This window comes from Melanotaenia boesemani, chromosome 19 (assembly GCF_017639745.1).
Source record: "Melanotaenia boesemani isolate fMelBoe1 chromosome 19, fMelBoe1.pri, whole genome shotgun sequence".
NCBI lineage: Eukaryota > Metazoa > Chordata > Actinopteri > Atheriniformes > Melanotaeniidae > Melanotaenia > Melanotaenia boesemani.
Window position 1 is genome coordinate 17216345 of NC_055700.1, and position 144179 is coordinate 17360523.

Below are 144179 nucleotides of genomic sequence, written 5' to 3' on the forward strand. Positions count from 1 at the left end.
TGAAGACAAAAGAGAGATCATTTCAGACAAACTACAGAGTTATAAAACCCTCTCAGTTTGTAAGAAACTTGGATGTTCTTTTTGACTCTAAGATGGATCTTATTTCACACATTAAAAATGTAATAAAGACAGGTTTTTATCTTCTTAAAAACATCGCCAGAGTCCACCCATTTGTCTCTCTTGCCAGCACAGAGGTGCTGATGCGTGCTTTTATTTCTAGTAGATTAGATTATTGTATTGCCCTGCTCTCTGGTCTTCCCAAAAGGAGTACTTTTGGTTTACAGCTGCTCCAGAACTGAGCAGCACAAGTTCTGACAAGGACTAGAGGGTGGGAACACATCAAAACAGTTTTGAAATCATTGCATTGGCTTCCTGTGCATTTCAGAATAGATTTTAATGTTCTTTTAGATGTTTGTGTCTGATGGTCTTCGGGTTTCTTTATTATCTGACCTGCTTTTAGAGTATGGACCTTTGTTGACCTTGAGGTTCTCTGGTACCAGCATTTTGGTTGTTCCCAATGTTTGCCCCAGTACCTGTAGCAGGGCCACATTTCACCATTATGGGCCCCGCCTGTGGAACAGCCTGCCTCTGGGCCTGCCTCACGGTCACAGAGACTGTTGATGTTTTCAAAAAGAGGCTCAAGACCTACCTTTTTAATTTAGCTTATAACTAAGTTTTATTACTGTTAAATTCATCCATCTTTACACATACTTATTACATTTTTGTATTTATTTTTTTACTTAGTAATTGAAATATTATTGTGACTGTTTACGTAGCTTTTATAATTCTGCTTTTTTTTCCCCATGGGGGCCTTTCACATCGAGAGCTACCCTTGCTTTGACTGTGAGGCCATTGCAGTGGTGACTATCCCTGTTTGGGTGGACGGGGCCTTGCACTGCAGCTTTATGTTCGTGGTGTGGGCATGATCTGCCTGGGTCTGGGTGGTTCCCGAGGTGACAGCCTCTGTGGTTATGGGTGGGCTGGCTCTTGGTGTGGAAGGATATTGTTTCGGTTATTTTTAGAGACAGCTTGTAAAGCATGTTGCACCGCAGTCCTGCAAGAAAAGTGATAAATACAGTTTGATTGATTGATTGATTGATTGATTGATTGATTGATTGATTGATTGATTGATTGATTGATTGATTGATTGATTGATTGATTGATTGATTGATTGTGTTCTGTGAGTGGCTTCTTTGGGTCTGCTACAACAGTGAATTGTACTGGAATTCATTCCTCAGCAGCAACAGCCCTGCAAAACAAGAATTTAAATGACTAATAATGAACTTATTAACTTCTGATTACATGCAAAAAAGGTAATAATAAACATTATAATATGACTTTGGAGGTTCATAAAGTTTATCCACATTTCATTTTCATTTCAAATAACCACATATCCATTTAAATATTTTTAGCATCCTTTCTCTAAATCTTACTTAGACTCTTACAGCTGTTTTTGCTTTGTCAAGTTTAGTAGATTATAGTTATTGTTATCTGTAAACTTTCCAAGATAATGCACTAACTCATGCAATTAGCTCCTTGATGTTGATGAAAGCCTTAGAGCTCATAATTGGTAACATTTCATACATGGCAAACAATACACAGTTTACAATCCCAGTCACCTCCCTTTTTAGTAGCAGCCTGTGTGTTGTCTAATTTTAGTAGCATTTTAAACCAAATTCTGACATTTTCATTGCATTAATATTTCAGTTATTTGGAGTCCTCTTGTGGTGATATATGTAATTACATAAAAAAAAAAAAAACATTAATGAAATAAAGTATAGGATGTACACTTATCTTTATTCCATAAACATAGACCTTTTGGCCTCTAAACTGATCTGAACAGCTACAGTCTAAAGAAGAAGTCTGTCACTTTTACACTTGAGTGTCAGTAAACTGAAACCCTGCTATGCCAAGAAGATAAGGTAAGTGAAACTGTGCAGCCTGTTGAAGAGAAGGTAAGTACTTAATCCTCAAATGCTCCCATAAACTTGCTCATAGGCCAAAAAGATACTTTTGGGGGAGAGTTAGTGCATGTTTGTGTCCTGTGTGACCTGTAGCTGCTCCCGCTGCTGTAAAAATCAATGCATCAGACCAGCCAAACAATTTATAACTTTGGACTTTAATGTAACTAGTCAGAATTTGCCATTTTAAGCATGAATGTATAACATTTAAAGCACCTAGAATGCTGATTTCTTTATGAATTTTGAACATTTGGTTTCAAGATTTTTGTTAAATATAAAACAATGCATATTAAATTATTTGTAAGCCAACAGAATAGAACTGGTGTCATATTTATTGTTGATATTGAAGAAATTCAAGAATATGTTTTATTTTTTTGACTAATTTCTTAATCTTTAGTTCATTGCCATAATACAGCTTTTTTCCACAACTAGTTGTTATATTGCAAATGTAACAGAGTAACACAGAATTTGAAATATATTAGTGATATTGACAAACGAAAAAAAAAGAAAAAATGGATCAAGTAAATAAAAAAGTAGTGTACAATGAGCTTTGAGTGTTCGTGTCTCGCATTCTAACACCCACCTCCACAATTTTAATCATGCGGTTTATTTTAATTAATTTAACAGCATTTTGTCATCACATTATAATTTTTTTTGTGTTTGTGGGTGTGTGTGTGTGTGTGTGGGGTGGGGGGGGGGGGGGTTACTTGCATGAATGAGTGTATGCATGGTTTTGTGTAATGCATGTGTTTTTTAAGATTCTTACAAAGGGCTATCACTTAAGTTTTTGTTGTATATTATTTGTACAATGATAATATATTCACTGATATAATGTTACTATAACTGCTGCAGATGGGTCACCTACATCTGGGTGACCTACTAGACAAAAAACATACATACTAAGCGAACCTCTAGAAACTGTCATCATAATCCAGCAACATATTGTAATTAAACATCATGTCTACACCTACTCTTGCCCCTTCAACTGGCTCTTATAATTTATCAAATAATGATATTATTCTGGCAATTACTCTTTATATCCTTTAATTAGTTTACAATATACACTTTACATGGACCATCCATCTAGAACAGTTAATTTTGTGCTAGATGGATTGAAGTGAGTACACTTTTATGAGAATGAGACATCACTTTTATTTTGTACATGTCATCACTGTTTTCATACCAGCATCACAGGAAAAACTCAGTAATTTTGTTTTGTATCTTCTCTCACTAAAAATGTGAGGTTCTTACGTTTGGATCTGTTTGAGACACTTTGCAAGTTACTTTCATCAGAATTTGTGCCTTTCTTTCTCCCTTGTTTTTTTTTTTTTTTTTTTGTCTAATAGAGCCGTGTGATTGCCATCTGATGTGAAATTTAACTGTCTTTGGTGCCCCCTTTAGTATGAACTAATAATGACACATTTTGAGCCATTTTTGGCCATTTAATCCTATTTTACATAATGTGTGAATGTCTTTAACATGTTAGTGACATATTTAACTGTTTAATTCAAGACTAAGATTTAACTACTCTTTAAAAAGATCATGCGGTATCAAGTACAACTTGGCATTTGCAACTAAAAAACTGAAATCCACTGATACTGAATTAAATTCACTTAAATGTAGTAATATCTTAATAATCCTTAATTTAAGCTTCTACTGGTATAGTAAAAATTTACCTTAAAATTAGATTGAACAGCTGAAAATTCAGGGACACTCCTTTTCAGTACAGTAACCAAGATTACACCATACGTTCTCTCCTCCTTTACTCTCGCCGTTCTGTCTACAGTCCCCTTCAGCCCAGCGTCAGGAATCAGGAACAAGGTCAGAAATGTTCCTGCAGCCACATTTCAGTAAAACACTTCATTTGCTTTCCAAATCATAAAACAGTTTCCTCATTTGTGCTCCAAGCTCATCCACTGTCTTTGCAGGTTATTTTCTCCTGCCCTACATCTATGATGTCCACTTTTCATCTTGTCTTGATTTGGTTCTCATTTCAGGCATCAGCTGCTCTCAGATATAAGCAGCTGTCCCAGTGGCATCGTAACTCAGCACAAGGGATGTGAAAAGTTCCAGGAAGTATCAGTAGAAGCCCTTTAGGCAGCACAGCTTCCAAACCACCGAAGAAACAAGAAAAAGTGAAAAAGTGAAGAAAATCCAAGTTAGAATTGGTTTGCTCTTCTGTTGTATCTGTTGATACAATACAGTAAAAATGGGCAGATTTCAGGGATAGTCATGAATGGTGATTAATCATGATTAATTAATCACTTGACAGCCCAAACAAAAATTAAACTATATTCTACCACATAATTTTGAATAATATTCATTTGTGTTCATTTAAACACATTTTACAAAGAAAATAAACACCAGGAAAGCAGTTAAATACTCTTGGTCAGCTGTTTCTTTCATATCCATATTGATCTGTAGCTACCATGTTATTTGCACAGATGATGGTTTAATCCTTTCTTCAGCAGCACAGCGATCCTTAGAGGCTGACACCATGTCAAGGTCCTCACAAATACAGTAAAAGTTGGATTCATGTGTGATGGGATGAAAGCAAGCGACTGTGTGTGTGCTCTACTTTGACTTCACCTTGATGACAAACAAGGCTTCAATAATTCAGCTCTCAGTCTCGGTTGTGTTGGGACAAATAGAGGCCACGTCAATACAAAGTACCAAAACCTGATGACAACACAATCTGAAACACTTCTTGACCTTCTTTTTCTCTCCCACCTTCATTTTATCTTCAGATTATTGTATTTTGCAGCTTTTCATTAAATGAGTCCATGAGACAAAGATGGAGGAACACAAAGACAACAGAACATGCCCACAGGCGAGGGAAGAAGAGCTTGAAATTAACAATGAAATGCTGTTCTAGATATTTAATCACTCTATTCTAGTGGGACTGCACAACGACAAAAAAAAAAGGAAAATTATGTCTAGTGTCTTATTACTGTGTTGTACCAATGCTTCTTGGCAATAAATCTCATAACGTTGGAAAGCTATTTCATTTCCCTTTCAAATGGGGCCTCATGTTTAAGGAAAATGCATTTGTGGGATGAGCAGCTAAGTTGAATAGGTGGGTTGCACCCATGAAAAGCAATCCAAATCGTCTCTGCCAATGTCAAACAGCTTATTCTGCTATTGATTCTTGTTCGATGTTGTTTACTGGCTGTTTAACAATCTCTTCATCTAACAGAGCCTCAGTAGTATGTGGAAGAAACATACATAGCCACAACAGCCTGACACTTTCTCCTCATGCTCACCAGCTTAGTCATGGCATCCCATTCTTCAACCAGCATTTATCACAAGTCAACCAATCTGCTAGTGTTGGTCATTCTTGCACGAACAACGCGCCCAAGCTGATCCTACAATGGAGTTCAATGGAGTAGAAGTCAAGACTGCAGGCAAGCCATTCCACCCTCTCCACTCCCATATTCTGGTCTGTAATAAACCCCACTTTATGGAGATGTGCATTGTCATTTTGGAGAATAGAGTCCCTGAGTTTGGAGATATGGGATTGCCACAGGTTGGAGAATCTCATCTTGATATCTCTCTGCATTGAGATTCATTGTTAATAAGCATTGTTAGAAAGAAATAATTGCCCTCACACAAATTTCTTTACTTTTTGTTCCACATTTATCTAACATTTTAGATAACCCAGCAGTATTAAGACACAAGTAGGCACTCTGTTGTTTAATGTTACACCTCAGCAACTTTTACATCATATTTACTGACTGTTGCTGCCACTGTGACTCATTACTGCTTTTCTGCAAATCACAGTGAGAACTTATTGATTATCCACAAGAGAGCAAACAGCAACATCCCAATAATGTCCCTCAACAATTATTTTCTAATAATGACTGCACTCCTGCAGTAATAACAGCACAGATTAGATTTTAAACAAATCATTGCAGGATTGTCCGGAAGATGAGGAAGACGCCATTGACATCATCCAGAAATAAGTTTCATGTGATGATTCATTCAGTGTACTTTTTAGAAGCAACTTTTTTAAGTTTGATATACATTAAAGCAAGTGTGAAGAAGAAATAATGGCAGATTTCCCAGTAAACTGAATTATCCCAGTAAATTTAATATGAGCATGGCTTCCCTTTGCTGGTAATGTTGACATTTATAGGAATGTTGTAGAGACAATAGAGAACTGCATGTTTGTATGTCTCTATACTACATCCCCAAACAATTTCATGCAAAAGTTTTTTTCATAATGAATGATAGTAATTAGGGCATTTTCTTATCTTTGATGGTGCTGTCAGGGACAACATAAATATAAATGTATCATACATTATTACCTCGTTTTCATAGTGTGGAAAAGGAAATGTGTGTTTTTGTAAAACACAAAGGCACACACACGTGGATAGATAGGCAATTAAACACACACCACACATTAAAACTGCTAGAGGGTCAAACAGATGTACTATTATATTGAAATTAAATAGGGTGAGGCTATATATAAAAAATCAGTGCAGGTCTTAATCAGTTCTCTTGTTTTTGTCAAACTAGACTTGGATTTTGTGTGTCTCTTACTGAGGTGTGTATCAGTGTGGCCTTGTGTCAAAGTGAGTGATATTTGTCTTTGTATGAGGGAGCAGGGAGCTGAATTATTGAAGGCTTTTTTTTTATCAAGGTCAAATTAAAGCAACACGCTCGAACACTTGTGTGCACACGAACACTCACAGTCATTCACAGTGACAAATTACTTTTGTAGAAAACATGGTTGGGACTAAAAGATGTGTGTGTGTGTGTGTGTGAGTGTGTAAACTTACTGTATTGTATTTCTTACTTTACATCATCTACGTCTGTACTGGTGGACTGCAGAGCTGAGGTCATGCGCACTTGGCCAAAGGAACAAAGTGTTCTCACTGAATACCTTAATTTTTAGCACATAAAGCGGATTCGCTGAGAACCTCAGAAGGTTTTCACACTGCTTTGAACTAAATTTTTCCCCGTATCTTGATCAAGGTCTCGGCCTCTGCTGAGAAACAACACCCACAGAATCACTATATTTGTCTGCAGAGATGGTATTAAAAAGTGATTTTCATTTCCTGTTTTCCTCCACACATGGCACCGAATGTTTAATCTTTGTTCGCAAAGATAATGGCAATGAAAAGAAAAAATAAACAAACAGAAAATACATGGAGAAAACTCTAAAGAAGTTTGAAAATTGTCTTGTGTACTGTAAACCTTAAGGGATCACCATGAAATGAAATGATTTAGTGAGGTAAATCAATAGAACAATTACAGTGGGACGTCCCCATTTTTCCATCCTTTAAAAACAGAGAAACCTGAGGTGGAAAAACTCAGCTTTTGTTGCAACTTTTCAACATGCCATCTTGACATTTTTACTCAGGGAATGAGCATCCTAAGTGGTTTGGAAGTACTGTTTTAAATTATAGTTTGGGCCATTGTGTCTTTTTTCTCAATAAACTAAAGTGCTGCAATTGCAGAATTAAAGTACTTCAACCAAGAGTACATACCACAACATAATAATAATAATAATAATAATAATAATAATAATGATGATGATGATGATTACCAGCTAGGAAGGCACTAAGACATACCAGTACGGGATAAACAAGGTGGAGGAGTATTTATACTGAGGAAGTTAATGAGTAAATAAGGGGTAAGTGTGACAATTAGCAACTAAAAGCCAGTTGAAAAAACTAAATTGGAAGTAAATTTCAAAGGGTGCATAAGGGTTGGACCTGTACATAATAGAACTGGAAGCAAGACTACCTACAGTATATAAACTAGACCAAGGGCTACACAACGCAGAAGAACTGAACAACTTGAAATAAAGATCTAACACAAACAAAACTTAACAGGACCAAAAACCCACAGATTAAGACAAAATCTTAGAAGATCTTCATCGAATTATGGTGTGATATGTGGAGATATATTAAACGTGTTATGTATTAACTCATTTTACGGTTTTCTATTTATTTATTTTTTATTCATATCTTCACTCATTCATTTATTCTTTCACTCATTCATGCATGCAGTATTTTTCCTTAATAGTTTATACTGCAAGAATATGCAGTAATTCTCTTTTCAGGATCAGATCAGACCAATTCAAGTCAATGGTTTCATATATTGCTCTGCACCACTACACAGCCCTTCATGGTGGTGTGGTGATTAGTACCACTGCCTCACAGCAAGGGGGTCCCTGGTTCAAACCTTGGCTAAATTTGTGCTATGGGGGAGGTTAGCTGGGCCTTTCTGTGCGGAGTTTGCATGTTCTCTCTGTGTATGTATGAGTTCTTTCTCCCACAGTCCAAACACAGAGACTGTGTCTCTCTGTCTCTCTCCTGCTAATTGCTGGATCCAGTGATCCTGAATAGGAATAAGTGGGTATGGACAATGTATATATGTATTGTTACAGCCTGGCTCCAAACTGTAACAAAGAAATACAATTTTTTGCTGGTTTTCCATTTCATTTTTAGACATTTCAGATGCAGGGCTATTTCATTTTGCTATTTTATGTTATACAGTGACATATATATACAGTGCTGGTGTGGTTCAGTGCTGGTGTGGTTCAGTGCTGACAGGAGGGTGCTGTCAGGCTCATTTTTTAAAAAAAGAGAACAGGAAGTGAAAAAGCATGACAGCATTACTGAAGACAATAGACAATACAGTACAGGCTACACTGCAGCAGCCACAGTTTATTTAGATAATAAATTAGCAGCATCTTAACTGACTTTAACATGAAAACAATCACTAATAAATAATGTACAAACAAAAAACAAGTAAGTAGATAATTAAACGAGGCAGAACAGTAGCGTGGTGGTTAACACTGTCACCACTCAGACAGAAAGCAACTGGTTTTGGTGTAGAGCTTAAATGTGGCTCCTGTGCACATTTCCTACCTGTCAAGGATCTCTGGTTTCCTTCTGTGTCACAGAAACATACATGTTAGGTTAATTAAGTGAATATCCATGTTTGTTTGTCTTTACTCTGTGACAGACAGGTGAGCTGTCCAGAGTGTACTCCACCTTTTGCCTGAGAGCAAATAGGATAGCTCTCCCAAAATCCTAAATTTGATGGATGTACAAACAGCATTGATTAAAGTCCTGTGCTGGGTAACAATTGATCTTTGAATTTATTTAAAAAAAAAAAAAAAGGATTTTTCTATCCAGCTGCTACAGGTCATGGTTACCTCTTATCTCTTATCACACTACCTATACATACATAACTTAAGTCATGTTGGATGAAACAAGAAAATGCTGATTTTGCCTTCAACAGCACAAATAAAAATGTGACTATTTCATGTTTTTCCGTGCTGTTTTTTTCATCTTTTAATAAGTGTATTAATGAGTGTGTATTAATTAACCTGAATTCCCAGCAAAACTGTTCTCATTCAAATATTTTTCTGCGTTTTTTGTCAGACAGCTAAACAAGTCAGAAAGTGTAACTAAAAAGTAGAGCATTAAGACTACATGTCAAGTGACAATCAATTAAATAATTTCCATATTGTTGCTTTGCTCAAAGATTTGGTATCTTTGGGACCTTGGCTAGAATTTAAAGTTGTCTGTGTTTGAATAAAAACAAGCAGGCTTCTCGTTTCATCTTGGGTTTTTTGTTTCCTCTTAGCTGTGGTGCTTTCAGCTTGACACAGGAAGTATCGGGTCTGCCCAGCCCCTGCCGCTCATCTCTCAGTTTGAGTCTCTCCTCCACAAAGTGTGATCTGTGCCTCACCCACAAGGGAGGAAGTGTAGTTCATACAAATGCTGATCCCCACAACAACAAGTTGTCATCCATCTTTGCCTCTTATCTGTTTTGCAGCAAAGTCTCTTATGTGATCTGTTTGTCACACTCCTGCATTTGAGCCCCAACATGAGTTTACGGAAACTGAGTGAGTATCATTCATTGTTTGTGTATGAAAACAGCAGATTATTTTGTGCTTCATAGAATAGAAATTGCCTTGACATTCAGTCATACAATGCTGTGGCGATACACTGACATGTAAAAAAGAAGTGCCTGTAAGACTTTTTTAAAAACAGTTCTTTCGTATCTTTGCCTTTATGTTAAAGGATTATTATGATTTGTGGACATTATTGTACAGTAAAATTTGCATAAAAAGTCCCTTAAGCCTCCTGGTACCTTCAGAGACACAGCCAAGCAGGACCATTTCCACCCACTCACGCCTACATACAAATATCTACAAAAAATATTCATTTCATAGCTGAAATAAATAGATTTACTGCTTGAATGCATCTACTTCTCCACACATCATGAGATCTGTTAAACATATTTTACTGTAACAGCTGGACAGAAGGAGAAAGACATGCACATGTGAGATAATCTTAAAACATATTTCCATCATCTTATAAAGGTGCTCCAGGCATATACACTGTTATACTGTGTCCTGACAGCTCACACCTGCCTGTTGTTCCATTACCAAATTTCATGGGATTCAGATTTTATCCTTTAAGGGTAAAATATAACATACTACATGTTAACTCATTAGAGAAATATAAAAAATATATATATAAACAGTAGACTTTTGGATAAATAATGTACATATGTGACAAAAAAACTGTGATTAAGTGCAGTGTTTAGCACTAATGGTGAAAGTACACAATAAAAAACCCCATATCCATAAATGTTGTACATTTTTCTAAATGCAACAAAAACTTATATCTGCAATTTATTGATTTGTTTAAATCTTATTTTAATGCAAGTAAATGATAAAAGAGTTAGAAAAGTTTACAGAATAAACAAATTACATATTCTACAGTTTACTATTAGCAGGTTAAATGTTGATATAAAAGGAGCAAAAGTATTCTTTTCAACTAAGGATGCATCATGGCTCACCACTTCCTCTTAAACTCCATCAGAGAATAATTTTTAAATTAATAAATATTTCATCCTGAAATTTGAAAAGAACATTGTTCTTTAACATTTAAAACACTTAAAATGCAATATATTACACTTGCTTATACACTTGCTTAAGAAATTGAGCAAGTGTGAGGAAATCTCACTGTGTAAAGTGTGAAGAGTGGAAACCGCTGTTGATGTGTGTGACCCAGCATCATATCAACGCAATCATAACAGCCACATGACCTTTAGAGTACCTCAGAAAGCCATTATTACTTAGCACAGCCTCACCCTGCCTCAAAATATTTATCTAAAAATGTACCACACAAGGTGGAAGCCATATATGAACTAGGTGAAGAAAGATGTGGACAGAAAGATGGTGGACATACTGTACGTTCTGTCATCAGATGAGTCAGATGAGCAAACTGAAATCTGGTTCTACTTGCCAAAAGATGAAAAAGACATCTGCAAAAGCAGCAAAACCTAGTTTCTGGGATGGGTCGCATGCACATTAGTGAAAGTAGCCTACCACTGATGGAGAGGCTTATATTGGAATTTTTGGAGAAAGATAAGTTAGAATCAAGGCAACGTCTTTTCCTGGGAAGCAGGACAATGCCAAACCTTATTTTGTACAACTCTCAACAGTTTGGCTTCATAGGCTGTTTTGTTTGACTGGCCTGTCTGCTGTCCACATTTATCTCTGACTGAAAATGTATGAGAGAGAAAAATCAGACAACAACAACCAAAGACTGCTGAGATGCTGAAATCTTGTATTCAGTAAAAAAGGTCACACAAAATGACAACAATGGTATCCTCAATTCCGAAAAACTTAAAAATAGTCTTTAAAAGGCAGGTGATGTAACACAGTGACAAAGGTTTAAATGACTTCACAAAATACAAATGCAAGTTTATGCAACTTTTTAAAAACATTTCCAACTTTTGTAGAAACAAGGTTTGCTCATTGAGGTAAAAATAAAGTAGTACAGAGTCTGAAAAGTAGGAATATATTGAGTACAGACTTTTCTGACATCTATTCTGTGATGATTCATAGTAGAATGAATATTCTACCTCTCCTGCAGATCTCCTCCTTGTGCTTTAATGGTTTAGTAAGCACTTCACAATATTAAATCATGACTCCTCAAGAACAGTTACATCTCAATAAAATAGTTTTGTAGTGAAATAAAGAAAAAAACTATAGAATTAATGAAGCTGAAATATTTTGTGTGGTGAGAAAATAACCAGCTATATTCAGACACAGCATACTAATTCTCCAATCTTTCCCCCTCTTAAGGTTTCAAATGGTTTGGTAGCCTAACCAACCTGACTTTCCGCCGGTCTACTGAGAAATCAGACTCCAAGGCTTCCAAGTCAAAGTCTACAGGAGGATTAAGATTTGTACCTGGAGATGACTGTGAAGACACCCCTGTGGCAAACTTAAGTCCAGTTGCTGAGACATCGGTGGATGACATGGAGGCCATGCGTCCTCGCACCGCCAGCTATGTCCGTTCCAGTGAGAGCTATACACACGTTGGCACACTGCCCCGGCTACTGATGAGGAAGAGGGACAAGAGTAGTAAAGGTAAATTAGTCAAAGTTATGTTGGATGAAGCATGGCATCATTCATCAACTGGAAAACATGGTTTTCATCTGAATCTTTCCCCTTTCTTCCACTGCTTCTAATTGTCCCCTTATTCCCCAGGATGTCCCAGCAGCAGTAAAAAGAGTAAAGATAAAAGCAGGATCAGCAGAAGTCAAAGCCAAAGACCTGCAGGGGACCAGAGTCATGTGACTTTGACACTCAAGGGCACTTCATTCAAGGTGGCTGAGGGTGATGCAGCGGTTACAGCTGACTCTGCAGGTGCTGTGACTACGCTCACCGGAGAGTCAACAACTGATTCAAAGACAGAGCCTGAACCTACAGGAGAAAGTGACACCCAAAAACCCCAAAACATCCTGCCTGAATCCACTGCTGCCAGTGAAGATGTGTGGCCATCTGGTGGCTTGGGCACAGCACTCCAGACAGAAGAACCAGTAGCCTTTTACTCCGGATCTGTAGATGAGACTTCACCAGCATCTATTAACCAAGGGAGAGATGAAACTCAAGAAGATGGTGGGCTAGAGTCCAAGCTTCTTTTTGAAGAAAAAGATCAAGCAGGAATCAAAGAGCTAAAAGATGGAGAGGGAACCTCTGACAGGTGACTCTTTTTCCAATGATAGTTTAATGGTACTTTTTATTTCCTCACATGATAAAGCAATCACATCAATGCATTAGTACTGACAACCTAACAACCTAATTACATACATTAATGGAATTAAGTTACATAGGTCAGTTGACAAAAAACAAACACTGGCAAGGCTTTGGGGCTATTTCATGATTTTTACAAATTTGTTTACAGAATAAACTTGCTAAAGTCTGATATGAACAGTTTTAGCTTTACCTACCTCAAATTTAATAATATAAGAAATTGCATTATCAATAATTATATGAAGTTCTTATATATGATACTACCCCGATAAAAAGGGACAATTCTAGCAGTTTTGAGATAATATAGATTCATTTCTAGCAAGTGAGCCACAAAGGAGGTCAGGGCTTGCTTTTGCCTTACCCAGAAAAGAAGAGGAAAAAAAAAAGCTTGCAGAGTTCTGCTGATCGTGATGCAAATTTGAGATTATTTTTGAAGTGTTTGTGCTCTATGATGACTGAAAGCAATACCAGCATGCACCCTGAGCTCCTGTATATATAAAACATGCTCAAATCTAATGGTCTCATGGCCTAAAAACTCTGGGCAATTAATTTAGTGCTCGTTTCTGTGCGGTAGGAACTTATCCTAGATGATCGGAGTCAAGTGAGAATATAACAGGATTCATTCCACTTTTTAATGCAGCAGGTAATATTGATTTTTTTGTATCGATCAAATGCTGCTGGAAAGCTGCTGCTCTGTTCCTGGTTAGAAGATTTCTCATTTGGCATTGATTCTTTCTTACACACACGAGACCCAACCAAAATAAGCTTTATGTGCACTTATTGTGTGTGTTTCTTAATGTTGAAGGTGATTTATTAATAAGGTCAGAAGTTGGAGAGTTTCAGGGGGAAATGCAACTACCACACCCCAAGCACTGTTCAGCTAAGTAGATTGTATTTCCACAGTTTTCCCATGACATGCCAAGGGCTCTGTGGCCCCCAGTGCCCCATGCTTAACTGCAGAGTGCAAGTATCATGTTACATGGACGTGCACTGCCGGTGTATGTGCATGCATGAACGTGGGCAGTAACTGTCCTGGCATGCAAGGGATGTGAATGTGTGAGCGTGAAACATTAGTCCATTAGTTCAGCTCAGACATTGTGGGAAATAAAGCTCTATAGTGTACTGCAGGTTATGGATGGGCACATCAAAGAGTTTTCTCTCCTTTTTCAGTTCAACCATAAATCACAGGTGTGTCCATCTCTCAGGCTGTCTGTCCACAGAGCAGCGCTTCAAGTCAATGCGTGAGATTTCCTCAGAAACCTTTTCATCTACTTGACAGACAGTGTTGTGGCTCTGAAATAAAATGCCGCCAATATGTTTCTGGGTTACTAAGCTCAGCTGGCTGGTAGGGGTTTTTTCTTTTTAGCCTTAAAGTCTCCAAAGAATGACTGCATCTTTTTTCATGTGCAACTTACTTAAAGAAGTGTAAAGTGGCATGCTATTTCATGGCAAGAAAGAGTTTTCGTGTTCAGTTTACTAAACAATTAATTAACCGGAGCATGAAAAGTCCTGTGTGTAACATGTAGCACAGTTGCTACAATCAGTCACCATGAATGCACGTTTCTGATTTCATTCTTACATCATATTTTCATTAGTGAACTGAAAAGAGCTATCAGTTTTCATTACAAAAAACTAGCAGTTTAAATAAACAAGAATCCTTTTATTTCCCATTAATACAATTTCTTTCAAAAGGGCTCTACGAGATGCTTGGGTTGTCTAACATAATACCAAAACTCTTAACTTACATCTCTTGTGTTTCTCTAATGTGGATTTCTAAAAGTAGTTCCACCTACATGCCACAACTTTTCTTAAAACATATTTTTGCTCTTTGTGAGCAAAAGGTTAATTTCTATTTAGCTCTTCTAGAAGACTTGTTATCAAAATGATTAATTAAGCTTGTTCGGATGTTCATTTGCAAACATCTGCAGTTTGTGTGCATATATGTACATGTTAACAGTAATTTAAATAAATGAGACAGCTACCGTGTATAGAAACCCATATCTGGCAGTACTTTCATTTCCTCTTCACACCTTACTTATATTTGTGTCTTTTTCTTTAGTCTTCATGCACAGATCTTGAGGTTTTCAGTGCTAATGATGGAGAAAATATTATTTAGTATATAGTATATATTTTTTGGGCTTTTTTTTTTTTTTTTTTTTGTTTTGTTTTTGTTGTTTTTTTTTTGTATTGTTGAAGGAGAGAAACAGCTTGGAAAGGCAGTGTAAAACTTCTCTACTGTGGGACTAGTTAACATTCCCTCTCCCACTGCCATAATGGGGCCCTTTGATCTGACCTCGCTGTAGTTGTGTGTAAGTCAGCTTGGCTCTGGGTCCTTTGAGACGCATCTTGCATTTGGGAGTTGCACTGACTGATCTTAAAACTCGTCTAAATGTAATTGCCTCTTTTGCCTGTTCCTTCTCTGTATCACAAAGCTGCACAGTAGTGTTCGCAGCATGGCTTCCAAGCCTGCAACACAGCAGGGTTTTGACACATGACTGGGATCCGTCAGGAGTGTTGAACTGTGAGTTACGGTGCCAGAGAAATTTAAGCATTCAAGTGCATATTCAGCAACCTGAGAGACTCAGTGGGGTTTGTTAAGTTTTTTACATGATGAAGAACGGCATCTGTGTTTTACCCACTTGAAAGCCTGCTACGGCCAGTCATGGGAATCCAGGCTTCTGATTTTGTTTGTGGTTGTATGCACCTGTTAGAAAAGATCAAACACAAAACCTCAAGCTTGTGTATCAGAGCATGTGTACACCAAAATATGGACAGAATTTTACAGCATTTTTTTGTTTTTTGTCCTTTTTTTGCATTGTCCAACATTTTTTCCTCTTCCATCTGTCTTTCACTTCTTTTTCTCTTTGACTCATTTATTTGTTTTATGCCTTTTCAGCCACACAGAGCCAACAGAGAACCAAGTAGAATCCATTCAGGTAAGTCTCTGTCCGGGTGGTCTTCAGTCTGTTTTCATCATTTGTTGAATTCTATTATGTGAATGCCTGAAATGCCTAAAAGTGATAATCATCCAGTGATTATTTCCAATCCACATAATCAAACTTCCTTTGGAATTAAGGGGAAAAAAACCTTCCCTGCCTATAATATAAATCCTTCTTTTTTTTTTTTTTTTTTTTTTTTTTTACTTTCTCATTTATTTTTTGGATCCGTTAGTTGCAGTTTTCTGCCTGAAAATAGCCTGAATCACTTTCTCTCTTCACTATTATTGAATTAGATTTTTAATGTGAGTGCTCAGATTTAATTGTATCTGATTATCAGGTCCTAGTCTTTTCACAGCTTTGCTCATTTCAGCAGTCTCACCCCACATTTAGCCTAATTCCACCTGCCATTTAGCTAATTAAATCTTGTAGTTAGTGCTAATATCAACACTGCGCAACTAGTGAACAGTCTGTGCTGCAGCCAGCAGGTGGTGCCATCTACTCAAGCCGTGAGCTCTATCGAGCTCAAAGAGCAAGTGAAGCTGTTTTGTGACCTTGAGTAAGGATTCATGCATCCTGTTTACATACACAAACAAACACTTCAGCTAAGATCAAAAGAGAGAAGTGAGAGGAAGACAATGAAGCCAAAGTAAGGAGGGCAAAAAGAAGAAAAAGACAAGGAGGGAAAGTGAACGGTGGAAACTTGGGGATATGTTTTTCTATTGATTATACATCACAGAGAAGGCAGTAAAATCCTCCTATGACCCTGACCTGTATTCCTCCATAAAAACAAATGTGTCAAAGTCTTCATGGTTACAACAAACTGACTGTACAAGCACACCACCATCAGGGCTCTTATTTGTCATAAATATGATTTTATTAACTGATTTAATTGTCTTCCCCATTCATTTGGATTCCATTACTGTATGATGAGGAGGAACCTAAAATATATACATGTCATTCATACATCTGGCATATAAAAGACAAAGAAAACATGGCTGATATGACATATTCAAAGAAATTCACAGAGGGGCAATAAGATGAGACTATTTGACTTCTGTCAAGGCTATGAAATTGCTGAAAATGACATTGAAATTTGGCATTACTACTACTTTTACTTAGCTGTTTTTATACAGATGAATTAATCACAATTATAATAATTAATATTTAATGATATAATGATTTTAATTTAACATAATTATTATTTGTGACAGGGCTAGACCCTGTAACACCTCCATTTGTTGGATTTTTAATATGTTTAAAGCAAGCAATAAGTAACTCTACTTTACTCAATTGAAGTTGAAGGCCCAAAGGGTTTCCTGCCCTCATAAGTAAAACAAAATCAGGCTTAAATAACATGAAAAAATGTATATTCTCTTTTTAATTGATATAAAACTTTACAATCTCTTCATAACCTGAATGTTTTGTCATAAATCTGTTTGCTGCTATATCAAACACAGCATCCTGTTTTGTTTTTGCTTAGGGCTACTAGAGTAGTAGCATTTTGTTTTGTTTCATTTTGTGTTTGGCAACAAAGATACTAAATCTAAATGAGGAAACCCCCATATTAACTCAGTTTTTGAGGTTGCTGTTGCTGCAAGTGACTGTATTTCAGGGATCACAAACTCCAGTCCTTGAGGGCCACTGTTCTGCAGGTTTTGTATGCTTCAATGCTCCAACACACGTGACTCATATTAAATGGATGAATGAACAGCTTGTTGTCATGTTCTGCACAATAACCCATTAACTTGAGTCACACACATTGAAGTAGGGAAACATCTAAAACCTGCAGGACGGTGGTCATTTAGATACAGAGTTTGGCATTCCTGATATAAGCCATTAACTGATACTCAGTGGCTTCTCAGACTGTCTCTTTGGTGATTTTGTTGGGGTTTCGGGTTAGGTGGTCCACATCCACTATGAAATACTGTTGTGAGCTGGTCTATTATTGTCAAAGAACTGCACCATATCATGAACAATTGCTTCATTACAGGGAGCTCTATTGCTGTTGTAATTTTGAGATATATCTGTTCATGACATGCTCACAAAAACAAGACATTTTCCATGACATTATTATTGGGACATAATCATTTTCATAAGATATCATATTCACTTTAATATTATAATTGACCATATTTCTTTGACATTTGATGGTCACTTTTACAAGGTTACTTTTTCCTTTATTTTAACCCAGGCTCACCTACTATTTACATGAAGTCTTAAACCCTGCATGTTTTGTCACCCACGTTGTCACCACAACAGCCCATCCCGACACCGCCCACCTCGCCACCCACTCTCTGAAAGCTGCCAGCAGTCCCTCCGTCTCCCTCCATTTCTCTGAAACATTTATGACAGCTGATGTTTAAATCAGGAGTCTGCCTCAATGCACCCTGTTATAATGAGAGAGACCAGGTCAGTGGATCTCCTTCAGGTTGCTTTACACGTGCTTTACAGTCACAAAAATAACATCAAAATAAGACAAAATTTAAAAAGACATAAAAATAACTGGGGGTTGGTTAGAAAAGTCAAAAACCATCCAAGACCTTCTCTTCAGTTTGACAAAAACACCCTTCAGTTTTCATAGGGGCAAACAGATGGTCAAGAAATATTCTGCTTTTGTCATTTATATGTGAAAAAGTAGAAATAATCTTTGAAATGGTTTGTGGCTGGTGAAAACAGGCCTGACCAAACTGTGTTATTAGTTAACATCAATTTCGGTCTGTGTGTTTTTCTAATACTGTGTGTGTCATTCATGTGTGTATGTTATTTTATGATTGTGTATATCTATTTTTTGCCTGCAGCCCAGCCTTGCTTTGTCTCCTGCCCTTGTTTAGTGGTTTGGTTGTACTTTGATGGGAGGGGTAGATGGGGGGAGGTGGAACGGTTTGGTTCATAAGAGGTTTATTAACATATGTCTGCGTCTCACAATGTGGCTGTGGCAAAAAATATCTGTGTGTGTGTGTGTATGTGTGTGTGTTTGTGTGAAGGGGCTCAGCCATATATCAGTGTATTACCATGTTTGATGATATGAACGGTTTGAATTTTCAAAAATCTGTATTTGTCTGTATGGTGCTTGATTAAATTAAAGCTGTACCCTTTAGGGGACGTGTACGCATGCAATTACAGTAGGCTGAATTAATGTGCCGCCTCTGTAAATGTGAGAGGGGTGGGTGGGGTGGGAGTTTATGAGAGGGGGCAAGACACCTCTGAAAGTAATCAGTTACTGGTCCTCCTTCTGGCAAACAGGCTGACAAAACACAGTGCACAGACACATGTCTAGACAGAATTTTACACCACGCATTTCATCAGTAAGATCATTTTTGTTAGCAAAAAGACATGATCATATTTGACTGCTCTTCACTTGGAATTAGCATGGACTTCCATGTACATCTTCACTGATCACCAATGTTTCCTACGTATTTTCAAAATGCTCCATCCTCACTGGCGTGGCCCAGTAGAAGGTATCACCAACAAATAAATCCAAGTTGGATCCACAGCTGCATCAACAGCTTTGTGAAGCTTAAATGAAGCATCATGCAGAGTAGTTAAACCTAGGGTCATATAGTCCCTCCTTCTAAGATGCAGTTCTTATTTTTATTATGCAAAATAAATTACTACGCCTATTGATGGCTGATGGTACCTGCCAGATATGCACATAAACATCGGAAGGTACCACATAACCATATTTGTTTTTATTAGAGATTTTTCTTGGAAGACTATGTTCTGTATATGCAAAGCTGATTAGGATCTACAAAGAGACCATGAAAATGTCTTTGGACAGCATAGTCATAAAAAGTTGGCAACTATGCAACCAACCACAAAAACTTTACCCACTGGTGACATATATGTCTATCCATCCTTTGTCATCTCCAGAATTCCAGGATGTCCAAGGCATAGCATCCCCTCATAATGCACTGGTGGTTAAAAAGGCATTAGTTACTATGTGCTGCTTAAATAATGGTCTGAGTTTCTGGATGTAAATGTGTCCTGAGTGTATTTTAGAACTGCTTTGAGCATTGAGACCTCAGAGTTAAATGGACATATGCAAAGCTTTACTGATTGGTGCTTGTTTGTGTGTGTTTATTTGAGTATGTATTGGAAGATGACCAAGAAGGACTTAAGACTGAGATTTTTCAATTTGATGAGTAGCTCACTGTCTTACCACATCCCTTTAATGTTTGAAAAAACAGCAAGATAACATTTTATTAAGAAATTATATAGATAAAAGTCAATAATATAGTAGGAATAGTTACTGTAAATGGTCAAAACCAAGTGTAATTTTGGTATTAAAAACCCAAACCAAGTGGTAGAAAATGCTTATTTCTGCTTATTTCCATTTTATATGATATTTTTTTTTACATAAGAGTCATTAAAGTCACTGAAGCATTTGCTCCAAACAGCTAAGCCAGCAGTTAAAGGTTTAAAAACTTGATAACTGTAACAATCATTCAGAGCATATCAAACATGCCAGCAGCTAACATGCAGTTCTTAGAATGAGCTTTTATAAAGGTTAGCATGCTGACACAGAACATGTATAAGTGGCTTGGAGATAGTTTCCATCACAGCTTTTGATTCATGTTTAGAGGACATAAATAAAAAAAAATAATAAAAAAAAAGATTAATATAAATGTATACACTAATCTCAGGTGATTTTTGCCTGTCATGAGTAAGGCTGTATGCACATTAAGGGGAATGGCAACAACTGTTTTTGGTAATAATAAAGTCAGTGTCTTCCCAAGTATGATATGCCAAATATCCAGTTATACTAGGCTAGTTAAATGATTTTACCTGATGAGGATTTTCTTTTTAAAAAAAAGTGTCTTATAATAGGACTACCTTCAGCCTTTTATATCTTCTTAGCTGAAAAACACCTCATATATTTACAGATGGTTTTTAGTATTCTCAGGTGTTTCTATGATTTTGTCCACTTCTTCAAGGTCACTGTGCCACTAAGCAGCACATAAAGCAAAGAATTGTAACACATTCATCTCTTTTACACACTGCTTTATTCATGCAAAAAATGTGTGTAGTTGCTACAGCAACACATTTGTGAAAGGTTTAGTCATTTTAATGTGATTATAGCAAGACAGCTGATTTTAAATTGCTCTATTTCACACCTAAATCAGAATTTTTCAACACGTTTGGGCGAACAAAGTCTGCATATCCAATATTCCAATTATTACAGGCTGATGTTTCAAACAGGCTTTGACATACGTATCTGTGGTTTGGTGTGGATTAACCAGTAGGTGAATAAGGTCCACCCCGTGAAAACACACAGATGACAATCATACATACACTCACACACACATAAATCATTAACTGCACCCCTCTAACCCCCAGTTGCCTTGTCTTTGTTTTAGACACATACAGACATGTGCACACATTGATGCAGTTGCAGATGTGTTTGCACATATAATCTTCATCTACCCTTAGTGTATCTGTTTCATCTTACACACTTCCTATATCGTGTGTCTTTTTCACATCCAGTCACACACTTTCATTAGTAGGATGCTCGCAGGCACATGCAGGGAATCTCCATTGTCCTCCCTATCAGCCTACGGGATGAGACTCACTAATTAATATTTAACTGAAGACCGCCTCCAAGCAGGGGAGGAGATAAAGAGATAGAAGACTAGAAGGAGGGGAAGGTGGAGGGATGGCCATGAAGAGGAAGGGTATGGCAGAGGAAAGAGTAGAGTAGAGAAAGGAGTCTGAGAGAAAAGGAGGGTGGAAGAGGAAGGTTAGAATATTGTTCAGAGGAATAAGAAGGAAAGAGATGAGAGGAGGTGCACAATGATAAGAGCGAGTGGAGAAAGGTTGGGTTTGATAGATATACAGGAATAGTGAAATGAGAAGAGCACCTTTAAATGCATGACAGTGACAAAGAAAGAACTGACAGGAAAAGGAAATTCAGTTAAATTCGGGATCAGGATGAAAGAGGCACTTATAAATGGAGGGGATAAAAAAAATAACATGCATTTAAAGGGAATCAGTAGAACAAAATAAGGGAGGGGAAAGAAAGAAAAATGAACAAGAAAGATGGGTAAGATTGAGGTGGTATTTAGGATACAGCATAAAGTAAGAGTGAGAGTTTGACGCTGCCACTGCCCATGGCAGCCAGCTGATTTCTTCTCAGCTTATTGTAATTCATCTGAAGATGCAAAATGACATTTACAAACAAGCTTTCAGAGCGTCACCTCGAAACAATGACAAGATGTGCACCCCTAAGCAGGACACTTTCCCTCATGTTGCTGGTGTGGTTTAGATTCACCTGTCCCTTCAGGGACAAGGGTCATTGCTAATCAAATTCGCTTTGAGTAATCACTTTTAACAATGATGAAACATTTAAATTTTTTTATCTGGGTCGTCTCTCCTGGGATGCGAATGCCCTGTCCATTGACCACAAAGGGTCACTGAATGGTTTGGTGAATATGATAATGATATGTGTATTGTATGCTATGACTTTAATAGTCATGCTGACAAGGTAAGCAAGTATTATCTTCCATTCCTCCAGAGTTCTTATATTTTCTCCAACACGTTTTTATACTTAAACAATCAAACAGATAGCAAATGATTCCCAAAAAGAGCGTTTACAGGAACTTTAACTTAAGGGCAGATTTCTCTTATCTGAAACCAATTTCTTCTTTCCTTTCTTTGTTTACCAGATTGGTAACTCTTGCTGACAGTAGTGGGTTGATTTTTTTATGACTCGCTTTAACAATCAAACCTCTGTGTTGCTTTTCTCAAGAGGTTGTGCTCATCGTCCAGAAAATCTGGATAGCTAGTGTGGCACAGCTGCCAGATGTGACATACTGTAGGCTATGTTATGATTGTTTTGACTTGGTATTACAGAGGATTGAAGAAAGGAGAGCGCAGAGCCCCAAGAGATTATTTGTAACCCCACTGCGTAATCTGTCTAATCCAGCACTGGATGTTTTGAGATTGCATTAAAAGGAGAAGCAGTAGTTAATGTATCCATCCTGTGTTTCATAGATCCGTATGTGTCCCCCAGTTTCTCTTTCTTTTATTTTCCTTTGACCCACAAGCTTGGATTCAAGAGCCGATTACAAAAGTGATTACAAGCATCATCTCGAGCCATGTGTGTGTGTTTGCTGGATGAGGAGAGGACCTGAGATGACACAGAGAAAAGAAGTAGGGTATTTTGTTTTGTGTGACTGAGTGCATTACATCTCTGTCTCCGTCTTTTCATTCTGCCTCCCTGCAGTGGTGCAGCCTCAACTAAATGCAGTGTCAGAATTTTGAATGCTGTCAAAGCTTTCTCTCTCGCTATGTTGCCATGGTGAAGCGTCCTCAATGATGTCACTCACCGAGGCCTCTGGAGACAGAGCCCCACCCCTCCTGTCTTCTCCATGCGCAGCTATGTGTGTTTACGTGTGTCTCTAAGTGAAATGGGCCGGTAAAAATCACACCCTGTTATCCTTGAAACACCTGCCTCTGTGTTCCGGCTTATAATGAGCTGTCTAGCTGCAGCCTGTGTGACTTTTTAGAAGACACATCATTATACTCAGCACCCCACACACACACATACACAGATAGCAGTTCTGCCAATATTTAACCACAAGAACTGAATGCTCTATAAAGCCTGCTACAGTAATGTAGTTTGTGGTCAAAATATAGGAGGAATAACCACTGTTGGGTTTCTTTCATGGCAAGAGAAATGTTAAATTCCTTTTGAAAGCTGCACACGTCCTCTATTTCTCTCATATACCCTAATCATCTTCATTCATCATCTCATCTTTTAATTTTCTCTCTCCCTTCCCATCTTTTCTTCACTTTCTCTCTTGTTTTTCCTCTCTCCATCGTCTCTTGTCCCCCTCCATTGCTTGTCAGCATTGTTTCAGCGTTGAAGCTGGGGGTTAGTGGAGCTGGGAGGGGGGTCATCGGGTGTGTGGGTGGGGTTTCTGCCCGCAATTCGACAGTACTCCTCCCAGCTTGTGCCTATAAGCATTCAACTCCCCCTCCTTCACACCCCCTACCCCTCCTCGCTCCATTCCTCCCTCCCTCCTGTCCACCCTCCCCCCACCCACACTCCTTTCATCAGCAAGCAATGAGGTAATCCCTAGCAGCCGCGTGAAGTGCAGCAAGTGCGGAGCGAGAGCAGAAGCGGGGAAGATGTCAGGAGCTGTATCATCTCTCGCTGTTATCACTGCCAGCTGTTAGCAGCTCCCTCGTAGGTAATAGCTGATGCTCCTTGCCGGCAGTCGCTTGCAAGCTGTAGCTGTGGTGTTAGCTGTTTTAGCTCGCAGCCCTTGGTTTTTACTTGTAGTGTTGGCACAATGTTGAGGGGCTGGTAGTCAGGCAGGCAGGGGTGGGACAGGCTGTAGTTAGCCCATAGGCTGATGTTTTAGACCGGACACCCCGGGTGGAGTAGAGAAGGGTAAAGAAGTAAGGACACAGGCAAAAGAAGAAGAGGGAGAAGGGAAGAAAAAGAAGAAGATAGACGGGGAAGGTGTGTGTGCCCACCATGACGGAGAGGTGTAGTCTGTGGAGTGCCCTGTCGGCTGCAGCATGCTGCTTCTACCGGGGGTCCTTCATGCAGGTGCAGGTGAGTGTTTGCATGAAATGTCACCAGTAGGCATGTGTTTGCTGTGATTCCACTAAGTTGAATCATATTTGGCACATTAAGATACGCATGCATGTGTGTAGGATTGTGCTTGTGTGTGTTCGTGGGGGGTTTGCACACTGCTGGCTCCTCTTCTGTCCCGGCAGCCGGTAATGTCAGCCTGCCTTGTAGTTGGCAGACGGATGATATTATAGACTGTACAGTACTTGGGTGTCAGATGGACTGTGAGAAAACACTGTGGAGAGAGTTAGGGGGGAAAGGGTGAGAGAGGAGAAGGGGTCTGGGAGTTCTGTGTGTGGGGGGGAAAGGGAGCTTTTTGAGATGTTTGCAATTTTGTTAAGTTGGGTGTGAACGTAAGAGAAAGTGTTTGAAGGGCACAGTGTGATATGGGTCACATCATCCTAAGGTATCAGCTTCACTTTGGTCTAATTCTGGCTTGGTGTCTGAAACCCAATATCCGACCTTATTCTTGGATAAAATGACACCTGCAGTGTATTTTGTCTGCCTTACCCTGTGTTTACTGTCTGTTTACGCTTGAATAAATTAAACTTTAAGAAATAAATAATGTGTGTGAATCCTTCTCATCTCCTCTCTGACTGTTTTGGTATAGTTTTCCTTTGACTACGAACAGGAAAGTTGGGTTTGGAACAGAATCCTTATTGGCTTTTTTTTGTTGTTTGTTTGTTTGTTTTGTTTTTGTTTTTTCTGGCAGCAGGACATTTCTCTCAACTTTCTGAAACGATCAGTGCCTTTATCCTGTGTTACTTTTAGTTGTTTTTTTTTCTGTTCTTGAAATAAATTTCCTCACAGAAATACTCTCTTGGCTTCAGGCTTTTGGCGGCATCTGCTTTAGTTTAAATCAAAGTGTTTCAAAGCTCAGAGAAATGAAGTTATTTGAGTTAAATCTGTCATGGGGTTCTTGTTTGATGGTGCTTGTGGTGAATCTGTGTGTGAGAGAGGGGCGTGAATTAATTACCAGTAATGGAATAGTAAAAGTTAAATGGGAGTCTTTCTAGGGTAAGAAAACAGCAACTTGGGATTGTTTACAAACAGTGTGATTTTGTCTAAAGACTAATATTGATTCTACAATCCATTCGAATTAAACATCGCTTGTCAAGCAGGATGCAGTGTGCCATGTAACCCAAATACTGTCTGCTACCAGAGGAGTGTTAATCATTACTTTCTTAGCCATTTAATGCTATGTTGGTTCTTTTTCTTTACCTGCTGGAGGTAATCGAATCATAGAATATTTACACTCATGATGTTTTTGCTTAGACACTGCGGTGAGCCTCTGATTCAGTTTTCTTCCATCTAATAAAATAAATAAATAATAATAAATAAATAAACTGACTGACAGCCTAACTGAATTGTGAAAGCGATCAGAATCTTTGCAAGCCTAAAAGCTAAAATCATCCACTTATTTAGTGGGAAGTTTATCTTTTACACAGTTTAGATGATAATGGCGCCATCGTTTCGGCTGTGTTTTCCCACTTAACTCATATTTACAAGGTAATTACAGTGTTATTACCAATAGCAAAGGCTTGTCACAATAATTGCTTGATACCACTCTGTATTGATTCAGTAATGCAATAATGATGTCTAGTGTGACCCTGGACAAGCTAACATGTTAGTTGACTGCATTATTCCAGCTGCATTATGTTGCCTTTATGTCATTAAATGGTTCTGAAATAATTCAGCTCATTTCAGTTATTTTTAAGTAAATATATCCAGATATTAGTATTATTTACCACTCATCAGTTCTTAATGCGATGACATCCACACCTTTTGAGATAAGATGATAAAGATGCATATTTAAACCCAAAGGGTAGCACCAATCTGGTGTTTAATAGTGTTAAGAGTAATTACTTCATATCTCTTTGGTCATTAATGACACCTCGTTCTGCTCACATTGGATTTTGCTTCTTGGTGTGTGAAAGAAAACTTTGCTCTACAGATTTTTTTCTTAAACTCCCAAACATGTATGAACTAAAAAGGCTGTAAACATCTACTTCCGTTGCAGTGAAGCAAGATTTACAGTATATAGGTATGTAGGTTTGACTCAGGCTGCATGACTTGAGAGCCCTAACTGCAACCAAATAAAGTCAAATAGTGTAATTGTTTTTTTAAGATTATTAGTCATTTAATCAGTACCACATTGTTACACTTTTGACTTGCCGAAAGGATGTTGTAACTGACAGTGGTGTGTGACCTAATCTCATCAGCTGTATCAGTGGAGAGATTACACTTGATCCTTTAGTCTAGACTGCAGTATGCCAACCATGGACTCACTCACTTACACGCACACACACACAGATATAGAGCTTAACAGTTGTGTCTGCAGTGCTTGCAGCATGTCACTCTAAGTGGGACAATGCAACCGCCCGTTGGCCTCCTGCAGCGGTGAAGCTCCCAGTCATCTCCCAGAAGTGCACGCACTCACAAAATACATAAACATGCAGAATGATCCCCTTCCTCTGCTTTGATTGTTTTTAAGTTATTATCCTAATTTTCTATTTCAGCCACATTGTTTCCCCTACCCCCTCCCATCTCTGTGTCTCTTTTGCTCAGCTCTGTAGCCTCATTCCCCGTTGACCTGACCAGCATGTGGCTGCCGTCATGCCAGTCGGCAGCCGGTACCTCTGTCCTTTAGCATTCCTGCAGCCCTCCTTTATCTGGAATGTTGCCGTCACCTCTAACCCTGCAACATGGCACCTCTCTGCCACCCGGCAAACCAGCCTTCTGCTTCTTAAAACTTACATTGATTTTGTGCACTGTGGTCTCACATAAAAGAGTTTTAAATTGTTTCTTTATATCTGTTTCTAATCTCTTTTAAAAACTACTTTGATTTGTTTAAATGCTTAGAAATGGTTGAAGACTCTGTAGGACAACAGAGTGAAATATATGGCAGCTTACTTTCATTTTTCAAAAAAGAACTGGATTTTAGACTGACTGAATTAGACTGAGCTTAAAATATGTGCATGATAAGGATCCATGACACCACATTTTATTGCAAGCATTTAGCATAAACTTTCAACACACTCACCTACAGATGTATGTTACCGGTGAGGAGAAGGTGAGGTGAAGGAGTGATGGAGGAATAAATCACTAGACTTTAAACTACTGTAAAGTACTGTAAAAACTACTGTAAAAAGTGGAAATGTGAGTTTTCTGTCTTTGTTACACTTTCATTTTACCTTTTTCTCCTGTTTGAGTTGTTGTTAGGTTTAGGCACAAACATTAGTCTAGTTCCTATATTCCTATAACCCATTAATGCAGTATGTATCATATTTGATACATACAGTTTCTGAAACCCTTTGCATCACTTTATGGTAAAAACTGTGTTCAAAACCATGTTGGACACAATGTGATGATTGTCTTCTGTCCCCTGGTGGATACCTTTTGCACTGCAATAATTATTTTTAATTATTATAATTATTATTATTATAATAATAATAATTTTATATTGTGTTAAAAGGCCAAATAAATACTTAAGATAAAAGAAAATTGAATTTTCTCCCCACTTTTTCTTCAAACCCTACATCAGAGATGCCTAGTTCTGGTCCTCCAGGGCTGCAGTCCTGCAGGTTTTAGATGCTTCCTGATTGAACACATCAGTCTCAGATTTAAGGGTCATCGACAGGCTTGGTCAAAACTTAAAAACAAGCTGTTGAGGAGCTATATTTAACTTGAACCAGTCCAATCCACTTTATTTTTAAAGCAAATTTTAAAAACAAATACAAGTCTCCAAAATGCTGCACATCAACAATCAACAATAATCAACAATATTGATTTAAAATAAATAGATAATTAAAAAATAAAAAGATAAAATAAGTTCAGTGGTCCCTCATTTAGTGCTGGGGGTTACGTTCTGAAAACATCCTGCGATAAATTAAATCTACACTGTAACAAATTGCTGTAAAAATACTGGATATTTTTAACAGTAGTATACTGTTCTCCATTAATACAGTTGAATACTGTAATTTCTGACGTCTTTAAGAGACAAAATATTAATGGCAAGCTTCTGGAAACTATTACAGTACAGAGCAGTATTTTTATTTTTTTTTTTACAGCAAGCCACCATAATCCTACAGTATAATATAGTATTTCTTTTCTTTTTCGGTTGAGACATGTTCTTTGGTCCGTTCAGTTAGACATCTGAACAAAATTAGAAAATTAAGTGAATTTAAAATAGGTCTACACATCAGTGTGTTTATTCAAGATTGAGGAAACACTAACAAGAAGAGAGGAATTACGTTTCATCCGGATTGTTAAACTGAGAGCACCAAGCTGGACGGAACACTTCAAGTGACACGCTTTCCCTCTTCTCATCAAGTGAGCAGCGTTCCGTCATCAACCCTCCTCCCAAGGCTTTGTTAAAAAGGTAAATATCATCTTGCTAAAGTGAGAATACGATATTATGTGATTTTTTTGTTGGATTAGCATTTACCTGTTGTAAGCTAGCATGCTATTCACTCTTTTAGCAACTGCGGATAAAAGTTAAACTTTCTGTTGAAGCACGTTGCTAGCTTGAGCTGGTCGGTCATTCTTTGTGATTGCTACAAGGTTCAATTTTACAATTTGTTGCGGTATTCTACATGTAAAACGATTTAAAGGAGTTTATAGGGAAACACCGTTATAAAGGTTGATGCAAAAAGCTTAAGGCAGCTTCAAAGTGGACTTAGTGTAATATAGCTAACGGTTAACAAGTTGTTGGGGAATGACTTTTTTCTTGAAAGAGCATTTTAAATATTAAGTGTAAGTGAAATAATTTTTTTGTGAAGGTCTGTAGGGTAAACGATAACATGATAACTTGTAATATATGTGGTAAGGCCTGCAGGAACACATTTGCTCATGTCAGGCACATGCGGACTCATAGTTGTCTACCATGACTGTACATGGAATTCCATTCTTAATTTGAATACTGTTCATGTTTTACAGATGTCTGCCACTGCAGCTGATGTAGAGTGAACCCTGACCCTCCCAACCACTCCACGACTGATTCTACTGGGTAAGTATCATAACAGCATTACATGGAATATAGAACAAATTGAGTCTGAGTGTAACGGTGTAACTTTTTATGTTCTGTCTTTAATGTGTTATCCTGCAAAATACACAGACATTGCAATGAATATACTGAACACATTTATGTCCTAATTTCCTCTTAGCACCACAGTTCAATCGCGTTGCTGGGATTATTGACCTAAAACACTAGTGAAACAACAAAAAAGAACTCCAAGTTGGACAAAATAGACAAAATAGTAATGTTAAAAGTAAAAAACTATATATATTATGTTACTTTTTCTTTAAACTTCTTGTCCAGGGCTCTTACACCCATATTTCTTTTCCATGATTGTTGTCTGCATCAGTTGCTGGTGATGGAGTCACATTGGGCCACTGGATGATCAGCATTGAAAGCCAGGTCATCTGTGAAGGCACCCAAAAAACCTTCATCTCAGGGCTTGCTGCAGTTTTCGCAACATTCTACGTGTTCAACCTGGAATACCAAGAAGAAGCTGCAAGGACCCTGGAGTTTGTGCAAAGGTAAATTTTGTGTCAGAAATATTGTTTGAATGTGTTACCCCTCTTCCCAGCTCTTGGTTAGGAATATTGAATTGTTATTTAATATAAGCCATGCTTATATATTCATTTTACAATTACAACATTTCTAAAGAAATTTTGAATGCTGCTAATGCAGCCACCCACGCCCGAGAGCGGCAGCCATGTTGGAGCACCTACATTAATGAGTGTGAGGGAAGGGCAGCTGAAAAAAACATTTACTTGTAAAAGACACCTGCAATAAGACTGCTGGAGCGTGTGTGTGTCAGAGAGGGATCATAAGAGAGACACACTGAGTCAGACAGAGAGACACACACAGAGTTAGACAGAAACATGCACACTGAGTCAGACAGATACACAACGAGTTAGACAGAAACACACTGAGTCAGACAGACACACACCGAGTTAGACAGAAACACACTGAGTCAGACAGACACACACCGAGTTAGACAGAAACACACTGAGTTAGACAGAAACACACTGAGTCAGACAGACACACACCGAGTTAGACAGAAACACACTGAGTTAGACAGAAACACACTGAGTCAGACAGACACACACCAAGTTAGACAGAAACACACTGAGTTAGACAGAAACACACCGAGTTAGACAGAAACACACTGAATTAGACAGAAACACACTGAGTCAGACAGACACACACCAAGTTAGACAGAAACACACTGAGTTAGACAGAAACACACCGAGTTAGACAGAAACACACTGAGTTAGACAGAAACACACCGAGTTAGACAGAAACACACTGAATTAGACAGAAACACACTGAGTCAGACAGACACACACCAAGTTAGACAGAAACACACTGAGTTAGACAGAAACACACCGAGTTAGACAGAAACACACTGAGTTAGACAGAAACACACTGAGTTAGACAGACACACACCGAGTTAGACAGAAACACACTGAGTCAGACAGACACACACCGAGTTAGACAGAAACACACTGAGTTAGACAGAAACACACTGAGTCAGACAGACACACACCAAGTTAGACAGAAACACACTGAGTTAGACAGAAACACACTGAGTCAGACAGACACACACCAAGTTAGACAGAAACACACTGAGTTAGACAGAAACACACCGAGTTAGACAGAAACACACTGAGTTAGACAGACACACACTGAGTTAGACAGAAACACACTGAGTCAGACAGACACACACTGTGTCAGACAGAAACACACTGAGTTAGACAGAAACACACTGAGTTAGACAGACACACACTGTCAGACAGAAACACACTGTCAGACAGAAACACACTGAGTTAGACAGACACACACTGAGACAGAAACACACTGAGTTAGACAGACACACACTGAGTTAGACAGACACACACTGAGTTAGACAGAAACACACTGTCAGACAGAAACACACTGAGTTAGACAGACACACACTGTGTCAGACAGACACACACTGAGTTAAACAGACACACACTGAGTTAAACAGACACACACTGAGTTAAACAGACACACACAGAGTCAGACAGGGAGAGAGACAAATCGGAAGCTAACTGAGACAACTGTAAAGTTCCAAAAGGAAGTCAAACCATAGCCTGCTTCCTTTTGGAACCCATCTTAAGGATGGGGCTGGTCAGACTGACCATGTCAGTCTGTGTGATGCTCTTATTGAGCAATGTGTCCTTCTCTAACAGCCTTTCTTAAGTTGACCTGAAATACAGTCTTCAAAAAGTAGATACATTTTGAACTTTGAAGAACTAAATTCTTAGAAATCACTGCCAACAAATTTCCCAAATATGACATGTTTCCTAATGCCTCAAATTAGTTAAATAAATTCTGTTTTAATTGTAGCAGCTGATCTATTGTAATCCTCAATCATGAATGTTTTCTTATTTCTCACTGATAGTTTTTTAAAAAAAATCAAATTTTCATCCTCTCATCATTTTGAGTCACTGAGGTGATTATCATATAAATGCATCTTAATTCTTTTTTCAGTTAATGTGAAAGGGTTCCATATGAAATTATTTTTAGTTACCACACCTAATATCTTATATAATTTCTCTATTATTTCATTTTAGGCGCCTCATTGGGAGCAATCCCGAAAGGGGAGGAAAGACCAGCCAGGGAAAAGTGGTGTCAAAGAGGACGGGGAAGCTGGTCCACAAAAAGGCAACAACGGTGAATCCCCATGTGGCCACTCTCCTAAAAAATTTGATGGACTTTGAGTGGGGGTTTATTTAGTTCAAACTGTCTCAGGTGCCCATGGTCAATTTTTTTACTCACAGTTGTTGAAAACCTGTTTATGTTTAGTTTTTATTGTTGTGAAATGTGTGTAATGAAGTTAGCTTTTACTTTGTTCTTAGCTGCTATGCAGTGACTTTAACTGAACTGTTTCAATGTTTCGGTGAACGGAGGAAGGAAGAGGAAAAAATAACAAGCAGTAAAGTGAAGAGGATTTGAATTGGCTGATGATTTCTATTCTGTTTGCAAACAGTCAAACCAGCCTCGATCAATTTTGACCCAGTAGGACAACACAAAGTTTAATAAATGTAATGTGATCTAAATCCCATGTCATAGTTCAAGAAAAAATATGACAGTCAAGTAATGATGCTTGTGGATTTTATGGATACTACAAAAGTTCAGTTTTAATAAATATCAATGTTGTGAGGCCATCTCTTGTCTGAGCTCTTTCTTATGGCTGTTTTAATTTATTAGTAGTATAGTTTTACTTTTCACTTTAAAGATAACATTTTGTAGGATTTTGATATAGTTTTACAGTAATAAGTTGTTAATGGAGAATACTGTAAGAACTGTAAAATAACAGTATAATGGCAAAGAACTGACAGTATAATACTGTAATGTTTGTTTTATGTACAGCACAGTACTGTAATGTTTTTACAGTAATATACTGTTGCTGTAGATTACAGTAGATATACTGTAGATTAACAGTTTCAAGCTGGCAACTCTAGCTGCCAGTAGTTAACTGTAATTTAACAGGAAAATTTGTTACAGTGTACGAAATGATAACTTTATTAATTTTTCACAATTCAAATGCATGTTAAGGCCTAATTATCCCTCCTCAGAGTGTCTATAGACCTTTCCCAAACTATAATGAACATTTTCAACATTCTCACACATTTTACATATCTCAAAAGCCTACATATATTTAACAACGTGAATTTCTTAATAATTACTCACCCCGTGAAATATATTACAGCTTCTCTGCTGGCCCTGCGTCCCCACCCTCATCTGTAACATCATTTTTCACAAAAGGCCCGGGTGTTGTTGTTAACACTTCAGTTAAGAACATGGTTATGGGAAGTTGTGCTGCATACACAAAAAATCTGTGAAACAGCGAGACCGCAGAAGATGAACCGCAATATGGTGAGGGACCACTATAAAATAAAAAGATTAAAACCAGGTGGGTTGGAGCAGGGAAACATCTAAAATCTGCAGGACAGCAGCCCTCGCGGACCAATACTGGACATCCCTGCCATATAATATTGCTATTTTTATACAATTTGTCTGCCCTTGGCTAAAGTGAGTGAAATATCATTGTTGAAATTTGAATATTTCCCTTTGCCATTGCATATTTCTTACTTTTACAATTTATCTTTAGGGCACATTCACACCAGCCCTTTTGATTCGAATACTAGTTCATTTGCTCGGAAAGTTTGCTCCATTTGTGGAGGTGTGAGCCAAATACAGGAAGTGACAAAGCAAAGGGTATTGTGGGTTAAACACAGGGCATTGTGGATAAACACAACCAAGACGTGTGTGTGGGATGATAGGCTACTCTGGCTGGGAGAAATGGCTCGGGGTCAGATGTTAAAGCACGCAGTAAAAGTTCTGATAGAAATATCATCAATCCAAGACTGCTAGAATGTGATGCAGCTTCATGTTTTGCTCTTATGTGGTGGAAATAGAAGTTATCCTGCATTAACCAGTAAAAGGAGTAGACCAGTATGTGTGATGAGCCAGTTTGCTTCCTTGTTGTGTATCTTGTCTTCTCCTTCATTTTTGATGCAGTGCTACCTCTGTTAAGGAGGCGAATATGTTATTTAAAAGGTCTGGTTTGTTTGAGTCAGTGCAGTGTGAAAGCAAACTTGGGCCAAGAATGTTGCAACTCCCAACAGAACCAAGCCTTTGGAACATTGTAATATTGATTTGTAGTTTGTAAAGTTTTAGGAGTCCAATTATTACATGTTCCAGGTAGGTTTCTTTTTTTCAATACCATACATATTGAACTGGTGAGGGTTATTACACTGAATTCCCTTCTGAATGTCTCGTCTCAGTATTACCTTGTTTCTAATCCTAAGAGCAGGTTGCGATTTAATAATACAAACAGGAACTGTGTAACACTGGAAGTAATTCTTTTTTATAATGTTTTCTCTGTTGACATCTATGGGGTGGGGATGTCCTAAAGGTTTTGTTTTAGCTTTAACCATTTGCCACTCTGTGTTTAGTCAGAGCTAAGTTAGCTTTAGAAATCATTGTCCTGGTAATGCCAGTATATGTGTGTGTGTGTGTGTGTGTGTGTGTGTGTGTGTGTCACTCAGTCCATGCCAGAAAGGGAGTCCAAACCAGTTGGCTTGTTTTAAGTATTGAAATATTCACCATGTAATCCCTTCTTCTCTGCTTCTTCTATCTCTTTCTCCCCCCCTCTCCTCCCTTAAAGCTTTTCGCCACAAATCCTCTTTTGGCGTGCCTGCCTGTCACACCCTGCAGGCTCATGGTGTGAAGGGCAGCTGTGCATGTTTGTGTGTGTGTCTGTGTGTGTATATGTGTCTGCTTGAATTGCCTTGTTCCAGAGTCCATATCCTCATTAGAGCACTGTGATGTTTTTGGCACTAATGAGGAGAAAGGCTGCCTATTTGTGTGTTTGTATATCAGCTGAATGTGTGTGTGTGTTTTATGTTTCTATGACTATTTGAGTTTGATTATCCAGTCTGGTTAGTTACTGTTTTATAATTCACATTTTAAACAATTATTGTGTTGGCATTAGCTGAAGAGAAGGTTCAAGCTGCCCTTCACTAGGGCAGATTTCAAAGTCTGAAGCCTTCACACAAAGTATGGAAAAAAAGATGCTCCATCAATCCCTTTTTAGTGTACTGATTTTTTAATACTTCTTAATACATCATAAGAATACTATTTTATCCCACAGACACCAGTAATGAAAATTATAAAATAGATCCGACAGCACTTTACATAAAGCAAAATCTCTATTTTGCTTTATTAGTTTTGGAATCCGGGGTAATTTTACACACTGGATCAACTGTATCTTCTTAACCAACTCACACACATTATGCTTTTCTGTACAATCTTCTTTTGATAATGTCACAACTAATGACGCATCACTTCACTTCTATTCAGCCTTTGCTGTTTGGAGCCGTCCAGGGAAATTTGAAAACCTCTGCCTCAGAGTTAGCTTCAAGTGTTTGGACATGATGAAAATGTTCTCATACTTTAACCATTTAAATTGGTTTTGATTCGCCATTTGGAATAACAATATTGTTTGTGCTTCCAAAAACAAATAACTGATCAATAAGAAAATCTCCCCCTCTCTCTTTATATATTATATATCATTTTATATAGTTATATACCAGGGAAGGAGGAGATTGTATGTATTGTTTACTGTTGCCAGAGACATGTGGATGACACAGACTCACTGTCAAATTGGATGCTTTGTATATTTAACCATCCTCTCTGATCTTTCTGCAAACAGGTTTTGAACCTACAGCAGCATCACAATATCTCTGTCTGTGCTTCAGTTATTATTAGCATGACTATTACAGGGTGCTTGTCAGGAAATCACAAACACATATTCAAAGACAGAGTAAGACAAGGAATTGCTGCTATATTTAAAATGTTTGCACAGTTGGATTTGGCAGAAGAGTCTGCGTTCTGTGAGGGATTTCTCAAAGAATTCAACCAGTAACGAAAAGTCTGCTTTTGGAAATGATCTCTAGGGATATGAACCTAAAAAACAACATAACCCGTAAGGAGGATACTTGGCTGTTTTGTCATGAGCTTATCAGCAGACAAATAGGCAGAGGTTTCTTGGTTATGAGGACTTTTTGTACACCACTGTGAATACTTTATCCATGTAGTTGTGAATGAGCTGATGAATGTAAAACTTGAATGAAACAGATGCTCCCAATCCATACACACTAAATGTGCCAACACTGCTCCATCTGAATACTCTGTAAGTCATGTTGGGGTTTGAGACTGAAAAGAGAAGTGCTGTCTGTAAAGCAACAATGAGTCCTGCTCTCCTACTTTGTTTCCTGTCTTTATGTTTTTATGTGAAGGCAAAAAATCTTTAAAGATAATCTTAAAGAAAAATTTAATGCATCTTTGCTTGAAGGCTTTTACAAAGAAGCAGCTACAGGAAGTATTGAGCTTTCCTTTAACGGGATGCTGAAGAGTCCAATGGTAATTCGTTCTTTAACAGTGCTTTGTCCCTCTGATACATTGTGCTAAGGCTCTCTTTAAATCTTCATCTTAGCTTAGGAAGTCAGATAAAGCACTGAGAGTTAAGTGGTTCTTCAGCTGCAGGTCATTATTAGGCAAGCTACCCTAAAAGGTGGTGTTTTTATCTCTAAAGAGAGAAAAGGGGAATTAGCAGATGTGTTGACATATGGCTCATTGAGCATCTTATTAAATAATGTTAACTTGTTTGCAAGGTTAATTGTACGCATTAAAAGCTCAGCTCTCAATGAGATCTGTCTTTAGACCTGAAGGCAATCAGGGAAAAGAATTAGAAGAAGAGTTAAAATAAATCTAACCAATGTTAAGCCTGCACGCAGAATAAACTGTCTTGCAGAAAGGTGCCTTCGGGCGCCCTGTGGTTCAACAAAGTGAAGAGCATAACATGCTCTATTCAAACAAGTGAATATGCAAAAATGAAATGGTCTGTTCATATTATGACTTTTAGCTGCAGGCCAGGATCACAGAGCTTTCCAGCTCAGTGCTTCATGTAATAATCTGCTCTCTCCTGAAATGATAGGGGAAAACTTTAATAGAGAAGCATGAGAACATAAACCTGCTGTAAATGCTGTGCATTTAATCACAGGTTAGATAGAAGCAAGTGGAGGAGAGATTATTCTAAAGAATACCTGTTAGATTAAAATGTCCTCTGTCTCAGGATTATATTCTTCTCTGGTTGCATCTTAAGTGTAGGACATACTGTGTTAGCTTCAGGTGCATTTCGTACCGTAGCTGCATACACTAAAAGGTCTGTTAATGTCTAAGGGTTGTGCATGATTTATTTGTACCTCAGAACATATCACTGTGAAAACAGCTTAACATTTTATTGCTTTAATTTGCTTTCTTGTTATCTTTCCCCCATTCTTCCCAGCTTGTGGTGCATTGATTGGATGAGTTTGAATGTTGTGTTTACAAATGGTAAAAAACTATTCTTATCACTGAACTCTCATACAGTAGGAACAGATTTTATGAGCCGTTATGGAGATAAAACCAGGGATGACTGAACCATAAAGGTGTAAATGAAGGGAATACGCAACCAAGCCCCTCAAAACTATTACCCCAGTACCAAGGCTCATTTTCGGAGACAAATATCAACCAGAGAACAAATAAATAGTATAGAAGAAATTACCCTAGTTTTTCTAGGAACATATTACACACATCTAAACCCATCTATCAATCTCATCTCATCTCATCTCATCTCATCTCATCTCATCTCATCTCATCTCATCTCATCTCATCTCATCTCATCTCATCTCATCTCATCTCGCAGGGGCAACAGCTTAAATAGAGAAGCCAAGATTTCCCTATATCCAGCCAATTCTTTTAGCTTGTTTGAGGTATCCAAACGCATTTGCAGGCCCATGAAGACATATAGTTCCTCAAGCATGTCCTGGGTCTTCCCCAGAGCCTCCTCATGCTGGGGTGCGAGTAACACCTCAGCATGAAGGCATCCAGGTGCATCATAAGTGGTTGCCCAACCCGTTTCATTCTAATCCTTTCAATGCGGAGGAGCAACGGTTCTACTCAGAGGAAAGCCCAGCCACCCTGCAGAGGAAACTCATTTTGGCAGTTTCCATCTGCAAAACCTTTTTTTTGATCGCTTCCCACTGCTTGTGATAGGTGAGGGTGGAAATGTAGATGACAAGGTAAATCAAGCGCTTCGCCTTCTGGTTCTGCTCTTTTTCACCACAGCAGAATGACGCAGAACTTGCATCACTGCAGACACTGTACCAATCTGCTTGTTGATGTCCATTCTTCCCACACTCAAAAACAAGACCTTGAAGATACTTGAATGCCTCCACTTGGGGCAGGATCTCATTCCCAGCCTGGAGAGGTTACGCCACGCTTTTCTAGCTGAGGACCATGGTTTATGATTTGGAGGTGTTCATCAAAGATGAATGAAAATGAAAAATACTTTATTTATCCCAGAGGGAAATTAAAATGTTGATGTTTTGATAAAAACATTAATAAGTAATTAATAAGAATATGAAGATATTGTTCCAGAAGGTGATGCCTGCTGGAAGGTATGATCTAGGGTACCTTTCTGTTTTGCATTGGAGGGTTTAGGCTTCTCACTGAGCTTGCTTTGTTGTTTCTTCACTGTCTTGTGTAGAGGATGTGAGGAGTCTTCCATTATTTTCAGCAGTTTGGGCAATATTCTTTTCTGAAAATTCAGCTCCAGTGGCTCCAGAGTTATTCCTAGAACAGAACCAGTTTTGCTGATCAGTTTGTTCAGTTACTTTAAGTCTATGGATCTGATGATGCTGCCCCAGCAGATGCTGCAAAGCTGATTGCACTTTCCACAACAGACTTATAGAACATACAAAACATACACAACAAGATCATGGTCCAATGAAGCGTACAGGACCACATCATCTGCAAAATGCACAGACCCAGTCCTGAGTTCATCAAACCAGACCCCTTCAACACCCCAGCTGCACATTTCATAAAAGTTATGATCAGAATCATTGACAAAGGGCAAGCCTGGCAGAGCCCAACCCTTGTTGGAAATGGATCCGACTTTCAGCCAGCAATCCAGACCAAGCAGGCTTTCTGGGACCTCATACTCCCAAAACACTCCCTGAAAGACACGGTCTAACTTCATCTTGAATTTCATATTCCTTTCTTTAAATTTTTGTTGTTTTTTTTTAAGTTTTTTTTTTTTTGTTTGTTTTGGTAGCTGATTTGGCACATTTAAATCTGTATATTGGGAGTGCAAGAAATTAATGCTAGATAGTGTTAAGGATGTTAGTAGAGGATTTGAAAATGAGGAGAACATATTTGCTTTTCTCTAATCTTCTGTCTGGCTTTCATTTACTGAATCATTCAGTCACAAGTTCTCATGCTGACTTTAAAAACGAAAAAAAAAAAAAGGTTTTACTGGTAAACTTTCAGATCTGACATGAAGGGCCGAAAACTTTGTGGCAACAATCTGTCCTCTGAAGTCGCTTCATCAGACTATCGCTGAAGAAATTACACATACCCGTGAATTTACCACGCCTACACATTCACATGCATACACACCGTGCTTGCATATGCTGGACACAGCTGAGAGGGAGTGTGGCATACTGGGGGTATTTGGAGCAGGATGTTGGCAATTGTTTGCTTTCTTCATCTTTGACCTCTCCTGACCACGGACAACACAGAGGGTATTAAACATCAGTCTGCCACAGCTTTAAAAATTCCCCCCATTGAAACAAATGAGTATTCCAGCATGGGGAACCGGTCTGTCATGCTTTTGATGCTTATTGTTTGATAGAAAAAGTTGTGACACTCTGCTTTGAAATGCTGTTCAAAAGTGCAGTCTGGAAAATAGTACCTGCTTTAAAAAATGTAAATTACATCCATAAAATATTTGCTTTAAATTTCTAATTATGTATTTGTAAAGGCTGAATATTCACTGCAAAGTGCCTGTTTTTCTGGGATTTTTTGTCACCTAAGGTTTTCCAGCTCCCCATTACAGTGTTGCCCTGAATTCTAATAAATCCCAATGGGTAAAGTGTGTTTGAGTTACTGAAGGTCCTGGACCTCTGCGGAGTTTTTAATGCATCATTTTCCTTTATGAAAAGACCTGAGGCTGTTAAAGCGTCTCTGGGTGATTTGCAGAGAGCAGCTGAGAATGGCAGTGACACACCCGCCTAATCTTTTTCTTCCCCCCCACACACACACACTTGCTCAGCCAGAGACACTTGGCCATGAATATGCACGTGCCTGAACATAAATGCATGTATGGATTCACAGTTTAAAGCTACAGCTCTTCATTGAATCTACATTGAGTTTGCAGTTTTTGTGTTTTAAACAGCTGATGATTAAGAATGTTTTTGCATGACTGCAGAAACGGAGATGGAGACACAAATGGACTTCTGCTCCTCTGAAGGTGCTGATAACATCTTTTGGTTATTAATGTAGCAGACTGGAGTGTTAATCTGAACCAGATAGTGTAAACTTGATTATATTGACAGAAGTGTGATAGCTTTGTCAGGCATAATTACATTCAGATTAGATGAGATAAGATTAGATTAATACTCCTGCCAATAAAATGGAATTCATGCAACCTAGATGCATACTTCATGTGCTGAAACACATATAACTTGTGCATACCAGAATGACTGGCTTAGAGTGAGAGTGATTAGTTTAAGCAGATAGAAACAGATGAGGAGAGAGTGTCGATTGAGCAGAAGATAGTGGTTATTATGTTTGGTGAGTGTAATAAGTAAGTAATAGAAGCTTCCAGATAGAAGAGAGTAATGGACAAGGCACAGGCACAGAGCATCCTCCAGAAAGGCAATTATTGTCTGTATCAGGACATGAAGAAGTACATTATTATGCCTGGTTAAGTGCCTTTTTAGTGTGTGACATCTAGATTTATATGTCTGTGATCATTCTGGATTTATTTTTTATGTAAAAAATGCAGCATTTAACATAAAGGGTTGGTTTGCATATTTGGGGAAGTCTTACAAGCAGTGTGAGATCATACTTTAAAATAATTGTGGTGAGGTGGAAGGTGCAAGTGGATTAAAGATGAAGCTGCATTTAAGGTATGTCATGGGTAAGGACAGACAGAAATGGATGAGGTTGAGTGTGCAGCATGCTGTAACAGGCAACCACAGGCTAATTTATCATGAGCATCTCTTTAAGGATATGTCTAGTGTCTCTCCTGAGAGTGTTTACACTCTTCCACCTCCGCACTCACACAGACTCTTCCACACACATAAAGTCTGTTTTCTATTATTTGTGTTCCTTGAAGAGAGTTGTAAAAGCAAGGCTGCTCTCAAAAGGTGTGCACAAGCAAGCATCAATGAAAAGCATTGTGAGAGTGTGTGTTGCAAAGTGAGGGTCCCAGCTAGCAGTAAAGGCTCCATCTGCATTACCATGACAACAGCTTGGTAACAGGGAGACAACACCCATATACCAACCCCCATCAAATGTGTGTGTGTGTGTGTGTGTGTGTGTGTGTGTGTGTGTGTGTGTGTGTGTGTGTGTGTGTGTGTGTGTGTGCATGCATGGGTACATGCATATCTGAAAGTGTGCGTTGTAGTGAAATTCCACTGTGTGTGTGTGTGTTTATGTGTGTTTGGCAGGAGTGTCCATTAGGGAGTATCCCAGCAGGTAATGTCTGTGGCTCAGAATGATGGACGCAGCCCTAATAGCTCTGCCTGTATGCCTCAGTGGGGAGTGGTCACACCCCTACAAACACATGCACTCAACACTCGAGCACACACACATGCTTCATTGCTGCCTCTGTATGAATGGAATTGATACCTCAGCAGCACTCTCAGACTGCCTATCTCAGCCAGCCAATTGTGCAGCTCGGTGCTCAACCTCTAGGAAGAGATGACATCATTTCTGGCCAATGGTATCTCAGCTGTAGGGTGTGCTTCTTTCTGCTGGCTACATGGCTGGGATAATGAGGAAGCTTGAGCTTGTGTGTGTGTGTGTGTGTGTGTGTGTGTGTGTGTGTGTGTGTGTGTGTGTGTGTGTGTGTGTGTGTATTTATAATGGGGAGGTAAAACTGATTGATATGCATTCATCATCTACAAATAGCATCAAACATTCTCTTATCATGTATCTTCCCTTCTCTTTCTTTTCTCCTATTTCTCTTTTATTAAATCACCTCTTATCCTCTTAGCTAGTTTTTCTATTTCTGTTTCAAAAGTCTCTTTTTCCATTCTCCTTATCTTTCCTACTCTTGTCCTAAACCTCTAGTGCCTCTTTTTGTCTGCCATCTGCAGTTGGATCTTTAACTAGATTATCGTCCATTTTTGTGCATGTTTCAGTGTCAAGATACAAGACCAGTCATCATTTTCATAAGAACTGGTATTTGTGTGTACACTGATACCACAGAGTAACATGTCACCAGCCACAGATAAGCATGTTTCTGATACGTTGCAGTGAAAAGCGGATGTTAGAGTGGCACTATTTGTGCCTGTTTATTCAAGAAAATTAAATAGAAAAATACTTTATTAATTTACTGAGGGAAAATTATAATGTTGCAGTAGCTTGTTTTCTTTTTTTATAAAGATCAATTGTCAGTCATATTTTTTTGGAGGTGGAGGTTGATATTTTTCTGTTTTGCAGCTTCTTGAAGAAGCCTCTGACTGAACACACTCTATTGTTTCCTAGAGGGTGTGAAGAATCGTCAGTAATGTTCAGCAGCTTTCGCAGCATTCTTCTTAGCACAATCAGCTCCAGAAGCTTCAGATCAGTCCCAAGCACAGAGCCAATCTTTATGATCATTTTGTTAGGTAGCAACCTTACAATTCCCATCAGAGTTGGAAGAAATATTTTGTATTTCTTCAACTTATATTTAAAGTAAAATAATTAATTTCTTATATAGAGATTTCTTGATAGTAATTTCTAGTAATACTAGGAATTATCTTGTTTGAATTCGTGCTTGTGTTGTTCTTACTCTCAAATGTAAGTCGCTTTGGATAAAAGCGTCTGCTAAATGACTGTAGAATAGAATAGAATGATAGAAGTGTAGTTCTTTTTTAAGTTGAAGTGTGCTTATTTGAGTTGAGCTCAAAGTTTAAAGTTGAATGGAATCCCTGTTTGTACAGGTGAAAGCATTTTTACTCACAAGCATTATGACTTAAAACTGAATCAGTGAATGATCTTTAAAAATATCACGATAAGCTGTAGTTATGTTGTTAGACATGTGCCTATGGTTCTTGGCTGTGTTTCAACCCTTGAAGATGATTAATCCTCTGCTGTCGGTCATTGATTAATTAATTAGATGCTGTGTCACCATATGTATGTGTATCCTTGGTAACAAGGCTACAGCCTCTGGTCACCTCGTTTTGTTTTTTTTTTGTTTGTTTTTTTGTTTGGCTTTTTATTTACATGAAAAGGTCATATCGCAAACCAAAGTTGCCATCCAATAAAGCAAATAAAGTTGATAAAGACATATAAAACGTTCATTTACCTCATCAAACAAAACAGCAACAAAGTCTGGGTTTGTGTGATCTGTTTTCTTTACAAATTGTGGGGATGATTGATTTTCCTCATCCCTTTTTGCTCACCCTTTGTTCTGCATTGCACCTGTTATTTCTAACAGGGTATTTATTTATTTATTTATTAATCCAAATGCTAAAGCCCATCGTGATGGCGCACATAATTAATAACATTTAGTTTAATCAGTATTTTATGACATTGTGGGTGTTTGGTAAATAAGTAATAGCCAGGCTGTCCTTCTTCACCAACCTCCATCCCTCATGTTTGCCTTTCTGCTTTTTATCCCTCAGCTCCTGCTTCCTCCCTGTCTGTCCCCATCCTCTTTGAGTGTGATGCAGAAATGCATTTTGGGTTTGTGGTTTCCCCTTCACACCTGTCACTGTCAAGATATATGGTCCTGGTGTGGATAGTAATGGTACTGGATTGTGGTTAGATGGCAAATAAGAAATAAATGTCTGTGTTAGTGTGCATATGTGTGTGTAGTTTGTGTGTCTGCACCTCATCAAGTGTGTGGGCTCATGTTTGTGTGTGTGTTAACAGAGGAAGGTTAGCACTGATGAGTCCTGAGACCCTCCATCCATCAGTGTGATGACCTTTTACCCTAAAAAGGTTCCAAATTGGCTATTAATGGTTAAACCCAGAGAAGCGAGGATGACAGCAAGTGGCACCACCCCCAAGGGAACTGTCTTCTGGTTTTTTTTTTTTTGAGCAAAAAGAGATGTAAAGACTGAGGATGTGTTACCTTGTGACTGGCTCTAATTTGCAATACCATTATTAGCCTATTGGTCATAATGAGGTCATTTTTTTCGTTCGCCAAGGCAGAGGTCATGTATTCAGTGGCGTTTTGTCTGTGTGTCTGTCTGTCTCTTAGATTTTGGGGGTGATTCAGATCACCGCCTGGATCCAGAAACTTTTACTTTTTTTTTTCCTTTACAGGAAACTTTACTTTGTGGAGATAGGGATAATTTAGCCATCTTTGCCTTCTAACTCAGAAATAATGCCCACAATCATTAGCAAAAAAGAAATTAGAATGGCTTGGCGGAGGTCTGCTCTCTGAGTGCTTCTTGTTATTAAAGCAGCACTGTTCGATGACGTTCAGACCTCTGCCCTACCAATTGCAATCTCTTCTCCGAGCTGCCAAAATTAAAGGTTGGATGTGTATTTCTAGCTGAGTTAACAAAGTGCCCCGAGCATCTCTTGAGTTCTGCCAGCTGGGACCAGTTGTCATAGACAGCCCCTGATTCAATTAAAGAGAGGAAAATCCTTTATGGGGAGTGAAACTGAGGTAAAAATCAAAGACTAATGAAAGTTGATAGAAGAATCTCGGAATTTAGCAAAAAACTGATCAAACCAGATACCCATTTGGATGCCAACCCAAACTAAGACTAAGTTAAAAACTTAACTGAGCCCTTTTCATATGTAGAATATGGGTTACATAGATATGTCCAAACCTCATCACAATAATGCTAGTGCAGGAGTGGCCAACGTCTGTCCTCGAGAGCCACAATCCTGCAGGTTTTCCATGCATCCCTGCACTGACACACCTGACTTAACCTAATGAGTCATTGTGCAGATCCTTATAGGCTGTTGGATCCATTTAATTTGAGTCAGGTGTGTTGGTGCAGGGATGCATGGAAAACATGCAGGATTGTGGCTCTTGAGGACCGACGTTGGCCACCCCTGTGCTAATGCTCCTCTATGCTTCATTTAGACCAGCCTGTGAAGAAGCATGTTATAGTACAGCAAGTGCAGGATACTTGCCATATACACAAATACGGACAGTACCATGTACATGTGGATGTATGTAAATCAAACAGAAGTCTGTTCATTCCGAGTTTGGGTTGAATTAATCTGTGATAGAGAATTTACAGAATTTACCTCAAGTATTTTAACTTTTGTGGTGGATTTTATAGAGGCCCCAGGGTATGCCAAGAAGTTTGATAAACGAAATGAACAGGCTGACAAACTTCTAGGTGTACAGTAGAACATAACCAAGTGAAAACCTTAGTCGTATTTGACCATGTAGTAATGAAAAAAACGGGTATATGTGTGATGTATGGAATGCATATATAGTGATTCATACAACCTTTAAACACTCTCACAGGGAATTTCTACCAGGCAGGGAAGCCTCCCTTGTCTTATAAGTATTATTCTGTTTTGGTAATTCTGCAAAACTAGATAAGAAGACTGCTTATATTAACTACTCCAAATGATTTAATTGTACTTACAGTAATGATGGAACTTTGGTCAGTTCAAAAACATCTTTACTACACTTCATTTTGCTATTTCTGTTTCTTTAGATAGACATGAGAGGCGTTTTCAGTTGAGTTCTTCCTGTTCATTGGGCTTTGTACCTAATTATAGTAAAGCAAACAATGGAGTAGTGATAAGATCTGTCCGATTCCTCTAAAATGCAGCTCACATGCCGAATTTAGACCCACTGTTGCTGTACTTGTCTATTTGTGATGTAACTGCATCCAGCTCAGGTCTGTCAAGCCTAAATGTTAGGAGCTTCTTGATCAATCAACCCTTCTTACAGAACATGGACCAGGATTCTTATTCTGCTTAATGAAAAGCAGTGCATGCCTGAAAAGGGCATCATAAATCAGAATATGCAAAAGAATATACATATCAATTTTCCTCTTTATGGGAATCTCTCTCTCTCGCTCTCTCTCTCTCTCTCTCTCTCTCTCTCTCTCTCTCTCTCTCTCTCTCTCTCTCTCTATCTATCTATCTCTCTATCTCTTTATATATATATATATATATATATATATATATACATACATACATAAGTTTCACCCAGTTTTGCTCACCATAAATACTTTTATTGTGTATATAAGCAATACAATTGGGAATGTTAACATATCTTGTGAAAAAAATATAACACTGTTAAAAATAATATATTTATGAATATTTGGCTAAATATTTTAAGATTTTTGGATAGCTTTTTGTTTTCTGCCTTTATCTTTTTTTGCTTTCCGTGTCTCCTTTTCAGCTGATGGAACAGCAAGATCCTTCTGTTGTATGCCATCAGCGCACATTCACACACACATCTACACACCGACATCCTGGCTGAGCGGAGAGAAGGTGCACCAAGAGGAGAATGATATGCAGCTGAGAGATGGCAGGTTGTAGCAGGAGGATGGATGAAGACCAATCAGTGGAGATGTAGACAGAAGAAAAATTGAGAGAAAATAGAATGAAGAAGTGTGTAGGGAGTGATAAAAATGGGAATGTGAGTGATGTATGGAGTGCATCATACTTCTGAGAGAATGTAGGAGGAGAAAGACAAATATAATGATGTGAGATGACTGAAAAATAAAGTATTTATGAAGTAAGAAAGATTAAGATTTAAGAAAGACACTTTATGTTTGTCAGAAAGAGGAAATGAGGCAACTGACCTCCCTCAACTTACGTTCTCTTTAGAAGTGTGAAAGAAGTGTGTGTGCTGGAAAAACAAAAGAAAAGCAAAACAGACAAGTTCAGAAAAGGATCAGAACACAGCATCAAGAGGCAGAGAAAGGCTGCAGCGTTTGCCTAAAGCAAGGTAGATGGAGAAAGCTAAACCTGATGAGAAGTGGGAAATAAAGCAGTGAAGTCAAGGAAAGCCATGGGATGAGTCAGATGTGTGTACGTTTGAGCTGTCTATAAATTGCACTGCAGTGAGGAAGAAGTGATGCTTGAGCAAAGAAGCAGGCGGAAATGTAGTGATTGAACAGAAAATCCCTCATTCTCTCTGATTACTCTGAGCTTTGGCCAGGCCGGGCAAGATGGACGGGTGAGTCCACTGAGGTTAGCAAACATCTTGAGTTCTATTATTTGCAGGGTTTGAGTTTGAGATTCAACTCTTTTAAAGTCCATTTAAAGTTTTCTCTGCTGCTCCTGTAGCCAGACCTAATGGTGATGTCTCAGCATTCCAGATAGAAATAAACTGCCATCTCATTAGTGAGACTTGTCACAATGCGTAAAGGTTGTTGAAGGCTGTATTTTAAGTCAAAATATGATCTAAAAACTAAAAAAAAAAAAATCGTGGCACATTAATCAAACAGGAAATGAGAATGAAATAAAAAATAATCTTCTCATACAACTCACAAGAAACCTAAACCACAGTGTCCACACCAAGGCTAAGTGAAAAATGTTTATCACTGAGGAAGCAGGTGATGTGCACCAATGATGTTTCAGCACACATGTGCGTGGTTTATAGATCTGTGATTAAGGTGTAAATGCACGTCTGGGGTAAGGGTCGACTGAGAGGAAACATGACTAGTAAATTCTCTCAGCCATATTGGCAGAGACACATGTCATCACAGATCATATTGCAGTGTGTGCAAATTTAGTATGAGTCATGTTAAGAGACTGAGTGGGCTGTTGGTGAACTCTTCTGTGGCTCCATTGGTTTTTCATATTTTGCTGCAGTTTTACAATCAGGTCTTCAAGTGATCTTAAGTGACTTTTTTTTTTGTATCAGAATTCACTGATTCTATAAACATAATGTCTTTGAATTAGTACTGTGAGAGGATTTATTTTTAGTCAGTGGTGAGCTACTTGACCAGCCACTTAGCTGCAGGAAAAACCGATGAATCAAGGATGTTATAGGAACAGATCAGACGAATGCACACGCAGTCGAACATACAATGGGATACCATGATAACTGCCTCCGACCAGCTATGTTTTCCTCCTCGGTGCACCTCACTGCACATGATGGAGCAAAGCACACATGGGGCACATTAACCTCTCTCTCTCTGTCACACCCAAACACACCCATGCATTTTTTTTCTCATGGAAACACCAGCTGGGGCATGCAGAGTATGGAGTTACCATGGTAACAGCATCTATAGGCGTGGCAATGCTGAGTTGACTTTAAAGCAGTTTAGTGTGATTACATATTTGGTTTTATGTGTAGTAATCCTGGCATTTTATGTTTTATATTCTACATAATGATACTGATTTGAATGGATATCTACCCACATGTTGGTCTCGTATATTGATGTCATATATAAAGCTGTAAATGTTGTATCGCATGCCTTTTTCCTGTCTTATTATGTGTTCATGTTCAATGTCAAATAGCAATGAATCCTGAAATTTTGCTGTGAATTTAAAAAATCTGGATAAAAATAAATAATTTAAATCATAAATCTTGAGCCTCTAGATTGATAGGATTTAGATGCCAATGGAGTCTTTCTGAGTCCTAAGTAGCATCACTTCAGTTGAATTTCCAGTTTAACTTATTTTACAAAATGATGTAAATACAGCAAGAATAAAGCTTTTTTTTCCATAGCAGACAGTTTAAGTCTTCATATTATGTACAGCATAGGTGTATAAATGAAGTTAGTGATGACTAAGTTTTGTCTAATGCTCCAGCAAACCTTGACAATAAACCAGCATGCAAAACAGCAGGAGCCTTTCCCATGTAGAACCCAGCCATCATTAAGACACCTGTGTATTTCCTGTTGACCTGTCAGAACGCCTGCTGCGTAAATGGTCTATTGGCTTATGTAGGCGTCCAAGCGACATCTCTGCAGCCTTCATTTGCAAATCTGTTCACACTGTGTGCAAATCTCTTGGCATGGGCTACAAAATATTGTTCATGGGTTTCAGATCCATGCATATGATATGCATTAGAAGAAGCAGGAAAACAACCTTGGTAGTCCCAAGGAAAAAGAAAAATGATTAAAGAGCATGTTATGTGTCATAAAAGTTCTGACAAAAGTTTGTTAAAAAAATAATAAAATTAGAAGATATCTTTCAGAATAACTATCTAAGATACAACCCTACTCCATTAGCTGAGTCTGTTCAGCAGAACTTTACATGTACTGAAAATGAATTAATTTACATGAACTGTTTCATCCAGTTAAAGCAATGCACTGTGTGTGGCTGCATTGCTGCATCATTAGCAGAAGCATTAAACTAATCTGATTTCAATTAGGTTCAACCAAGTTATCTAATTTCATCCATAGAAACATCTAATTAAATCTGTGTAATCTTTAATCACTCTGTGCATCACATTCTGGCGACATATTTAATGTTTCTTTAATGACTACTGAAATGTATGAAACTGTCATCTTCATCTCTGCATGTTCTGCAAAAGGCATCCCTCATGTTATACAAACTTGTTAGTGTATATGTTTTATTTTTGTGTTTCTGCTTGTTGTGTCTTTTTATTGGTTGGAAAATGGGGGTTATGTAGGTGGAGATATTTTAGGGAAATGGGATGTTTACTCTGTGTTTGTGTGTGTGGCAGAGAGGGAGTGTAGCCTGTAGCCCTGCTTAACACATAAACCATGGGTTAGGATGCGAGGGAGGGAGGTGCAGTCGTATTTAACAGCAAACCCTCATTAAAATCTCTTGTTCCTTTGTGTGTTTGTCCTTAACTGTGTATGTGTGTGTGTGTCTCATCGTGTCATGTGTTTCTGTTCAGCTGTCTCTGTTTGTGTAAGTTTGCAGGGATAAAAAAAAGTTTTTATGTGTCTCCTTTTAATTCTTTGAACATTTCTGTGATGTTGGGTAACTTTATTTCCATTTTCCCTCTCATTGCCCCAGATTGTCCTGTCGTGTGCACACACACGAACAGATTCAAAGAAATCAAGATAAAAGAGCCCAAAAAGATACATTTCAATTCACGTGTGTCAGTATTGTAGAATTGTGCATAACAATGATAAACAACAGCACACTATTTCACATGCAGGCACACAGAGGACATTTAGCCCTTTAGGCAGATGATTGTCATCATATATCTTTTGAAATGCTGACAAGCAAACACACACACACACACACACGCCACTGTTTCACTCTCTGTAATGGTTTTCTCATCAAAGTGCTGATAGATGCTGTTGAGCAGGTTGATTAGAGATAGAGAGAGAGGAATGGAGAGAGGTAATGCTTTATAGAGGGCTTTAAAGCTAGAAACTAAAAGCAGGAAAAGAAATGAATCACAGATGAAGAGGCATTAAAATATGAATGACAGGGTTGAATAGAGACACTGAGAAAATGCTGACTTAGTCTACTACAGGCAAACAAAACATTATATATATATATATATATATATATATATATATATATATAGAGAGAGAGAGAGAGAGAGAGAGAGAGAGAGAGAGAGAAAGATATTCCCATAAAGAGGAAAATTGTTATGTATTATCGATATATATGAGGGAGACCGAGACCAGAGATGGACATACATGTTATTAGGGCCACAGTTCAATGGCATTACTTTTAAATGATTCTCAATAACATCAAATTTGTTCTCATATAACTAATATGTCATCTGTATAAAAGTATTTCTTTGCTGCAGTAACAAAGGAAGTTGCCATATGGTTATATTAAGTCCATTTTTAGAGAATATAAATTACTGTTAAATTATATAAAAACACTGGCTTATGCTACTGTTAGAGGTATATATTTAATATAGTCTTATCAAACATTTTCATAACAGCCATATTTTACCTGTGGATACAGGATATTGATACTGAATATTAATGGAATACTTTAATAATTCTAAAGGGCTATTATAGGGTAACAGTGTTTATTAAAAAATTAATTATTTATAAAAAGAAAGTTAAAAACGAATTGTAACAAAACAAATAAAAATGTGCCACAAAACAAAACTGAGATGCATCCATACATGTCTCAAAAATTAACAGGTGAATCAGACAAGCAAAGAATTCAGTTCAGTTTCTGTAAATGGCTGGCAATGTTTCTAAGAGCTGACTGAATTACTATCTTTTTTAAGGTTATACTTCTGTGGCATGAAGAAAGCCGGTGCTTCATTTTTTTTTTAAATACTGGTATGGAAATAAATAGTAAGATATCACAATCATGACTTACCTGCTAAGGATTGTGGAGTTGGCCAGCCAGGGCAGTAAAGGGCTTTTCAGGAGGGGACAGCTTCCCTGGTTGCTTTCAAACATACATAAGTAAGTGACACTCTGATAGCCGTTTCAGGGGAACACTGACGTTATGATTCCCTAGTGTGCTAGTCTTCATCTGAGACTTTTCATGGTGAAACAAATGCCTGCATTAACCAGGGGCTTCTATAGTCATCTGTGTGTGTTACAGTCTGAGGCAACTTGAGCTGACCTGGTGTGAGTCCTTGCATGAAATTTTGTTTCCACAGATGCAGATACAAGGGACACACAGGCCCCTCAGTTTGACTTAAACTCTTAAAATCACTCTCCACCAACAGATGGAGAAGATAAAGTTATAGAAATATATATGTCATTTGCAATTGTCCCGGCAATTAAGCTTTGTGAGCAAAGGAAGGTGAATGAGGGTCTTTCTCTACCCCAGGGTTGTTTTTCTCATACTACAGAAGCTAATGCCCTTTCCTCTGATTGGTGGGGCAAGTTCATTTATTGTTACTATACCGCACATGCTTTCTGCTTGTTTTTACTTAACTTCCTGCCTACATAGTCTTTAAATTAGGTTAAAAAACAAATTGGCTAGTAAAAAGTAGAAGAGATAACCTGAATAACAAGAAGAGTGTAGTATTGAGAGAGGAGCCTTGTAGCGTGTCCCTGTGCTTCCTACAGCCTCAGTGGGACTGTGGGTGTATGTCATATCCTGTCCACCAGCTGTCACTCAATAAAGCTTTGACACCATACAGACTGACAGCTCGCAGCAGCTCTCTGTACATATGTATGTGTGTATACACTCTGTTAGAGATACTGTATATCAGTATCTAGCTGGCTCAAGGGGTGAATGCTCTGTGTGGTTTGAGTGTGTACTTGTAGCAAACACTCATTCCTAATGACAGCAGAAGGTCAATGTTATCACTGCGTACTCTCACTTTATGTGCATGTACCTGTCCTCATTTTGTCTGAAGAGACTCATTGGTTCCCTAATACTCTATGATCATACAGTACCACACATCATCACTGTTATTTTTATCTGCGCTTGGTGCTATTTTTTTTTTTTTTTGAGTGGCTGGAATATCCCATTTATGATTAGTGCTTGCACACACTGCCAAACAGGACGAAGGGGAGTTTTTACTCCAGGTTCTGCGTCAGCTTTCGTGATTATGATGTTCTTGCTGTCAGATTTAGAAAACGAGTGGTTTGGTTCCAACAGCTTTTGGACAGTTTTGATTCTAATATTTATGTTATTCCCTTTTTGGGTTATTATTTTTTTTCCTGAGTTCTTTTCACATGAGATCATGTGAAACAATGGGTTTTGTTTCAGTCTACATTTGTTCCACTGGAAGAAAGACCCAGTTAGTGAGAGATGCATAGGTACTAACAATGCTTTTCAGTTAAGAAGTAAATTTCAGTTTACAGTCCGTTTATTAGGAAGCTTAGAATTTTAAATTATAGATTATTATTTGCAGATAATACTGATACCAATTTTAAGAAGTGCAAACATTCCATCCACAGTCAATTAATTTTCTTAATTTAGCCTGAAATGTGCTATACAAATAAATTTGCCTTGCCTTGGATAGCATCTAACCATGATTCAGCACCACTGTCTTCTCGGCCGTGATGTTTACTCAGCTACTTGTGCTGCTGACAGTGCTGGCAGAGTATTGTAAAGTTAAGTTGGAGCCTATCTACTGGACAATTATAGTAATGACACCATTTCAGAATTACTTTAAATGTCTTTTCCTGCAGGCTCATGGTCATAGTTCAAATCTCAGCTGGGTTCTCTCTGGGTACTCTGATATTCCTCTCACTGTCCAAAAACTTCTATGTTGGATAACTTGATGATTCCAAAATTATTTTAGGTTCGAGCATGCATGATTGTTTGTCCTGTTTGTCTCTTTGCTGACAAACCCTGTGATAAACAGGGTGTGCCCTGCCTTTTCCCTTCATGGCAGCTGCAACCTTGAATACAACTAAACGTGTATAGTGACTGGATCGATGGATCTTTTCCTACACTATGTTCCATTTAAAGGTTTTCATTTGGGCTCATATCACTATTAATATTTCTGCTAATACTGAATAACAGGATAGACCATCATATAATTCACATGAGTCATCTAGATCAGGTGGAGATAACTCACCAGTTGTCAGGAGATATATTTTAAAGACTATACATCAATTAACAGCTCAGCTTTATCAGGCTGGTGTGATTGTAAATGAAACCTTCATCATAAAGCTTTGTCTTGTTAAATATTTATTTTTGCCCAGCTAGACATTGTCAGTGGAGTTGATGAAGAATCTGAGCAGCAGTTTTATAAAATATTTGCTTTGATATTATTTTTTTTACATCATATGGACAACTCTTTTTAGGCAATTTCAGGCCACTCTTAAAGGATTGTTCATATCTGCAAGCAGCAAAAGCATTTTTAACATGTATGACATTAAATTTAGGTAATTTGTTTTTAGGTAAATATCATTTTATTTGTTAAACTGCAAAGCAAATTAGCACAATTTACTGTATTTTATTTGTTCTACATTTTCCAACTGGATAATTTGGATAAAATCCATTTTCCACTGAGAAAATGGATTAACTTGGATTTAAATATATTCTCACCTTGCTAGGAAAAAATAAAGAAGTGTTAGCAGCACTTTTCTAATGCTCATATCATTTTGCATGTGACTTAAAGAGTACTACACCCTTGAGAGCTGGGGTGAAACCAGGCTGGAGGGCACAGTAGAGGGATTACAGCAGTCTGGAAAGGGGTGATATTGGCCATGTACGTACACATAAACCCCCTATAATGTGTATGTGCCAATGTAAGTGTGTGTATGTGTGGCTGTAATAAGAGATAGGAGGATTCAAGGGTCTTCTGCAATAATCCAGGTCTCTCTTTCCACAAAAGAGGGGAGACATGGGGATGAAGGGGCTAAAGAGAGGAGGAGAAAGAGAAAGCAGATAACAGTGAGGCAAGGTTCTTCAGAATTGGACCCCTGACCTCAAGGCCTGTATGTGTGCCTGTGTGCGCAGGAGGTGGGATCTAACCCCCATTCCAACCCCCACACCAACTTGGGGTGTTACCGTGACAACAGGGTTAGCGGCTCTCCCACTTGCTGAAAAAGAAAGAAGGTGCATTCTGACATGAGCTTAGATCCAAGTGCAGCAGTCTGTTAAGATTGCATTCATCCCTTTTGTGGTTGCTTTTTCTATTGGTATGTGCCCCCCCACACACACACACTTTGCATCCTTGCTGGTAAATGCTAGGGACTTTGTTTTTTCTCTGCAGGTTTTCATACTTGTCAGCTATCATTTTCCATTTCATTTCTCACTGATGTGGAGTTGTATGTGTGTTCAGTTACTTATCTTGTTTTCACATTGCACTACTTCAGCAAGAATTAGCAAAGAAGCTATTTCATCCACAAACAGCAGCATGCTAGTTTGTACCCTAATGTGTTTTGCATTGTAAATACTTGTGGCTTTATATTTCTGACTAAACATCAGCCAAATTCAGACACCATCCATCCAAATGAGGATGAGGTTACTTCAGTTTGAAGTTGAGTCTTGCATTTTTTTTGTCCAGTCAAACTACATTTTGACTGCCAACGCTGAGCGCTTGCATGCAGACTGGACACAGAGGGATAACCAATTCAGTGTGAAACAGGCAGAACATAATCAAAGAACCACAGTTACATACACACACACACACACACACACACACGCCTGCTTTATTCACACATTAACTTACCAAAAAGGGTCTGAATGCATAATATATGTATAAATATGTGCATATATCTAGAGTGTCTCCCTATTATCATCCCTTTCATTTATTTTCCCTTTAGATGGTTCAGTTTTTCCTTTTTGTGGTGTTGAATGATAGAGGTATCAATTTTCTCTTGGGGAGGGTGTGTTGATGTCATGACACGAAAACTAATTGACCTGCTGTGAGAACAGTAGGCTCATGTGCATGTTGGTGTAAATTAGGTGATGGATCACACTGCATTGTTATCTATAGCTCATTTTCACACATGTCTGTGTACCTAATAAAGCCTTGAAGCATTTTTTTATTTTTACTCTGGGCTCTCATCTTTTGTCACCTTGTGCTACTTCTCCTAAACTCAGCCCTTTACCAAAAATAGAGCTCAACCCATGTAGAACTCACACATATGCACACGTGCCTACAGACACATGGATGAATGCACAACCACACACATTGTCTGTGCATGCACACACACACTAGTCACTCTCCTTCTCTTGAAACCCCTGGGGAAGCAAAGTCCTGCATCAGCTGGTAAATTGCCTAAACTCTCTCATCCGCTAATGGGCTACCTGTCTTTCAGCATGTCTGCTTGTCTGAATGTGCCTCCTGAATGTCTGATGTCTTGTCTTTGTGGGCTTGTTGTTTTCTCTTTCTATTGGGAAGTGTTTGCCGCATGTCTGCTTGCCTGTCTACATGTCCACTCCTAATTTAGCTAGCCTCTGTGGTTTATTCTGACACATTGTTGACCTCTGACCACTTGGTTGATGCGTGCTACATACATGCATTTCCTTTCATGTGTCCTTTATGTAAGTGCTCAGAGTTTGAATTACGAGGGGAGCTAAGGGGGGGTCGGCTCCCCTGGAAAGCAGAGGAGCTCCCCTAAAGACATTCAGCTGATACTTTAAGGGGGAACCCTAAAAATAGTCCACTTTCAGATTACATTTAATTTTCCAATAAGGTTCCTGATTTTTTTGAAAAGAACAGCATTCATTTGTCAGTGATGTGTGCTTAGTTAGTTATTTAATTAAATCTTCCAAACTACGCAGGTAATTCGTTCTTTCTTGTTCAGCTCCATGGACAGCAGCATTGTTTGTTTGTTGTGTGCTTTGAGCATTCATATCACAAATGCTTGATATTCTTTCTTTTGTACTTGTTAAAAGAACTTTCCGTCCCTGTTTCTGATAAAACAAGCTGCATACAGTATCAGAGGGTTTTTATTTTTTTGGTAATAATCAAATCTTTGATTGTGCTACGTGCACTAATATATATGGGCGTGGACGTGACTTTTCGGTACACGTCCGAAAACAAGGCTCCCCCAAAGCACCAGTTTAATTCGAGCCCTGTAAGTGCTGCTATAAAATGCAACTAAAAGCAGAATCCAGTAACTTACAAAATGTTAGAAAAAGTTGGAACATGAGGAACAAAATGATAAAAAAAAGTTGTGTAATGGATAAAAATAGAAAGACAGTCGACATGCTGTTCATTATTGGTGTCTAAGCCAGATAAAGATGTGATGCTCTCCAATGTCTTCTCAGAAATGATATATCTCAGATATCCCCAGTGATTTAAAGTAATTCTTCAAGAAGTGCTCCCTCCAAATTCATTTTGTAGAAGTCCACACAGTGTTTGTCTTTCAGTTATCCACTATTTAACGCTATGTAACACTACACAGTGTAGTTCACCATTCTGTGAAAAACTGTGGATTTTAAAAAAAGTCAGTGACTGAAAATAAAGTTTCTCACTATCAAATTTCCATGAGGTTGAGGATTTTATGATTTAGAGAAACCTACTTGGTTCTGTATGCAGAGGCTAATCCTAAATACCAAGACTAAATGCTGATAATCATCAGACCCTTAAATCTGACCCTCAGATATGATTCTATTATATTTCTATTTACATGATGCTAGATGGTAATTAATATAAATATCATCATGTATCATGTGTAGGTAGGTGAAAAAATGTGCACTAAGTGCTTTTCTGAAGTGACAGTATATAGTTGTTGTAGACTTATGATGCCCTAGTTTTACCTAGCAGTTTACACTCATGTTTTATGGAGTTCCTCAGAACGTTTTGATATCTGTGGTTTTGCATGTGTCTCTTGTTTTTACACCATAAGTATCCCACTTCACAGTACACGTGTACCAGATCCTGGCTGCTGCAACAAAGCCTTCTTCTGTTGTTGTTTGACTGCATTCTTGAATCATTCCCATCTTTATGAAAAACTTTTTTTTTTAACTAAATCAGTTCCATCTCCATGTGGATGGAGCTTTTATCATTTCCCATCAATAACACCTACTGTTTAAGGTGAAGTCAATATGAACCAATATGATGCGGCATGGATGTGTCATACATAAGTTTGCTTTACAATAGTATGGCTCAGTAATAAAAATGAGTGTTAAATTGCCTGACTGAGGTCTAGAAAGTACCCCCAACTGAAAACAATACAACAACTAGGCCCAATTACAATAGTACAATTACTTATTAATACTAGTGGTTGTTGTTAATAGAGGCTAATTAAAGTAGTCTTCAAACAAGTAGTCTCAGTACTCAATTTTTTAAATGGAAACCAATGACTCAACAGTCACTGTAACTGTACCAGTACTATCATATACTCTTGTCTCACTGTGCCCCATTAATAGTTATTTTAATCCTTTTTTGTTTTATTCTCTTAATTTTCCATCCTTTGAGAGTTCTTGCTTCTTTTCCCTCTTCACTCGCTAGGAGAGAGGTGTCTGCCACTACAGCCCACACATTTTCACTAGTTATTCCTCGCTGAAGCACATGCAGACAACAGTGTATGCTAATATGATAATTCAGATAGATAACTACCACTGAAGTGTGTGTGTATGACACATAATTCTTTATTAGAAAACAGCCCAGTAGATGTCATCTAGGTCTTCTGACCTTGTCAGATCACTTTTTTATTGTCTATTTGTTGGCGTCTGTCAGTGTTTCCCCTTTAATGTCATCCTATTCCATGAACCGTATCATAAATAGAGCCCTGTTGACATTTCAATTTGCCTCATAACCCTTCATATGTATACACACACACACATGCACAGACACACCAAGTTCATTGCGGTGCATCAGTTCAGTGGCAGGCCTCTCTTGGGTTTCCACGGAGACAAGAAAAAGCAATAACTGCACACTTGACCCCTCTACTCTTTTATTGGCCTGTTCTCACCTTCACACACACACACACACACTCACATGCTTAAAATCTAATCTGGGAGAGTGAGCCTCCATGGTGATATTCCTCCATCCTCCTCAGAGGATTGGAGGAGAGAAGAAGGGAGAGTAGTAGAGGAAGTTAATAATTTCATCTTGCAGTGACCTGGAGACGATAAGATCGAATGTTTGGCTCTTGTATCTCACACACATACACACACTCTTGCCTGAAGGCAGAAATGCATCCTACACACACAAGTCATCACAGTTTCCCATCCATTATACAGTATATTGTTGTTTTCTGCTGGAAAGTCTGACAACAATCTTAACTGCAACTTTCTGACTATGGGGATTGGAAGATGAGGATTAGAGAGAAAGTTGAAAGCACTCATCTGAAAAAAAGAGAGAGAGCGCAACAAATTGAATGAGGGAAAATATTAGAAGGAATGAGAGGCTGGCCTTAGTGACAAGGCTGTTTACTGTTCATTCTGGTCTCCAGTCTCATTTCTCTTCATATTGGCAGAGTTGAGAAGATTTCATTGCACTGTTTATTCCTGGGTGGATTTCTCATGCTGCATATTTGTGTGAAAAGTCTGTATTTGTTTATGTGCTTGCAATATTTTAATCATGCAAGGTTGTTTTTCTGAACTTCATCTCTCCATAGTCATCACTTGTAATGGGTTTCTTTGCATAACACCATGGTCCCAGTTTGAGATTTCCCCATTTTTCTTCATTAGCTGTTCAAAAGTAGCACTAGAACCCATATTGCCTTCAGGAGTTAATGTACAATATGAATGGTGTAATAAATTGTGAATTCTGAGGATTAAAAATATTTCCATTCATTAAACACAGTTTCCTCTACCCTCTCTTATAAATTAACCACATTTATATAATGCATTTCTAATTTTATTGAGCACTGAAGCTTTAACATTCTCACACTGCCTTTATTTTATTACTAGAACGCCTTTTCTATTAACTTACACCATTAATACGTAATATGAAGCTTTTTATAATTGAGGCTCACCTTGACATGTGGGCCACAGATCGAACCACCAACCTTCCAATTAGTGGATGACCTGCTATACCTACTGATCCACAGTCGCCCCAGTCACAGAGAATTCACCTAATGAGCCAAACTTATGCTGTTTGCACTTTCAGACTTGCACAGCTGAATGGGATTTGTGTGTGTGGTATCTCCATAAACTGTCCAAGGTGTCGCTTGTTGTACAAAGAGAAAAAGGAAACTTTAAAACATTAAATTGTTCCAGTTGTCTGTGAACAGTTATGGGCTAAAGTCAGATTTCTCCAATACATGTAAACAATTAAAATTCACCAGTGTTGATCGCTTTCTCTCAGGTTGGAGACCATTGTGTGTGTGTGTGTGTGTGTGTGTGTGTGTGTGTGTGTGTGTGTGGCCAGTACATAGTGATCCTTCCCTGTAGTGCTGCCTTCTGTAGCACAGGTGTGTGTTTTGGTATGAGTATCTGTGTACCATACATCCATAAATTATTATCAAACCATTTGCTTTTTATTGCCGTTTGTATTATTCATTTTGTTTATTTTATAAATAAATCTTATTCTGTCTAGAATTAATCTGAATAAATAAAGGTATTCAAACATTTCCATACAAATAAACTGTACAAGCTACACATAATGAGCTTCTTGCACAAATTCATCCCCAACTGATGTTTTCTTCTCTTGTTTGTCTGGTACAGTTCTCCAAGGAGAAGTATCTGCTGGAGTCTCCTCCTGAGAAACTTCGTAAGGAACTAGAGGAGGAGCTGAAACTAAGCCCTGCTGACATCAGGAGCCATGGCTGGTACCATGGACACATACCCCGAGAGGTATGAATACCGTGAAATACTCTGCAAAAATCTCTTTTCACTGTTTGAACTCAAGTGGGGGGAAAATCATTTTATAGTGGAGCTGTTTATAACTCAGACATCTCAATATATGACATTAAAGCTGCACTACTAAAATTAAGCAAATGAAGGCTAACTTGGTATCTGTCTTGCATCTTGTCTCTTCTCTGTGATCTCTCCAGCCAGTAAAAGTCAGTCTGGTTTTGACTTGTCTTATCTCTTGCTCTGTTACTTTCTTTCTCTCTTTTTTACTTTCTTACTCTGAAAATGTCCTCTTGCATTTACAACAGATGATCACTTTAGTTGTAATAATCAGTTCAATATTACATCAAATCAAGACCTTATAAAATATATCTCCTTTGTGCCAACCTTTTCCTGGTCAGTCACCCTGCCTGGCCCCCCATCAAAACTTTTCTAGACCCATTCTTGCATATCTAAAGTATATATAATTTCTACAGCCTGTCAACTACTATGTTGGAGAAGGGTCCTGGTCCGATTTGTATCTCAGTACCTGTTCATAATTTCTCTCACCCCATTTATGGCCCATAAATGATCAGACCTGGGTTTCCAACATGTGCACAGCAATGATTTAGAGAAGATGTCCCCTTGATTCTTTTAACTGTTATACTCTCACTAGATATCTGAACCTGATCTATCTTCATAGATGTGTGCATGGCTGTCTGACTAGTAGATTTTACAATTGTTTCACTGGCAAACCTCATTAATTCTGAAAAGTAATAGGAAATAAAGGCAAACAATATCTAACTGAAATAGGCAGCTATTATTAACATGTTTCATTCTTTAGCTTCACATGACAGTAGCATGAGTCTGATTGACATGAGACTGATAGATGTAACTTAGTACTTTTGCTAGCGTGTCCAAAACCAATACTTTTGGTTAAATATGTGCCAGTGTGAACCACTAACCGCTAGCTTCCTTCTTCTCAGCTGAACGATAAAAAAAACGCAACAAAAGAGACGGTGCTAGCTAAAGAAAAGCTGATCAGAGAGAGGGAGGGGGGAGAGGACGAGGCTGCCACAATGGGCTGCACAGCTACAGAGACTATCAGAACAGTGATGTTTGTGCAAACTATGTCAAAAGTTTTTGTTTGTTATATGCAGGAAAAGTGTGGGTGTTAAAACATTCTCATCCCCCACGTATGACGCCCTCAAATCCAGGTGTAGAGTGAGCCAGCTCAGCTTTAGAAATCTTCAGCAAATGACAGATGCTGCACATGCATTAAATGCATAAAAAATAAATAAATATAAAATCATTTATCGCAATTAATAAATTAGTGTGTTATTTTTGACAGCCTCAGTATTTACTTTTATTGTTAATTTTGACTTCCCAATAAAAATCCCAAATTTATTTGATGAATGTTGGCTATATATATTATTAGTATTTTTTTATTATTATTATTATTTTATTTTTTTACAATCTCAATCTGGTGACCCTCTGAACTTATCTTGTCACCTCCATGGGGGTCAGGATCCCCAGTTTGAGAACCACTGATAAAAAATACAGAAGTGCCTTTCTTTGTGTGTTCAACTTGTCTACCAACCGGTAGTATTTGCTGAGCAATTACTTTGCCAAAATGTCTGGCTTTGAAAGCACAGTTGAGATTGTTTATACACAGAATGACACTGATTAATGAATCCCATCATCTGTCACAGCTCAGTAGAAATTGCTTTAGCATTCAGAAGGAGGGAAACTCTGCCAAACAGACAGCTGCACATGTTCCTGATGTATGTCACTAAATTTCACAGCTGGTGACAAAGACACAGATTTAAAGAGACCCACACAACAACAGACATGGAGACACACAGATATGAGCAGGATGCACATGTTGACACAACCTCTGTCTCTTGATCAACCTCTGCCTCTTTCACACACACATAAATACAGATTCAAATCAGCCATCTGTGAGTCTTTCCTCTTTTTAATTTACATAAAATATTCATTTATTCATGGATCTGATTTGCCCCAGTGTAAACTTCAGGGAATCCCCCACAGACCCTCTGGTTACCAAAACAGTACTTAGTGACTTTATCTCGATGCACCCTGTGGGCTGATGCTGTACATTAGCTTTCTTTAATCCCACCCTTCCTTGTTGATCTTCTTTTCCTTCTGTTTGTCTCTTTTCAAGTAAAGATGGAGAGTTTGGCTACAAATCATGAGTGTTTGTGCCTTGGCTTTACTTATATTGTTCTAGATTTTGTTGTAAACTGAAAATATGTTTAACAAACAGAGAGGGGAAGATCTTGCGCTTGCTTTGAGCTTGTGGTCTGTGAATATGCTGCCCCCTGGTGGTCTGTGACTGTTCACCTCAGACTGAGCCACACTGCATATTTTATGCCTTGTTTAAAGAATTTAAAGCTTTGCTCCATCTGCTTTCACCATCAGTCTCCTTGCAGATATTTTGAAGGGAGTGAGGACATTGCTCAGCCTAAATTTTATATGAGTTTCTACAAATCTAGAAGCTTTTGAATCAACATGTACAGACTTTAATTATTCCACTTAACATGAACTGGGCATTGCTTTTCTTTACAGCATCTTATGCCAGTTGATACAAAATTGGTTTAATTCTTATAATATTGCAAAACTGGTCATTGTCATTAATTTCCCAAAACTGCCTGATCAAACTGTGCATAGCAGAGACGCTTTGGTAGTGATGGGCAACTGTGTGTGTTCAGCAACACAAACAATCCAAAGGCATTGTTATAAATAATCACACTTCTCTAACTTAGGTTATTCAACTTCCACAAGTGTCAGAAACAAGTTTGGTTCCTTTTTGTCATCTTTCCAATCATTCAGCTAAATTTCTTTTCTGTTTTTTCCTCTCTAGGTGTCAGAAACTCTGGTTTTGCGTAATGGAGATTTTCTGGTCTGTGACTCTCTGACCAATGTGGGTGACTATGTCTTGACCTGTCGATGGGATAATGAGGTCCTCCACTTCAAGATCAGCAAAGTTCTGGTCAAATCCAATGAGACGAAGGTACATAATCATCGTTATGGTTGGCTGCAAAACAGTTTTTTTAATACACCTATAAATGAGTCTTTTTTTAAATTACAATGTCTCCTAATTTCTTTTAGATATGATCTTCTGTTTACTTTATATTCTGTTGGCATACAGGACATGATAGCATGATTAATGGTCTATTTTCTTTAGTCTGTTCTTTACTGACTGTTTAGCTGCCTTTGTTTTAGTTTGGTACTTTCAATCCGTACAGCACCCTTGTGTGAAATCAATTTTATGAGTTTTAATTGGGTTGGTGATGCAGAAGGCAAGGCATGTTTATTTGTATAGCACACTTCACAAAAACGCAGGGGTGAACAAGCAGCAGTAAAACGTACATTAAAACAAACCTAAAAAAAAAATTAAAGACAAAAAAGGCTAAAATAGATATGAGAGAATGCAAGAAATAAGTTAGTGTGAGGAATTAAAAACTGTTTTGATAAAAGCAGCAAACAGAAAAGTTTATAATCTTGATTCAAACCACTGAGAGTTTCAGCACATTTGCATATCCTGTCTTTTAAATAGGACTCAGATCAGTTAATTGCAGTGCCAGAAAGTCCTACCCAGTTTTTCAGCCAGTCCAGTGTGATGTTATGGTCAACCTTGTCAAATACAGCACTGAGATCCAGTACCAGCTGCTATCTGTTCAGGGAAATGTCCCTGAAGACCTTAACTAGAGCAGTCTCAGTTCTCTGAGCCGGCTTCTCTCCACTGCCTTCCTGTCACTTACATGATCCAGGGTAAGATTTTGTTTGTTACCTAAATGGTCTGGCACCCCCTTACCTATGAAAGCCTTTAACTGTGCACATCCTGGCCAGAGAAACACATTCCTCAAATCGCCAAGAACCCGTCTGAAGACAAAAAGCGACAGAGCCTTTACTGCAGCAGGTCCAAGGCTCTGGAACGCTCTGCACCTTCATATTACATGTGCACAATCAACTGAGCATTTTAAATCTCTTTTGAAGACCCATCTATTTGAACTGGCTTTTGATACAAGTGTATGACTTTTATAATGTGGAACTTTTTTTTGTTTCATCTTCTGGCTGTGTTTTTAGATGCTATTTTATTGTATTACTATGCATCTGTTTAATTTTTATCTTACATTTATTCTTATTAGTTTTTATACTATTAGACTGCTGGTTTGTACAGCACTTTGGACACTTTTTGATTTTTACTGTGCTAGATAAATAAACTTAACCTGGGCTATTTCCCGTAACATCTACAGGCCTTCGTGTATATCAAAAACAAAGAACAATTTCCAGTATAGTGAATAGTAGAGTCATTTTGATCTCCATTATTAGAACTCTGTATTGATATTTACTAATGGCTTCAAAGATCCAGATTCAGGGTGTAGTCGTATATATCCCATGCAATGATTAAAAAAAAAGAGTTGCACGTAATATTTTGGAATATACTATACTGGCAATGCTCGTGGCCGTGCAGCAGATAGAGGAAAGGAATATAACTAGCATCATTACTTTCAAGTTTAAATTTAGACACACCATCAGCCAGAATACATTTTATTCATTAGATTTTCCATATACTGTGTAAAACAGACTGTTAAAGCTTATACACATGCTGTCTCTGGATCCCTGCCCTCATTGATTTTGTATGGAAAACAGCAGTGAATATTCTGGGGAAACATACATGAAGACATAAGAAAATAAATCTAAAGCTAAAACATTCATCAAGACATTCAGTAAGACAGGAGCAGTGAGATCTGTTGGAAAGTGGAAGCAGCTGTTTAATATTCAAACATGTTGGGGATGGGAAGAAGGTGTGCTGGGGTGGTCATCTGAGTCATATTTTTTTTTGTGAGTTTTACCAGCTATAAGATCATCATTATTTGCATTTTATTTTATTTTATTTGCTCTTTGCCCTAAGACAGTTAGGTCTTTAGGTGTTAAATGTATATGCTCAGATATTTTTCCAAATCCTCTGAGGTCTTGGTGTTAGGTACACATGCCGAAAAAAGTAAAAAAAAAAAAATCTCTTCCATCTTCATCTTCAGGTGCGGTATATGTTGGAGTCCGACAGTTTCGACTCAGTCCAGGAGCTTGTTCGCTATTATGTGGGCCAACGCAAACCGGTGTCCCAGTCCAGTGCCCACATCTACTGCCCAGTCAGCAGGACGTTACCCCTGCGGTACCTGGAGGCGACTTTTGCTCTCTCCAACAGCAAGCAAGGCTCCGCCTACTCACCTTCCAGTCAGAGGGGAGCATACATCAAGAGAAGGAGCGTCACCATGACCGATGGACTGACAACTGAAAAGATGATACCTCACAGGTGAGCCAGAAAAGGAGCAAAGGAGTGTGTGTTTCTGAGTGAAGATGCAGGCGTGTAACATGACGTGTGACATTGCTTCATTGATGCTTTATGTTATATACATAATTAGTGACTCAGACAGTCCAAGTCCAGTTGAGACACCAGTGGCGCCACCAGAACCAGAGCCGGAACCTGCGCCCAGATGCAGGTTGTGTTTTTGTGTGTGGGCGTGTGACACTAGTGTTCCTGTGTACTGATGTAGTGCACTTACCTTCCACAATCCTACAGTCTCCTCACTCTCAGACACAATTAGCTCTTGCCTAGAGACTTGTTCACTTCTGCACCGGATCACTCAAGTTTCTGGTTGAAACTTGAATGAATCTACTTGAGAGGAGCAGTCAAATATGTTGTGTTCGGTAAACTCACACAAGGGATTTGTTGGAGGGAGAGGGGAGGTAGGGAGTTATTGTTAAACAGTCTCAGCAGGTTTAGCAATTAATCTCAAAATTTTAACACCTTGCCACACTGTACCACATATTTCTGCTCCTTCTTCAAACATGGTTGTAGTTAAGAAGCAACAAACTTAAGATATGTTTCTGTGATGGTCCCACCAACCAAAATGTCTCCCTTTCCTTTCACCCTGAAAGATGAAACCCTTTGTAACACCACTCTTGTGTGAAACTGAGGTTCCCTTCAGTACCCTGACAATATTTTTAACATCCAAAATATGTTGTTTGCAGCCCGTCGACGATCCACCACCATAAAGACGCAATGCGGAATTGTGCAATGAGCATGGATCAGATTCAGGAATATCGCTGTCCCTTGTCCCCTGTTGGGGAAACCCCGCTGTCGCCTGCGTATAGTGCCAGTAAGTGCCAAAGACACACAGATTCAGACACATAAATAAAATATCTTTTACGCTCTAAAAGACAGTCTACAGAGAATTAAAAGCTGCTCTCTTTTCCTTCAGTCACTAGGCAGAGAGCCCACTCAGGCGGTCGGATCCTGGCCGTCGTCCCTCCCTCTCCTGCGACTCGTCGTTCCAGTGACCCTCAACTCAGCCCCTCAGCCAGCAACAGCCCTCCAGAATATCCCCCTCATACCTCTCACTCGGCACACTCCTCACCTGCCCATCATTCAAACTACCAATCGCATTCCTCAGAGTCGGCAGGAAGCTACTGTGACCTCAGACCCTGCCCGTCCGGGCCACCCAAACCCCCAACTAAGAGCTACGTGGATCGGTTGCGAGTGGAGGAAGGAAGGGGAGAGGAAACAAGACAGGAGGGTGATGGGACGTTCAGCACCCCAAAGGTGGAGACGACGTCCTTGTTTAAGCCATCCAGGTATGAGACAAATGTTTACCTTTTTTTTTTCTTTTTTTTTTTACAAATTTTCTGTCCCACCACAGGATCAATGCAGGTTTTAGATAGATAGATTTAGAGAGTAATTGTTCACGAAAAGGCAGCTACTAGGAGAGCAAATCATGAAAAGGAAGTTATTTAGTAATCATACAAAATGTTGTAAACAACATGGTTTAACAAAGACAGATTAAATAGATCCTCCCATTATCTTGCTATTTTTTACAATGTGCCAACACCTGCAACAGTTTTCTCTTTCTGTAGCATTTTCTGTATAAAAGGTCAAAACACCAGCTGACACAGTGTTAGTGAGGACAGAAATATATGTTAGTGAGGCAGTTTTGACAGCAGAACAGTCTTTGTGCTGTTGGACATGACAGATATTGTATTTTAGTGGGATTTCAGCCATGGGAGGGCACAGCAGACAAAGCTTGTGAAGGGAAAATGGTTAGATATGTTGTTGGCAACAGCAGGAAAGCAGGCAATGACTTTGGATGTCTAAGTGACTCTGGAATTATGGTACAGGAGGATTACTGCTAAATTGCTGAGCACTTCTGGAAATGCTGCAAGTATTTTAGGCACCAGTTTGCATTAGATAGGTGCTGCTAATGTTGTTGCAGCCCATAGAGAAAATGGTCTGACCCTTTCCATTTTTTTCCACATTCTACAATAAAATGAATTTGGTCAATTTTCCTGTTGATCAGTGTAAACATACTATTATTCAGAGTCAATATTATGACACTGGCAACTGAGGACTGGTGCATCCTATGAGAGAAACTTGTATGCCTTGACAACTTGACTAGAGTCTTCACTGGAGATAATTAAGAAGGTACAACTGATGGTGTAAAAACCAAGTCATGTGATCAAGATAATTGTCTGAGAGACCGAATGATGTTAAGACACAGATCTAGGGATGGACACAAGTTTAGTGCAGCATATTAAGCGCTCAAAAGTGCAACAACATCCATAATTTGAAACCGTTTGAAACCATCAACAGATGTCATACATCTGGCTCCTCAGTCAAAATGAGTGAAAGGTCTTAATCAGACAGTTAACCAGCTACCTAATTCCTTATTTAAAGGCACCCAAGTTACTTTCAGACTATTAAAAGAAAAAAATCTTCAGATCTGATGACAGATTGAACTCTTAATTCTTATCTGTCTGTCTGAACAGGAATCAAGGCACTAAGCATCAGACATTCTGTAGGAATGTCTCTTCTGTGACAGGGGCAAGCAGAGTAGTTAAAATATAGGTAAATATTATGTAGACAGTATTGGGCAATCCTGATTGTATACGTTTAACTGAACATCCAGTATCACACTTTTACAAGCTACAATATGAGGTATACCAAGAAAGATATAAAAACAGCGATCAGGCCAGAGTTTTATCTTTAGCAGTATAATCCAAACGACTGGATGAGTCTCAAAACTCTGCAAACTTTTCAACCTACTTTCCTACTCCCTTTCATGGTAGTTCTTGCAGCTCACACCCTGTTGTAGTTCAACATTTTTCTAATGCTGTGAAACTTTTTTTTTTGTGCAGGTATGAGTCTCTCCTTCTTCCAGCTGAGAACAAGCCTCTGGAGATGTCTGTGCTGAAGAGAGTCAAAGAGCTGCTGGCTGAGGTGGATGCAAGGACCGCAGCTAAACACATCACCATGGTGGACTGCCGGGTACACAGAAACACACACACAAATTTATGCACACATGTCCCAAACATTCACAAATGCAAATACACATTCTGTAATTAGAACTGTAAACAAAGACTTATCCACAGCTACAGGCCGAACATGTTGGCAAACATAACAAATAATTAAACATGCAGCTGCTCATTTCTTCTGTGCTCTTGGGCAGGTTGCTAGAATATTAGGTGTAACTGCAGAAATGCAACGGATGATGGGAGTGTCCTCAGGGTTGGAGTTGCTGACGCTACCACATGGACACCAACTGAGACTTGACCTGCTGGAGAGGTACAAATGCGTTTTTTTCCCTCTACTTTCTTGTTTTCATGCCTCACTCAGTTAATCTGACATGACCTCTGCTATTTTATTCGTCCACCCTGTTCCTTCTCTCCTCCCCTTTTTTCTAGAGCTTCTCCATCTCTGCTTCACTTTCTTTAATTTCTTGTGAATATTTCTTAATATAGCAGAAAAGAAAGCAATCTAACCTTAAATGTGATTCTTTAGGTTCTACACCATGTCTATCATGATGGCTGTTGACCTCCTTGGCTGCACAGGAAGCACAGAGGAGAGGGCAGCCCTTCTCCATAAGACCATCCAATTAGCAGCAGAGCTGAAAAGCAACCTGGGCAACATGTTTGGTTTTGCTGCAGTAATGAGAGCCCTGGAGTTGCCACAGGTCAGAGATTCATGCACACTTCAAAGGTCTCCATCAAAGTTTAGTCTCAGATCTGTTTTTAATTTTTCATGTTTGGTTGCTTCAGATTTCCCGCCTGGAGCAGACCTGGGTAACTTTGCGCCAGAGACATACAGAGGGTGCAATTTTATATGAGAAGAAACTCAAACCTTTCATGAAAAATATGAACGATGGCAAAGGTGAAGTCCTAGCAGTGATCTTGTGTTTCATACAAAAGATGTAATCATGCAGTTTGTCACAGGTTAACTCTAACCTCGTGTTTTCTTCTAGAATCTAGCGTCCTGTCCAACACGTCCTTCCCTCACATCCTTCCCATCCTATCTTTATTGGAGCGAGGTGTGGCTCTCAGCGAGGCGCTCGAGCCGTGGGACAGCGCGGAGGTGGGAGTGGATGTGGTCATGTACCACCTAGAGGCAGCTCGCACCGTTGCACATCACGGGGAAATCTACAGAGCCAATGCAGAAACCAAAATGCAGGGTAAGACTTTAAACTTTTACCTGCTGTTTTTATTCATCAGTTTTTTTTTTATTACTTTTATTTTTCATCAGGCAGCCTCACCAGCACTGATCTTTTTGTTGTTCATCTCATGCTGTTAATATCTTGCTGTAAATAATGTGTGTTCAGTATCAGTGTCAAAACACCCCTCATTTGATCTATTGATTGTGTGTGTGGTTACTCTGTTGACTGTATTGATCCTTAATACCTCACCATTGGTTTTCAGTTTGAGGACATTACTGCTTTATTGACCAAGCCCGTCAATAGCATTCAGTTCATGTCTCTCTTTTTTCTGTAGTACCCTGCTATTGATCATCCTGACCTCAGTCAGTTCCTTTCATCAACACTTCTATTAGTCCTCATGGAGATGTTTATTTTCATGCACTTAAACTTGGTTGAACTCAAGATTCCTATGTTCATCTTTTCCTCATTTAGGTTGGAAGGGCAAATTATTCAGTCTTCCTTTGAGAACTGATTTCCCCATAGACTTAATGCAGGGAGAGAAAAAAGGAGGCTTTCGTTTGAAAGCCTAAAGGTATTTTTAGGCAAACTTTTTGACTTTAAATAAAAGGACAAGCACAGGTTACAAATTACAAATCTTAGAGAAGCAAATGTTGCTGCTCATCAGCCTAGAATGGTTATAGGGCCACTTCTAAACAACTGAGGCCATAGTTTTACAGTGTAAACAGTAAATGTTAAAGTTCATGATGGCACAATTAGAAAACAACTGAATAAATAACGTTAGTTTAAAGGGTTGCCAGGAAAAAGTCACTTCTTCAGAAACAGAACATATCACTTTGGTTTGGATAAATGCATCTAAGCAAACCAAAAGACTTCTGGAAAAATGTCCTTTGGACAGACATGACCAAAGTGGAGATGTTTAGTCATCTGCTCACAAGTCACCTCCTTCTCTTCCGTCTCCAGGATTTCAGGAGCGAGCAGAAATACACGAAATCTTCCAGACGGAGTTCCAGATGCGTCTCCTGTGGGGCAGCCGAGGCTCTGAGGGCAGCCAATCAGAGCGCTATGAGAAATTCGACAAGGTCCTGACGGCTCTTTCCCACAAATTGGAGCCTCCCGTGCGCCACAGCGAGCTATAGCACCCGCTCCGACATCTTACATCACCAAAACAGTTCCGTTTGCACTTACCACTCATGGTGGTATGGGCTTGTTTTGATGTGGTGAGAGTCCAGCTTGAACAATGGGAGAATGAATGAGGAGGCAGCTAAAAGAGCATGAGGAAATGAAGACTCTCACTTCGAACATGTTGCACTCAAATAAGGCAGTTCCTTCTTTTCCTCCCTGTGGATTCACTCAGCGCTGAAATATTAAACACAAGGGAGATGAAACAAGCAAAGAAAACAGGGAAATGGGGTGATCAGCTCTTCTATTACAAAAAATAAAATTTTTATGGTGTGCCCCAAGGGTCAAAAGGAGCTGCAGTTTTTCTTTGCTCCAATATAACACGGACACTCAACTGTTGTCACACTGTAGCCGAAACAACCACAATAGCTTACATAGCTCATATGTAGATGTTTAGTCTGTGTGAGTGTGTATGCGTGTCAGTAAGTGTGTTCTCTATTTTTGTACGTCATTCTTTTTCTTTTATTTTTCTTATTTATTTGTTATTATCAAAAAATATGAAAACATATCTTCATAAAACTCATGAGAATCTGGAGGGAAAAACCTCATTAACAATGTATCAAGCAGTCCCATTGAATCCCATTAAAAATGTATCAGGCATGCATTAATAAATGTATCCAAAATGAAACATTTGCAGATGTAATGCAGTTACTTGAATGTGAGGGGCTTTGTGAGATGTTGAAGAAGAAAAAGAATCTTCCCTCTGTTTTGGCTGTTTAAAAACATATTATTGTGTGTTCTGTGCACAAAATGTAGCTACAAACACCAACATAAAGGAGAAAAAGTGGAATGTATACACTTGGAATTTAGTTAAAGCAATGTTTCACTAGGTTTATGAACATTTATCAACATACTTTGGTATGACTCTTGCTTCACTTTGCAAACTCGCTGTAATAAATTAAATGGTTGATGCATGCAGCTGTAAATGTTATACCGAGTAAAATGTTGCTTTAATGATCATTTAGGCATACTTGCATCTAACGTGATAAATACACAGATGATTCAGTGACGGCTTCGACTTTTCAGTTTGAAAACCAAAGTGTGAACCGAAGCATGTGTACGCAACAGCTGGGCCACACAGGATGTCTTAATGAATGTATGTTGTGATTTTGTGTTGCAGCAATAGAGCTAAAATGAGTGGTTTGGTTGACTGTTCAGTGTTATATTATTGCTGTATTAACAGTACGTGAGTCTGAGAGGACTGGAGCCAACTCTCAGAGCTATGCAATCATTTCAACCAATGACTGAGACCCTTGAGAAGCTCTGATGGGGCTCCCTTTCAAAATATTTAGGGAAATCTTAAACCTCTCTTACCCAAAGAGGTGGATGATATTCCTATCAGATAAACAGAAATATTTCTGATATTGTTTCTTGTACCCCAGAAGTGCATATTGAAGCTCCTTCAGTGGATGTCGAACTGTGTTTAAACCCCTGGTTTTCTGTGCTGATCAGAGTGAATAAGGTCAAAGTCGGAGCCATGTGTCGTCTCCCCCTGTCGTCCAGCAGGGGGCGCACGTATGTCAGCAAAAAAACTGAAGAAAAAGAAACAACGCATTTATTGTGTTTTTGGAGACCAAGATGATGCCTACTGGTTTAGGTGTGACTGATGATTATGATTGAAGATGTTTCTATTTGTATGAGGTGAACAGCAAAAAGTCAAGAAGCGATTCAGGACTGATCTCATGTTTTTTTATGTACTGTACATAGTAATTCACTTTTTTTCAAATAAAACAATTGCTTGTGCTGATGAGTTTGATTCTTTGCACAGAGTGAAAAAAATATTGTATTTATTATAGTTTTGCTTCTGTGTTATAACAAGATTAGTGAGGCAATATCCATATCTCAAGATTCAACTGAAAACGTCTATCCATTGACACCAGCTAAGAAACCTGTGTTATTCAGCTCAATAAGTGGCTAACGTTTACTTTTAGTACTTGATGTATATCACACTTTTGAATATTTGTAACAGCAGAATTTTCAGTGTAGGAATTTCATGTTATGGGGCTATAACTAATTCATTGTGATTTTTCAGGTTTTATGGAAATATCTCAAAACTTCCAGAGTGAAATGAGAGTTAAAAGTGACTTTTAACTGCAAATGTTCGACAGGAAGCGACAAAGATGCTGTTCTAGCTGCATATCAATACATCATCTGTGCGTTTTTCTAATTTCTGATCAAAGTCCAAACTGTTTTGATTTATTTTGTGAAATGCAGATGAACAATCACCTTTATTGTCCACTGAAGGTATAAGCAGCTACTACAGCAACTTTTTCTTCTTTCTCATCTCATATGCATTATCTTTTTCTCAAGGAGCAATTCTTTTGCAATATACATATAATGCCAAAAGAGGGCGACATTTTACTATCAAAGGAAGTGTGAGGTTTATTGTTTATTATTATTATTATTATTATTATTATTATTATTATTATTGTTATTATTATCTTTGCCTTCATGCAACAGTCAATGTCCTTATGCCTGGTCCAGATTAGGTTTAGGAATTAGCATTATGAGTTTTAGCTGCTTACTGAACAGACAAGAAAACCCTGTTTTGTCTTTGATTGCTGGGTAATTTCTTAAATTGTGCATTATTCTGGGTATGTTAGCTACTTGGTTAATGATTTTGATTACACAATAAAATCATTATTATATAATTAGTAAAAATGTACCATATGATGCGCACCAACTATACGCGTTGTGTTAAGCATCACACATTGTTTTGCAGATAGGCCCGTGCTGATGGCAGTGGGAGGGAGAATAGACAGATGGAGCATGTGCGTGCTTGTGTGTGCGTGTGTGTGTGTGTGTGTGTGTGTGTGTGTGTGTGTGTGTGTGTGTGTGTGCATGTGTGTCTACAAGTACGCATTTGTGCAGAGTATAAATGTGTTCTTTTGTCAACACGAGTGCCTATATGTGCAATAGCACAGATGTTGTAGTAATGCTGGTGTTGCTGGCTCATGAAGGATGCAGTGGAGCAGTCTGCTTTACTGGATGGGAGGGGGGCCAGGCCAAAACAAAAAAAATAAATAAATAAAAACACCAAAGTAATTTGAAAGTAAAGGGAAGGAAATCAAACACGATAGGATGTCACACAATCTGCAACAATAGAAAATTAAAATTTGTCCTCTTCCTTTTTGACCCTCTCCATACAGTTCCATAGGCGTAACATGTAATGGATGTAATCTCTAAGGGGATTCTCTCTGCTTGGTATCATAGTACATGTTAATTTCAGCTTTTTATGTTTCTTATTGAAACAGACCTGAGATCTCTCAGGGCTGCCAGCCAGTCAGCCAGCCGTCATCAATTCACCCCTTAATCTCTTCCCCCAACTCCTTCTATAGCTAATCCGTTGTGTTGGTCATTGTCATCTGATCATGTGTGACCTTGGCTGCTCTATGGCATAGAATTTTCCTACATCTACAGGCGAATATAGTATTGCAGATATCAGAGAAGAAGGTGAGGGCTAAAGCTGTTTCTCGGTTTTAGTGGAAAGAGGGTTGGGATATTTTTGAATGTGAGAATTACTTTCAAATGATGTGCAGCTTTCAGTATGTGCCTATATAAACAAAATCTATTAATTTTAGATATAATAGGTTGTAGTCAGAACAAAATATTTCATAGAATAAAACTGAAAGCAAATGAAGGAAAATTTAATAGTGTTTGATATCAGCTTGATTTATGAAAACACTGAAAGGAAGATTGCAACTGAAATGAGGTACACCATCCATAACAGCTTAACATGAACCTCAGTGCAGCTTAGCAAATGCAACATGACATGCAGTAATGGTGTGATCACTGCTGGACAACTCATTCTACAACCATGAAACTTGCAGCCATAAATATGCCTCCCACAGCTCACCTTGTGTCTCTTTGTCTCCCTCTGAGCTCATGCCTTGACTATTTTCTCTTGTGAGGATACTTCTCATTCCAGCTGGGACAAAAGAACCAGCAGCCACACTCATCATGTCTTCATTATCTTTCACAACTTCCACCGCAGCCTCAGCCGTCAGAGGACTTCCTCAATTTCCCGCCTGCCTCGTCACCCACACCTCACCCTTCCCTCACACCCGCCAGGCCCCTGGTCGATCTGTCTACATGTCCCCGCGCTCACTCCTCATTAACACATGAATAAAGACAAGGAAGGGCCTGCTAAGGCTTGGACAGCAACAGAAGACAACAGATTTGCAATTCAAACCTTTGACCATCAACTCCCTCATCCCCCTATGTTGATCCCACTCACCCAGAAACTGTCACCACCATGACAGTGATACAGGAGACAGATGTGGTTACACACTCATGCCATGCCTCTGTACACAATGCAAAGACAATTAATATGCAAAATTAAAGAGTGTAAGATTGTTTTGTTTTTCTTCTTTATTTCTTTGTAGTTTTGTGTGGTACATTGTGTTTTACCTACTTTAGAGAACAGTCAGATCACCCTCCAATTGGACCATCAAACATTTTCCTGACATACAAGTTAAGCTAAACTCAGAACAGAGCCACTGGAAAAGCTACATTTTCTCCATCTGAAACAACTCAAACCTAAATTTCACAGAGGCTCAGGTGCACACATTACAGTTGTTGGTAAAACTGCTCATTCTATAGCATTTTATTGTTAAGTTAAAACCTGGCCTTTAAAATAGATTTTAAAAAGTCCAAATTTATGAAAATAAAATAAATAAATAAATGGTGTGTGCGCGTATGTATTCACCAACCGAAAGTCAGTATTCTTTACAAACAACTTTTGCAGCAATTACACAAAATAGCACTATTACTATCATATTTTATTTGACAATAATTCCGATTTTTCTAGTAAGATTAAAACAGTTGTCACTGCATTTCTACGTGGTAACACACACAAACAACACATACAAAAACCAAGCAAATAAATAAATAAATAAATACTCTTCAAACATTTATCCCGTCACTTCCGGTTCTGTTCCGTTGCTTCCTGCATGTGCCGACAATATGGCAGCGCCCATAGCTATTCGCCTGGAGTTTGGGTAGGCAAATTTAATCATTTTGCGATTATCTAATATTCTTGTTTGCAACTCGCTGGTAGCTACATTCGGGTATTGTGTCATTTATGACGCAGAAATGAAGGAAATACTTGTTAAACTCACACAGCAGCTGTAGCGAGAATTCCTCAGAGCTGACGGCTGACCAACTCGACTGCTCAAATCCATACTACATCAAAACAGTGGGTCTTTTGCACAGCGACAGTAGATGCAGTTCAGGCATGTGGTGGAAAATGACGATTTATAGTTGCGCTATTACTGTCCTCTTTTTGAACCTTGCAATGAAGCTGCAGAGCCGAGAGTCTGGTAAAAATAACAGCGACTACATTAAAACAGAAAGAAAGTTAGATAAAGCCAAAAAAAAAAAAAAACGTCTTACCAACAGTGAACTTGAAACTAGGACAAGAGTAAGACTTTCATCACAAAATGACTGCAATAACTGCTAGGTGAGAGCCAGCGACTTTACCCTCAGATTTGACTTTATATGAGACTGAAAGCCACAAAAAAGCACTTGTAGGTGGATTATATGAATGGACTCAGACTCAGGCTTTTAAATATAATGCAATCCAAAGACTGAAAAGTGTATTTTTTACACGCTGTATCCCACAGTGAAAGGAATGGATTTCTAACTGTAAATGCATCATGTTTGACATCATAGCTGATTTATTCCCAAAACAAATAGCAAAATGCACCATTAGAACAAAATATTTGAATAATTAATATTTAGTCATAAAAGGAAGTTGAAAGAATTGCCAAACAAATTTAACAGTTTAATCATTGAAGCTTAAAACAACATAATAACCACCAGCAGCTAGTAGAAGCAACAAAAGGCTGCTCCAGTTTTTTACAGCTAAGCTTTGTCTTGTGTGCTGAAGCACTGGTGGATGGGGGGCAACTAAGGATGCCAAGACTAGCCGAATATGCTCTCTTCTCAGTAATTTGTTGTTAATCATAAGGTAAGGGTTATTATTCAGTTACATACTAGGAGTTGTAATTTAACCATCTTTTAACCAGTAAAAGATGCAGAAGAGGGCTTTACTTTTCTGAATTTAATCTTGTAAACATTAATACAGATAATTGCGTTTTAGAGGAGATTAACTAGAAAGGATTCCAACACTTCAATGAAAAGCAAATTTTAAAAATTCAATATTCCTATTAAGATTTTCCATAGTGATCTACAACATGTGTCTTCATCTTGCCCAAACTGATCCAAAAACCCATTTAGTTAACAGTTTGTGATTGAAAATGTCTAGATATTTTGTTCCTGCAGCATACTGCAATGATGTGTCATGCTTACTGTTTACTTACAAAGGGCAGAAACTTTATTTGGACCTGTCCCCAAAACATCTCTCTTCATACTCGTGTAAAATAAAGTTTTGTTTGTCTTGCAGCGTTTTCTATTGGTCTCCTAATATTTGTGAATTGTATATCACCCTGTCAGCCAAAAAGAAACACCACCACATAAGCTATTTCTCTTTTTCTTGACAGTCTGCTCCAAGCTCCTCATAACAGAAAGAAGAGATGGATAAGCTTTATTTAATCCCACAGCCTGTTTGTGTCAGTTCTTTGTGTTGCTTTAGTATTCTACCAATAGATGTTTGTATTTTGATGTCAGTGACATGAAAATGAATAGTCTTCAACCTGTCATCTCTATGCCCATCATAATGTTATTGCCACTATTTATCAGATTGTTATTGTTGTGATAGGAAGAATACAGTAGTTCTTACTTTGTGTGGAACAATTTTTTTTAATTATTTATTACTACCCAAACAACAATTGAATAAATATCAGGTCCTGTCTTTGTTTAGAGGGGGAGCAGAGCTGCTTTTTGATGGTGTGAAGGAACATCATGTGACTCTTCCAAGCCAATCAGAACCTTGTGAGTATTATCTGGTACACACTGATCAGTTGTGATATAATTTCACTTTCAATGCCCATAAATACATAAACTTAATTGTTTATTTTTTTTTGTACAAAGACCAAATGAAAGGGTTTACACTTATCTAAAAAAATTTTTTAACCTTATTGTGGGTTCCATGGAGACCTTTCCACCCATACTGTTCTTCTTTTGCCTTCAAAACAAACTGCATAGTGTCTATAGAATCACACATCAGTATTATCTGTGGCAGTATAGGGTCCAGTATTCTTACTAAGAATACTTAACACACATGGAAGGCTGTGGATTGAAACTCAAACCTAGCTGTTGAGTCATTCCTCCATCAGATGCATTGCACAGTAATGCATGTTCTGCATCTAGTTTACCAGGATTTTTTCTATTGTTGCCTGTTTTTGCATTTTAATATGGCATTGGCGGCACACCGTATAGTGAGTCAGTCAATACTTAACTAGTTCAGAGGACATTGGTTGACCAGTGTGGCCCAGGACATATCCAAATCTGCCTGAAAAATATTGTAATGTGTGGTCATTAAAGGTAGGAGCAGGGCCAAGGAGGTCTTGGTATGTTAACTTGACAAAAAATTAGTATGCTAGTCAAACTGAAATTTCACTTTTAAAATCTATAGTGTGTTAGTCTGATTGAAACTGAATCAGTATAAGAGTTTTCAAAGCCAGAGTTACACACCTAACTAAATGGTTTGCAGTTTACATGTTTACGCCCAGCTGAATCCAAACTGGTTTAAAGGGGTACTCTGCACATGCTCCACAGCACCTGTTCTGGGCCTTGACTAAATTAATTAAGAAGCTGGTAAAAACAGGTGATAAGAGAAAGCACGATGTGTATGAAGGAGTCCATCTTGCCTCCCAATGCATACCAATATACAACTGATTAAAATAGTTTTTTTTATTCATCAGTGATTTAAGGGATGATCTATAAAAAGCCTGGGACACAAGCTCCCACCTGTTGTAGCAGAATCAGATATATTTTAAATGATAAATCTACTGTTTTACACATATTTAGGAAAATAGTTAAGGTAAATGACTTGAAATTGTTGTCCAATCAGGAGAAATATTCCAGTTTTTCTGTCCGTCCACTAACTTCAGATCACAAACTGGTATCATCTGATCTGTGTTCACATCATGACTCTCAGTACACACATTTTTACTCAAATTTGTCGTCATATTTTGATTTTTTTTCTTACCAGACTTTGGGTTAATGCAGTGCAACCACCTGTTCTTGTCCACCTGCACTGTGTGGAATTTGTGATGCAAAACACCTGCCAGTCCAATCCAAACCTAATCCAACTTTATTTATAAAGCACATTAAAACAACCACAGTGGACCAAAGTGTACAGAAGAATAAAAGCACAGAGAGTAAAACCAGTCTGGCCTTTTTGTTGGAAATGATTCAAAGACAATGGTTAAAATATCATTTCACACAAATCTAAAATTTGTGGTAGAATTTGGTCTCTCTTTAAATATAAACATTAAAAAATAAATCATGTCAGGGTGTGGGGAAAATATTGACAGCTCTGAACTCTTTCTTTTTGTAGTCCTCTATATTTCTCACATCTCCTTTTTTTCTTTTACTCTACCAGCTTCTGTCTCTTCTCATCTCCAACATTTGTTTGAAACTATCTTTAGATTTTTTTCTAGTCTTTCCACTTATAAACAAATCTGTATGTTTTTAGGAAGGGGGTCCTGAACTTTAGAAACATTAACATTTTGCTTCAGTGTGATGCAACGCAGAGGTTGAGTGAGTTCACAGTTCAGTTCACAATTAGTTTTCCATGCCAACATTGAAATTAGATTTTATTTAGCTGTGGAATCGATCATTTTCCCATCATGAAGAAGGAAAAATCTGCAAAATCTGCCTACAGCCCGAGTTTTATCTGAGTCACAAAGAAAGAGGGAACAAATAAAGAAATATGTGTCTTTCGTATTTAACAAAACAAAGGGTGTTCATCCAGGGTGCTGATGTTACCACGACGACAAAGAGACAAAAGTTGACCAGAACAGGGAATGTCAGTGTGATATGACCTTGCCGTACCAGCTGACCTGTGTGTGTGTGTGTGTGTGTGTGTGTGTTTGTGTTTGTGCGTGCGGTTAGCACACAAAGTTCTGAATTTGCACGCTACAGGATCACACACAGCCCGGTTGCGAATCTGGTGTGTTTGCTGATGGTGAAAATGTTTTGCTTCAAACATCACCGTGTGTGTGTGTTCACATGAGTGTGTAGAAACACGGGGGGGGGGGGGGGCAGTGAAGGCAGATATAATTGGTTCTGAATCCTTCTTATTTCTTTTTGACCCCGGCCAGTGATTGATGACCCTCAACTGAAAGACCCCACCCCCCTTTTTTTCTCTATCTAAGTCACCCTCTCATACACACAAACAACAAAACCCCTGTAGTTGAAGGGTCCCTCCATAAAAAAAAAAAAAAAAAGCTCCTTGCATCGTCAGAAAGATTGATCTCTCATCCGCCTTCGCATGACCATTATATTTACACAAATACAAAAAAGCGAAAAGTGCACGTTTAAAAGAAAAGCAGCAATGGTTTTGAATCCGTATCAAAATGGCGCCTTTTCTCTCTCCTCCCTCCATGTCTCTTTTTCCACCCACGCAAAGCAGCTACATCCCAAGATGCATCAGGAGCATGTGACGCATTTTCCCCTTCTCTGCTGTCTGTTCGCTCATTTTCTAGCCCCCCTCGTCTACCTGGACTGCAGAGCGCCATCATAAACCTTCACCTCTGAGCCTCTCGCTGTGATTTCCTTTCAAAATTCTTTTACATTGTCTTTCATCTTAAACACAGCTCAATTATAAAATCTTGGCTCCTATCTTGAAGATGATTGAAGTTCTTAGATATGTGTGCCATTTTACAAAAACACCATTAAAAACACTGCACCTGATGTCCCCCCTCATCTAAAAAAGCTTAATATTAGCAGCCTTCACATCAAGCAAATGCAGCTGCAAATTTTAACATTAATAGCTTTAAAATATTAAAGGAAAATTATGAAAAGAGACGAGAGGGGAGGAGAGCAAGTTTTATGAGAGAGGGAAGGTATGAGGGATGAAATAAAAAAGGCAAAAGGGTGAGAGGATGAAAGGGCGAACAAGAGTTAATGGTGGAGAAAAATACCAATAGTCAAAGGTAGAGGTGGTGCACCGAGAGGAGTCATCACAAAGAAGGAGTTATGACTGCTGTAGTGATTACTTCTGTTTTTAGCCCCGCAGAGGTGCAGGTCAATATTCACTACCTCTAAAAGTATATGTGTGTGTGTTGCAAGAGGAGATATTTGTCTTTTTTTATATGGAGGCCTGGAACCACAGCAAAGCAGCACTATCATTACACTACTGAGCTGGCAGGCTGCATTGCAATTAACCTGAGTAGCATGCACACATGAACTCGCTCACACACATCATCTGCATTGTCTGTTGCCCTCAAAGCCACAACCACCATGCAGGCAGGCACCTATGGAAAAATGTTCAAAGAAAGTATTTTAAAACTGCAGATTTGTGGATTATTATGTTCACATTTTTTAGTCTTATGTCATTTTATCTTTATTTTATAATTGCGCTGTATTTTTATTTTATTTATTTTTTATAAGCCTTGGTTAATTTAGTTTGAACTCTGGAAGACTTTTATGTCACTCCCAGTGTAAAATCCCACTATAATACTTCTCTGTATGATTTTATAAGCTCTGAGACATGTTTTAGTAATTTCATATGTGCTTAGTTAAAATGCAGAACATGAAGCCCTCATTTAATATTTGATAGAAAAATTCACTAAAAGATAAAGAAAATTCCAAATTCGACACATGCAGCATTTTAAACCTGAATTTCTTTCTCTGAAAATGTCCTGTTTTCACGTGATTTCAATCCAGCCGACCTCCCGAATCGCAACACCTACCTGTGACAGCTTCAGCCCCTCACCTCACACCTGGCTCACGATGACTCATCGCTTTCCTCCTCTTCGTTCCTCTCCTTTCACTTTCTTCGTACTTCAGTTCTTGCACAAACCGGCCACCGATTTTGTTCATTTTGACGGAGTGTGTGCGTCGCTCCCTGCAACTATAGACCTGCAGTTGAGTGTTATCACAAGTCGCCAAGCTAACCTATGTCAAGTGGGAAGCTGTGGATGCAACACACACAGCCAGAAAACAGGGAAATATCAGAGCTAAGGGGTTGTGTGTTTTGTGATGTGGTGATACATTACATTTTTTCCATTGACACACCGACTGAAGGGCTCTCACACCACCTTGAATCTTAATGATTTTTATAAACATAATATATTCATTGTTGGTTGTTTAGAGCGGATTTGTCCTAAAACCCTTCACTCGCGCTGCCTTTGTGGCTGTCACCGGCCTGAGCGAGGTTCAGCCCATTGTTGAGACGGGGTCAGCCTGATTGTTTGAAGAGGTCAGACTCATAGAAAATTCAAGCATCGCTGATATTCAAGCTCAGACAAATAGTGATTCAGTTAATGGGTGAAAGAAATTTATCAAACTGAAGTATGCTTTTGTTTTCAGTTTTATTACCGGCACTGACAAAAATGTGACGCTTTATAGACATTTAATACTCTTTCACCTTTTTAAATTTTTTTTTAAACTGGAAGGCTTTGCAAAAATGTCTGCCTTAATGTTTTAATATATATTTTTAATTTTAACCTTTAAATATTACATGTTAAGGTTTTCATTTGTAGATTTAAAAGGAAAAACCGTTTGATTTGTCTGTCTTCAAGGTGAGCAATGATACCAATCAATCCCCCCATCATTTCCAGTGTCCCCTCCTTCTCCCCCCAACACACACACTCTCATAAATATACATATATACATACGCACACATATATACGAATACCCCCTGTCCCGCCTGGTGCCTCCGTCGCGTCACATCGACCAGGAGGCTGGAACCATGCACCTTGACCTTTACCCTCTGACCTGTGACTTCTGTTGTCTGCCTGTGTATGGACCGTTTGTATGTGTGTGTGTGTGTGTGTGTGTGTGTGGACATGAGACATAAATCTGTTATCCAGTCACATTGTATAGACGAGCCTCTCTTTTGCCGACAAAAAAAAAAGCAAATCCTCTTAACGGAAATTGCTATATTTTAGTAAGAAATCTTGGTTTACTCAGGGTTAGGCAGGTACCAGTTACAGGTTAGTCTCCAGGAAATGAAAGGAAGTTAATGTAATGTCCTCTGCGATGGTGATGGAAATGTGTGTCTTACAGGGAACGTGAAGCAGCTGCTGGTCTGGATCCAACGGAACCTGCTGAAGGAACGACCCGAGCTCTTTGTTCAGGGAGACTCTGTGTGAGGGCTCTTGACACACACTTAATCTGTGTCCACTAAAACCCTAAAGTTAATGTATTACATTCCACCAAACACACAATCTCACTATCAAATATGAGCGTAATATTCTTGGAGCATCTCTCAGTGTGGAGGAGTGTGTGTTGGGGAGCTTTCACAACCATTCCAGCTGCTGCAGAAACAGCTGAGATGCAGGGGAAAAGAAACATCAAGCTTTCGGGTTATATGCTTCAGTACGATGATTACCTGAGTGCATGTGAGCTTGTGTGTTTGTACGCACATGGATGTATATGTGTGTTTGTGTGTGGGTCGAGGGCTCACCGCAGTCTTATAGGATTGTCTGACTTTTACAGCTGCCTTTGTGTAGGACTATTTATAGCACCATCCAACCAGTGAATGGAGAAAAAGCTGGTCTGCCCATAAACCCTATAGATTAGATATGTGGGCTTGTGTGTACTTTATGTCCAAATCGTGCACTTTCTTGTACAAACAACAAGGTCTGCTGCTTTCTTGTCTGTTTAAAATCTCTGGATGTTTTGTGATTAACTTTAAAATCTTTGCCTCGTCTTTAAGTCTTTTGCTCTTCCTCAGCACATGGTTTTGCGTGTGTGTGCTTGCACGCTTATGCAGACACGTTTGCATTCGGTTTCCTCACATACTGCCCTTTCTCATTGACGTCACAGTCAATCTGTGAGGTGGATAGGAACAGTATGAGAGACATTAGTGTCTGTCTCCGGCATTATCTCAGCATGCACATGTAAGTTACCTCTTTTTAAAAAATGCACAAGCATCTGTTTAAAAGATTGCACCCATAGGTGCATAATTTTAACCCCCCTCTGTTATCTCCATTATGTTCTTTTGTGTGTTATTTTTGGGCCCTCATTCCTTTTTGGTGACAGGGTTTGTGTGTGTGTTTATGTGTGTATTCTCTCCTCAATGCCTCAGCCACTCAGGTCTCATAAGAAAAATCATCATTACTTTAAGTCCTTTTTAGTCACTAATTAATTAGGGAATTGTGACTTGTTGTAATTTAAGTGCTCTTTGCACATCTGCAGATGAAGCACTTTAAATATAGACTGCATTAGCAGCAGCGGTGCGAACCCCCCCCAAAGCCCATGTTTGTTCTCCACTGTGAACCGTAACTTGGAATTAACACACACATGCAAATATTTATAATTACAAACATTATGTCAAACTAGACAATAAAATATTTCTGTACTGGTAGGAGTTATGAACTCCTATCTATTTGATCCATATCTATTTTCCTTTCATTGGACTGCATCTTTTTCCAGAAATGCCAGTGAAAATGTAGAATAACTTGGAAAAATTTCTAAACTTATTTTTACTTTAATTGCGTTGAAATGTAAATCACACTAATGGGATTAGTAGTTTTCTTATTCTTGGCTGTAGTTTGTAATAATTAATAAGAATTTATTTATTCGCTTAAAACTATATATGTTAAAATTGTAGATACATTGTGAGAAAAAATAAAATTACACCTGAAAATTTGAACAAAAAATTTGACTTATTCATTATTTAACTGATTTTTTAAGTGTACCTTCAACAATTCAAATTTCTCATTAAATTATTTATTTAAGTCAGTTTTTTCAGGTATTTTTTTTATTTATATTTTTAATTTTGAGGAGTAGGGGATGTTGGATTTATTTCTTCTTAAAAAAAACAAAAAAACGAAGCAAACAAAAAAAAAACATGGATGTGAATTTCTTAAGCACGCATGCGGCACATTCAGGTGTCTGTTGTAGCCTTTTTCTGTGTGTGTGTGTGTGTGTGTGTTACCTCTGGGAGATGTGTCTGACTGAAAATGGTGTGTTTTCCCACAGGAGGCCTGGGATTCTGGTGCTTATCAATGATGCAGACTGGGAGCTAATGGTGAGCAGTGAGAGCCACGGTCACTGTCAGATGGTGTCAAGTCTGTGTGTATGTGTGTGTGAGAGTGGGAGGGTGTTTCTTAGCAGTGTGTAAAAACATGCATTTATTGTCTGTTTAATGATAAATTATTTGGGTTCATGTATATGTAACTACAACTGCATGTGTGGACAATTAATCAGAAGTGGGTTGACTGTGTGTGTGGGAGTGTGTGTGTGTATATGAAAGGATAGAAGGGTTAACCTGCTTCTTCAGTCATACTGAGATTGTTCATTTTCTCTGATTCAGTTATCGTTTCTGTAACATGGAGGCAGCTGCAGGACTTGTTTGTCCTTGGGGTCTTTTATCTGAACCCATATTTACATCCACCGACAGTCTGAATGCCTCAATTTAAGTGAATTGATTCAATTACAGGACTGAACACAGGATGTAAATAAATGGAAAAGTTTGTCATTGATTAGATTCTAATGGGAACACATGAGAATTCCACATTCGTGTTAATGCAACCAGCCATTTTTCCTTTGTCTTGTGTCGATGTTTACATATTTAATGGTTGTGCTTTCCTGCAGGGGGAACTGGACTACCAACTAGAGGACCAAGACAGCATTGTGTTTATTTCAACTCTTCACGGAGGATAAAAAAATATTAGGAATACCAACGTCTCCTTGACATTATAGAACAATTCAAGCCCCCGACCTACCCCCACCACCGGATCCCAACAACAAGTCTCCTCATTGGATGCTGGAGAGGGTTGACCTGCAGCGTCATCGCTGATGATGATGTTGAGCAGGATTGAGGGAACTTTAGAGATGGTGAACTGTGTAGACATTTTTTACTTAGAGTGGATGGGATTTCTGTTATACGCCGTCTTCAAGTTGAAAATCACATTTGTGTCCCAGAAAAAGACTAGAAAACTCGTTAACTGTCTCATGTAATTGGCTTTTCTAAGCAGTGTATAAACATATATGAATTAATTTGTCAGAAGGTCAAACAGTTGAAAGAAATTTAGAAAATGATTACAGATTTGTTATAATCCTGCCATTAATTATGTGTTTATATCCATGAATGCTTTACAAGTTTAATTTAACTTACAAATGTTATGTCTTTCAACATCTACCTAAATATGTATTATAAACTATTATCTTTAATTGAAAGTGCATAATCTATTTTTATTAAAAGGTTAATTAAATGTTTTTCAGTGTTGTTTATTCTGCTATTTTTCTTCATTAAATAAAAATAACTTTTATACCAAAATGTATATAATTACACATTTTTTTCATTTCCATTATTACACTGTTTGTTTTAAGTATTTTACCAAATGCGTTTTTTCACATATGGTTGAAAATCAAATTTCCATTTTTTCAGGGATTTTATGTATAATTTGTGCAGACTTGTTTCTTAAATTTACAAATATTGTTATGATATTTTCGAAAAGGCTGTTGATATATGTTAAAAGTTTTTTTTTTTTTTTTTTTTTTCTGTGTTTCTGCTTCTTACTGATAAAAATCTCACTGGACAGTGTTACCACTACATCTCAGTTTTCACCAGTCATGTTCCCGTCTGCATCAGATCTCTGCTTTTCTAAATGAAGACCTAACATCACGTTTCTATATTTCCTGGTAGGGCTTATGTGAGATCGATTTAAGCCCAGCTCTGTGATCACGCAGCAGTTTTAGGCTGATTAGGCGAGACTTGGGGGAGATTTTACCTTCCTAGATGGAATATTCATAAGAGGTGGGGAGGTGGAGGGTGGGCAAACAGGCTGTGTGTATGTGTGTGTGTGCGTGGTGATGGAGGTGGTGGGTGGGGTATGAACTGCAGGACCACTGCGGGAGGTCGAGGTCTAGCCTCCGGGCTGCCCTCCCCTGAACGCCCGAGGCGACCTAAAACCTTTTCTCGGTTGTGGAGTCCGATTTGCAACGGGAAACTGGCCTATAATGGCCGCTAGAAAGGAAATGCTAATGAATCTGTGAGGGGGTTAGAGAGGAGAAAGTGTTGCACTGTGTCAGCTGGTGCAAAGCGTGTCTGCCACTTTGTACAAAGTAAGGATCAGATATGGATCTGTGGAAGCTTGATGCCTTTATAAACCGGTTTAAAAATGCTGCTTTCTTCTAATTATTCCGCATAAAGATGACAAATGTATTATTTTGAAACTGTTTTACCTTTTAAGGCCTATTTTCATTAATGAGTTATTTTTTCTGGTTTGATGGGAGACAGTTTTTTTTTTTTTAATTTTACTTAACACTAAAGCAGTAATGCACAGTTTATAGTTTAGTCACTTATACTGGACTATTAGCTAAGTTGGCCTGCACAGTTCCTCCTGCAGCTTGCACACTGACAGCTCAGCGGGAGAGATGATGGTGGGACCTGCCAGCCTCTCAACACAATATAAAGACCTGCACAGGTCACAAAATGCTGGTGGGATCTTAAATCAGATATCGACAATCATAGAGTAAACAGTGGCCAAGAAAGATAATGTGCTATAGAGTAACTATAGAAGATGGTCGTTTTTATTAGATTTTTTTTCCTTGGACTTATACGTAAAAAAAAAACATCTCGTTATACAAGCAAAATATAAATTGCTATAAATAAGACGTTATTCGTTGTCTCGTTCAGGCTAAACTTTAGTTTAATTACTAGCTAATATAAGAATGATTTAATAGGAATCCAAAAATACAAAATTTTAATTCTTAGTTTTGTTTTGTTTTGTTTTTTTCTTTTTTCTGTTTATTTGTTTTGTCAGTAAATTTAGCTGTCAGCCATATTTTCCTGTTGCACACAGTTTATTGCAACCACTCAAAACACGGTCACCAGAAACACACACTTAAAGGTAAAACTTTTATTATTATTATTATTATTATTATTAGTCTTTTAAAGGCTCTCTAACATATTTTAGCCAGCTGTGTTTTTTTTTTTTTTTTTTTTTAATTCTAACCTGATGATTATTCATTTCCCAGAATCGAAATTTTACTGACAAATACTTTACATTTTACTTTTATTTTTAAAGAATGATACAGAAATGTTAAAAATCACCTTGAAATGGTAATATATTATTATATTATGGGTTACAATCCCTGTATTTCTAATATTCTGTAAAAATAAATGGAAATAATGATTTTTCAGAGACAGATAGAAAAAACCTGCTCTGCATTGGATACACAACATTCCCGCAAGAGCCAACATTATACACTAATCCCCTGGAATTAAGAGAGGTTATCCTTTAATGTTCTGCTACAATACACACTTTGGGTAAGCTATTTGTCTATATCTGTGTGCATGCGCGTGTAGGCTATGTGTTTAGAATTAATCAATGGATCTATATAACAGAAAGCAAAATATAAGCCTTTTTTAAAACATATATGTGACAAAGCAAATTCATATTTAAAATGTTTACATTCTCTTGTCTTTTTTCCCTAAACAAGTAAAAGCGTAAAAACTATATTATTCTCATGAAATAAGTGTTTGAAAAATTAGTTTTTAAAATGATCATTTTAACAGGACTTTATATATATATATATGTATATATTGCATAAAATTAGCAAAGCAAGAACGTGCCAAGTACAATGGGGCCAAGAAGTGTCCCCACGTGATTTATCAGCTCGGCTGTTTGGCAGCTTTAATCATATATCATTCACGGTGGGGTTTGTTTTCTGCCCTCATCGGACTATTACACATTTATTCTCAGTAAACTGCTACTGATTTTTATTAAATTAATAATACCTATGTTTTAGGAGCCTTTTGGCTGGATGCATAGATTTAGCTGATTAATAATTTATTTAGGGTGATATAAGAGGCTATTATAATGTAAAATACTGCGTCTAAGTAAGATATCTTCATCTTGATTTATTTATCCGCCTTTTTCGTCCTTCTTAACTTGTATATACCTGCTGATCCAGCCTTTAGCTCATCTCATCCACAGCGTGCAGGCCTCACTGTAAGCCCTCAACTTACTGCCTCCTATATTTGCCAAATACAGTCGATACATCAATGCTTCCAGTCGATATTTACCTTTTAAAACAAACAGTCTTGATTAGATCTTCGACAAAGTGTAAATACTAATCGGGCAAACCACAGCACACATTCTAAAAAACACATCTGAAGCAGAGTATGGGTTTCCTTCCACTTTATTGGCCCGCGTCTTTTTTCTCCATTTCATGCAAATTGGAGGAGGAGGAGGAGGTGGAGGGGGAGTTGTCGCTTACCTGAAATGAAACAGTTACAAAAACAAACCGAGACTAAAGGCCTTCCAGTCGCCTTCTTTGTGGTTTGGAGGCCTGTAATCTCGATGAGGCGCTTGGCCAAAGGCAGCAGTGATGAATGTGAGTCTGCAGCAACAGATGTCCATACACAATTCTTGGGGCTGAATTGGATTTTACTCAAGAATTGCGTTTGGACAATCAGTCGCGAAAGACTCTATATCCTTTGCCAAGATGAAAAGAAGAAAATTAAGCATTTGATTATTTGAATCACAAATGTGCACGGGCAGTTATTGTATAGGCCCACGGCTGTTGCACCTGCTACTATGTCCCCTGACAATATTGGCTGCGTCTGAAACAGAAAACTGTTTTCTTTCCCCCTTTTTTTCCTCCAACGTAAGAAGTTAGACCACTGTGCACTATTTCTGACACTCTCACTGCTCAGCTCTGCTTCCTAGGTTTCCCTTTCCCTTTTGGAAAGAAAAAAAAAAGGATCATCTGCTTTCTCGTTGTGCATTTCCAACAGTGAGCTACTGCAAGATATTTTTGCCATGACAACATTCAGACAACGTGTAGTGCAACTTCCCTTTGTTAAACATAAGCTACATATTACTTTAAATGAAAGGCAATCTTGTTTTTTGTTTGTTTGTTTTTTTTAATAGACGCTTTTGTCCTTTCTCCGTGTTTCGCACTAGTTGCTACTAAAGTTAGCGTGTCCATATATCTAAAGGCCCTTAAGATGGCTGAATGGCCACTGCAGTTTTAAGTATAATGTCATTTCTTTGGGATTCCTCAGGAGAGTTCAGAAGTGTCTCAAAACGTCAGAATTTTCTTTTAAAGATCGTATATTTCATCTTGAAGTCCGACGTACAGCGCCAGAAGAAGGCAATTGCTGCACCTGTGTATCATTGGTTTAGGGAAAGACTTCAGTCTTGGTGCCTCAAGGTGCACAATGGTTTTCCACGGTTGTTAATTTAAAGAAAAATCCCCCTCCTACTTGAATAGAGGCACGTCGAGCGGCTGTGGTCTTTCCTCTGGTGTTTTAAGCTGCCGATGAAAAGAATGCATTTTAAAAAAAGGAAAGGAAGAAGAAAAAAGAAAACTCCTTAGTTCCCGTTGGAGCGTCCTTGGTTCCGTTCCCACATCGCGCGTTCTCTCGGATCTCTCCTCTCCGTCCAAATGCCCCCCAGCGAGCAGCGTCGGATGGTGACAAAAAGAAGCTGCGGAGCCTGAGATGAGAGCTGTACTCAGGTCAGGCGCTCCTGCCTCCACTCCACCCATCCTTAACGGGTCTCTCGGACTGTCTGGCTGGCTGGCTGGCTGACTGACTGACTGACTGACTGAGTGGGTGCATGTCTCTCTGCCCTCCTGGCTTTTTTCCTCTGCTCCAACAATAAGCGCTGCGGCTGCGACGCAAGGCGGATAGAGGAGTGGGGAAGGTCCTCGCTTGGTACTGAATTTGAATAACACCGCGGGGTGATAAATGTCCATTGTACTGCTTAAGTAATGAATCTCCGCTGTCCTCTATGTCACACACACGCACACACACGCGCACACACGCCAGCAGCTGCGATGAGGGACCAGCAGCCCCTCTTAAAGACACAACAGCCCTATTTTCTTCCCAAAAAGAGATTACAATCCCGACACTGTTTACTCTCTGACCGCACTGCATGACGTTTAGTGTTTCTCATTTGCCCCCTCTCTTGTGTGAGCAAACTAGTGCAACGCTGTAACCAGGCACTTGGGCATAAAGCGGCGCCTTCAGCGCCATGTGCAGCCATTCTGCTCCTGAAAGGACAGTTTACTGTAGGCCTCTGTGGAAAGTGACGGAAAATAAGTGGATTATGTGATGCGCATGTGACAAACGATTGATAGGGCGACAGAGCGTGCATTGTTTGATACTTAAAGTAAGAATGACTCTTCATTTGTGAAGCAAATGTCACAAAAACATGCACCATGAAGTCAAAAGAGCGCAAAATTACCTCACTCCTTTTTGCATCTCGTGACACTCAAGTTTTGGGAAATTTCTGTCTGTTGATATTATTAAAATCAATTAAACTATTTTTGGGAAAACATTTGGGTACAACGATTTTTGTATATAAAAATAAATAAGCTTCTCTTGAAAGTTGTATGATCACGCGTAACACAAAACTTTTCTAATATGTTGTGGCCACTCAAGTGCAGGGAAGCTCTTCCTTAGCTGGAAGCAGGGATCTTGAAGCAGCGGCACATCCTCATGTCGTGCACATCAGCACTTTTGAGTGCTGCGTTTGCGCTGCAGCTTTTTGATGCCTGCAAACGCCACCTTCTCTCTCCCACTCTCTAATAAATCATCCTGACTGATCCCGCCCCGGGCGCAGGGGGTCCTACTCTTTAAAGCTCAATCCGTTTTTTCCCCTTTTCATCCCTCTGAAGAAGCCGAGTTAACCTCTGAAGCTCCACACAGCCAGAGCCCCTCTCAGCCCCAGCCCGCCTCTCATTCATTCAACCAGTCACTCATTCATTGCTCTTTTTTCTTTTTTGAGCAGTGAAAAGCAGACCCCCTCAATCTCCAATCATCTCTTGCTGCCCCCTTTTTCATGCTTTGACTCCTACAGAGGCGGGAAGAAGTCAAGAAGGTCCACTTCTCACTCTCACCTCCGCATCCCTCATTTATGATGGTGCTTGGAGTTGTGGATGGGAAGAGGACTGACACTCCTGGCTTATATAGTGGACTGCACCACAATGTGAATTAAAGTCTCTCTCTTTCTCTTACTTTTTTTTCTTTTATAACCTTATCCTGGAATTTTATGGAAGTGTTGAACTTAAGTACAAATTGTATCTACTTGCACTTTTGATTTCTGAGAAAAATATGGTGCTTCCTTCAGCAAAAAATGTATTTGAAAGCCTTAGTTTCATTTTCTTTCCCACCAAAAATTCCAAACTGAAACGATTGGACTATTATGATTAAGACCTTAGAATAAAACCCCCACAAATTCATTGCTATTCATTTAGAACAGCTGTGATGGCATTTATCACATTTTCTTTGATTAAACAATCAGTGGATTATATAAGAAAATAATCAGATTAGTCCTGGATGATTAGTAGTTGAAATAAGATTCACAATGAGCTCCATTTCAACAAATATGATAATAAAAATGTGGTTTTATATTACTGGAGTCATGGGACACTGAGCATTTAAGTGTCCTTTATGATGTTAGTGTTTTCTCTTAAGTAAATTATGTGACTATTTCTTCCACAAGCTTTGTAACCACACTGTTAAGATCACAAACACATTTGCAACAGAATTTGGTTCATTTAATTAAAAACTTAAATTTGTGGTTTAAAAAAGGCTCATCGTGATTAGTGGGATCTTTAGTTTACATCTACAACATTTATTTGTGGATAAGAAACATCTCCAAAATCTGCAAACTACTTTTCAAGCACAAAATAATTTTCCATTTCAAATGCAGATTTTTTTTTATAGGTAATACAGACATGCAGGTTAAGAAAGTCAGAATTAATAAAAGACAAAAAAGCAACAGACACACAAACACTATCAACAATAATCAGTCATAGAATTGAAGCCTTTTGGCTCAGTGCTTTCATGTTGGCTGTTAGTCTTGGTGGTGTATAGTTGGGCTGTGTGTGTATACACAGAAACAGTAGGAGATTGCTGCACTTCATGCAGTGGTGACTGTGCTTCCCTTCATTCACAAATCAATGTTTAACCCGCTGGCTAAAAGGCCTGGCAGGGGAGAGGGAGGCCCAGTCACCGAGGTGGGCTCTGAAACCATCCCATCGAGAGACGGAAAAGGGAGAGAAAGGACAGAGAGAACAGGGGAGTCCTTAAAATAAACCTCCTCTGGTGAAGGCATCTCCTCCCTGCTGCGAGGCCACAACTACAGAGGATGATGAGTAGAGAGTTAGAAAGAGAGGCAGTGGTATGACAGAGAATGTCGTTAAAATTTATGGTGGAAAGGCTGTTTAGAGAAGCCAGGACATAGAGTCAAATGGACAAAGAGGTACATTGGGAGCAGAGTCTCTGAAAAGGGTCAGTGGACAAATACATTCTCCAGCTATAAATGTACGTACTGGTACACCAAACAGGGACATATTACTGAAGTGTTTTTTTTTTTAGACATAGGATGGGGGTGGGGAATTGATGGGCTTCTGATCTTTATCAAGAAATGTGACATATTTCCCAAAAAGAAATGCAAAATGAGACATAGCAGTAATAGCAAAAAGGATGTGAAATGACCACAAGGAAACAAAATGGCAGAAGACAAATTAAAGAAGACCACAAAGAGAAGTAATGAGACAGAAACTGGACAAAGTAACAAAAATGGGATCAAATTAGATTTGAAATTCATACAGTGGATGATGTCACCAATGAGAACAAAAATGACCAAAGGAGAAGCAAATCAATGAGGAAAGAAAAACTGACCACAAAAAGATGTGCAGCTATGGCTTCAAAGAGATGCAAAACAACCAAAGTATGAAACATTACAAAACCTTACTGTGTTTGTGTGTTTATTACCTAGCACTAATTTAGCAAACACTTTATCCAAAGCAACTTATAGCTCAGGAGTATAATGTTTTCATTACACATATTGAGTTTATGACAGGATTTTAGTTTAGATGGGTTTGAGGGAGGTGATCAGTGAATGAGCATTACAGAGTCCATACCTTTAATTGATAAACATGTTCATATAGTTAGCACAACATGCAGTCCATGTTTGCAAACTTGTCTGCCAAACTTTCAGACAGCTTCATAAAACAAGAAAGTGTTTTTCTGTGTGATTTTTGCTGTAGAGATGTTGTTTATGCTCACAGGTCCTTTCAGACTAATTAGCACTGCAGTGATTTCAAGTCATAATATATGGTTATTTTGACTTAGTTGAAAACTTGGCCGAGATAACAACAAAGTACAATTTAAATCTCCCTAAAGGTGAACCAAGCTAAGTCGTACAACCCACTGCCATGCAATGGAAAAGTAACAATTTTATGCTAAAGAAGAGATATTTAAAAGGCTGTTCCGCTTGGTTGTACTCTTTTAGTGAAAGATTTTTTAACTGATGCATGAATGACTACATATGCATTCCATGTGTTACACAACTTCAGTTATTTTAGTATCTATGCTGGTATAATATGGCTGTGAAGAATTTAGCTGAATGTATTCAAATTTACTCATAAGTTTGACTCATAGTGCAAAGCTAGTAGTTTGTTCAGCTGTTCACAACTTTGCTTAATAAACTTCTTGGGATACCATGCAGTCTCTTTTTAAAGATCACACATCTAATGGAGATTGCAGCAACTTTAGTTGGACTTGCACACAAACAAAAACTGATGTGGAAATGAGACATAGCTATCATTTTCTGGTATAAACAATAAAATCGAACCAGGAAATAACCTGGTGTTTTTGTTTTGGGTCATGTTATGACCCAAACGTGACCCCAAATTTAAAAAAAAAATTCTCCCATCTTGGGGCTGAGCTCAAGTTTCTCATTGAAAGTGTTTTTTTAAAATTAGCTTTCCCTACTACCTTCCTGTGAAGACTGGCTTGATCAATAAAACACTTCAGAATGATGTTTGTTGAAATGTTTAATTTGAATTATGCTTGAGGAATCAGAAAAAATCCATACAGTTACATAGTTTATAAGACTTGATTTTCTAAATGTATACTGTATAAGGAAAAACCACCATAATCAGGAGGTTTCATCCCTGAAGGAAGGTACAAACCCTGTACAATAGTACATGAACAAATATTATCTACAGTGTTTGAAAGACAATTCACCTCTAATGTTGTCTCATTTTTGTCCATGTTCCCATTCCATTTATAAACCAGTAAGTGTCACATTATCTCAATATATATGCACCTATTGCAAAAGGCCCCAGAGTCTATATTACCATGCAAGCTGAAGATCAGGGGAAATATTAACCAAAGACAGAGCTAAAGGAGCAGCAAAGGGTTTGTCTTATTTTTGTTCAACAATTACAAAAACTGTATTTAGCACCCTAATGATGTTGATCAACTGGCAAAAAGAGAAAAAAAAGAAAAGAAAAAAATATATTAATTTTAGGTTGCAGGAAAATAGACAAAACCCAGACTACAACACATTATAAATGCTCACAGATGTAAACCTGCTAATACAGCTGGTAATAAACATTTTGAGTTTCAAACCCCAAATGGTTAAAAAGCATGTGCACAAACTTAAAGTCATCCCAACTTACATGAAACCTGCTTAGTTACTAGTTGTTTCATGTGTTTTTCAGTCTTGGTGTCTTGGACCTTGATGAACAGGGGCCTTTCTAGGGTCTGTGCCAGGGACTCGATTTTTCATAATCCATTCATACTTAACAAGCATTGACTTGCAAAAGAAAAGAAAAAAAAGGAACTTATTCATCTTTAGTTAAAGCTTGTCAGTTTTTGTGGAGAAAATATTTAGGATGGCAAACATGAACCAGGGGCATCCGAAGAAATGGACTGCAAATGCAGCAAAGCAATTATAGAGACAGATATAGAAGTGCTGTTTGGCCATAACACACCAAGTTCACACTCTGTCACTATAAGCATGCATTTTAATGCATGTGCTGCTAAGTTAGTGTTATTTAAATATGAGATTTGAAATAAGGATGTTTTCATATTTTTCAGTATCTATTAAAACTTTTGTTGCTTTATTGCTTTAAAAACAGGTAAAATATAAATCTGTGAATTTGGAGAGCTTCTATTATTGTGTAAAATGCTGACTCATCATAAATCAGGTGTGTACCTTTTGAAACAGATGAAAGTCTAGATTATAAAGTAAATCATGTGGGGCAATGGCTAAGGTTAGGTAATGATAGAAATGCACAACTACGTTTGTCCTGGGACTTCACTCAGGCAAGCACAACTCACCCCGTTGCTTCTCTTATGCTACCATCACAACCACACACTCACACATACACTGCAACCCCCCCACCCCCCTTCCCCCAAAGCATGCCACTGCCTAAACATCCCCCTGAATTCTTTGACAGTGGCTGCACTGTTGCTTGGCAACGAGGAGACGAACAGCGTCATCCAGGGAGTAATGGAGAAGATGAGGAGAGGAGAAGTCCACACTACCTCACCCTTAATTTAAACCATGGGGCACTAAGGTGCAGGGAAATATCCTGAAATTTGTTGTTGCATTGTTTTGTTTTTGGTGATGTTTTTAAATCAAACAGCCATACCTGGGATCTCATTACATTCAGCATCACCAGAGCATCCAGGATGAGCTTTGGTTTCTTATTTGCTGACAAGGTTGTGTTGTGTAAATACTGGACTTAATGGACATCGGTCATTTTTTTAACTGAAGCAATTCTATTTAAGTGCTTGAGTAAAACAGCAATATTGGCCACCTGGGGTAGAAAAAACACCCAGCTCGCTGGCTGGGCGGTCAATTTATCTATACTGCTGCCAGCTCCACAGAATCTCCTCCTCACACTGTCAATACAAAACACAAACATGACATCTGTAAGGGTGTGTGTTTCTGATTAAAACATGACTTATAGGGTTATGAGTTAGCTTTCATTAGCTCCAGCAAAAACATATACATTGAATTAGTAAGACATAATTATGACAGAAGAACTGGAAGAAACATTCAGAACTAATTGTGAATTTCTGTAAAATTTCAAACATTCTCCCTTTTCCAAGAGTTATTAAACTGTAAATTAATCTGATTTTACTTCAACATAATCTCCACCTCTAAACTGCTGAGAACAAATAGGCTAAAATACCATTAATCATTCTCATTTTATAAATATGGATCTATGAGGAAAAAGTATGTTAAAGCTAAATTCAATGATTGGAGAATTGTTCACATGCTATATTTAAGTATTATTAGTATTATGTAAGATGGTGTATTAAATGTAAAAACTGAGAAAATTCATGCTTGTTTAAAAATTGGATAACAACAAAGTGTAAAAAGTGGGATGTTTACCACCTCTTCTTTAACCAACGTTGTGAAAGCATTACAGTGTGAGGAGAGAAATAGTTGTACTTTTAAATGACATTTTCCCCCAAATTGTGGCAGATGAAAGATTTCAGCTGCTCAATGTTTTTGAGCAACACTGTTTTAAATTAAATGTGTCTGATGTTTTCAGTAGTTGCCAAGTGTGGACAAACCAGTTATTTAGAAACCTCTGTGCGTAGAGCCATGCTTTTTGTAGAACATATTTTGGTATTGTCTTGATTATGTAATAGTGATTCTCTCTGAAAATGGTTTAGTTTAGCTGGCATGTTGCTCCAAAACATGTATACATCTAGCACTGAGAGAGCCTCCACAGCTTTGTGAGTTACCAATGCATCCATACCTTTGGGCCTTGCAGTAGTGTCACCTCACAACAGGCAAGGACATTTATGAATGGAGTTTTCTTGTTTTCTCTGAATACTGCAGCTTCCTTCCACAGTCAGAAACATGCATATTAGGTTAACTAATAGTTGGATGGATGGATGGATGGATGGATGGATGGATGGATGCATGGATACGAATTGCAAGATAAGTAAATGAAATGGATCCAACAGCTTGTTATCAAATTCTGCACAGTGACTCATTCATTTGAGTCAGGTGTGCTCTAGCAATGCAACATGTAAAACCTGCAGGGCTGCTGCCCTTGAGAACCAAAGTTTAAGGTCCCTGCTTAGAATGTGGTGTCAGTAGTTACTTCTCAGTTTGGGCCAGGTTTGAACAAGTCTTGCCTAATACCAGCTGGGCTCCCCATGACCCTAGTTAAAGAGAATTTCCAAAAAATAATCTTACATCTTGATTTGTGATTAGTGATTTCTACTTAAGAATTAAAAACAGTTTATAGTGCTGCCTGTAGTCCTGAGGATCATGATCTCCTCAGGCTTCTACCTGAAGAGGGAAGCATCCAAATGCAGGACTTACAGGAGAATGTTGAAAAGTAAACAAAAGTCTAATTATTTTCTGAAAGTTTTGCAAAAGCTGGATATGCAAGAAAGCCTGTGAACATACAAACAGAAATCCAAAAACAGTCTGAACAAAAGAAAAGAAAACAAGAAAGAAAACAAGAACCAGAAGAACCATGTGGAATTAATACATTCTGGTTTATGAACTCATTTATGAACAAATGAAACTGGGCAGATGACATAGTAAGAGTCTAATGACAAATGAAAAATAATTAGCAACAAAAAACAGGTGTGCAAGGGGCAGAAAGACAGAGAAGCTTTATTAACAAGAACCTGAGTACTGAACTTGGAAACCTCACTGTACACCGAACAGGAGTAAAACAAAGGCAGTGACACTAAAACCAGAATAACCCAAAGAAAACAGGAGGTGTTAAAAGAATGTCACATTAGAAACTAAGAAACCAAAAGTCAAAACCTGAACTTAAAAATCACCAAACCCAGTCATTTTTTTAGATTATCTGAATGGTGATAATAAGAACAGCAACAGCAAGTGCACTTAGATAGCTGTTCCCAATCATTCACCAATCAATAACTCAGTTGTGCAAAGAAAGATGATTCAGTTAGAAATACCCTTGCAGCCTTAAAACTGAGAAAACATTACACTCGTGAGATACATGCTGGATGACATGGGCTATGGGGGAGCAAGCTGCTGAGTAAGAGGGTGTGTGCCACCGTTCAGACCCTGAGTGACAGATATTGACCTGCCCAGCCAAAAGACGTCTCTGTGGGAACGCCATTGATTATTGGCACAGCAATAAAGGTCCCGGAAGCCTGTGAGAATGTCACGACTCTGCTGCCAGTGTGAGTGCCAGTCCCAACACACAAACATGAAGACAGAAACTCTTACACTCTGTCACATCATACCTACAGCCACTTGTTCTCTCACACTAACCAAAGCGTTCTAAGATGAAAGATTAGAGGTCTAGAGACTGCCTGACAGACCAGAATGTGCATTTGTGTGGGGAAGCAGGAGTTGGGAGTCCTTAATAGACCCTCTGCAATATCTTAAATGCTAGGGTTTCACATATTTGTTTTTCACATTTCTACCATCAGTTTAGTGCACTGGAGCTGAATGTTTTATTATTGGAAGTGCTCTCGGCAAGAAAAAACTCATCAGTTGAGTGTCTATTTAGAATAACTGTCCCTGTTATCAACAGGTATCATGAGGATTATTTTTTTGTATAAAGTAAACCCACTCAAGGCACTGCAGCCTATAGATTCTTCAAAGTAAAATGGATAGCATGGTCTGGATAAACTAATTAATTATTTAATTATTTTTTCAGCAGTGTGAGCACCACAAACACTGATCACTTTCATCGTACTGGGATGGAGGCAGGTATCTCAAAGGCATCTTAGAGTCTGATTTCTCAAAACTGACTGATAACCAAACTATGTGTATTAAGATGTCCTTTACCAAAAGTCATGTTTTATCTTTTCTGAGTCAAGTAATGCCACTGTACACATCCTGTTGCTAGTGGAGGATATCTCCCCCTCCTTCTTGCACTCTTTCCTGCAATCTGGTCAAAACAATAAAGATTTTCTTTTTGTCTTTCTCCATCTTTCCCTCTCCCTGTGTCCCTCCTTCACACACCCCCTCACACAAACACCATCTCCACCCTTGACCTCACAGTGAAAAGTTAGTGCACCCGAGGTTGAACTCTCCCAGATCAGCTGCAACCACAAACGCTGGGAAAGTGTCCCGGACATGCATGCATGTGTGCATGTGAGCGATTGTGTATTAGTGTGTGAGCATGGCAACACTTGGGGTGCCATGAATAGGAGAGATTTGACCCTCAGCCCTTCTGACCTGTCCACACAAACGACCCCCTTTAACCCAAGTCTGCTATTGTCTGCCTTGCCTGCCTTCGTTTATTCACAGAGCCTGCCAAAAGAGCCAAAATTCATCATAGACCACTTTGCTTATTATTGTCCGCCCACACGTATGCATATTCTTTCTATCATTTTCATTCTCTTTGCCCTTTTCCCATCCCTCCCCCTTTTCACAGCCTCACTCCTGTCTGCCTCAGTTTATAATCTTAAATTTTCACTTATATGCTGAGCGATCATCAGTATGAAAATATTGCCTTAACTAAATTCACTTGCTTTAGCCTTCCTCAGGTCCCAGCTGAACACATGCCAAACCAAACGTTAATTCAGTGCTTCAGTGAAAGAGCCACCAAATCTATTGGGAAAACAAGATATCAATATTTATGCTGTGGAATCGACTTCCCATTCTCAAGAAAGTCTGCTTTCTTAGTTTAGTTTAATAGTTTCTTTGAAGATTTAACTTTGAATGTGCACATAAAAATATAATTGTGGACAACAGCCCTCACACACTGTTTTAATCTGTTCACAAGTCTGAAAGTCATCCTACTCCTGAAGCCTCAACTCAGTCCACCTGTCATGTTTATTAATTCATTTATTAGAAGAGGAAAAAAGCACAGTGTGTTTTTTAGACATTGTAACCCATAGTTGACAAGTAGTGATTAAATTATGGAAGAAGTTCTATGATATCTTAAGAGGAAGAAACAGCTCTTCAATGTGCAAAACTGCAGAAGAGTTATCAGCACATTACATTATCACTACATCATAAATAAGCTGAGTTATCATATATAGTAGTTCCCATTATAGTTTTGTAAGACATTTTAACTGCTTATTATCATGTTCTTTGTTTTAAATAAAATGTGCTTTGTAAGTGTTGCACTATTACAAGAGATACAAATAAGATCTTCTATATCTTCCCTCTGAATGTAGACATTTAGAATAAAGTGATATGAAAATACTTAAGTAGAGTCAAAGCAACCTAATAACCGTGTTTAGTGCAGCCCTTGATGAAAAATCCCACAATTAAACAGTAAAAAGGCTGTAGGTATAAAAGGCTTTAGCACAGTGGTCAACTAATTGTCCTTTTGTTGGGGCAAATCCTCCCCCTGCTGGCAAACCTGTGTAACTGCTACTAAAAGTGAATCCCACAAACGATCACATTTACCCCCACTTCACTCGTATTTAACATTTACAAATTATTATTTAAACTTTAAATATATATATTTGTGTATGAATGTTTATCATACACTTATTTACAGTCCAAATGTTTCTAAAATCAAGACAAAAGATTACAAGTAATCTATGCTTACGCTTTTTTTGTTATTTATTTTTTTGTTTGTTTGGTTTTGTTTTTATTTCTTGAAAATGAATTGTTGGAGTTAGTTATAGTGTTGTTTATAGTTATGGTTAAACAAAGAGACTTGCATGATTGTTGACACAGGTTTTTGATTCATTATAATCGGGCCAAATCATGTCTCCATCTTTGATTAACATGTGGGAGTTGTTTCCCCTCTCTGTCATAGCGGAAGTTGTTCACCCTCTTCAAGTTTGGGTTTGTATTCCTTCCACGAACTAAAACTAGGGAAGGAGGGGGTTGAAAATTTGGAAAAGCCCCTTTTTTTCTTGGACTGCTGACGCGTACATCGACGTGCAGCTCAGCGGCTCGGCTCTTCCAACAAACTCCACCATGTTCTTTCGTGTTTTACTTTTAGGGACTCTGGTTTTTCAGGCCCAAAGTTACTTTTCGGAGGAAAAGTATCCAGAGGAATCGAAAATGCAGCCTCCCACCGTGGTTATCGCTATCATAGCCAGGAACACCGCTCATTCCCTGCCGTACTACCTGGGAGCTCTGGAGAGGCTTAACTACCCCAAAGACCGCATCTCCGTGTGGTGGGTTTCCTGCATGCACTGCCTGGCTGCCAGCACAGGGCTTTCCTTTTTAAAACAGCCGTTCAAAAGGTCAATGGCATTTAAATGAGTTTGTGAAAGGAGCAGCGTAGCACCCCTCCCCTGTTCCCCCTGTGCCTTTCACAGCCCAGGCTGCCTTTCACTGCGCCGCATTCATTTCCTGCTGTGGATGGCTTACAGTTTTATGTTCTGTTGAGTTCATCTCGACCATTGGAGAAGTGGTTTAATTTCTTTAAAAACCCACGCTGTGAGCTAAACACACAAAAAACTACAAACTCAGCTGCCATCATAGAATATGATATATGCATTTAGGTGTAGTTGGATGTATTTGGAAGTAATTCTGAAGGATGCAAAAGTGAGATCCAAATTTAGTAACGAGCTGCCAGCTGGCAAGTTTGGTAGTAAGGACCTTGTGATTTTTAGCTGCTTCATGTCCAGTAAAGGTTTACTCAAGTACACTAAAACGCATAGAAAGCGTAATTGGAGCAGAGAAATGCTCATTCACATAAATAAAACTAGTAATTACTGCTGTGACAGCATCATTTTTTGCTCTCCCTTGCTTTTCAGGGCAGCCACAGATCACAACTCAGACAACACCACAGCCATACTGAAAGAGTGGCTGACTGTCATGCAGAAATTTTACCATTACGTGGAGTGGAGACCAATGGAGCAGCCTGCGTAAGTGCAAATATATGAATGTTATTAAGCTTCATTGATAGTTAGCTCAGTCGGCCTCATGCCTGGGATTCTTTATTCAATGTGTTCATATGAAGAGAAACAGAAGTCTTAAACAAATCAACTCTAATTAATGTTATGGATCGATTTTCTTCACTCAGTTTTGGATGTGTTAGTCATAGCTTGAAAAAAACATAATGTACAGAATAAAATATAATGTGGAATGATACAGCACGTCTATGCATGACCATAAGAATCCAAGAAAATACATGGAAGTTAAGTCTGACTGAACTCTGCTAATCTGCCGCAATGGAGAAACTATTTAGACTGTAGTCTATCTGTATTTGATCAGACTGTAATGCATGTTTAAAATATGTATAGAGAAGTGTTTGAGTGTTTGAGACCATTCTGCTTAACTTACTTAGAGCATCTTTCCCTGAGGCCAATGTTCTGTTTCCTTCTTCGTGCAGCCTCATGTCTCCACCATGTTACATGAAATTCCAATATCCTGTAATGACTTGTCTCGGTCACAGGTTCTATGCAGGAGAGTTGGGTCCTAAGCACTGGCCCAACAGCAGATATGAGTACTTGATGAAGCTGAAGCAGGCAGCACTCAACTTTGCCAGGAGGCGCTGGGCTGACTACATCCTGGTACATCCTGCCAGAATCTTTCTTGTCATTGCAGAGCAAGATACACATCACTGTTTTCCTTGATTTACCAGATGTTTTTTTCTGATAATATTTTGGGAGTCACTGATTGAATGACAGTAGAGTCTACAGTTACACCTGTCTTCTTTCCTATTTTTCAATGTTTCTTCTGTCTCTCTGTTTAAGTACGCGGACACAGACAACATCCTCACCAACCCAGACACCATCAACCTGCTGGTAGCGGAGAACAAGTCCGTCATCGCTCCCATGTTAGACTCTCAGGGAGCATACTCCAACTTCTGGTGTGGTATCACTCCACAGGTGAGCAGCTTTTCTGAACATTAAATCATTCAGTTGCTGGAAGCTGAAATGATAAAACACACAAAGAACTGTCGAGTTTAGCATACAATTTATTTATCTTTTCTATTATTATTTATCTTTGTACCTTTTAAGGGATATTATCGTCGGACAGCAGAGTACTTTCCCACCCGTCATCGTCAGAGAGTGGGCTGCTTCCCTGTGCCTATGGTCCACAGCACCCTACTGCTGGATTTGAGGAGGGAAGGCATTAAGAAACTGGCTTTCTACCCTCCTCACGATGACTACTCATGGCCTTATGATGACATCATTGTTTTTGCCTTCTCCTGCCGTGCGGCAGGTGCGTTTCAAGTTGTTTACCAAAACATATAAAAGTTAAATTAAATTACATTGGGCAATTATCTCATAAATCTCTGAAGTGGATTTTAAGAGTAGCATTTGTAATTGGAAGCTGTTTGGAGTGTAAGGAGCTTTTAATGCAAGATAAAACGGCTTCAAAAAGTAAAATAAATCTATATGTGATATTGGTGACAATATGAGTGCCACAAATAAACATTTTTGTAGATCCTGGGAGGAAAAATAAACCCAATGATGAACTCTACAACATAAAATACCTGAACATTCACTCAAGTTTAACAATAAATGTCTCATATTCATTCATTAAAGTACTGACTGTCTGATGGTTGTTGCTGCTCAGCAATACAGATGTACTTGTGCAACAAGGAGCGCTATGGCTACCTAAATGTTCCAGCCAAACCTCACCACACATTGGAGGATGATCGCCTTAACTTTGTCCATGTCCATCTGGAGTCTATGAGTAAGAACACACTTATTCACTGTTTTGGAATGATGTTAAAGACAAACACTGAGACAGTTGCACCATGGGAAGATATTTTGAACTTATTAGACTCAAATCTGCTCATGTTCATGCTCTATGTTCTGTTATTTATTTATTTTAATATTCTCATTACCATATAGTTGATGGTCCGCCCATGTATCCCTCTCAGTTCACTCACATGTTCCCAAACCAGAGAGACCTGATGGGATTTGATGAGGTGAGTCTCTTTGTTGTTTTTCTCATCAGTATCTTTGATTTTAAAATGTTTGAAATATTTTAAAACACTGTTAGTGTTAGTTATTTTCTTTAATTAGTAGTGTCATTTCAGCTGCTAAGGAAATAAATCAATAAAGTTGTGGCTATTATCAATCACAACACAAATGTTAGGCTTGTTATCTTTATGTTTGCTATTTTGACTGTTATTTTCATACAAAAGGCTGTGCAACAATGAGTGTGTTCCAGCCTAAAATTAAATATCACTCAGCTGTGAATCATTTTGTTATTGATAAGGATTCCCCAGATTAATGACATTTCAGATGGATGTAGGTGTGTCCAGATGCTGTGATGTGAAATTTCTCCTGCTCTCAGATTTACCTGATAAATCTGCAACGCCGGAAAGACCGTAGAGACAGGATGTTGTCCTCTCTGAACCAGCTGGAGATAGACATCAAGGTGGTAGCTGCTGTGGATGGAAAGTGAGCACACTCGCCGGGATTCCATACTGCAACAAGACTTATGTGGATTTATATGTTAATATATAAAAAACTAAAAATGTACATTGCATGTTGTTCTTCATCAGTCTGAGGCTCCAACTTTGGGAACACTGCATCATTTTGCAGTTTTCTCATTGTGTCGCCTGCTTTTCTTTTCCTCTCCTCTCTTTTCCACAAGAGATGTAACAATTCAGCTCATAGTACATGGGTTTACTGGTGATTAATGGTCCGTTTTTAATACATTTTAAGTAAAATGAAGACTATATATAATTGACAAAACAATAAACAATGTGTTTGTGTGTTTATGTTTGTGTATGCAGTGCACTGAACAGCAGTAATATTAAGATCTTGGGTGTTGACCTGCTGCCAGGCTACTATGACCCATTCTCCGGGCGCACCCTGACCAAAGGAGAGGTGGGCTGCTTTCTCAGCCATTATTACATCTGGAAGGAGGTGAGAGGATATACAGCATATCCACACACACATGCACATGCAGTAGACATATAAGTGAAGCATAACTTACTGTTGTCTGCACATAATGCGCGTACTGCAACCAAAAAAGATTTTGTTTGACACCCTACTGATAAGGGTTGGTTTGTAGTAGAGCTGGGTTAAATCAATTTGAATTAATCAATTTGAATCAATTCATATTTAATTCATCCAATATTGATTCATAAAACTTTAGGTGGATTATGTTCACAGCTGTGACAGGGCACCTATATGCCCATAATCAGCTTCTCTTGCAGAGGTAATGCTAATTTTGGATATTTTCATTCACCATTGGATTACATTCACCTATAAACTGACACCCGAGCTTTGAGGCATGATCTGCTTAGGGTGCTGACACAGTAAGTCAGATTTATTTCTGTGAATGTTAAAAAAAAACATCTATAGGTGACTTTGTTGCCATTGGAAACAATCAACAGAAGAATCTAATATTTAAGATGCATTATTAAACTAAAGGATCCCTTCCATAATGATGAAGAGGCATACAAGCCAGAATTCAGAGAGAAAATCAGATTTTTGATCCTTGTCCCCACATATGTTCTTTAATTGGTTAAGTCTGTAGTGTCTGTTAATGTTTTCCTGTTTTTTTTCAGATTGTGGACATGCAGATGGACAAAGCCCTAGTCTTTGAAGACGATGTCCGCTTCCAGGCCAACTTCAAGCGACGGGTCCTCCGGCTGATGGAGGAAGTGGAGCAGGTGGAGCTTGACTGGGACATTATGTGAGACACTTCTCATTGTCATAATTCCAGTTTTGATTGGGGTTTTAATTGGTAAGCATGGAGAACGGTTGTTAAACTTATTTAGTTATGTGTTTGTACTGAAAAATGGGGTGATTTGGAAAACAAATCCTCCTCCAAGAATACAGCATAGCTCTCTCATTACTTGTTTAAACCAAGTTTGTGTTCTCAGGGCGTAAATATTCACTCCTGTGTCCAGCCAGATGTGGGTTTGCGTGCCAACACAGAAACAAATGGTTTCGATTTACATCATACTATAAAGATTTCATCAAAGTTTAGACACAGGATAAAGGTTATTTAGAAAAATATGTCAGCAAGAAGATGGGATGTGACCAACTTTTTTTGGAGTGCAGATTGTGTTGATTAAACACATGTGCAGAACAAAAGAAAAGAAGCAACAAGCAGCCATTCATTTGGGGCATGTCTTCTTCACCATTTATTCCTCACACTGGTTTCTTCTTGTCACAGATACTTTGGCAGGAAACAAGTGAATCCTGGAAACGAAGAGGCGGTGGAGAACGTTCGGAACTTGGCGGTGGCCGGCTACTCTCACTGGACTTTGTCTTATGCCATCTCTCAGCAGGGAGCCCAAAAACTGCTCAATGCTGAGCCTTTTCCCAAGATGTTGCCTGTCGATGAATTCCTCCCCATCATGTATGACAAACACCCCAAGTATGTATCACAAAGGAAATTCACTCACACTTCAATATATACTATTACTCTGCTCACACTTTAAGTCACATTTTGAAAATTCTACAAAAAGTTATATGACTGCTTCATATAATTTTTTTATTCACATTTAGTGGCCTCTATAGTAAAACCAATACTCTATAATTTACATCGTCTGCAAGCCCTATAAAACTAAAAACAGACCTCTTAGCTGCTAAAAGCAGTCTCTCTTATGGATGCCTAAACTTGTATAGGCATTTTATATTTAGCTTTGGTTTGTGTCGGCCATGCAGATTAAAGAGATGAACGAAAAAATGTAGTTGAGCTTAAAATAAATGGTTTTTGGGGATTTTATAGAAGCCAAAGAAGAAATTTTAGGACCAGTCTTTACATTCTGCTTTTTAACAAAGTATGGGCATCATGGGAGCATCTCTCTCTCTGAGGCAGATTTTCTGTTTTTTGGGGAATTCGGGCTGTTCTGGACTTTCTGGTTCAGAACTACAGATAGCCCTGAACAGACAGAAAAGAATCATAGATGACAGTTTTATACCTCACAACAAAGCTATTTTAGCTTTAAAAGATGGATTAATGTGGATTATTTATAACACAATTTCACATCAGTGTTTGATTGTAAAACATTTAGAAGATTTTTGGAAGACATTTTATATTCCAGCAGATGTTTTTTTATATCCCGATCTGTCATATTTATGCTTGTAGAAATTTTTCAAATAGTTATGGCATGGATTAAAAGTTGCCACAGTCAGGATTAGCTCTTGCTAGTTTAGGTTTAATTCAACTTTAACTGTTGCCTTTATCAAGTAAAATTTTGAATTTGACATTATGACCACATTCCTGGAAACTAACATTCCCATAAGCTTCGGCTGTACTTTGAGTTTTTCACTAAAGCACTGATGCAAACCTGCCACCAAAGCTGTTAGCATTAGCATGTTAGCATTGTCTTTGTGTGTTTTGCATTTAGTTCAAAGCATTCCACAGCACAGAGCTGCTAGCCTGTTGGCCATCCAGTACAAACAAAACAAAGCTTTTCAATAACAACAGCAAATTTTGGATCCTGTCAATATCCTTCAAAATTTTTGTCACTAAGTTGATATGTATAAAACAGTTTTATAAGGTATCGGCTCCAACATATGGTCTCATGCGACCCTGACATTATTTCTAACCTAAACATTTATGATATCAGCCCGAACCAGCAAATTGTTCTCATCATCAGACACTGACTGCAAGACTCCAAATTAATCTTGTACTGAAAGATCTGCAAACCAGGCGGCTTGGCAGCGTCTGTGTGCTCCATCATGTGTGGAAAACTGGCTTATAGCCAGCCCACTTTCTCTGTTCTCCATCCCTCTCTCACCTCTGTGACTCTAATTTGATATGCTTGATTACCCTGCTAAGAATACACGACTGCACCCCACTCATTGGTCCTTCTGTCGCTCTTCATGCTCAGAGTAAGCGAACCTTATTTGAAATCAGCCAATCCATCTTCTGTCAAATGATTAATAATGAACCAGTGATACCAACAATTAGCACTCTAATTAACAAATGTAAAAAAAAAAGACTTAAAGCATCAAAATAGAGCACTTGAAGTCTCTGCAATGTAATCTGTTTCTGCTCTCCCTCTGCAGTGAGCACTACAAGTCCCATTACCCCAACCGAAACTTACAAGCCTTCAGCACGCGCCCCCTCCTGGTACAGCCATGTCACTACGCTGGTGATCCCAAGTGGGTGAGTGACACAGAGACTTCAACTCTGTGGGATGACGACTCGGTAAGGACCGATTGGAGGGGTTCCCACAAGACCCTCAAAGGGGCTGTGCCGGCACCGGATATGTTGTCAGCCACCTACAGGGATGAACTTTAGTGCAGAGAAGGTGGAGGTGTTGATACCTATCAGCTCGAGAGACCATGACAGCAGACAAACAAGACACTCAGAGGAAAACATGTTCTCAGACTTGAATTCAGTCCAGTCTGTGTCGCATCTTTGACATGTGATCAGTGTCTCATAAACTGGACTTTTTGTACAGATATCTGAGCATTTCAATTGCAGCAACTTGCACAAGAGATTTTTTTCTCAAACAATCCAAACTTTTGAATGTTTTTAACGTTGCTAATACATTTAGTTTTATTGCTTTATTCAGACTGTTTAAACATTTTATATGGTTGACATCAAGATATTTTTGGTTACATGTTTGCTTGTGAAGATTTCATGTAAATAATGTTTAGAGTTTTTTTTTTTTTTTTAAACAACAACAATAACAACAACAACAACAACAAAAAAAAAACAGAGCGGGGTCTCTCCAAAACTGTAACTGTCAGTCAGACTTGGAGGCTGCACAGCTCCTGATAAATCTGGAAGAGAAGTAAACCAATGCAATTAGGATTGTTTGTTTGTTTTTGGTCTTTTTCATGTCTTATTTCTGCATTTACCAGTTTGTCCATTTGAGCATTTCCTCCACTGGTACTTTTGAGATGTACAACCAAATCTAACTCAAAGCAATACCTACCATAACTAATATTTTCTAGGTGTTAACAAGTTTTAAAGCTTCTGTACTTGTGAATAGAATGAAACTGTACCAGATTTCTGTTAGTGAGTTACAGACTGAATAGGCTAAATAGGCAATAAAAAATCTTAGTATTGAAATAATCTATAATGGAGATCTGCAGAAACATTGACCTTATTAATTTTATATTAGAGTAACTATTAAGCTTCCTGTTGCACTGGGAATCATTCAACTCCAAGAATGTGTTGATTGTTGTAAAGTTAAGCTTGCTAATAACTGATGCCCTTTGATTCCCTACATTATCAAGTCAGTGATCACATCTCATGGAGTTCTTATATTCACTTTTGTTAACAAGTCTGCTTGTTTTCATGTTTTATTATCTAACATGCAAGTTTCTCCTCATGTGTGTGTCTTAACTTATTTAGTCTTTGTTATTATGATTCACTCACAGGTTGCTACATAATGTGCAACAAGCAGTTAAGGTGCAATTGTTTGTTTGCCTCTCTGTTTCTTAGAGCATGTGTATTCTTGCTTTTAAGCACAATGTATGGACAACTGGTTAACAAAACAGCCTAAATTTGAATAAAAAATAAAATGAACACTTTACATTGTATACATGTGGTTATGGTGTTTGTTGATTAACCCAACTATTTGCACTGACAAAAATCCACCACAAGAGGGTAGAAGATTTGCATCACGCAGGTTGAGCAGTTGAGTGCAAAGTTCTTTGTTTGAAATCTCCATTTCAAAAGGTAAAATTCCCAGTTTTGCTTAAATTTGGTGACGTAAAGGGCAGTCTAAACCTTCCCAAAACTTCAGTGGCTTTGGCAATGTACTTTTAGACAGTGTTTTTTTTGTGTGTTGTTGTTGAGGAATTGCTTTATACTGAAGAAATGTATTTCTTTTTCTGAATTCATCCTGCCATCATTAATAAGGATAGGTGAGAGAGGCAGCCAGTTACAGAGGCAGCCGTACATGTCCAAACCTCCTTTTAACCTTTCTGGCTTTCTGGCTTGTCTGCTTATTGACAAATTCCAGCCACTTTTTGCTGTAGATAAAACTTTTAGCATATCTTGTTTAATTATGGTGCCAAAGTTTTCCAGAAATTGTGAAATGCCTACACAGGCACTCTAGACCAGCAATGATATAGGTGAGCATTGTGTTTTGGTTCTTAACAGCTGCAAGGATTTTTTTTATCTTGTTGAGTTATTTTTTTTTCCTTGCTAACTACCCTTGTTTTGTTTTCTCTTCTTAGTTTTCTTTGTGTCTTTTGGCTCCATTTGCAATATACAGGTAGATTAAATGGAGGTCAAGCACCAACTGTCCTTATTATGTGTGAATAATACAACCTTAAGTCATATTAATATATGACACATGACCTAATTTTTTTCAGGCGCCTCATGCCACAGATCAGAATGAATGAACTGCAACTGGGGATAGGTCACATTGTGCAAAGTTTACATTTGTATCCCTGCTGTTTGCACAAGCCTACACATGAGCCTAACACACAAACATCTGTATGTGTGCTAAGCTCTTCTTGGGGAACTATTATTCAACCACATAAAAAGTTGTAACAAAGTTGAAAGGTTGCTACAGTCTATTTCTCAGACACACAGCAGAACACACCCATATGTAAGATTGGGTGACAGGCAGTAGCTTCAACGTTCAGCTCCTGTCCTGTTCGAAGCTGAATCAACTGGAGAGAACCTCCTCTCACAGGTGGGAACCTCAACTCATCACCTTATTGGTTGGTTGGTTGGAGGTGTGGACTCATGAAGTCAAATTATCAAGCAGAGAAACTGCATACGACTCTGAGCTGCTGTGAGGTTTCATAATGTACAATTACTTAAGCTTTACTTAAATATCTCCCCCCTCACAAATTTATATCCAATGCTTTAAACACAAACTCTGTGGTGTTCATTGTAAATTTGATAATATCTTTCTGCTTGGTTTGGTCACTGGGCCTTCAGGGATTTCAGCAGCAGCGGCTGCTACCCTGACATCCCCCCACAAACACACCCAGAACAGAAAAAACAAACAGACATGTTCTGGGTTTGCTCTCTGATATGTACATCTACATTGTTTTTGTTCATGCTGTATGAGTATGTGCTGATAAGATGGGATGTACATGTTATATAAAAATATGCAGGTTTAAATATCCTTATTTGGCCTCTAAATGTGGTCAGACCTGCAAACTATATAGTTATAGGTAAAAGAGCACAGCCAATAGCCCCTGGATAGTTTCTTGGGCCCAAAACAGTTATTCTGCAAGCTTTGTCTACATAACTCATAAATGATTACATTATTTTTACTCATATGTTCACATTATTGACTGCAAAAATACTATCCTTAACCAAACAAACAAACAAAAATAATAGTTTATTTCAACTCCATATGGTTTGATGGGAGAATATCTTGGACTTTATATATTTCATCTTGTGTGTTTCTGCTTCTGTCGGAAAGTTGATCTTCCTTGATTGACTTTCCATTTGATGCTGTACAAAGTGCCAGCGCTCATTTATACGTATGCAGCATGTCTCCCAGCATATGAACGGTGGGAGGGCTGAACGCAGGAACTACAGCTGCAGCTCATACTGTTTGACAGCTGTACCTCCTGGGCCACGCTGGCAGCTCTGTCTCTCTTTGAGGTTTGCAACTATTCGGCCATTTGCCCTCCTTCCAGGATCCTTTCTGTTTATTTTGTGTCCATTTCTCCGTTTTAGAACTTAAACAGCGTGGTTTCCAGGAGCTTCCACAGGAATCCAGCGTAAGTTTTCACGCAGACACGAAACTAATGAGATGCAAGCATGAAAAAGTTAGTGTGACGCATCTCGCTACTACGGACAATCTTTGCGCTTTCTTGTCGTAAGTGTGAGATCACATGCTTTAGCTTCATGCCGCGATCTTCTTTTGTAACAGTTCGTCGCCGCGCGACTCCATTCAGTTTGCTTAATGTTACAACATGTGCGGTGTTTTGCTATGTGCATTAGCATGTGCGTGTTTGCACACACTACCTAATTTTGCTTGCACGAGTTGTGCAGAACAGGCGGTTGCATAAATTTTGCGTCCCAACGTCCACTGCTGATTTGGTCTAAAGATTTCTGCATATAACGCCTTGTACAGTGGGCTTACTTGAGCATCAACTTGATGATTTCATATTTGTTTATTTTTCTTGTTCATATTAACTGAAAAGTTTCATGTGTTCTTGGTAGCCCAGTTCCTACTGGATCTGCCCAGTTTAGGGCACCTGATCTGACTTGCTTTAACCCCTCCCCCATGTGAATGTGGGTTAGGTTAGGTCGTCTGTGATGATGAAACAAACTGAACTTCCATCTTCATACATTGAAATATGGGAGATGTTGTCAACTGCAGCAGATTTTGTATTACAGTCTTGTGACGTTTGCTGGAATGAGTTGCAGTCAAATAGTTGTATAAATTATGTAAACAGGCCTTAAACTTTTCTACCATATAAGTGTGTTTACCTTGGTAAGTTATTGTGTAAATATCAGTGTCTTCAAAATTGAACAGATCCGATTTCTTTCTCGGGTGAAATTGAATATGAAAGTCAGGATTTAAAATGAAAAATGTTGGCAGCACTCTACCTTTTTTTTGTCTTTTCAACACATGTTTTTGATTTAAGGTTTAACCCAGCATGGAGAGTATTGGTTTTATGGAGCTCTGGAGAGATGTCATTCTTCAAGGACATTTTTTTCCTTTAGCTATATATTTATTTATTCATTTATTTATTTATTTATTTATTATTTTGGATAGTTGTATTGCTAAACAATTTTCTTTAAAACCCTCCATAATTGTTCTCTTGGAATCATGTACTGGACAGGTTGTTTTCACTTTTTTCCTCTTTGGTTTTGTTCACTGTCATGCTGCATTATTCCTCGGTCTGCGAAGCCCTTTTAGCCACTTGAGTTGTCGTTACTGTATGTTGGTATACCCATATCTAGCATGTCGTTAATCTCAACACCTTCTGCACTCATGTGCCTCCATATCATCATACTAAAACTTCTGTGCTGCACTATAAAGGCTGTCACTGGACCCAATTTCAGCAAATCCAATTTATTTTGGTCTCATTTAAGTAAAAAGAAAAAAGGTGCTCCAAGTAAATATAAAACTTCTTTTGATAGTTTTTTTTTATTTTTATTTCTTTATTTTTTATTTGCATGTAACAAATTAGTTTTCTAATTGGTTATCATCCATAAATGTAGATATGCTGAATTCTTTCGACCAGTGGCTGCCAACCTATTTTTCCTGAGGACCCCCTTCATGCAACTACCAACAAGCTGTGGACTGCGGAGTTTCCCTGAAAGCAAACTCCAGTCCTCGAGGGCCGCTGTCCTGCAGGTTTTAGTTGTTTTTTTCTTGCTCCAACACACCTGATTGAAATTAATGGGTCATTGTGAAGGAGTTGATAAGAAGCTGTTGGATACATTTGATTTTAATCAGGTGTGTTGGAGCAGAAAAACAACAACAAAAACTGCATGATAGTGTTGTAATGTTCTTTTAATTTTTGTGCATAAAAACGCCATTATACACATCTGCTCCTGCTGTGTAAATGTGGTCTTTTGTTTCTGTCCACAGTGGCCATGGCCTTCCTTGGGAGTGCAGTTGGACGAGTTGTGGCAGTGCTGCGGCCTCCCCTCTCCCCTCTGTGTCGGGCGAGCACTCGGTCCTACAGCTCAGAGCACACCAAGGAAAAGAACGTGCCCTATAAGAAGACTTTGAAACAGGAGGATGGAGTCTCATCTGGACCCACGAAGCCTTTGCCCAGGTTGGCTTCATGGATGGATGGATTGATAGTGTTTACTGTATTACAGTAATGTTTCAGTCTTAGTATATATTTAGTTAACAACTAGCATCCATTTAGATTTTTATGTCTTATAATGGTTCATTATACTTTTCTAGCTTCAATTAGAGCCAGATGAGATGTTGACTCTTCATGTTTTGCCCAATGGGCGTAGGCCTAGCATCATTCCTCTTGTGACAAAGAAGTGATGCGTTTTATTTCTGTAAAGAACAAACTGTTCCTTTAATTAAATAAAGGCTTTCTCTTTGGCTCAGCAACTGCTACTATTATGAAAGACATTGTCTTTTGAAAGTTGTGCTCTCAGCTCACCTGCAGTTTACTCTCCCCTGTCAGGTCAGCCGATGTGGTGGTGATTGGAGGAGGCAGTCTGGGCTGTCAGACTCTTTACCATCTGGCTAAAATGGGGATGACCAATGCAGTTCTCCTGGAGAGAGACAGACTGACTGCTGGCACCACCTGGCACACTGCAGGTAACAGACTGTAAGGAGATTAGTAGGTGTAAGGAGTATGTATTTACCTGATGTGAAACATGCTGAAATAAAAAGTGACTCTTTATGCTGCTGGTCAGTATACCTTACAAGTATCTGGCGTTATCAAACAAAAAGTAACACTATAATAAAAATAAAGCAGGTAATGGGTCAACTGCATAACTTTTATTACAAGTGTTATATTTTCATCTTTTGTCTTCTTTCTTTTTTGCACTTTTTCCCATTCAATTATCCTCCTCTCCCTTTCTACTCTGCTTGTTTGTTTTGATGTTGAATGATGATTACCAAAGATCATACGCTCATGAAAATCCTGTATCCAGTAACCAACACAGTTGTAACATTTTTACTGCATTTTTTTCCTAATGATGATACTAAATGCTAAATCAGATTAGATCAACATTTAAGTAGTAGAACAGAGCCCAAAAGAAGAAAAGCTGGATTAACAAAGATAGTTACCTACCATATATCTTATTCCTTAGTAGAGCTTCAAGCTCTGTAGAATGAGCTAACTAAACATGTCAAACATCTTAAAACTCTCATTTCAATACAACCGCTCTGGCTTCAAAGAGATTATATGGTCACCTCTAAGTGTTTTTGCACATCAGCTGATCCATCTGTTTAATAGGCTTGCTGTGGCAGCTCCGTCCCAGTGATGTTGAGGTAGAGCTCTTGGCCCACACCCGGAACGTCATCAGCAAAGATCTGGAGGAAGAGACAGGCCTCCACACTGGTTGGATCCAGAATGGAGGACTCTTCATCGCCTCTAACAAGCAGAGACTGGATGAGTACAAGCGACTAATGTCGGTAAGGACAACGGTAGCTTTATCTGTACATGATGTAAAGTAGAGCTTCACGGTATCTATAAAGAAAATCTTACTACTATATTATTAATATAAATTTGTGTGATGTGTTTATTCTGAGAAAATTGCAAACCAAGTCCTTGGATATAAAAAAAACTGGGACTCTACACTGATGCTCCAGGTTTTTATTGGATGACCACATTTGGATAAATCAATCAGAACATTTTCTCCATGCAGGTTTACAGCAGCAGTCTAGATGTGGCTCTTAAAAAGATATTTCCAACACATTGAAATGAGAATAAATTGGTTTTCAGTTTTGTTTGCCTAAATGCCAAAGAATGTCACAGAGCCTGTTTCAGCTTCATGCAGAGGTTAGCTTGATATGTAATTAATTGGCGTAAGATGTGATTAGCCATAAAAGGTTTCCATAGCAACACACTGAAAGGTTATTCTCACAAGAACAAGAAGAAAAAAAAAAAAAACACGGCAATAATGTTTGATGATTGTAGAGTTCATTACATAAAGGTTTGACCGTGTTTCAAAAACATTTGAGGTGTGTAAATCACAATAACTTTCTAAAATAATCTCGTATTTAAGACACAAAAGACTGCCTCCGTTTTTTTCTTACACAGAAGAAGACAGCGATTTCAGAATAATACAATAATGGATACAAGATAAATGAGACTATTTTATCATTTAAATGCATGTTTAGTAGCTAGTACAGGCTATTCTTTAAGACACATATCTTTCTCCAAAATGTGGCTGTGAGGCCTGTATCCAAAAGAAGTTGAAATGTGGAAAATTTTGATATATAAATGCATCACAGTGGCTTGAAAATAATTTCAACTGTGATTACTGAAAGTGGCACAAAGGCCAAATGTGAACCATTGAAATAGAGATATTTTGCTCATTAGTCATTTAATACTAGCACCTAATTAAAAAAAAGTTGAGACGGGGTAACCTTTGTTACAGTGTTACTGTTACTGGACAAAGTGGGAACTGAGATCAGTTTTTCTAGTATTACAAGCTAATTGTTTACTCGTTCCTACCCAATTTTCAGTGGAAGACAGATCTGGATTACAGGCAGGCCAGTTAAAGATCTTGGTTCTTTTATAATCACACATAGTATGTTGACTTTCTTTGAAAGAGATCAGAGCGTGATACTGCCACCAGATCTGTATTTAGGCTTCAGCAACAATGGTAATTGGAGTTTTAACTTGCATTTGTGGATCCAAAGATGAGTTGTGTCTCACTACTATTTTCAAGCCCATGCAGTGATTTCCACCATGGAATTATCTCTGTTTTGATGCAGTGCCACCTGACGACCGCAAGATTACTTTCTTGTCCCTAGCATACAGAGACTTTTGCACTGAGAAACTTTATTATTGAATTATCTGAACCATTTCTCCACAAAATCATGTTACCTTTAAGTATTTTTTTCTCCTAACTTTTCTGTTTGATTTGTTGATGGTATCAATTTAAAAAGTAAAAGGTTGGTTCATAGAAAGATGAACATATTTGCAAAAATAGTGGACAACAATATTATGTAAGTACCATGTTTCGGCAATATTTAGTTTTCTTTATGAGACTACAGGGTGTGCAGAATTATTAGGCAAGTTGTATTTTTGAGGATTAATTTTATTATAGAACTACTATGTTCGCAATGAACACAAAAGACTCATAAATATCAAAGCTGAATATTTTTAGCTTTAGTTTTAGTATCTTAGGAGGATATCTGTGTGTACAGGTGACTATTACTGTGCATAATTATTAGGCAACTTAACAAAAACCAAATATATACCCATTTCACTTATTTTCACCAGGGGAACCAATATAAAAACTCAAAATTTACAAATATATATTTCTGGCATTCAAAAACAAAAAAACAAATCAGTGACCAATATAATCACCTTTCTTTGCGAGGACACTCAAAAGCCTGCCATCCATAGATTCTGTCAGTGTCTTGATCTGTTCACGATCAACATTGCGTGCAGCAGCAACCACAGCCTCCCAGACACTGTTCAGAGAGGTGTACTGTTTTCCCTCCCTGTAGATCTCACATTTGATGAGGGACCACAGGTTCTCCATGGAGTTAAGATCAGGTGAACAAGGAGGCCATGTCATTATTTTTTCTTCTTTTAGACCTTTTCTGGCCAGCCACGCAGTGGAGTACTTGGATGCGTGTGATGGAGCATTGTCCTGCATGAAAATCATGTTTTTCTTGAACGGTGCTGACTTCTTCCTGTACCACTGCTTGAAGAAGGTGTCTTCCAGAAACTGGCAGTAGGACTGGGAGTTGAGCTTGACTCCATCCTCAACCCGAAAAGGTCCCACAAGCTCATCTTTGATGATACCAGCCCATACCAGTATCCCACTTCCACCTTGCTGGCGTCTGAGTCGGAGTGGAGCTCTCTGCCCTTTACTGATCCAGCCACGGGCCCATCCATCTGGCCCATCAAGACTCACTCTCATTTCATCAGTCCATAAAACCTTAGAAAAATCAGTCTTATGATATTTCTTGGCCCAGTCTTGACGTTTTATCTTGTGTGTCTTGTTCAGTGGTGGTCGTTTTTCAGCCTTCCTTACCTTGACCATGTCCCTGAGTACTGCACACCTTGTGCTTCTTGGCACTCCAGAGATGTTGCAGCTCTGAAATATGGCAAAACTGGTGGCCAATGGCATCTTGGCAGCTTCGCGCTTGATTTTCCTCAGTTCATGGGCAGTTATTTTGCGCCTTGTTTTTTCAACACGCTTCTTGTGACCCTGTTGACTATTTTGAATGTAACGCTTGATTGTTCGATGATCACGCCTCAAAAGCTTGGCAATTTTAAGAGTGCTGCATCCCTCTGCAAGACATCTAAGTATTTTTTGACTTTTCAGAGTTTGTCAAATCTCTCTTCTGACCCATTTTGCCAAAGGAATGGAAGTTGCCTAATAATTATGCACACCTGATATAGGGTGTTGATGTCATTAGACCACACCCCTTCTCATTACAGAGATGCACATCACCTGATATGCTTAATTGGTAGTACGCTTTCAAGCCTGTATCGGTTGGAGTAGAACAACATGCATAAAGAGGATGATGTAAACAAAATACTCATTTGCCTAATAATTCTGCACACACTGTATGCAGCACATACGCAAGGTCAGAAAAAGACAGATATTCATGTTATTTCATGTTCTGATTGAATGTCTTCTCTTTGTGCTCTAGTTGGGAAAAGTATATGGCATTGAGTCCCATGTCTTATCACCAGCGGAGACTAAGGATCTTTATCCACTGATGAATATTGATGATCTGTATGGTACGCTGTATGTCCCAAAAGACGGTACCATGGACCCTGCAGGCACATGTACCACCCTGGCCAGAGCCGCCTCCGCCAGGGGAGCAACGGTAATAAGGGCTGATTTACTAACCACTTCTTTCCTGGTTGAACCAGTCTCTCTCCTTGGAAACATATCACAAAGGTTCAGTCAATCAAAATTAGCAATGCAACATCACATTTCTGTGTTACATAAATTGTTTCATTACATTATACCACAGTCTTCAAGTGATGCAAGTTCACAATTTTCTTCAATTTTTTTCCCCTACTCACTCCCATGTGATGATAATTTCTCAGATGTTATAAAACCCCTGTTTGAACACAGTAAATGTTATAAAAACAAAGTGACTGGATACCGTCTGTGTGCACGTTTTTTTTTTTCAGTATGTAGACAATTACCCAGGACAGAGTATAAATAGCATCCTTACCTCACAAGATAACAAGAAACCTTTGCAATGAGATTTTGCAAAGCTAAACATGAACTGTTTCTTTCTTATAGGCATAGGTTTATATGGCACAAAGAAACTAACAGCATGCATTATCTTTAACTCATCCATTAGTCTGCATAATATTTGCTCTGCATACTAGAGGATCAGTTTGTCAATGGGGTGGGGTGTAGACACGGCCCCTCGTATTGATCTTTTAATGTTGCTGACCTTTGGGTTAAATCGCCATAGTAACAGACACGACTCTGCCAATGAATATTGCTGTAAGATCCAAAAATACAGTCCTAAAAATAGAAACAAGGGAAAGACAAATACCAATTACATTCTTTGCCAACTGCATTGCAGTCTGTAGATGTCTGCAGACTTCTAATTGTCAACATTCCTATTTATGCAGTGTTAAAGATCAGGAAACATGACTGGCTCTAATATTATCCTGATTTACTACATTCAGGGATTGCTTTGACAGTTAAGATTGGTTTATTTAGTATCTCAGCTTTACATCTGAGTAATGTCACATTGCCTTGATTAAATCAGGTGATAGAGAACTGCCCTGTCACTGGTATTCAAGTGCGAACAGACCACCTCGGGGTGAAGAAGGTGAAGGCAGTGGAGACGGCCCATGGGACCATTGAGACACCTTGTGTGGTGAACTGTGCAGGTGAGTTTCAGTCAATATTAACTAATGAAACCACATATGAGTGTTCTCTATGTATCTTGGAGAGCTGAAGGCAACTTGATGCTTGATTTTTCCACCAAAAGAAATGAACCATTTTACAGATGTTCACACTAAAAAAAAAATGACAAAATAATATTTTTGAATATTCGTCTCCCTTTGTTGCATGAAGGTGTGTGGGCCACCAAGCTGGGGGAAATGGCAGGAGTCAAGGTTCCCCTTATTGCAATGCATCACGCTTATGTAGTGACTGAGAGGATTGAAGGCATTCAGGTAGGACCACTCTCATTTAAGTCAGTATTATCTAATTTCCCTGAAGGGCCTATTATAATGAGTATAATATGCCTCTAAACTTTTACCATGAACACTTTTCAATTCAAGCATGACACATGTTAAGTATACATTTTTATAAACAGACTTTTTTTGGCTTTTAAAATCTTGGTTCTATTTTATTTGACCAGCAGGGGGCACTGTAACCAAACTGATGGCAGCATGATACCTCCAAGATTGCTGTTGGTATTTGTGTGTGGGTGTGTGCGTGCACTTGTTTGTGTGAGGGAAAAAATAGAGGTTAATTTGTATCTATTAATATGTGTACTTGTATGAGGAGGCCTCCGTATGCTGTAAAACACATGTCTAACATGGCTTGCAACACGGTTTATCTGTATCTGTGCTTGTTAGTCTTGTGCACGTCAGATGTACATATGAGTGACTGTGCTTTTCCTCTAGAGGCTGATGGTTTCAGGGCAGACTGTCAGAGCTTCCATGTGTTATGTAGTTTAAGAAGAGCTTAACCAGCATTACTGCTACATCATGTACAGAGACATTGGCCCGCACACAAAATGACACAGTCGCCCACTTGGATGTTGTCAGGAAATCTGATCCCTTCAGACCAGAGTGTGCTGGTTGTCAGGTCAAACATTTTATGCTGACCGTGTATCTGTGTGTGACAAGTAGTGTTTTTTTCCTGGGAGACTGTGGTGACTTTGAGTTAAGTTTTTTGTGTTGGTGCCTGTTTTTATCTGTGCTCAGTATTGATCACATGGAATGAGCTGTCAGACTGCTGGGAACAGAGGAGGGAAAAGGGAGCACTTTGGCTTTTATTGTTGGTGGTGAGCTGCTTTTTGAAATGTCAGCTTGTTCACTGGTATTTTGGTTTTGTACCCGGAAAACCAATGGACTTCATAATGATAAGCCCTCATGACATAATGAAGACAGACAAGAGAGCACACTTAAAGTGGAACTACTTGTTAAATCCATCTACAAAAGCATGAACCAGTGCACAAGATGAAGTTATCTTTCTGGTGCTCCCCTCCCCCATTCCTTTTTTTTTTTTTTAAAGATTTCATGGTATGTCAGAAGCTGCAATGTGGTGCATAAAGAAATTCTAAGGTTCATTAAAGAATGTCATGGTATGTGCCACTGGTGCTATAGAAAGTTTTATGGTTGTTAAGTCTCATAATGTGCCCTTAAAATAACTAAGAACAGTGAAAGAGTTTCATAGTTTTAACAGCACTGTACCTTATCAGTCTTGGTTTTCTTAGTAAAGAGTAATTGATACTGATTATTCTGCAGATTTTTTTTTTTTCAAAAATCAAAGATTTTAGTCCATTATCTTAAAAAAGGAAGCTTTGACAATTTTCAGGTTGTTTGCATGTTTTTTATTCTCTTCATTATGAAGGAAAATTTTGCAGAATCATTATCCAGATTTTCTGGATGATTACATTTATGATGTGAAATGAAATCACTTTACATAAAGCACCCACATCTGGCAGCAGACAGTTTTCTGACTAATTCCTGTTTTGATTACTGAATGCTTCTGCTTTAATCTTCACTCTTTGCAGAACATGCCAAATGTCAGGGACCATGATGCGTCAGTGTATCTGCGCCTCCAAGGCGACGCCCTCTCTGTGGGTGGTTATGAACACAACCCCATCTTCTGGGAAGAGGTATGTATATCAGTTGCTCTGATACTGTGTTATCTCACTTATTGACTGTGTGGCAGACAAAGTTGCATGACTAAATGCTATTCTTCAATTCAGATGTATTAATCAGGAAGCTCAACAAGCTTAAATTTAGTTTATTGTCATTCTGGCATCATCTCTTTTTTTAGTCTCTTTAACCTCTTCCATGTAGTGCTTGTCAGTAATCTGGTGGCAACTGAATGTACCAGTGCCAGGTCTGAATTATAGTTATTTATATCTATGTCCTTTGAGCCAAATAAATGATAGACAGCACTTTAAAAGTGTTTGAAACACCTGAAGTTACTTTTCTCTGTCTAATCATGTATTAGTGTTAAATTAATCAGTTTTGTTCAACATGGTGAGTCATGCCTCTTGGCTTGAATTTTTATGGCGATAATTGTCACAATAGGAAAACTGTATTTCTCTGAAGGATAAAGAGATTTAGTGCTGCTCTAACTTTTCAAGCATCAACACCAACAATAATGGAGAGACTGTGTCTTCAGGTGAAGTAAATAATAAATAAAAATGAATAAAAATTACTATTCAGCAATTTAGCATGTAAAACAGGGATGTTTGCACCAGCTTCCATTCACCACTGCTATTTTTACATGACCATGGTGTTCAGCACACAAATATGAATAGTTAGTAAAAATAAAATACTGTTGTTTAAAAAACTGACTCCATGAAGACTTTTTATTAAACCTCATGTTATGTACACTCCAGTGTTTCTTTCACTGGTATGTCAAAGTGTGAGGAAAGGAAAGCTAAAGTGACCAATGTGTAAATCACTGCTGTTTCTTTAAATTTGAGGTGAGCCTTTTTGGATCTGTTAACTCCGTCAAAGAGTTACTTTTAGACTACTACTTATAAGCCTAACATATGGTGTATCAACAGCGTGCAGCTCGTAGCGCAGTTTTAGGTGGATAAATTTGAAAATAATAAGTAAATATATGTTTTAAAGTGTGCTAGCTACTGCATTTGCTTGCGGCATGTAGCTAATATTAGCTTTTTATTAAGCTCCCGCCCTAACCTCCCTACTGTTTAAAGAAGTTTGTCTTCCGGCTTTTCTTCTAGAAAACTCTTAATCAAAAACTTCCATCATTCTTGATGCAACAAACTCCTTGTAGTGACCACTGAGTTAACAACTGAAACTAATTATTTGGATCCTGAATGCTGCTGTTTTCTTTAAACTTAGCTGACTTATGAGGTGCCATTTTTTTAAATAGCTGTTTTTCTGTTTGGTTTAGGACATAAAAATACATGGTTAGATTTAAGAAAACGGTGTTAGGTTGGGTTAAAATGGGTTAATATTAGGTTTTTTACATGTTTTAAAGTGTTTTTATTTTCATAAAGCAAGCTTTTAGTATTTTTAACAGTTACTTAGTTACTGTAGAAAAAATGTAGTCAAAATATCTTTTTCAAGCCTAAATGAACTATGTCCACTAAACCATTACTTATTGGTTTTTAGGACAAAATTCAAATAACACTCTATAGCACTTCTATGGTTTTGGTAAATATTGGTAAATATATACATGTTTTATTTATTTTATTTTTTTATAGAAATGCTCAGCCAGAAAGGAAGGTTGTTATTTACAAAAAAAAGTTGTAATTTATTAACTCTTCCATGTTGTCTTCATTCAATATACTTTACTTCAAGTCCATGAATTATTGAGCATTTTACATTCTGCAGAGGGGATTTTAATGACCCATTCTCACCACAACACCAACACAAACATCATCCTCTCAGCTTTTTTTTAACATAATATTAACACAATGGTATTTCCATAAAAGGTTGAAATAGGAAGAAGCTGTGAAGACTAATTATTCAAATTTACTTTGACAAATGTAATAACTCTGTTCTTCAGAAGATGTCCTTTTTAAGAAGGGAGGAGGAGGAAGGGATTATGACTTTAGAAATGTATCCTTAAAAACCATTTGAAATGACAAGTCTTCCTTATCTTAATGAATCTGTATTTTCTCAAAGGGACCCATTTTTTGGCATTTTTTTGTCTTGGTGTTCTACACTTGGTACTTTTCACTTGTTTGATTTATCCATTTTTTGCAAAAGGTTTTACATGACTGCTTAATCCTGTACCATTGCCGTTCATGAGTATATGAAAGGCATTCGATGAGGCTTTTTTTTCACTCTTTTTTTGCCAAGGCATCGATGGTATCTTCTTGCTTCTTGCCCAACCTCATGAATTTCTTTTCTTCCACTGTGCAGCCTGCCAGTCTACAGAGGTTTTACATTTTAGAGGATTTCTTTGTGCAGAAGCAGCTTCTTTTGTTCTCATTCTGTAACTGAGCGTTGCTTTGATGTCTTAAGGCAGAAGAAGGAAGAAAGAGGAGATGCAGAAAGGAGAATTAGCAGAGAGACAGAGAGAATAGATGCTATGTGAGTGATGATGAGCAGGATTGATGGCTTAAGAGGGATTGAGAAAACTGTGGGCTTTGGGACAAAGAGCACTGTTCCTCAGATGCTCCAGGACCATTTCTGTGCCTGGTAATAATGTCAAACTTTTTGTACACATAAAAGCAGCTACAGTCAATGCACACATCCATCTAACATTTAGGTCTTATTAAAAACTGAAAATGTCATTACTAATTGGGAAGAAACAGGAACTTTTGTCATTCCCTCAGTAGTAATACCAAACTAAAGAGGTCTACCTTATCAATACTGTCACTGACAGAGAAATTGCACTTTTTCTAGGAAATGTTGAATTTAATTTTCACTTCAGAGAAAACATGAAAGTGAGGAGCCAAGTTCAAGTAGGAAGCTGACTGGAATGTTTTAGAATACAAGGAGAAATTTGTGACTTCGAAAGCTGCTGCACAGAGCACAAACTGACAAGTTGGACTTCTTCAGAGTACCCTGAGTCATCCAGATTAGTGTGGAAGACTAGGAATTTAAGGCAAAGTGGTTTGCGTTGCTGGTCCATGAGCTGTAGGAGTTAAAGGCTACATTTTGATTCTGCTGACAAGGTGGGAGCTGCAGGAGTCCAGATGGGAGAAAATTATACTTTGGACAAGAATGAGAGAGAATGGTCTGATTTGACAGATGTTTTATGTAACTGAGCATTGCTTTGATGTCTTAAGGCAAAAGAAGGAAGAAGAGAGGCAGAGAGAATAGATGCAATGTGAGTGATGAGCAGGATTGATGAGGGATTTTTCTTAATTGTGTGTTCATGCAAATCAATATGTTCCTTAAACTGATTATATTATAGTTTGCAAGCTGAAATCAACACAATGTGTATAGAAATCATTGCTCTATTTCAACAAAAGAAAACAACAAAAGAACAAGAGATGAAATTAAACTGACTCTTTTCTGTATTTTACACATCTGCACATGTATGGCTGTTAGTATGTAAGTCATGTATTTCTGTGCTTCTTTTGTTAGGTGTCAGATAGGTTTGCCTTCAGCCTGTTTGACCTGGACTGGGATGTATTCATGCAGCATATTGAGGGTGCAATCAACAGAGTTCCTGTTCTGGAGCAAACTGGCATCAAGTCAACTGTCTGTGGACCAGGTACACAAAAACACACACACACTCAACTGTGTTTGTGTGTGTGTTCCATCAAGGGGGGCATCACATTAACTGTGGTTATTTCATGGAGGCTTATCACTGAATATTCACCACTTTCCAACTCTTATCAGCTAATTATTGTTAGATAATTTGATCTGTAACTAAAAAGGCAGATAAGAATTGGTTAGCAGATTTTTTTTTCAAAAGGAAAGAGTCGTATATCAAAATCACACACAAAAGAGAGAAAAGGTCTGCTAAGGTTAAAACAACGTTGACAGCAACAGTTAATTAATTAACATTAATGTCCCTGTTTCCCAATAACGTTTATTAGTGAAGAACACCAAAAGACATTAATATATTGGCATCAGTTGAACATACTGAAGTTTTATTTCACAGCAGCCCAGATCTGCCTCCATCAGTGAAGACTGTGGAAGCTCTGCTGCTTGTGGTGGGTAAGCTAATCAGAGGCAGAGGAGGAATGACAAGGTATCAATGTTCAGATCTTAAAGGTCTTATTGATGTTTTCACTAAAATGTATTGTCAATCTGGAGTGTTGTGTACATTTGATTTTTATTCAAATTTTGATTATAATTTTTTAGTATAAACTCTGAGTATAAATGCATTTGGGTATAAACTCTATAAGTAAACCTTTATAATTATTAGGCTCCCCATTGCTACTGTGGTTTAAGTTGTCTCTAAGAAAAATAGTACAAGGTCACATGACACTAAATGAACTAATAAACTAATATATCACATGCAGTTTTGCAGTTTTGCTGCACGATTTCTTAAGGTCTTCAGATGCATCTTGTGATCAACATAGGTGTTTGGTATTATTCTACTTTACATCTATCAAATATTAAACCAAGCTTACATACTCACTATTTACTGTCAATGGACCTCAACATTGGTTTTCTAAAAAAAAAAAAAGAAAAAAAAAAGAAAAAGACTGATCTCTACAAGTGTGCAAATAGATGCATCCCTCACAGTGTGAGGAATGCAAGCACACATGCACACACACAGAGAAGCATGCATTATTGAGAAGAACACTTCCTAGAAATTCCTCATAGCATTATGCATTACAGCCAAAAACAAGTGACTTTCATGACTCTTCTTAAATTGGCCACACTCTAATTTAAAAGGGAAATGTATCTGTCTGTCAAATCTTATTTACTGCTCTCAGACCACATTGCTCATGAATACCTAAACTAGCCGGCCGTGTGCCATGTTTGTAGAGGAGATGTTTTGATTAGCTTCAGCCTGACTTCCTGTGCAGGCAAAATCACTTAGCATGGCAGGCCGAGGGAGCTGGTCTGTAGCTGTGCTGCACTGTTTGAATACAGGATTGGATTTTCTTTCCTATTATAACAATGTGATGGAGCTGTTATGAGAGTCGATTGAAGTGACATCTGAAAAATAGTTTGTTTTTCTTTTTCTTTTTACCAAAACACACATGCAAATAGGCAGATGACTTGGAAAAGGAAAACAACAACAGAGAAACATATTGTGTGACATCATATCTGTCCAGACTGGAACATTTCATAACTCCCATCAGAAAGCAGAACATACTGGACTTGTGCTATGGTCACATTCCCAGTGCATATATTTACAAATCACACCCACCCTTGGCTGTTCTGGCCCCAGTGTCATTCTGTTATTGCCCAATTACTGGTCAAAGGTGAAAACAAGTGTATTTAGAAAATCTATCAAAGTCAACTGAAACATATTGAGGTTTTAACTGACTGGGATTTGTTTTTTTTTAATGACTGTGGTAGTGATCTTAACATGGTGACCCTGTTTATATTGACCCCATATTTTATTTTGAAAGGACATTGTTACTGCTATTACACAAATAAATATCCACCTAAACATAGAAAAGGGTTATAAAAGACATAAAAAACTGCCAAGCTTCAGGTGAGGGAGCTGAAGAAAGAGTTCAGAAGGATAGTTAAGCTGGCAAAAATCAACTATAGGGACAAGGTGGCGCAGAAATTAGTATCTGAAAATGCAAGGGCTAAACATCATGATGGACAGGCCACTAAACCTGCAACAGTACACTGCCTGGATCCCATCTCTTTGTGAAGCAACTCAGTGCTTTCTTTAGTCACTTTAACAGCAGCAGTGGACCCAACCAACTGGAAACTGCCCAACACCAGTCTCTCCCTACCAAGCCCCCACCATCAGTGTGCAGCTGGTGTCCTCCATCCTGCACCCTGTAATGCCACACAAGGCCTCTGGCCCTGACAGGTTCAGAGACTGCAAATATCAAATCCATTTTCACTTTGAATATTGTGATCCGATACAATTTTCTCACATCAGCCCCCCTGGCCCCCAACAAAAAAAAAAACAACTTTCCAATATAGTTAATCGGACCAGCATATTCACTGGCTCACTTCAAACTCTCCTCCACCTGGTTAACAGAAGACCCATCTAACTTACTCCATCACTTCTTCCAATTACGGCCTTGAGGCAGAGTCCTGGTGACCTGGAAAAACTTTACAAAAAAACCTCCCAGCAATCAATCTATCCGTCCAGCCATCCATGTCAAGGCTCCAGGTTAGAATTTCTGTCATCGCTCCAATATCGAATTGTAAAGAAAAAACAAACAAAAAACCTGTCAAATGAGTGATGAGATCAGAGCCTGATGACAAACTTCAATCTTATTCCCTTCTTTAACATTCGTGTGAATTGTCAGATTGAACATATGTGTTGGAAAAGCAACTCCCTCAGTTTTCACGGTTCTGTCATTGCTGTCTTTAGATAACTTCAAAGTCTTCTAAACCTCACATCTCACCTATAGTCAGCCTAATATTACAGTAGGAAGCCTTTTACTGACTACAAACAGCAAGCTTAGCTTCAAAGCTGAACATCTCTTCAGAAGTCTTATCCTCGCTGTGGGGCTCCTCCAGCTCTAAACTCTGAACTAAACTGAATAACAGATGCTTGCTTACTGTTTTTGTAATGATAGCAAGCCAGCTAAAAACAAATGGCTTGTAATGAGACAAATTATTTCTGTGTAGTCAGGCGTCACTCTAGGTCCTGTGTTTTTGTTGGGTTGGGTTCTCTCTCAGCATCCTGTGATCCTATGATGTATGGAACACAAAAATGTGACAAAGGGTCTTACACCAACTCCCTAGTATTATTAATGTTGGGTTATCAGAATCTGGCTAAACAAGAGTTATTGCAATAGCCTCAAAATTTTAAACATCAAGCAGCAAAGCTTACCTGCTGGACCTTTATTTATCACTCTGGTTCTCTCCCCAGTGTTTGTTGCCAGTAGCAGCCATCAGAGATTTGACAGTCGTCAGGTGTCCTGATTCTGGCCTCCCACCGTTTGTCGCTCTTCCTTGGGCTTCAGAGCAGTATCCCCTAAGGTGTATTGCTATCTGCTGCCACCTGAGCCTCATGGTGTTTTTCCCATGTCCACCACAGCAGGCATTTGACTATGACCTAGAGGGGTGCAATGTTTGCCAAAAGGCTCCCTGCAGTCAAACCACTCTTCTGGGCATCTCTATCGACTGGATGGTTGCAGTCATGGTGGCTTGTTACGGGGCTTCTATGGACTTAATATCTGACTTTGTATGAAAGGCTGTTGCTGGAGCCCAGTTCTCTGACACATCTCCCAGCCAATGTGATGGCTGCCTCGGCTGTCTATCATGTCATGTCCTTTTACCTAATTTTGCTAGTACAAGCATGGACGGATACAGAGTGTGAGGCCTTCTGCATCCCATTTTAAAGTTTTAAAAATTTTTATTTGACTAAAATGACGAGAGGTGGTAAATATCTCCAAATGTTTAATCCCAAACTAAGAGATGCTCGACAGGCCTATCCACTGAGTAAAAAGGAAAATGTGATATCATGTCAATCCAATTTTTAGTTAAGAAATAATAAATCCCACAAATATGGATGCTATGAGACATCAGAAATTAGATTTACTGTAATTTACATTAAAGTTGCCTGTATTAATACCTGATCAACACACAAGCAGTCACTATTAATATGTTGTTTTTATAAAAAGAAGACCTTGTTAAAAATGTTGCGATAAAGTAGCTGACAGTAAAATAGCATAAAAATAAAACAGTTTATTTATTTTTTACCTTTGACTTTTGCCTATACAGGTGCTTACTTTTCTCTCTTTTTTTGTTTTCAGAATCATTCACAGCAGACCATAAGCCGCTAATGGGAGAGGCCCCAGAGGTTCGAGGTTTCTTCTTGGGTTGTGGCTTCAACAGTGCTGGTATGTATGCCTTGCATTGACTGTATACATGATAGTAGAAAAGAAAGGGGGTGGGGAAAAAAGAAAAGAGATGAGGGATTAAATAAAAAATGCATTAGAGCGACTGGGCAAATGGATCTCCAGATCTTCATAGACTTCGAACTGTTATTGAGGTTCAAATACTTCCTGGTGTAGAACTTTCCTGTGAGAAATTTGTGAAATGAAACAGTTAGAAAGGCCTTCATCTGATATGGTAAATATGAAAAAAAGGGAACGAAAACATGTTGAATTGGCTGAAAATGCTTTTATCAGACTATGGCCTAGCTTTTACCAAATTTTGTGCATGTTTTCAAGAGATAACTAAATAATGGAGTTGTTTTCACAGTGAATGCATACACAAGTTCACGCACAAACAACTAAAGGCACTCCATTATGTCTGTAAGCTTACATCTGACATTAGAGTAGCAGGAATGTTGGTATCTTAGTAGTTTGAAAAATGAAGAGAGAAGGGGTCTTAAGGCTAAATCACTCTAAGCATTAATAAACAGTTAAGCAAAAGCTTTTCTCTGCATATGAACTGAGAGCTGCAAGGTCTAGCTCTGGAGATGTGCTGGCAGAAGATATGGAGCTGCACAGAAGTGGAGTCCTTATGAGTGGGCATATAGTACAGCATTATCAACACTCAAAATGTCCAGACCTTCTGGCAAATTAATGGCTATTGCTTGTCGGTCACAAGCACCTCCTTCTGTGCTCCCTTACCCCCCAACCTTTTAGCATTAACGATCTATGATCCTGGATGTCTTTTAATGCATTGTAAGGTCAGCAGGGGCTCAGGCGTTCAGACGGGGAGTTGCAGAATAGCGTTGTACCTTTACTGTATTGTCTCAAACTCTACCTTTTATAACTTGTGAGTATGAGCAGCGCTGAAAGTTCATGTATGATTGGATGCAACAGATGCCTGTATATCCCTTTTACAGACTGAATCCCACACTTCTGTGCTTCTTCTAGTGTAGTCTAATGTGGCATAAGCATTGTTATCATTTTTTTTTATTGTACTTTTCCAGATACACAAAAAAACCTTTATGATTTATTATTATTATTTTTTATTATTGAAGGGTGTTTTGAGTCTTGATGGGATAATATTAATCAAAATTGCTGAAAGCTTTTCTGTTTTTCATGGTTCATGTAATTTATCAGGCAAGAAAATGTACATATTTGCTTAGGTACTACCTTTACATCAGAGACACTGTATATAAATTTTTTTGTTGTGCAGTCAGTGTAAATTCAATATCTTTGAGTTTGAAACTGTTGATCTGACAAGACACAACATAACTGTAGGCTATTTAAACTTAGACAATTGTTTCTGCCATTTTCCTTCAATTATTGACTAAAAAGAAATAAATGTAGCACTTCAGCACGTATATACTTTTTTTAAAAGAATATCTTGACAAAAATAAACAGCCTTATCTAAATGAAGGTGGATACAATATACAATATTTACAATATACATCCTCTTATATGCATGTTATAGTATGTGTCATTGAAGTGTGGCCCTCCTATCCCCAGACTCCCCCTCATCTGTCACACTCTCTCCCCTCGCCACTATGTCCCCTCGGCAAGCCTTCTGTCAGTTTCACATTTACTCTCTGACAGCTTTCTCGGCTCTAGGCAGCGCAAGAGAAAAGGGGATAATTCAGAAAGGACAGGGTCAGAGACGATAGACTCACAACTTTGAAAAAAAATCCATCTTTGACTGCTCAATAACTTTGTAAGCCTCCTCTCTTGGTGGAGGTAATTTTGGTTTCTAAACAATCAGCAAGTGTGAATGTTTGGCAGACAGGAGGAAGCTGTATCTGTTGCTCGGCAACCTACACTTATCATGAGAGTCAAACCCATCAATTTGAACACTTGAACTCTTGTAGCGCATTTGTTTATTGTAGTGCTTCCTATGCTTGCATAATTGCTTCTAACTGCAGTGATGTAGAAACTTGAAATAAACATGGGAATGTTAAACCAGTTGTTTTTTTTTGTAAAATAACTTTTTGTATCTTTATGGCAAGCTATGCAATGCTCATGGTTGACACATAAAAGAACTCAAATGTCACTCAATGTCTGAAAGGATGTATGTTGCCTTTTTTACTTTTTTAAGATTTTTTCTCTTAAATGTAAAAGTAAAGCCAGTAGCCTGTCAACTTTTCTTTTATCAACTCCTGATTAGCCAACTGGGTGTTTGGAGGTGGATTTCCATCTTTTGAATATGGCTTCATTTGGGTCTTGTAGTCAATTTCATGACAGTGGTACCAAGATTTTTTTATAGTTAACTAATTTTTTTTTAAAAGTTGTGGTGGTTTTTAATCTCAGAGGATTCTCACTTCACACATAGTTATTTTTCCATTCAGAGACACCATTGTAAAAATAGTGGCACAAATATAGCAGCTGCTATGTATGTGGACCCACAGCAAATACATATAAATGCCTCATTCTAAGAAAACAAAAACATAAATTATTATAATGTAGTGATTAAATACTAATAGGCACACAGTTTTAATGATATATTACATTTTTCTGTCATCGATTTCTGGTATTGATTTTGTTACACGCTGCATGTTTTAAATGTTTGACAGAATCAAGCAAGATGTTAAATGTTTTACTTTAATTTGGACTGTGGGAGTAGGCTTAATATGCAGACATTGAATTATTTACTGCAATTTTGCAATGTTCAGGCTTAAATGAAGTTATTTTTTTTCTCCAAGTGATTTCATGTGTTCCATCAAAGGAAAGTACAAAGGTTTTTTTTACATGCCTAAAACATTTTTTGTTGCTAGAAGATTTACTGTCAACATCAGAGGAATGTAAGAAAAATTCAGATATCACAATATATCATTTTCAAATGGGGAAATATTTATATGGAAGAAGGAAAAGCAGTGGTGTTTTATGGTGAGGAAGTAAAGAGGATTATAAAGGGGATGATGAGATAAGCGAAAGCACAATCTTGAATGCTTACATACAGGCTCTCAGACATCAGGGTGGTTATCTCGGGTGACATTTATCAGTGCCACCTTGCCTTTTTGGTTGTCACCGCTTTGTCTTGGGAGGACTCCATCATTCTCCTCTCACTTTCCTCCCGTTATCTCTCAATCCCTGCAATCATCCATCCATCCATCCATCCATCCATTGAAATGTCCTCCCAGGCTCTGAGTGCCAGTGCCTGCAGATGAGTGAAGTAATGAGTGATGGAGGAAGAGGGCACGCTGTGTGAGATGAAGATGAAGGGATGCGAGGACACAGTAGCCGTGCTGTTGCATATTGATGTTGTGCTTGCAGCACATGCTAGTGTCCACATGCACATACAACATATGCAAATTGCAAGCAAATTGGCACAAGCATGGAGTTGCTGAAAGGACTCGGCTCATTAACTCAACTATGATGGGACTTGAATTACATCACTGATCTGCCATCATTTGTTTGCTGGTTGGTTGGAAGCAAAGAGAATGATGAGGTCAGATTGCTGAGAGGCTCCTGTGAGCAAGGGTCATATGATGGAACCAAGGTCACCGCGTTTTTCTGTAGCTCACATGTCGCATATAAGCTGTGGCTGAGGATAGAAACTTTATGTATGCTTTTTTTTTCTAAATAAAAGACCTTCCTTCTGTCCTGCCAGCAGGTTGTTGCTGAGCAAAAAGCCAATAAAGATTGAGATATTTAACTCATTTTCCCATCTGGTAAATTGATTTCTCATGAGTTGCCAAAGGTAAAAAATGTTAAAAACAAAGGGAAACATCTATCACAGCCTCCCAGAATCCAAGGTGACACTTTTGCTCTTCACGATCAATCCTTCTAAAACCGTTCTGTGACTGCCAATGCTGCTCCACGATTCATCAAAAAGTAGACAGTAGACATGTTATTATCAGCTTAAATTTTCTCACAGGCACAAATTTGATAAATGTTTTTCAATAAATGACCTACTATAGATTAAATGTGGTGATGGCGTGTGGTTAAAAATGTCTTCTGTTTTCTTGTTCTTTGGTCAGGTATGATGCTTGGAGGTGGTTGTGGTAAAGAGCTGGCTCACTGGATCATACATGGCCGCCCTGAGAAAGACATGTATGGATATGACATAAGGTACATCAATGCAAACAAATTTTTAAAGGAATCCAGCTGCCATTTTAGCAAAGGGACCGCAGCAATAATCAAGTTCTAATCAACTCTTTGTGATTGTGGCTTTTGATGAGCCCTCTTCTTTGAATTTCTCTCCCTCCTATCAGGCGTTTTCATAATTCGCTGACAGACAACAAACGCTGGATCAGAGAGAGGAGCCATGAGTCATATGCAAAGAACTACTCTGTGGTGTTTCCCTTTGATGAGCCGCTGGCCAGCCGAAACATGAGGAAGGACCCTTTCCACCAGGTAGATGAGAGGTTTGATCCCCGCTGCCTTCATGTAATCATGAGGTTTTAATGAGTTTATGCAAGTAATACCACTTGTTGACTGTTTCTAAATTGGGTGGATAGTTAACAAGTGTAAATGTAAGCAAGAATAAATTAAAGAATTAAGTTTATAATGCAAATTGTCCCAGGAAACACTTGACCAGCTACTCAACAAAAAGGGGAGAAAAGTTGATGGAAAGCTCAAATGGCTAAGCTTTATGAAGGCAAACAGAATCAGGAACAGTACAGGATGTATGAGAAGCACAACAGCATGTTTTTGTATTTAAACTGGATCTGAAAATGGACATCACTTAAATATTTAAGTTTGGTCAAGTGGGATCTCAGAAATGGAATCAGTTCTCTTTAAAGGTAGCTGAGTCCTTATGAGCTTCAAACTTTTACAAGATCATTTCACATTGTGCTTCCCTGTTTCCTCTTTCTGTCTGCCTGTGACTCAGAGATTGATCTCAGCTAAACATATTAAAAATACGTGAAAGTCTTTTTGGCATCCTTGACATATAAAAGGGGCATGACACATTGTTCCACCTTGCAAAACGAATTATCAACACTCCTAATACTCATCTGACAGGGATCATAACATCCTTGCTCTGTTTTTTTTTTCCTCCTTTGCTAGATGTTAGTGATTAAAGTCAAGGAGTTACAGAGAGGAACTGAGGGTGTACAAAGTGAAACGTGAGCTTTCAGCATCTGCCTAGGCACAAAACTTTGTGTATGCTGCTGAGGTAAAATGTTAGTGAACCTTTACTGGCAGCTTGCGTGTGATAAACCGGATCATTCCGCCAATAAGGATCTACATGGAAAGTGCTTTAAAGAGCATTGAGTGATTACTGCTCAGATGACTGTGTGTAAAAACTCATCAGACACATCAGGCTTGTTACGAATTGGGAACATTTTTTTAATTCATTCAGGACATCTACAGTCATCACTGACTACTCAGTATGTGTTTTTTGAGTTGTAGAAATGTTGCTTATTAAGCACTCACTCTCACTGTGTTCATCTCTCTGTCCCTCTTATTTCTTTACTGCCATCCTTTCCTTCTCATTCTGTGTCCTCTGGTCAAATCTAGAAATGCATGAATGATTCAGGCTCAGACAGAAGGCAATTAGCAGTGTAACTTTCCCCCAGCAGCTACATTTACTAATGCAGCCCCTGCCAGCATGACTTAAGTGCTACATTCAGCTTTAGTATCCTGGTCTCAGATGCCTTTCAGCTCATTTTCTCTTCTTAGCTTAGCACAAAATCGTAATGGACCACACCATCACACTTTACACATTAATGATCCACTTAGATGTAATGTCTAGTACCAGACCTCGTTTACTTTTAAACTTTTGCAATTTTAACCCTTGCTCTAACATGTAGGGGATTTTTTCATAATAGATTACTGTCACCCAAACTCCATTAACGATGCTGTCAGTGTATTTTGTAGCCCACATCCTGTGCTTTCATATAGCTTGTTTTATTTAGTTTTCCTGACACTTTGCATGCATAATTAAAGTTTTCTGCAGGGTCCCTTCTAGATGGATTTTTTTTATAAAGGTTTGTACAGACTGAAGTAGGAAAAATAAGACTCCAGCATATTTAAAAAAAAAAAAAAAAAAAAACTCAGCAACTTAATTACTTGTGTAAAAAAAATAAGATTTATCAACTCTCTATTCATGACTCCAAATTATTAAAGAGAACTCTGCTATCTTGCTTATTTTAAAAGCATAACCACACAACATTATTATAGCTAATATCTAAAGTTGTGCTCAAGGATTGATCAGCTAACCATGCTGTCTCTGTACAAATAATAAGACTGTCTACTTTTAGTGGGTAATACTGGGTTATTTTAGAGCACAAGCAAGCCAGTTCTGACTGCTGCTCACATGTTTTCTTCACCTCGGTAGCACAGATGGTAAATATAGCTTGGTGTGGGAAGTTTTGGCAAGAGACAGCTTGATGCCTGCTTGGGGGAGAGCATAGCAGAACATACCTACCAACTGTGGGCGACTGTCAATTTTAACAAGGAGGATGGAGAACCCTGAAATATCTTCTCTAAATACGATTAAATAATTAAAAAGTGTGCTGTTTTTTGCAACAGTTTATGCTAAACAAACAGGATTTATATTTGTCATCAGTTCATTTTGTTAATAAATTAGGCTTTTTCAATTTTTTTTCTATCAAATCATTTGAGGATTAAAGCTACATTAATCATTATTCTTGTATTAAAATAGCAACATATGAAAGGGCTGTAGTGTGAAAGAGAGATGATGACACTACAAAGTTTATTTTAAAGTCCTTATAAGCATATTATTTAATCACTTCATATCTACTTTTAAATATTTAGAATTTTTAATTGATGACCACATGTCTTTTATTCAGTATGTTGTAAAAAAAACCTGAAACTTTTATTAGGATTTCACTATAGAAATACATATTGCTTTTCTTTTCATGTGAAACAGAAATTGGTGGAAGCAACCTTTTAGCCTGTTATAGTCTGTGGAGATGTGTTGTATATGAATGCTTCTGCTCATGCTAGATAGAGTGTACCACAGGGCACTGAGATTCATTACTCAGTGCCCAGTAAGGGGACCAGATGTGGACATGTTTATGTGCTCAGCACCTCAGTCATTGGTATGTGTTCATTTACAAAACCACTCTGGGTATCATTCCATCCTATTTGTCTTGTTTTTAGCAAGGAAACAAGGAAGTCATAATCTCTGATCTATGGATGCTCTGCTTCATGCTGTCCCCAAAGTATGAACTGAACTGGGCAAGAAATCATTTAGATTTTTAGTGCCTAATACTTGGAATAATTTACAATCTGAACTTGGTGAAACTCTGGTGAAATCATTGCAGTCTACCTTGTCTGTTTGCACATGTTTTACTTGAGCAAGTTTCAATGTTGTAAATTTTGTATATTTATTGTTTTAATGTACTATGCTGCTGCCCTCTTAGCCCGGTCTCCCTTGATAAAGAGATTTTTGATCTGAATGGGACTAAGCTGATTAAATAAAGACTAAATAAATAAATAAAAACAACAGCTACGGTCACTGCTCAACAGGATGTGAGAGAAATGCAAACATTAAAGATGCATAAAATTTAGATATTGGTTATTAATTGGTATGTGTGTTATTAACATATATAATGAATGTGTAATTGTTTATAAAAAAATCAATTCTTAGATTCTTTATAATGTTAGAGAAGCTGAGCTCTGACTTGCTCTGTGAGTGAACAGTATGTAGTTGAGTGGAGCTGCTGAAAATGATAAAAGCTGTATATAAAGTGAAAAAATATGGGCTTTTTTTGCTTGTTTGTTTGTTTTTTCTAAGCCCTGTGTATTATTTGTGCTGGTGTTGTAGGTGCTGACAGAGCAAGGCTGTGTGTTCCAGGAGAGACATGGCTGGGAAAGACCCGGCTGGTTCCACACAAGTGGGCCCGCTCCTGTGAGAGGCACTCTTACAACACACAAATGCAGTGAACCATAAAAGACACAGTAACAGATTTTTACATACTAGAAGCACACAGAGAGTGCAGACCTCCTCCAAGTCATATTTTTGCCAATGATTGTGAGCATTATTTTTGAGTCAGAAGCTCTAGTGACAAAATAATCTTTATCTCCCCATAGTAAAGAATACTTCGGGGATCCAGGCAAGTAATCTGGATCACCCCCAAAGTTGAATAATTTGTTTCCTATTCCATTTCTGTGATTTTCCTGAAAATTTAATCAAAATCCGTCCATAACTTTTTGAGTTATGTTGCTAACAGTCAGACACATGGACAAACCATCACTGCCGAATACATGACCTTCGCCTCGGTGGAGGTAAAATCTTATTTGGAAAGACAAAAGCGATGGAGGGATTGTAGTGAATGTTGAAGCAGACTGACTGCTGTTAATGGACGTCTCTTCCACAGTATTAACTTCTAACAGTTTGCTTGTCTGTTTATTGAAAGGTTAAAGACTACGACTATTATGGAGCTTATGACATCAAGAGGAATGTAAACTACAAATACAATGAACTCATGGGCAAAGAGTACACCTTTGACTTCCCTCCACATCATGGTGTGGTAAGATACTGTGTACTGAAGTATAATTGTATACATGGCTATATGAGTAAGAATTTGTACCTTTGTTTGGTAATCATTATGAATTTTAGTCACAAACGTGAGTGATGGGTACAGTCAGTTTAATGACGCATTAAGACTTTTAATGTATTAAACAAGCAAAAAGCTCCTTGAGAGACCCGAGGGAGACTGGAAACACTGATGTAAAAATCTCTCTTAGTTTAGGTTTAATTTAACTTAAGTGATTTAATTTAATGTATAAATACCAGTCAAAAGCTTGGACACATTTTCCCATTAGATTTTAATGCTCAAACTTTTGAGTGGTACTCAGATATCATATAATGTGTTGTTTATTAAAGACAAGACAACTTTTTTTTTTTTTTTATAATTTGTCTGTTGGATGCGTTTGTTTTTTTCACATGCAGATAAAAAGCGAGTGCCTCTCCTGCAGACATGATGTAGCTGTGTTTGACATGTCCTACTTTGGAAAGTTCTATCTCACTGGACCAGATGCCAAGAAGGCAGCCGATTGGCTGTTCACAGCTGATGTCAACAAGAAGCCAGGTCAGTTTGACTGCTTCTTGGGCAAACGCACAAAAACACACAAACAGATGGCAGAAAAGATGGAAAGAATCAAGAAGGAAAAGATGTGGATGGCAGGACCAAAAAGATGATAACATATGAGAGAAAATAGCCCACTCTATTACAAATACTCAAAATACCTCTCAAAATGCCAGCACGCAGCGTCTGAGACGTCGTGTTGGAAGTGGTGACAGAGAGCATGTGTGATTTCTGCTATGATACACATATTAAAACGGGAAGCAACTCCTCCACCTGATTTTTCCTTCCTTCTTTGTGACTTTTGAGATATTGAGGAAGTTATTAATAAAGAGAAGAGCATTTATGGGAAAAAAAAAGGTACTATGCATATAGATCTGTATCAGAACTGGTTATCACCTCAACAATATAAACTTTAACATGTATAAAAATTTCCATAATACAAAAAAATGTATAAAAACACTAAAATCATGGTTATTTTGTTTGTTTGATGTAAAACCTATCAAAAATTAAATGTAGTAGGTTTCTTTTGGGCTTGAACGTTATGATGGTCATGATTTTCTTTTCGCCCTCCATAGATGTGGCTTGTATTAGGAGCAAGTCTGCCTTTGTTCTTGTCAACCTGGCCTCCAGTCATTATTTGAGACATTTAGTTGAATCCTGCTTTTCATTTGAGGAAATACCACTTAAAATCTGGTGTGGAGATTCATCCTCTGAGGACATCCATCCAGGAATATAACCCTAGTTATTTCACATTTCTTCACATCATGATGGTGTTACTTATAGCCACTTGGCCTTCCATACTCCTAGTTTTTATTATTTATCAGTTATGGGGTTCACACTCGCTCAGGGAATACTTCATATGCCAGAAACACATTTATTCACATTTTACACTCTTCTTATATAACTTAGTCTTTTTTCTCTATTAGCCATGTGTGTGTGCTTGTGTTTTCTGCATGCTTTAGGCTCCACTGTGTATACCTGTATGTTGAATAAAAGAGGAGGGACAGAGGCTGACCTCACAGTGAGCAGACTGGAGCCCGGTGCTGCCAACCTGCCCCTGGCACCAGAATCCAATGGTAAGAAACAACGTGTATTTCTTCAACGTATTAGTCTGTTTCACCTGACAACAACAAAATACACACAGACATGATTCATATTACCCTGATCATAATGAATCAAAAGTTAAATTAATTCAGTCTAAGTAATGAGATTTGTTTAATGTCATCTTAGCTAGAAATCTTAGATGCCACGAGCTATAGGATGTACAGGTGGATTCTTTTTTCAACAATCTCTATTTAACATACGCTTGATATTGCATTGTGTAAATGATCTAAGACTATTTTTTTTTACTTTTTTTTTTATCTAATACCCTTTGTAATTCTACTACTGCATCATTTTGATTCTATTTCATATATGCAGCGACATTCTTCTGCTCTTTCAGTGAGTCATTTTTTTTTTTTTTTTCTTTTTTGTGCTGCTTTTTCCCCATCTATCTTTGCCCCAGCTGATGCATACTACCTGGCAATAGGAGGTGGTGTAGCAGAGCACAACTGGAACCACATAAAAACAGTTCTTCATGACCAAGGCTTCCAATGCCAGCTGACAGACCACTCCGAAGACATGGGGATGATCAGCATACAGGGACCAAAGAGGTGGGGTGAGAAAAGAAGAGATTGGGGTGTATTTACATGACGGGGGACGGGCTGAGTTTGACCAAGGTGGGAAAAGGATAGTGTTGGTGGAATACATGAGAAATCTTTAAAAATGGGTTATGAATCGCACCTGGATACGAGCAATTGAGAAGCCTAAAGGCTGAAGTACAAGTAAGTGCAGGGACTCAAGTGGACTGGTGAAAAAGGCAGGGATGTTTAAATAAAGTCTGTGGCCTAATGTAGTATTTTGCTGCTTCATGAGTCTACGAATGCTTTAAACTACGAAATACCATGCTGAGGGGGCAAAAGTGGAACACTGATGAGCCCAACAACATGAAAATGCCTTGATGTCAATGAAAGAAACATAGTGACCTTTTATGAAAGTTAAAATTGAAGTTTACTACAAAAAAAATCAAAGTATGGAGGAGACTTGGAACCAGGCTGGGCATCCTTGTCATGTGTAGTACATATGAAGTCTGTGGGCATGTGTGACTTCCAGGGTCATTTTTTTATTCATGGTGTGAGAGGAGAGATAAGCAGCCGGGTGAATTATGAAGATACACCATCTGATCAGATTCAGAAAAATGCAGCAGAATTGGCTGGGCGGCACTTCAGAGTACAGATGGACAATAACCTGAAACAGCTACAGCTCAGGAGTGTTTTATTTTAAAGAATTGTAAGATTGTACTGAGTCGATCATTTGATTTCAACCTGACTGAGCTGCGTTTCGTTTGAAAACATAACTAATGAAAACTCTTGGCGACAACTAAGCAAGGCATGACAAAGGAAGATACTCTTTTATGTCCATGGGTTTTAGACTTCAGGGAGTGTTTGCCTTCAAAGTCAAAAACGGATATATCATCTAAAATTATGTTGTCTAATTATTTTAATATTCTTTGAAAACAGGATTCATTTTAAATACAAGTGTTGTAACCATCAAATTCCTTTTATTTAAATCTCAATACCTTCATATACAAGACTGTATTATTGTGTTATTGTAATACAAATGTACTATGATGTATTTTAGATAAAAACTAAAAAATGATATCATCTATGTCCAAATGTGGACTTCTTACCCTATCTGACTGTCAAGTGTCTGGGGATCCACCAAGATTACGGTTGATGATTAAGGTTGTAATGTTTGGGTTGTTTTGCCTCATGAGTGACGATAGTAAAGCTTTTTCATTCTTTGATACAGTTTTGCCTGAAATTAAAAAAATATATATATTTGATACTGCCACGAACATGGGTTCAACTTGTGGTTGCTTTTGTATTAACTGTAATATATTTTTACATTATGTAATCTTAAAGTAGATTTATTAGTTGGCCAAAAACATTTTAAAGCCTGAAGCTTGCTTCTCTTTGTGTCACAGCTTAACATCACTTCAGATTAACTTGTAATCTCATAAATAATGATTTCATTTGTGGACCATAATGTCCAGGGATTAATGTGCAACCTAAAAAAGATCCATTATGAGGCTCTGGGAATGTTGTAAAATGGGAAGTCAGTGCTATAGATTGGATGAAGTGATTGATTGGATCTGTTATTTCATGTATATGCACTGAACACATTCTTTCTTCAACTTTTGTTTTCTGTTTTGTCTTTTAAGACAAAGTAACATCACCTGAATAAAGTATATCAAACTAGTCCAGTTTTTAACCTCATCCACCAAAGCCATCGTGTGTGTATAGGAATTTGTTTGGCTCCAGAATTGAACATGGGAGGCAGTCCAAGCTTGTCACTTTCATCTTGCTTCCTACAGCTTTCCTTTGTTCTTCACTCAGAGAGCAAGGCAAGCTGCCGTTACTTCTCCCTGCTCTCGCTCTCTGCTCACCTCTTCTATCTTTTCCTCCTGTGTCACCTCCTCTCCTCCCCACCTTGCTGGCCTTCGTCTTTGTTCCTCCTTCTCACCAGCACAAGGTTTCGTCCACTTTGTTCTGTGTGGGCTCAGTCAATTTCTTCTTTAAGCTTTTTTTGTCTCTTATTCTCTTAAGTTTCTTTTCTTTCCGTCTCTTAAGATAATATCTGTCTCTATCTGTCTTTTCTCCTTCGTCCCTGCCCAGTCATCTATTCTTAGTCACTTCTTCCCAGATTTCAGGTTTTTCTATTCCTCTTGCTTACGTCAAACCAGAAAGAATTGTGTCACCAGTATCAGTGGCTTAGCACTTGTGTTATTCTAAATAGACATGTATATTATGGGTTCAGCTGAGATTTTTAGTGTGCAGTGTGCACTAATTGTTTAGGTGCATTTTCATCTGTTGTTGTTTTGCTCAGTGTCTTTGTAAGTGGATTTTATAGACAAGATTGACATCTGCCTTGCCTCTCTCGGCACAGCTCTGTAATTATGTATTGCATGTATAAGGAATTGCAGAAAATCACTCTTACAGTCTTTCTCTTTTGTTTTCTTACGGCGTAAATTGATCTCTGTAAGGCTTGGGGAGAGAGAAGATTACAGTGTTTATGGAAATGCGATTGTTTTTTTTTTCTTCTGCCTACAATTTCCCTTTCAAAATCCTCCACAGAGGGAAATCTTTAAACTTACAGCTTTTCTCTCTCTCAGCTTGGCAGCATCTTCCAAAGGGTGAAATATGTGCTCAGTCATTTGCTTTGTAATTATGAATGATATGTGTAATTGATGAAATAATGTGATCTCCTATGAGTTGGCATTCTCTGATCCACAGCAGAGCCACAGTTAGGTTGAAGTCAGTGAAACAAATTGGTGGTTACAAGTGTCCCCTTCCCATATGTGCATGCACACACCACACACACTACATTCACTGACTATATATAGCAAATTGGCCTTTGCGCTTTTGCTCTTGAGGGAGGACAGAATAGCTTGAAGAAAATCTCATCCTGTAGATCTGCATTAGCACTCGCATGCTTCTCTGCACACATGCAGATGTGCAAGAAATGCTTTATATACAAATAAGACCAGTCCCCATAGATTTCTACACCTATGAAACATCAGTTTCATAGGTGTAGTGTTTTTAGAAGAAAGAACTCCCACACAGATGTGCAAAAACAACCTGAACCCTTCCCCAAATATCTACAGCGGTGGCTTCTTGCCATGGTGCTGCAAAAATATCTTTTAGAACATCGCTCACACATTGTTTTCTATAACCTCCCACTCACAAGCACAAGTAGAAAAGTAAGCTAAACTTAGTCCTTTTTCCCCCCTGTTGACTCATCCTTATGTAATATCGATTTCTATGTGTGTGTGTGTGTGTGTGTTAATGGGAAAAGGTCAGTTTATACATTTATTGTTTTCCAGTGTTTTGAATTATAAAAGCACAATTAATTACTTTTTCTCCACCAAAGCTGTCCAAATGAAAATATAAAGTGAACTGACCATCTTCCACCGTTTGTTTTCTGCTTTTTCAGTCGAGAAGTCTTAGAGAAGGTTTTGGACACAGACCTGAGTAATGAAGCTTTCCCCTTCTCAAGCCACAAAGTTGTCAGTGCAGCAGGACATCAGGTGAAAACAGTAGTGCACACATAAACGCAACATGTCAAGTCTGTCTGAAATGGAGTTTTAATTCTTTCTTCTCACCTTCTCCCTCCTTTTTCCTCAACTTGTGAAGTGTCACAGCTGAAAATCAAGCAGGGCCAGTTGTACATGTACTCCTACCTGTATTGGTTTTCATTTTTCAAACAGTAATGGTGGAACGTATACAACCTCAGCCTCCTAACTTGACCTAGTGTTAGTGACCTCTGATTGAAAGAGAGCATGTTGCGCAGCCACATGCAGCGTCACATATGTTTACACTCCCTCGCTCCACCTCAGCTTCTCTTGTGTGAATTATGCAACGCCCCAGT

General features: G+C 38.3%; 4 protein-coding genes and 1 long non-coding RNA gene across 7 annotated transcripts in view; all 5 read left to right on the plus strand.

The window, feature by feature from the left end:
- The first annotated feature begins 9719 nt into the window (after nt 1–9719).
- On the plus strand, nt 9720–72564 carry sh2d3ca (SH2 domain containing 3Ca). 3 transcript variants are annotated; one of them, XM_041970636.1, is made up of 16 exons: nt 9720–9828; nt 12085–12372; nt 12493–12988; nt 15935–15974; nt 60023–60151; nt 63015–63164; nt 65197–65471; nt 65581–65658; nt 66191–66318; nt 66421–66793; nt 68351–68480; nt 68662–68777; nt 68994–69165; nt 69251–69362; nt 69454–69660; nt 70603–72564. In XM_041970636.1, the coding sequence occupies exons 1-16, from the start codon at nt 9810–9812 to the stop codon at nt 70776–70778; spliced, it is 2889 nt and encodes a 962-aa protein (XP_041826570.1). In that variant the 5' UTR covers nt 9720–9809; the 3' UTR covers nt 70779–72564. The 3 variants fall into 3 exon arrangements, with proteins under 3 accessions (XP_041826570.1, XP_041826571.1, XP_041826572.1); XM_041970637.1 differs by lacking the exon at nt 65581–65658; XM_041970638.1 differs by lacking the exons at nt 9720–9828; nt 12085–12372; nt 12493–12988; nt 15935–15974 and adding an exon at nt 24036–24540.
- LOC121630367 lies at nt 28845–32756 on the plus strand. The gene is made up of 4 exons (XR_006008518.1): nt 28845–28939; nt 29497–29566; nt 29925–30099; nt 32167–32756. It is a non-coding gene; the product is annotated as an uncharacterized LOC121630367 (long non-coding RNA).
- A 3193-nt stretch (nt 72565–75757) lies between the features above and the next one.
- On the plus strand, nt 75758–86121 carry urm1 (ubiquitin related modifier 1). Its single transcript, XM_041969142.1, has 5 exons — nt 75758–75821; nt 77645–77715; nt 82963–83044; nt 84883–84931; nt 85498–86121. The coding sequence occupies exons 1-5, from the start codon at nt 75787–75789 to the stop codon at nt 85564–85566; spliced, it is 306 nt and encodes a 101-aa protein (XP_041825076.1). The 5' UTR covers nt 75758–75786; the 3' UTR covers nt 85567–86121.
- A 15303-nt stretch (nt 86122–101424) lies between these two features.
- Nucleotides 101425–109153, plus strand: cercam (cerebral endothelial cell adhesion molecule). Its single transcript, XM_041970813.1, has 12 exons — nt 101425–101767; nt 102353–102463; nt 102994–103111; nt 103295–103429; nt 103562–103766; nt 104124–104243; nt 104405–104481; nt 104853–104959; nt 105298–105430; nt 106078–106205; nt 106692–106895; nt 108536–109153. The coding sequence occupies exons 1-12, from the start codon at nt 101565–101567 to the stop codon at nt 108768–108770; spliced, it is 1776 nt and encodes a 591-aa protein (XP_041826747.1). The 5' UTR covers nt 101425–101564; the 3' UTR covers nt 108771–109153.
- A 2821-nt stretch (nt 109154–111974) lies between these two features.
- sardh (sarcosine dehydrogenase) overlaps nt 111975–144179 on the plus strand; it is a 39222-nt gene continuing 7017 nt past the window's right edge. The window contains exons 1-18 of the mRNA XM_041970991.1: nt 111975–112177; nt 114004–114193; nt 114563–114699; nt 115343–115521; nt 118729–118908; nt 119818–119941; nt 120129–120229; nt 121801–121905; nt 125318–125447; nt 129592–129678; nt 133689–133779; nt 133923–134064; nt 137447–137530; nt 138039–138152; nt 138575–138713; nt 139673–139786; nt 140215–140362; nt 143745–143838. Of these exons, the coding sequence (XP_041826925.1) occupies nt 114009–114193; nt 114563–114699; nt 115343–115521; nt 118729–118908; nt 119818–119941; nt 120129–120229; nt 121801–121905; nt 125318–125447; nt 129592–129678; nt 133689–133779; nt 133923–134064; nt 137447–137530; nt 138039–138152; nt 138575–138713; nt 139673–139786; nt 140215–140362; nt 143745–143838 (2154 nt within the window). The 5' untranslated portion in view covers nt 111975–112177; nt 114004–114008. The remainder of the gene's footprint in view (nt 112178–114003; nt 114194–114562; nt 114700–115342; nt 115522–118728; nt 118909–119817; nt 119942–120128; nt 120230–121800; nt 121906–125317; nt 125448–129591; nt 129679–133688; nt 133780–133922; nt 134065–137446; nt 137531–138038; nt 138153–138574; nt 138714–139672; nt 139787–140214; nt 140363–143744; nt 143839–144179) is intronic.

Bases quoted from the DNA above. Each gene is read 5' to 3' on its own strand.
- cercam (XM_041970813.1), top strand. From the start codon at position 101,565: ATGTTCTTTCGTGTTTTACTTTTAGGGACTCTGGTTTTTCAGGCCCAA. The intron at 101,768-102,352 runs GTGGGTTTCCTG...CTTGCTTTTCAG, and splicing joins AAAGACCGCATCTCCGTGTG to GGCAGCCACAGATCACAACT. The intron at 104,960-105,297 runs GTGAGCACACTC...TTGTGTATGCAG, and splicing joins GTAGCTGCTGTGGATGGAAA to TGCACTGAACAGCAGTAATA.
- urm1 (XM_041969142.1), top strand. From the start codon at position 75,787: ATGGCAGCGCCCATAGCTATTCGCCTGGAGTTTGG. The intron at 77,716-82,962 runs GTGAGTATTATC...TGTGTCTTACAG, and splicing joins TCCAAGCCAATCAGAACCTT to GGAACGTGAAGCAGCTGCTG. The intron at 84,932-85,497 runs GTGAGCAGTGAG...GCTTTCCTGCAG, and splicing joins ATGCAGACTGGGAGCTAATG to GGGGAACTGGACTACCAACT.
- sh2d3ca (XM_041970636.1), top strand. The intron at 12,373-12,492 runs GTAAATTAGTCA...CTTATTCCCCAG, and splicing joins GAGGGACAAGAGTAGTAAAG to GATGTCCCAGCAGCAGTAAA. The intron at 69,166-69,250 runs GTCAGAGATTCA...TGGTTGCTTCAG, and splicing joins GAGCCCTGGAGTTGCCACAG to ATTTCCCGCCTGGAGCAGAC.